A 144,179-nucleotide genomic window follows, 5' to 3' on the forward strand; every position below is an offset into this window, starting at 1 on the left:
CAGCGTGTCCAAAATGCGGCTGCCAGAGCTCTGGTGGGGTTCCCGCGCTTTTGCTCTGCCACTAGCATGATTGGGAGGCTGCACTGGCTTCCCGCTGAAAAGCGTATCCACTTTAAGACACTGTGTCTCTCTTTTAAGATCTTGAAATCCTCGAGCCCCGCTCTCTTGGGGAATATGCTTACCCCCTACGTTCCTTCTCGTCCACTCTGCTCTGCCGAGCAACATCTGGCGATTGTGCCTAGAGTCAGACTTGCCCGGGCGGGTGGACGTTCTTTCAGCTATCTCGTGCCCAAGGTTTGGAACTCCCTGCCCTCACATATTCGTGCCATTGACTGCCTATTTGCTTTTAGGAAAGCTATTAAGACCTTTCTCTTCCCTCCATTATAGTCGGTTGTAGGTTTTCTTTTCTCATTATTTATCAGTATGGTATATGTTGTCTGTGCCCTCTTCTTGGCCAGCGCCGGGACGCCCCTTCGCTGGGGCAGCTGTGCGCTCTATAAAACTGTTAACATAACATAACATAACCACACATTGACCCTGACAGTGCTGCCAGCTATAGTAACAACACAACTACTAACCATCACACTTCTACGAATGTGACAATTCAGACTATTCCAGGCCCCCAAAGCTATAAGAATGGCTTTGGGTGATAGGTAAAAGTCATTTTTAATGTATATTGAATTAAAAATGGACCCTTGTTTTAGTCATCTGAGACAGTGCCACCTTGTGGCAGATTGTCAAAAGTGCCGGTGTTGACAACTAAGTGCTGGTGCCCAGCACCGGAAACCACTGGCTCAAATTAAGCGACGACTGGTTGTGATAGCAAAAAAGCTCAAATGTCAATATCGCCACTCTGTTTGGAAAGCAATGCATTCACCCTGATCCTAGTTGATCAAAAAAGATATTAGTGAGACAGTTAATTTGGCAACAAGGCAAAGAGGCGGAGGAGTGAGTATCAGATAGCGGCGCGTATCAGTAAGAGCAGCACAGTGTCTAACAAATTTCTAATGGTGATTTTCGACTGTTATGTTATGTTATGTTAAATGATTCTCATTAAGCGCACTAACACCCGGAGGTTTCATGGCGCTGGCTGAAGGGACATGTAGATGAGCAGAAAAAAAGTTTATTCAGAAAGGGTAAATAAAAAAGTCTTGAGAAGTTTCCTGAACTGAAGGAGGGATTTACTGGATTTGATAATCTGAGGGAGGGAGTTCCAAAATTTGGGGGCAAGGAGAGCAAAACGACGACCGCCAAATTTATAAAGTTTAAACTTGGGGGTGACAACCAAGTGATGGGAGGCCGAGCGAAGAGAGCGGGCAGGTAGATACAGGGTAATCAGAGATTTCAGAAAAACAGGACAAGAGCAGTGAAGGGATTTGAATACCAAGCAGCCCATCTTAAAGGCTGCTCTCTCCTTCACTGGTAGCCAATGAAGCCTGCGGAGCAGAGGCCTCGCCGATTGCCACTTAGGGATCTTGAATATGAGGCGGGCTGCCTGGTTTTGTACAACCTGGAGGCGGTGTGAAAGAAAACGCGGGAGTGCATGATAGAGGGAATTAGAAAAATCAAGGCGCGATATGACAAGGGACATGACGACCTGACACAAGGCCTCATGTGGAAGTAGGTGCCTGATCTTCCAGATTTTTCGGAGTTGGAACATACACGAAGAAATCGTGGCACCCACTTGGGCCTTGAGTGACAATTCAGCGTCGATCGTCACCCCCAGACTCCTAACGGCCTTGAGTGGTGTCGGAGGGGAGCCCAGGTCGGGAGGCCAAAACTGCGGACCCCAAAAAGCGACACTGGAACCAGGAAGAAGTAGCTCAGTCTTTCCAGGATTGAGTTTTAATTGATTCTGATTCATCCATTGATGTATATGGGTCATGACGGCGTGAAAGTTGTTAGTCGCCTGAGGGGAATCAAGTGGAAAGACGAGCTGCAAATCGTCAGCATAATTGAAGACGCTGACGTCCCAGTTGTGAAGGGAAAGAATTAGAGGGCGCAGGTAGAGATTAAATAATAACCGGGAAAGTGAAGAACCCTGGGGAACACCACAAGTGATAGGGGATTTAGATGCGGTGAAGGGGCCAAGGCGCACAGCTTGTGATCTTCCCGTCAGGAATGACTCCACCCACTTGAGGGCTGTGCCCCGGATGCCGGCTTGTTCGACACGGTGGAGAAGGATGTCGTGATCCACCGTGTCGAACGCGGCAGACAGATCCAAAAGAACCAGAGCCTGTGGTCTCTTGGCATCTGCGTTCTTTCTCAGGGTATCCATGACTGCCAAGATGACTGCTTCCGTGGAGTGGGCCGGCCTAAAGCCGGCCTGATTGGACTCAAGGAAGCACGAGCTCTCGATGAAATTAGAGAGGCACCAGGTGACATGGGCTTCAAGGAGTTTTGACAAGTAAGGCAGCAAAGATATTGGGCGATAGTTGGAAGGTTCAGCCGCATCGACCCCTGGCTTCTTCAAAAGAGGCAAGAGAATGGCCTCCTTGAAGGTTCCAGGGACTGTGCCAGACTGTGTCCCTGTGCTTTGTTTCGACTGTGTCCCTGTGCTTTGTTTCGACTGTGTCCCTGTGCTTTGTTCCCTGCCCCCTGACTAATATTACCGAAGCCATCATTGGCCCAGTTGAGTGCTTGTCCAGATCGAAGCAGAGCGGTTTCTTTACAAGTAGCATAATTGCCTCTGTTATCTAACATTCTGTAAATAAAAAAGGCAGTAGTAATTAGTTTCTGCTCATCATTCTCACAAAGGCAACACACTAGCAAGCCACAAATATTGGGAGAGCAGGCAGAATGACTTATTATGAACTGTTGGCTTGAAATTAAAAGCTGTTTTATCCTGGTGCTTTGTAAACAAAGGGTACCCATGCCTGCAATCCTGTTTTTGTCAGCGTAAATGTAAATTAAATGTAAATTGATACTTGTATAGCGCACTACTCACCCGCAAGGGTCTCAAGGCGCTTGTACGAATACCGCTGTGGAACCCATCCTGGCTTTCCCTGTGAGGTGTCCACTCCTGGGCACCCCCAAGGTGGAGGCCAGGCATCCTTAGCGTTGTGGAGATTAAGCAAGCTATTGCCCAGAGTTGCAGAGTGGGACTCCATGATTGGAATAGGCACCGAGGCAAGAATTATCAGGTCCGTGGAATTTTGAGCCCAAGACCCGCCGAGGCGGGGAATTGAACCCTGGTCCCGGGCTAGACCTCTGCATCAGGGTCTGCCGCTCTAACCATTGAGCCACACTTCTCCAATGTGTAGGAATAAAGGTTTTAAAGACTGTAAATCCGCACACAATTAAGGTCCCAATGTTTAATGTTTTCCATCATATATAACAAGCACTCATGTTTCATAAGCTGAGATTGTTACCATTTTTTTTTTTTAAACAATTTTTATTTCGTCAATAGTCACATACAAGGCAGAACTCTGTAGCCCAGAGACATCCTGCGACATTGTGACCATTTTTGGTAAATCCTTTTAAAAGAGTCTTGTTTTTTTTATTTATCCTTTCTATGATCAATTATTCTTACTTAAATGTAATACAAATGAAATGACATGATTAGGGTCTTATCTATCTGTTTTTATTAGGGTTTATCCATTATATATATTATTGCTCATATTTATTCTTTTTATTAATTATTTTTTGTTCAAGATGGTTTTATTTTTATGTATTACATGTTTTAGTACCTTAATTATTTAAACTCTCTCTCTCTTAAATTAATAAAAGAAATTGGCCAAAAGAGTCTTGTTTTGTTGCTGTGTGTGCTGTAATCTCCTATACGGCAATCCTGATATTGTCATCAAATAGTAAACCAGAGAAGCGAGGGGTGATGTAACATGTAAACATTTTAGGGGGCATCCACTTTTGAATATTGAATTAGGGCACAGAATCCTAGGTACATGTTTCGTCTCCACACCGATCTATTGTAACTTGTCCTTCATTGGTGCTTGCCTGGCCAATGGGCGTGGTGGGGGTTTTGAGGGTGGGTGGGCTTAGGTGGAGCATCCAGTCATTTGGCCTTCTTCCTGCAAGGGGATTGGTTAGAGCCACCATTGCAGTATCCTGACATCTGAGGCTTAAGATCCACCTTCAGGCCTATGACCATGGGACGCTACTGCCTCTGCAACTCCTGTTGCCACACAAGAACCACCTACCTGAGAGGTTGGTAAAACCTTTGAGCATGTAAATAGGAATTGTCATCAACAGCATCATTTTTTTAGTCCAATCTGGAGCAGCAGTGAAGTACCACGCCCCTCTAAATGACTTGGAAGAAGCTTTTAAGTCTCACCTAAACAATGTTGGGCAACACTGCTGTAGCAATATTCTATTTAAAATGGAGACCCCCAATGTATTGATAAAGTCTCTATAACCCACCCCTCTCCCCTTCCTCCATTTTGAAGCCTCTGCACATCTTGCACTATAATTAGAGAATGCCCTCTGTGACATCACCAACTCTGTATGTCTCCTCAGACATGCCATGCTCTGCCTCTCCGAAATCTTTTGTTTTCTAACAATGGGTTTGGAAGCTGACCATTACCTGCTATTGGTTGGTTTTATTGTCACTCTCATTGGCTTCTTATTGGGCAGTTGCCATAGGCTTCCTTCCTTTTCATGTGTTTGTTCCTGCCCTGGAACATGGACGTATGACTTGTCTCCGTCCCCTGCTGCTTTTTAGGTGCTACTTTTTTGTGTTTTGGCACTTTAGCAGAGTCTGTCTTTTTTAGCTGTCTCCTATTCCAGAGTCTGTCTTCTTAAGTTTTCTTCTTCGACTCCTTCTCCCACTCTGTGTTCCTCCCTGCCGCCCACCCTCCTCCGTGTTGCTTTCCCTTACCCCCCTCCGTGTTGCTTGCCCTTACCCCATCCTACTGCTTCATCCATGTTGATTGCCCTCACCACCCTCTCTCATCTGTGTTGCTTGCCATCATGCGCCCCCTATTGTTGTCTGTGCTGTTGCTTGCCCTCACCCACCCTCCCTCCTTCCATTGTTGACCCCGTTGTTGCTTGCCCCCTCCTGCCCTGTCTCCTTCTATTGTTGTCCATGTTGTTGCCTGCCCCAGCCCCTCCCCCTCTGATGTGGAAAGTGGTGGCCACGTCAAAGCACTTACTCTACTTTTTCTACTGTCAGCCATGCTGCATCGCAGCCGCCCTGACGTACAACATGGCTAAAATACATTGACAAAGCCAATAGCTCTCTCATAGGCGAGACCTATTCACTTTTCCAGTGCTTGTTCCAAGGTGACACCGGGTACCAAACCAGGGCTGGCGGCTGGATTAGAGACGGCATCTCAACCACTGCCGATGCCATGGAGGACGTCCACCGAGCTTCTCAGCCCAAAACACTTGTGGTAGCTCTTTTGATTCCAGCGAGGTCAGCAGTTTCGCATTAGACACTGTCTGCGGCTGGATGGGGATGGACTTTTACTTGGAAGAATCAATGCCTTTTACCGATGCGTGGGCACTTTTATGGGACGGCACCGTCTGTGCTGGGGCCTGTCTGCACACACCCCGGGCTCATTTCAATTAGTCTCGTCTATTGGACTTTGCTGATGGATTTAATTACGCATGTGACATCTAATTAGTAGCTATGTGAATATTTGCTATGCTCTTCACCACCCCAAAAAAATTTAAGTTGCTACATTTTAATAAAGAAAGAGCTCTTTTTGATGTAGAAAGAAAAACTAAATTATCTTTGTCTGTGTTTTTGAGTCTGAAAACCTGTCCTCATTCATAGTTTTGCCAATTCTTTTTTTTCAATCATTCTACAGTTCAGCCTTGCCATCCTGCTAGGATAAAATGTAGGACTCTTACTGCCAGTCTTGCTGGTTAAAGACATTTATTTGATGAAGGGTATTCAAGGAATCCACAGAATATTTGTTTCCTATAAGATTTGCAGGGTGATTTTCCCCAAATCAAAATTCTGGACTGCTTTGGAAAGTACAGGCTGCTTAGCATTTAGCATGTGTACATGGGTATAAGAGACAATCAGTTACCAGAAAAACATGTGAGACAATATAGCCTTATAGCCCGCCGTAGAGGGCTATACCGGCTATTAAAGGCCCTCTCCAGCGTTAAAGGCCCCGAGCCGAAGGCGAGGGCCTTTAACAAGGGAGAGGGACTTTAATCGCGGTATAGCCCATCTACGAAGGGCTATAAGGCTATTAGAACATTCTGTCACTAGAGGACAGAATGTTCTAACAAAAAAACCAAAGCCTTTTGGAAGCGTGAGGGGATTGGAATCCCCTCCGGCTCCCTGAAGCCTTTGTTCACAGCCAGAGCTGTGAACAAAGAAACATTGGAATGTTGGAGCTCCAGGCTTCTACCAGCCATTATAAGCCCGGAGCACTCCATTGTTTTCAATGGAGCTCCAACATTCCAATGTTCTAATAGACATTAAAATCATGGCATTGCCCACCTCTCCTCTCCATGTGAGTCCAAATAAATCTCCATTTCTGATTCACAAGCCTTTCTGGGAAAGAGACCCCCCTCTTTCCTAGACCCTGAATACTATGTGGTCCAACACAGGCATGCAGGATAACACAGAACACTCTTCTGTCCCTTCAGAGGTCCCATCTTCTTGATTAGGAGACACCACCATGCCCTCCCTGGCCTCTCAATGGTAAACTCAAGGCTCACAGGTCTCCTTTCTATTCCAACCTCCACCCAATCCTGGAAGAAGCCCCAAACATGCCCAAGAAAAGAGTCATCCATTAAATAAAGACTGCAGCAGGTTCCTCAGGGATTTGCTTATTTATGTATTTATTTATTTATTTTGAGTTTTATATAGCGTAAGCATGATCCGGGAGGGTGACAGAGCGCTTTACGGGAATATCAGAGGTAGTTACAGATACAGGTTATAATAGTGATATGCATAGTATGAGACAACAGAAATGAAGACAGTACAAAAACACAGCCCGAGAGTGAGTCCAATTAGAGCGTAGTGGGTGGGGAAGCAGCAGAGACGGCATCCGTCTCTGTAGTAAAGGTAAGCGTTGATAGTATAAAAATGGGAAACATTCGACATTGTGACAATTAAATTTGAGCTGTTCCTGAATGATCTAGAATTTAGCAATGTACAAGGGACAGTAGGGCACAGAGTCAAAGAGATTGGAATCCATTTCTTTGGAATGTAACGCCCTCACACACCCAGTTGGGTGTCATGCCTCATGGTCGGGCTGCTCCTCGTCTGGCCGGCGCAGCAATGCCTGACGGGCTCTCGATGAGGGGCACTTTGGCGGAGATCTTTTTCCAAATAGCCGTTTGGTGCCCGTGATCACTTCTGAACCAGCTTGTATATTGCTACATTCTAGATCATTCAGGAACAGCACAACTTTAATTTTCATATTGCATTTGGTCAACTGTGCTGGACCTTATGTATAAAAGCCCTTTGTCCCTCTATTTGTGAATATAAATATTCAACATTCCCAAGACAACTCTGTGTACGTTGATCCGCCTAGAATTTGGCCTCAAGAAAATGGATATTGAATTCAAAAACGATTTAATCAAAGATCACCATCACATGACCAGGTCAGATCCAGACTCAATGAGAGGTGCCTTGTGTGTGATATTTCAGGACAAAAAGAGCAGCTGGTCCAGGTACCTCCATTACGAGTGTTCAACTGAACCACACTTAACAAACAACAAGCACTTAACCCGTTCGATGCTCATGACGGAACTCGGCCGTCTTGAGCCCTGGGTGGGCTGTGCGCATGACGGCTGGGTTCCATCACGACCACGCCCGCGATAGAAATGTCCAGCACAGGGCTGGAATTGCTGCCGCAGTCAAGGTGTTAAAGAGGACGCTAAAAGAGCAGGGTTAGCGCATAGCAAAGGAACAGGACATTAATGAAATCAGAAACATCTGAGGAGCAGTGGGGCTTCATACATCACATGAAGCCACCACTTTCCTGCCTTATCTGAAATCAGCCTTGGGTAAACAAGCTCCAAAGAACATTCTGTTTACCAGACTCCTAACACTGCCTATATGGAAATACAGGGCCCACTGGAAGAACATTCCCCCAAGTCATGGGCAGTGCAGGTTGTGCCAATACCCCTCTGAACTGGCAGTGTGCATTCTATGTTGCTGCCCAGCACTGCTGCTTCGGAGGCGAGTCCATCTAAGGGCAATTTTCCTGCAAAATTGTATAAGAAGATGCAAAGAGGCAATGACATATATTTTAACATCAGATGTCCCATTGAAACTGGCAGGTTTTTTGCTACAGCTGGAAGGGTTTTGCAAGATGGTCGCTCACCCCCTGGGGACAGCCACTTGGCAGCCCTAAGTAGGAACTTAAGAAAGACATTGATTGACATGGCTTGATAACCTGGAACTTTGAAAGAAATGATTGTCTATAAACATAGTTGCATCTACATTATGTCTTTAACAAGCTATGTTTGATCACAAACGTTGCTGGCAAACAGGTTTCGCTTCTTGCAAATGGTCCAAGTGCCGTGTGTAATCTGGTATGACTCAGTGCTTTTGGTACCTTGGTACTTTGATGAAACAACTGCCCGTGATCACTTCTGAATCCGCATGTCGCACTTTAACGATATTCCACCTTTGTCCTTCAAGTGGGTGCCCCAAGCCAGGCTTTGTTTTGTGGCACTTGATTCGGTTTGCCATCATAGCACTTTGCACTTTGAGTGTTATGCATGTTTACATACCACTCTTGCACAGGCACATGGAAATAATTGGTCCTACATCTTGGCTTATTGCATTTTGTAAACATATGTATGTGACATATATGTGTCACGTGAATATGACACTTTACTCCGCACACGCTTACAACGGTTGCCATTACCCCGCATTTTTTACAACAACTTTTACAACGCAGGGCTTTACACCGCAAGTCATTACAACGCATTGTCCATTACAATGCAATTTACTATTCTAACACCACCGGGGTGTTGAAATAGGGAATGCGTTGTAATGGCTTGGGGTGTAAAGCCCTGCGTTGTAAAGGTTTCCGCAGAGTAAAAACTGCAGGGTAATGGCATGCTTTGTAATGCAGTCGGTGTAAAGGATGTTTACCGTGTCACGTATGTGCCATTTTATCGACTCTGCACCATGCACTTTGAAAGAAAAGCTTGCTTACAATTGTTGATGGATCTTTAGCGAGGTTGCACTCTTGTCACTCATGCTGCTGGTCCTTGTTGGGCTCTGTCTTGAGTCTGTGGATATGTCTTGGCACCTTGGCGCTGTGCTTTCCGTAATGTCTAACCCTGCTGTGTTTTAAAATGCTAGTGCGATATGTTATGTTTTGCGACTCATAAAGCTGGTCTTGCGACTGAGGCAGCAGGTCTTTATAATGTTAAGCTTTGGGCCGCTCCATAAGCTTTGACCATTTAGCACTTTGAATATTATACCTGCTTCCTAAATCCTACCTGAAATGTTTACTCCCATTGTGTTTTTAATCTTTTGTGGTGTTTAATTTTATAACTTTTAGACCAATGGACTCACGCCCTTTATGAGGGACCGCTGGGTCTGAGTTTTTATATTGGTGTATTTTATTCCGAATTTGTTCTCTGGCGCTCCGATGGAATTGTAAAGATTTTAAGTAATCACACAAGAAAGTTCTACTACTACTACTACTACTAGGCCTAAGAATGACCATGGAATTAAATACTTAAACCATTACAATACATACTCCAGTTTTGCCAGTGCCTTCTTTTAACCCGTTTCATGCGCCCTCGATTTTGCGGAAGTGCAGCACTTCCGCAAAACGGGCGGGCCGCGTCGGCCATTGGCCGACGGCAGCACTGGGCAGGTAGTGCTGCCGTCTGCCAATGGCCGACGGCAGCATGGAAGGGGTTAACCACTGTCTATTAATTGTAAACAAAACCTGAACATTTTAAAATGCAGTCAGTCTACATTGTTAGCTGATCATTGTTTAAAGGAGCTGCAGAAGCATATGTTTCTGTAGACAGGTATATTTTTATTAAATAAACAATATCTTCTCTAAAATGAATGAAATCCAATGTACAGAGCAAAATATCTCCCTTCAGGTGCATCAGAAATTGGATATTGATATTGTAGGCAGCAACAGTTTCTCCATTAGGGCTCTGGGGCTGCACCCCTCTGAAAATTCCTACATGTTTTTCCTCAAAATTTTTTAAATAGATCGATTTATTTAGAGATACAATCGTATTACTAAACATTTTGATGTATGGAAGTCTGGGCTGTCTATCCCAGGCTGTCTTCCCTGCCTTGCTTTGAAGTAGGAGATGGAAGCCAGGAAGTAAATCCACTCTCTGCACTGTGATGCGAGACTTCCCTTTCTGAAGCCTTTTATTGCCATTGTAGTCTATGGTGGTATCCGCCGTAGGCCAGTGAGGCTGTCAGCGTCACGATTTCGGGCTCAGAGTCTGAATCCCTGCATAAGGTAGATGGTCGTCATTCACAGGCATTGAGTCCCATCCTTTGCCATTGGTCACGTGCTAGGATTGGATGCAAGCACGTGTGATTTGGCTTCTTGGCCTAGGTAATGGTAAGTGTTAAAATGCTAATCTTATGTATTTTATGCTGAAAACCCTGGTCACGCTAACCTCCCTACTGCAATACCCCAGGCCCTGGCTGCAGCTTGCTGACCCCTTTAGAAATTGAGCTGCTGCATTTGTCCCCCATTGTATTAATCCAAAAGACGAGCAGGGTATTTGTTCCCTTGCAAAGTTGATCCAAATGTCTGAGTCAAGCACAAAGGGAGTAATATTTGCTTATAGTACAGACAGTTATGGCGTTAACACTGGCCCATCTTCATGCCCTTAAGAATTAATGGCAAAAACTTGGATAATTTACAAACAATGAATATTAAAACTATTAAGGTAAAGCACGTCAGCGAGTAAGTGCCGTTTTTGTTTTTCACATTTTTACTTAATCTTTCATTCCCCAATAGTGTTAGCTATTGCATGTTGTTTCTGTATTTTTTTTCATGCATCTTATGGCTCTTGTATAGTGCATACTTTTACTCGTGCCAGGTTTTTATGCGGGGCTTGGATTGAGAGCTCTGTCCCTGAGGCTGAAGCCAAAGCAAAGTGCTGGTCAGTGAGTTGATTCCTCTGCAAAGCACACAGAACAGTGGTCATGTATTCCAGTTGCAATTGAAATTCTATGTAAGTGTGTGTGAAGGGGGTGCACAGATGTCAAAATATTTGCAAGGCAAACGTAAAGGAAAATAAGGTGTGTAAATGTGAGTGTGTGAAGTGTAGGTTTGGAGGTGGTGAAGTGAGGGAGATGGAGGGAAGTGCATTCGAGGGAGTGAAAAGTAGGGGCTCAAGAGGAAAGAGGTGAGGCTGAAGATGTGTAGATGGGCGTGATATGCAGGGAAAATGGGCCTTCATATGTAACATAAAGCACAATTAACTGAAGGCCAATATTCCTTCCACTGGACTCAATAAAATATAATTCACAGTCTCACAATTTCAGAATTGAAACATTTCCAAAGTAAATTATTTATATCAAATCATTTTTGTCTTAAAGCCTATAGTGCTGGCAAGTTTTTGGTGCATGACAGTTGTTGTGTTATATATCTGGATGCAATAACATCTCAGAGAGAGTAGGGTGGCACACTATGGAAATCACAGAAATGTATTTTACATGTTCCCTTTTAGAGAGACACCACTGTTTTCATCTCACTTAAAGACCTTTCTTTACATATTTCTATATGACCGATTGTTGCCAACAACTGTGGGTACTTCCCGAAGCCTGGTTAGAGCATTTTCTTCCAAAGTTGATGCTGCATTCAGTGCAAGACACTGGAGAAGCACACACTTAAAGGGGCTGAAGTTGTCGTGCTGCACAATTTGCACATTACAGTTACTGTTAAATATATTAATGCAGTAAGGTATGGAATGCACCACTTGCCAATCTTTTTTCAATTTTTTTCTCAGAAGGAATACCCGTGGGCCCCACGTTTATCCATCAAGCTCTCTAACTTCACTCACTACATAAAAGTCATACTCAACTTTTACGCCCATCACTTTCAAATGTCACCAGCCGCTGTTACTTGTCAGTGTAGTTATGTGTACATCTGGTGTACTTAAGTGGAGGATTACGTTTGTGAATGAATGTGTAATTCACAGACCACCCCACCCAGGGTCGGCGCTAGGCATGGGCAGCTGCCCAGGGCCTTGCACTCAGCCCACCAGCATGGGGCCCGTACCAGTGCAACACACCAAACCTCTTGTGCACCTGTCGGTACCATTAACGAAAAGTGTCTGTGTGCATTTGGGCTTACAGAAGGGGGCCCCCTCCCTGGGCCTCTCAGGGATGGGTTGGGGAGGCCTATGGGAGGGGAATACTTCTGCCATTGAGAGACACTGAGGGACACCCATTGTTAGCACTTTACCGTCTGCACAGTTTTAACTCCCAGCCCCCAAGTCATTCTCACACATTCAGTCCGATATGAGCTGTGAAAGAGGTGCTTGTAGGTGGCAGCAAGGCACGAGTCAAGGGTACATGCGGGTGGACTGTGTCCACTCACTATTTTCACAGGGTGAACGTCGTCCACCCTGCTAAGAATTTGGGCCCCACTGAATAATGTGCTGAACTCCTCCCGGTGTAATTTCCAAAAACCGGGACACTTTCAGCAGTGCCTGCACATTGTCTGCTTTCCATCTACAACAAGCAACAACGAGCAGGCGGGAATGGGATGGGGCTTTCTTATTTAAGATTCATGCTGTGCCCATAACAAAGGGTGAATTTGAGGGGTTATCAGGCCTCCTTTTGTTCGAGTCTCTTGGCTGGGAGCAGTCAGGAGCCTCACACCTGATGCAAATGAAGCGGAGGGGAAACAAAGGCTCACACCTTGTTAGCACTGCACACATACTTAAGAGAGGCAGCTTTTCACTTTTGTTCAGTCCCTGTTTAGGAGATATGCATGCACTGTAAGAATATCAGATGTGTTGATCTTTCACAAAGCAAATTGCCTTTACATAGAGCTTATCCCCCCCCCCCCCGAGTAGGCATTGAAATAATTTAAGTATCACTATTTTTTCTTGTATAGCCCTACTCATTCCAGTGCAGGGTGTCAGAGCGCTTTACATCAACACATGCGTATTACTTGTACAATAAATGATACAAGTTTGTAAATTAATGTGCAGGATATGGTACATAAAACTGGGGAAATTGCAAGGTATAGAAGTCACATAACATCTTCTATAGTTCACTGTGCTATTGTCCTTGCAATCCGCTCAAACATGCACACGATAGACCTGCTAAGCATATATGTGAGGGCTTTCGATCTGATGGCACTTCTTATGATGCTACTTCCTGTAAAGTCGTGGCTTGTGATGCCTATTCCTGTAATGCCATGTGTGATGTCATGTGCGCCATGATGTCATGTGCCGTGATGTTGCGTGCTGTGATGTCATGTGCCGTGATGTCACTTGCATACTGCCTAACTAGGTTAGTCCCCACACTTCTTTTTTTAGGATTTGTAGCCTGGGTGGCAGAGAGGGGAGCTGCGGCGCAGGAGGAGTCTGCACAAAGCAGCTTCCGGACAGGGGCGTAACACAGGCCCCTGCAGCCCCTGCGGTGCGGGGGGCCCTCACCCTCCATGGGGCCCCGTCAGCACCGCACATCTGCTGGGGAGCTCTAGATTGAGTCCAGAGGGGGACCCTTCACGTACCCTGCAGGAGGGCCCCCGCAAGGTTCGTTACGCCACTGCTTCCAGATCCCTGAAGGTGTCACTTATGTAAATTAGAGGGGCCTCACACATTCCCCTTCGGCCGGGGCCCAACAAATCCTAGAACCGGCCCTGCCCCCACCCCAATCATCTGTGCTTGTTTGGCCCTGGTGGAGACTGTGCGAGCCTCTCTGCTGCTGCCCCGTCCATTTCATTTTCATGCCAAGCACTGCTTTGGCATCATGTGTTGTTATTTCGGAGGAAGCCTGGAAACAGATGACCACTGTTTTCTTCTCTGGGCCAGAGTTGCAGTAGATTTTCCTTGGTAATTGCTGTGTCCATTCGATAGTATTGAAAATCTCTCTGAGCAGAGACGTGCTGGGGGCCAAGGGGGGAGGGGGGCTGCAGTGCACTAATGCTTCAATCGAATTAATGAACCTCGCTGCCATTTAGGGGAGCAGGGCAGAGTGTGCTTCGCTTGTAAGTATGGATCGCTTCACATTTTCAAACATTTTGTGTTTTTTTTCTCCAGGCAAATGCAAATGCGTTCCAATGCTTGAAAACTGTTAGTTTAATTGGTTGGTTGGGAGTGTTTGTGTGTGTGTGTGTGGGGGGAGAGGGGGGGTTCAAGTCTGGTGGCTCACGGTAGTCATGACACATGCTGCTGCTACCACAAGTTTCTTTGCCCCATCCATGGCCTGGGCCGGACTGGCCGTAGCGGGCACCGGGCAAATCCCTGGTGCACCGCATAGCTGCAAAATCGGCCCTGTTACAAAATCGACCGAAAACCGACCCGGCAAAGAGCTCGGCGGCACCCCCAAACCCTGGTGGGGGGGAGCCGGCCGAGCACTCTGCCAGGGCCGGTTTTGGTTCCCAGTCTGGCCCTGTCCATGGCAGAAGTTACCATAAAATATATTTTCTCCAGCGTTTCTCAGTGCACCCCTGCTGTCTGTCTAGAAATTGTCATGGAGCTAACCCCCATTCATATACATTTTGTGCGTTCTATTTTTCCAAGATTTAGGGAATTCTATATGAAAAACAACCACACATACCTGACAGCTAAGCAAGGAGCACAGTGCTTTTTTAACCCCTTCAGTGCTGGCCACGTTCAGCGGACGTCGCGTTCACTACCTCGGTAGTGCTGCGCACATCCGCTGAACGTTCCGGCCCCGCCCGCGCAATAGAACGTTCCGCACCAGCAAGGAACGTTCGACGCAGCGGAGGGGTTAAAGGTAAAAAGCACGGTTTTCAGAATCGTTATGGCCCGGATCACATTTGGGGGGCAAATTCTGCTTCCAGTGTAACTCCAGTCTGGGCCTGAAAAGCGGTTTCACTACCGGCTATAATTGATGATGCAATAAGTATTAGTGGATATTGTTTGTTTACCCCGCCCGATTGCCCCATGCATTTAAGGCAATTAATAACTGTAGAGCGGATTTGAGATTTGTACACACTGCATTGTGCTCCTGGGTGTTCATAACCAGATTTCACTCTCTGAAATGCATACATCAAAATTTTAAACTCCTGGGCGTGTTCAACATGTGCAAGTTGCAGGGCTTTAAGTGGAATGAACAAACTGGTGGGGTGGGGGGGTACTGTTGCAGAGCTAAGATTTTTCTTTTCATCCTAAGGGTGAGGGTAAAAAAAGTAAGCCCGATTGGGACCTGTCTCAGCCCCTGCTTTTTAGAACAGCCAGTGCTGAGCACTGGCAGGACCCGGCCCACTTAAAGCCGTGGCAAGTTGCCATTTCTCTATATTTCCCAATATGTTCTCGCCAGTTTTTTCCACCGAACACCTATGGGCCACATAGCACGGAGTACAGAATTTGCCATGGGCAAAGATCACATGTGCATTTAATGAATTGGGAAAACTGGCAGACTTTGAATCGAGTTTTGGAAGCAAAATAGAGTTTGCACCGATTTTGTATATGTAAAGACTTGGGAACTTGCTGCTTTGCAGGAGTCTGATTTGGTAAAATGTATGCTAGGTCCTGGCTGTGCCCAAGCCGCCCTTCTCTGTGAGTGTGGTCTGGTGCCTAGAAGCCACGCCAAGCTCATAGTGCCCACACCATCAGGCTTACTTCGCCCTGCATGCATAACTTACATACCAAGAAAACCATGAGACATATTTGTGGGAAAGCAGTGGTGCAGGTTTATTTCGTACAACACAGGTACTGGTAGGTGGGTCATCTTACAGGCGATCCAAAGCGGCAGCCTCTCGCTGACCCGCATGCCCAAGGAGCCATCTTGCACGGCGAGTCGATGCTCAGACGGTGCAGTACATTCACTTTATTTTGTTAGACTCCCGCCCCCCCTGTCAGGGCGGAAGATGAGGCACACCCCCGGTCGGTTCAGGCCCCCCGACCGCCCGAAGGACTAACGGGGCGCCGACGCTGCTGGAACCCCCTCGGCTCCAGGTTCTTGGCTCGGGCACCCTACTGTGCCGGGCAGAGGTATTTAGACTGTATCCTTCTGCCGCAGAGGTACCCCTACTGTCCATCTGCTTCCAGATCGCCCTGTGACTCCGCCTGCAACATAAAACATGATCATTAAAATATCCAACAGTGCCAACCGCTCTGCAGCTGGGTCAGGGTTCAGGGTGGGTTACAGCGCAGAGCAGCCACGGCGCGGGAGAGAAGGCCGAGCCACGCTGCTGGCCAGGATATACTTGCGAAACGCCCTCCCCCGTCCACAATGAGCCCTCCCTATTGGCTGTTGTCCGGGGGGGGCGGCAACGAGGGCGCGCTGCTGGCTGCGCTCGCCAGCTGTGTGGTACTAGGGCGCTGTCCCCCCATACTCCCCTTCGTGTCGTGGTGCCAGCGGCATAGTGCCCACACCATCAGGCTTACTTCGCCCTGCATGCATAACTTACATACCAAGAAAACCATGAGACATATTTGTGGGAAAGCAGTGGTGCAGGTTTATTTCGTACAACACAGGTACTGGTAGGTGGGTCATCTTACAGGCGATCCAAAGCGGCAGCCTCTCACTGACCCGCATGCCCAAGGAGCCATCTTGCACGGCGAGTCGATGCTCAGACGGTGCAGTACATTCACTTTATTTTGTTAGACTCCCGCCCCCCCTGTCAGGGCGGAAGATGAGGCACACCCCCGGTCGGTTCAGGCCCCCCGACCGCCCGAAGGACTAACGGGGCGCCGACGCTGCTGGAACCCCCTCGGCTCCAGGTTCTTGGCTCGGGCACCCTACTGTGCCGGGCAGAGGTATTTAGACTGTATCCTTCTGCCGCAGAGGTACCCCTACTGTCCATCTGCTTCCAGATCGCCCTGTAATCCGCCACAGCTCTGAAAGAGGCCCCCGTCGATGACAGAGCCCCCCCCACCTACCAGTTACCGCCACCCTGCCGCCGACAGGGCTTCATGTAAGTCTAGGAGAGAGACATCCATTCCCAGCCCGACGTGGACTCCGTCCCTTTCATAATATCCTTCAGTCTTTTCCTGTATCATCGCATGCCTAATGAATTTCTGCATGGACCTGATGACCCTCTTCCGGCCTTGCTCTATAGCAACTGTCGACCTTGCTCCCCTCCAGGCCTTAGGGGCACAATCTCAGACCATATTACCTCTGTGGCTCCCAATTTGGTTATTTATAGCTGTCACGTCCTTCTGCATGGCCTCCATAGAGGCTCTCCTCCCCACCTTGACCGGTCATTCCCCCCTAGCTGGATAATCAGGATGCTGGGAGGACCGCCCCGTTCTGCTGGACATTGCTGCAGTCTGCACTTTAGCTGATCCCGTCTCATTCCCGGGGAACCCAGAATTTGAGTCCTCGCTAAGGTCAGATCCTCAATTACATAGGCCACACCACTTATGTATATTTCTTAGCACGGGTCATAGGACATGCACTTATTACATAAGCCGTACCTCTTATGGGTATTGCTTAGATACCGTTCTTTGGCCACGCCCTTAGTCACCTAGCCACAACTCCTACCGAGATACCTTGGGTACTGCAATTGTTTTTGTCCAGACATATTATTCGGGGGATCGCACATGACTATTGCATTGAAGTAGGTCCTCACATTGACCAATTGTTTTGAACCCCTCGAATTCGCCTGTAGGTGCATAGATACGTCATCAATAAACTAGATGTAAGAAAGACATTAATGCAAAATTTTTATTATGAATGCTTCTTAACTACCAGGGGATTTCATGTCTGCAGTAAGTCTTCCTGTATTCAGTTTATGTTTCAGGAATGTGAGCCATTAATATTCGAAATATCAAGTTAAGTTTGTTGGCATTCACCAATTCAGTCAATTACAATTATATTAACAGCCTTGCCTACGTAACGTTTGTTGCAATATTCATTGTACCTACGTTTCGTACTCCTTTGTAACATGCCACGCCACTTTTCTCCTTTTCTAGCACACTGTTTGCTACCTCTCACATGTTGTTTGCTTCGATACTTGCCCAAGTGCCACCATTGCCTACGTATCGTTTGTATTTTGTTACTCTTGTGACCATCACACTGGTCAACCTTTTCCCCCTGTAAGCACCGTTTGCTACCTCATGAATTTGTTGCTCACAATTGTCACTTTTACTTCTTTGTAAGTTTTTTACCTATCATTACTGTTCCATTGTGCCGTGCTCTCAGCCGTCCAAGCAGCTTACGGCTTCGGGTGGCCTCAGTCAGACTGAATGTACACCTGTAAGGACGTGTGACGCAATAAAGACCTCTTGAGATAGGTAGAACAAGAGTTCAATTTACATCAGTAAATGTTGAAAACTTTTTATATCGCGGTAAGTCCACAGGGGCCAATGGCGGGGACCAGCTCGAGACATCGGGTATCACGCGCTTTACCTGGGCACCCGTTTTGTGACATGAAGGCGCATTACGCATGGCTGACGCTTCGTTTGCGGTCCCCCGAATTTTGTGTTTAGAGGACTGATCCAATTTTATACCCGCAGGGGATCGACTCATCTGACCTTTTAGCTAATCCCCCGCATACCTATTTGGCACCACGTTGACTACTTGCTGAGGCCTTGGAAATGTACATGATTAATTTTTCTAGGCCACCACCCTACCTTGCTCCTCGAAGTAATCAGGTTTTATTCCTCACTTTGAATAATAGTCAAACACCTACCAGGGACATGGTGCGAGCTAATCTTCATTGTATTACCACCCTTGGTAGGCTGGAATCAGCCGGCCTAGCTAGTACTCGAACCTGTGCAGACTCCTCCTTAGCCTTTCACTTGCTCTGCGATCCATGTGCCTGCATTAAGCTGGGTAACACTGTTTCCCTGGGGACAGGGGGCCAGTGAATGTAAATCCCCTTATCCGCGGGGGATGGTACGATGTCGCTGCGGCAGGTATTACAGAAGAGGGACTTCTGCCGAGAACCAATTTTTCCTGTTGGCATTGGAGAAATGTAATCCTTTATCAAAGACTACTAACTCGACATGAAATTATTGCAGTAATCGATGATGCATTAACTTCATGCCAAAACCTTGTACCACAGATCACTCTTGCAGTCAACGCTGTCTTATGCTAGCTGCAAATTCATGAGACCAATATGCCCTGTTAGCATAATATGTTAGCATATGTTAGCAGGATCGTACTGTTCATGGTCATACACGGAATCGTGCCCACACGACCCGTCATGATGCACTACCTGCACATACCAATACGTTTCGCTCATGGCCACGAACAGAAACCGTGGCTTCAAATAAAGGACGCCTTTAGCAGCAATGCGGGTGATCTTAGCCTCGCTGTTGAAAACACTTACAGGGGTCAGGCCCTGTTGACCACAGAAGGAGTCTACAGCTCTCCTTTCCACTCATGAGGGAATATATCCCTTTCACGGCATACAGAACGGTTTTTTGTACCCCTCTTCCAGACCTTGTTATAGCCTGTGATTGCCTTGCCACCCAGCAACCGCCCAATAACAAGCGACTTCTGATTGTTGTCATTCTACAGGGGAAGTGGATGAAGGCAGATGACAGTGATAACTTGCTTGCCGTGTTTATTTCAGAGAGGTTAGAACAGGGCAATTGTCTGCCTAGGGCTGTGTGGAGCAGGTGCACACCCACCTTTGCACGGCAGATGGAGAAATATTGCATTGCTACTCACATCACAGCAATATGCATTAGTATTTATTATATGCCCTGAGAAGCTTGCAGCTGATGGACCTGTACGCGCGACATAAAAATCAATGATAATTTCATGAGGCCTCTTTCACAGAGTGCAGACTAATAGGACCCTCAAAACTGCAGGATATAGGGTTGGTACAGCTGTGCTACTGCAGACATTGTCTCAAACTGCAGGAACCCATTTTCGAATCCCAAGGATCCAAATCAGCTTCTCATCATTGCGAGGTCACTCCAATTAGCGTGGTCGCCAATGGCAATCATATCATCTGCCATTGACTATTTAAATACTTTAAACACAATGTTATCCACACATCTTGTCTGTCATCTATCTACTCGACCACTTAAGCAAGTCTCATGATTAGACAAGGCGGCAATACTTGGTTGTTTCCATGGAGCTATGGAAATAACCTCTTATGAACCATACAAACTTTCTACCCAATTTATTCCCAACGCTAATGCGTAGTGTTAAATTGAGGGCAGAGGGACGAAATAGGACAGAGCTTGAGAGGTACTCTATCTCCTTCCAGACCGGTAGGGCTGCTTGAGGACCTCATCTACCGAATAGCAAGTAGCCTTCTCTACTCACCCATTCATCGGGGATACGATGTAAAGCTAGGTCCATTACTAGAGTCATACCGTATGTAAAGCTGGGTCCATTACTAGAGTCATACCGCATGTAAAGCTAGGTCCATTACTAGAGTCATACCGTATGTAAAGCTGGGTCCATTACTAGAGTCATACCGCATGTAAAGCTAGGTCCATTACTAGAGTCATACCGCATGGCCGGTAATGGCGGCCGGATCTGGTACCACCGCGTCAATGCTTCGCTGTTTCCTGCTAGCGTAAACATCCCTGCCACAGCAGGGATAAGCAGAAACTACTGTTGGTAATGTAATGCACTGAACCAATACCGTTCAATGCCACTCCCGTAGGGACCCAGGGTCGTGTTACGGCCGGTCGGTACCGGAATACTGAGCAACAAGCCCGTCTGCCCCCGCACCAGAATCATGCGCCACAGTGACTGCAACTCTCTTCTTGTCGAGCTATCATGACGTCGATGAAGTGATTGCAGGCATGAGAAAATTGAACCTGATCTGACCGTTCTCTTGAGTGTCAGGAAAGACTTATGACGCAGGTCAGTTGGAGAGTGATATACCAGTAGTCAGACTGATCGACTGATAACAAGAAAGAGTGTGAGACAAATGGCCGCGCTTACACGCAAGGGGCCGACCGGTTATAACGTACCAGGCTCAACTGGCCCCATTTAAATGTTCAACATGACAGGGATGTGGACAGATCACATCGGGGGTCTGCTTCGGAAGATGTGAGAGAGCACCCTGGAAAATCAATTTTAATAGTTTCAAGGTGTCTCCGCTTGTCTGCTTCGGAAGATGTGAGAGAGCACCCTGGAAAATCAATTTTAATAGTTTCAAGGTGTCTCCGCTTAATTAGTTTAAGGTGCCTCCGCCCCCAAAGTAAATTAAAGCCCCCCGCACTATTTACTCGCAAAGCCGTAACTTTCAGCCTAATGTCCGCTGTCGGTCTTTTATTTATAACTGACATTTGTCCTCAACTTCAGTGTTACCGGGCCGCATGACAACCTATTCTATGGCTGCACGTTTTCTGAAGTCGTATTGGGACTAACGCAGGGGGCCGTTTAAGGTGATCTACGGTTAGTGTGTTGCGGGTGCGGCATAAACTGCCAGAGCCCTCCAGACAAAATAAGCTTGCAAACGCACGGAAACTCGTACATGCACATGGCACGCCCTGCTCGCGCGCAACTCCCGCGTCATGCTTCTGATTACTTGTCATAATCATTTGAAAATTGCTCACGGGTCTCCATCATAAGAGTGCAGAAGCGAACGTGGCCGCTCCTGCTTCGTATCACAAACCCATTCCCTCTGCACTCAAACCTCCTTTTATTGAGGCTTGTACTGAGGAGAACCTTACATGAAATCTGTGCCCGGTTGCTCTAAAATAACTTGGAGCAAGTCAAGTCGAATGCACTTAATTCTTCAGGGCTTATGTCGTTAAATAGTACACCCAAAAGGAGGTGCTTGTAACTTGGGCAGCCTGCCCGGGTGCTCTGTACTTGCGACGTGGGTCACCGATCGGCCACAACGGATGGGGGGCGGGGCGATTTAAAGTTCGGGCCCCACTGGCCCACCCTCCCCCGATACCCTTTGTAGAACCTAACCTGCTCAGGTAACAGAGCGCCTTACATCTCACCACTCGTTCCCTTTGGTCGGCTCGGGGAGGCAATTGAATTGGCCAGAATTACAGGATATGCGAGCGACACTCCTGAGACTCGATCCGGGCTCTTCCAGGTTCACGGTCCATCGCCCTAGCCATTGAGCAGCCACGGCGCGGGAGAGAAGGCCGAGCCACGCTGCTGGCCAGGATATACTTGCGAAACGCCCTCCCCCGTCCACAATGAGCCCTCCCTATTGGCTGTTGTCCGGGGGGGGCGGCAACGAGGGCGCGCTGCTGGCTGCGCTCGCCAGCTGTGTGGTACTAGGGCGCTGTCCCCCCATACTCCCCTTCGTGTCGTGGTGCCAGCGGCATTCTTTTCTTCTCAGAACTGGAGAAACCAACACCATGGACATACAACTGGGTCTGCCCATCCTGGGCAGGTTGGGTGCTGGGCAGAGTGATACCTCCTGCCAATCATCCTTTTTTTGCCTGTTCCACCCAGCACGTGCCAGGCGATGAATAGTCACAGAAACTCAGTGCCATGTAACTTCATCAGGAGGGCAAAGCGTCCTTTTAAAGTAAGGTACTATGTGCCACCCTTCAGGGGGTGCAGCAGGTGCAGCGACACCGGAGCCCGGGAGGTGTGGCGGGGGTCCACTGTACCCACGTTATGTTTTATTTTGCATCCTACCCAGGGGGAGCAGCACGCAGTGCTTAATTTTAGCCTGCGGTTTCCAGTGACTGGCACCAGCACTTAATTGTCAACACTGGCACTTATAAGCCCTGCCACATGGTGGTGCTGTTTGTGTGACATAGAGATGAGTTTTAGTATTTCTTTATACATTAAAAACAAATAATACCTGCTTCCCAAGTCAATCGTGCATCTTTGGGGGCCTCAAACAGTCTGGATTGTCACACTTGTAGCAGTGTGATGGGTAGTGGTTGTGTAGGTGCTGTCATTGGCAACGCTGGCAGGGGAAATGGGTGGTACAAGCTGCAGTGGCCTCCTGATGAGGGCTCGGGCACATATTATTTTTTTTACAAATTAAGCACTGAGAATGTAAATGTAAATTGTAAATTGATACTTGTATAGCGCACTACTCACCCGCAAGGGTCTCAAGGCGCTTGTACGAATACCGCTGTGGAACCCATCCTGGCTTTCCCTGTGAAGTGTCCACTCCTGGGCACCCCCAAGGTGAAGCCAGGCATCCTTAGCGTTGTTGGGGCCGTTGTGGAGATTAAGCAAGCTATTGCCCAGAGTTGCAGAGTGGGACCCATGATTGGAATAGGCACCGAGGCGAGAATTATCAGGTCCGTCGAATTTTGAGCCCAAGACCCGCTGAGGCGGGGAATTGAACCCTGGTCCCGGGCTAGACCTCTGCATCAGGGTCTGCCGCTCTAACCATTGAGCCACCATTGAGCAAAATGAGCTGTTTGCATTGCTTTCTGTACAGCCCAGTGCTTTAAATGGGCCGGTAATGTCCGGTACGGAGTACCAGCACTTTTTTATTTTGAGAGGGAGAGTACCAGCACATCTCAAGAAAAATGCTATATTTTTTATTTGGCGAGTACCTTCACTTCTCAGAAACAAGCAGGTACTCTGGTACAGAACACCTGCACTTTTCCATTTCAAGCACTGGTACAGCCCATGGCTTCCTTCCCTGCACACACCTCTGCCAGCCATCCATCCATCCATCCATCCTGGCACTCGTCTCAAGCTGGGCTTCCGGGCAAGCGAGCCAAGTCCCGCTGAACTGCTGTAATCACCGAGAAATGGGAAAGAGACACACTCTATATTTTCCTAAGATGTAAAAATGAATATTCATGCGCACCCCCGCAGCACTGGAGCTGAAAAGTAGGACTCCGGCCCCCCTGCCTCCGCGGCTCGCCTAATTATCCTGCCAGGCTGGGTGGGCAGGCCCCCGCCCTCCCCGCTGACGGATGCGGGGGTGCCCGGCTGTCCCGACCTCCAGTAAATTGGACAAGGTGAATGGTAATGCGTGCCAGGGGTGAGGTGTCAAGCCCAAGGAAGCTTGTGATGTCAAAATTAAAATGTGAAATAAAATAAGTGGTGTTCCTAGAACCGGCTTAAACGCGCGCCTGGGGTCTTTTGATGTTTGATACCCAGCGTGTGTCAATTTTTCGTTTGAATTTTAGCAAAACGCTGCAATTAAATGCTGCTGCTTTTAATGTGTCCAGTTGGGATTCATGGTTCCCCAGCCTTAGTTGTCCAACACGCGTCTTTATCTGTAGGAATGAGAAACTCTTGTTGTTAATGTCGCCCAGCTTGGGTCATGACTTTTGGTGAATCCTCCATATTATAACACGCTTCATGTTGTAGGCCAGAGGTGCCCAGCATAGGTCCAGGAGGGCTGGCTCAATGCCAGCTTTACAGAATATCAACATAAGATGCATTCAAAAACTGCTCATTTACAAAGTTTGTGGCAACAGGGGCGCCCCCTCCCCAATGGTGGAGGAGCGTCGCCCCACTGGCTCAGATCCAGCAGAAAAATGAGGTTCTATCATAGTATTATTTTTCATTTGCCGGCTATGAGTGTAGGGAGGGGTGGGTTGGGTCGGGCCAGCCCATGGAAGGGGGGAGAGGTGCTATGTACACTTCTAAGTGCGCATGTGTGTTTGGCCAGCATTCTGAGGCCGTATGGCCTCTGACCTCAGGTCGGAGGCCTTAAGACCGACATCGTCAGTTTCAATTCTAACCGGCTGATTATGATACAGACAGTCAGAATTAATACTGGCTGGTCATTCCAACTGGCTTCCAACAGGCTCAAGGAGCCCGTCGGCCAGTCAGAACCGGCCCGTAATCCAAATAGACTGCGGTTTACACCATCCGGATTACGATGCACTGTTTCCAGCAGGGTTTCCATGCCAGCCTTTTTGACATGGAAACCCTGTTGGAAAGCGTGTTTGGAGACCCGTAGCACAGCCCCATATTCCTTTGCGGCCTCCGGTTGGTGGCTGAGGGGATACCTATGGTGCCCCCCTGTTTATCCCTGTACTCTGGTGCAGGCACCTTGAGGTTCCTGCCATGGATTAAGGTGCCTGCCACTGGTGCAGAGATTAACACCGCCTCAGATTTCCCTGTGGGACCATGTACTTTGGCCGGTTTATGGCTGTGACACTTGCTCCCATAGGGAAATGCCAGAATGCGAATGCACCATGTCCAGTTTCCGAGACTGTGCATCCGCCCAACAGGAACAGGTCGCCGTTGTAGCTTCATGTTGGCAGAAGATGTGGGCAGTCTCAGTTTGGCCCGTAGAGGAGGTCATCTTCGTAACTTTGCATCAGTGGGAGACAAAGTGACCATTGCTGATGTGAGGAGCTCTCTTCTTGTCGCAAAGAGCCCCAAACTTGTGAATTTTCACCTGAATTGCAGATTGTGTAGATTCGAGGCAGGAAGAGGTCACTCTGATGACAGCCAAGGGACAAGGACCTGGGGACACCTCATGAGATTCCAAACTCACTCCAGCAGAAGCCGACAGCAGGGCTCAGGCAGGTCCAGATGGTGCTGGTCAGCTGTGCAGTTGCAGAGAAGCCTCTGGGAGCTTGTCGTGTCCTTGTAGCTCAGCCACCTGACCATTAGCATCACTTTTGGAGATCCTGGGTTCGAGGCAAGTAGGTCCAATTTTCCATCAGACATTATAGTCCTTCTTTTGAATCTTCCACAGGTCCAGGAGTGTTCTGATGAGAGGTTCCAAATGTGCCAGAGTTATACCTACTGCCAGCCTCTGTGTGGGGGTCTATTTCTGTGCTACTCTCAATCTGGTTCGGTGACAAAGGCAAGGGCAAGCCTGGTGCCGGGTTCCTTTGTGTGTACTGCAGGCAGGGTCTTTGAAGTGTAATCCGGACAGGGGTAAAACCATCCCCAGCAATCCTGGATGGAATATATAATACACCACAGGAGAGCCATTCACAGAAATGTGGCCTTGGCCACTGTCAGAAAGGGGCATTTGTTTTAGGCAGAAAAATGTGCACTTTCTAAAACTTCCATTTTCATTGTAACTTAAAAGCGGACCTTACAATTGATGAGGAGTGAGAATTTAAAATTACAATTCCGATGAGCGGAGGAAGTATTTATTTATCTGTTCCCAGACTAATGTTATCACTTATTAAGTGTAATAGGGTAAGCCAGTGTTAGTCTATGGGAGTCAATGCCTTACTAGGCTGAAAAACAATGCTAGGAGTTTTTCAAACATGTAACACTTAAATCCAATTTAGGTCATATCTAAGTGGTGACTTCTACGTTTTAAAAAGGAAGGTGTAGGCCTGGCAAAATCTTTATTTTGCTAGGCCAAAATGTCAGTTTAAAACTGCACTATAGTCTACAGCCACAGGTCTGAGACCTGTTTACAGGCTATTGTAGTGTGGGGCACAATGCATGCTACATCTCACTAATATTTAATTTACAGGCCCTGGTACATGTAGGACCATTTACTGGGGGTGTTCAAGAAAATTAGATGTAGGAATCAGGTGTGGGCCTAATTAACCATGTTTCCAAGGGAGGGCACAAACACGTTGTTACTCGTTAGCAGGAATGAAGAGCACAGAGTCCAAAAAGCCAACTAAAATGGGTTTGGCAAAGGTAGGAAAACATCTGGGGTGACCCTGCAGAGAGGGCCAGGTCCAACAAAGTCTATCCCCACAATTTAAATAGAAAAAAGAAAGCATCAATAAAGCATAATTTCTTTTCAAGATAGACTCCATTAGAAGAAACTGCTCCAGGAGATGCTAAACTCTTGCACTTTAAGTGGTAACTGGCATTCAACAACTAACATTTAACTGATAATTATATTGGTTATAATTAAGGATCAAACACTTTGTTAATTAGTCAGTTGTGGTTTGCTTTGCTGCTTTAGTGCCACTCATTGGTAGCATTGCCCTGGACCGCAGATTTGTTTTCTTCATCATGCAAAACCCCTTCTAAAGCCTCCCAGTGGGCTGGTCCAGTGTGTAACGAGTGAGGGAAGTCATGGTCTGTGACAGGAAGACTTGGACTCGGAGTAATGAAGATTATTGGTAAGTAATGAGGGAATGTCTGCTGTTATGGCCTGCATGAAGGTCAAATCTACAGCCATATTTAGGTGAGAATCTGCCCCGCGTGCTAAGACACGCCCACTTATTATTTAACTTGGGAGTATTTCTGTTTCTAGGCGTCATTCACTCTTTATTTATCATAAAAACACACGTTAACGCGACGTTGAATCCATGCAACTTTTTATTTTTATATACATTTCTTCTAGAGGGTCCACTTTGCTTCAGAAGTACAGCAACCTTTAGTGTCAGGTTCTTTTAAAAAAAATTACATAACCGACAGTACAGCATAGAGGTCCACTTTGAGTAGCCAGGATGATTATTGTGTTATTTCGAAGTTCAGGTTCCGGGTTTACCCTCTTATATGGCATGCAGTCAAAAATCACTGCTTCCGACCTCACTGCAGCCATTTCTGTTCTCGACACACACCCACACGTGTATATCTATCTATCTATCTATCTATCTATCTATCTATCTATCTATCTATCTATCTATCTATCTATCTATCTATCTATCTATCTATCTATCTATCTATCTATCTATCTATCTATCTATCTATCTATCTATCTATATATCTACATATTTATATATACATTTTTACTAAAAACAACAATTCAAGTGACATTATTTATACTATAGTTAGGTGTTGGAATGGGACACGAGGTAACAGTATATGGTTTTTAAACGTTTCGTTTTTAAGTAATACCAACACCTAACTATAACATCTCTTCAACCTTTGTTTTTCAGTGTATATAGAAAGATAAGTAGATAGATAGGTAGATATATAGATAGATAAGAAGACAGATAGGTAAATAGACAGATAGACAGCTAAGTAGACAAGTAGATAGATAGATAGATGGATGGATGGATGGATGGATGGATGGATGGATGGATGGATGGATGGATGGATGGATAGATAGGTAGATAGGTAGATAGATAGATAGGTAGGTAGATAGATAGATAGATAGATAGATAGATAGGTAGATAGGTGGATAGATAGGTGGATAGATAGGTGGATAGATAGGTGGATAGATGGGTGGATAGATAAGTAGATTTATAGATAGATAGGGTGGGTGGATAGATAAGTAGATTTATAGATAGATAGGGTGGGTGGATAGATAATTAGATTTATAGATCGATAGATAGGTGGATTTATAGATAGCCTTATGAGTCATTGATGTAACAATTGATGTAGGTGAAGCAAAGTATAGCTGAAAGTAGAAACGATCTTTAACCCGTTGGCTGCGTCGAATGTTCAGCTCCAGTGCTGAACGTTCGAAAAACGGGTGGGGCAGCGTCGGCCAACGGTCGTGCGCAGCACTACCAAGGTAGTGCACACGACAACGGTTGGCCGACGGCAGCAGCCAACGGGTTAATATCGGTTTGTTTTTTGGGGAACAAGTATGCAAACATTGAGATTGGACAGCTTGCCTTTCCTTACGCTCAACTTAGATGTGCAATTCTTCTGGAGCTGCCTGTTTCGGTGATGGGTAACTTGTTACGTAGAATCAGATTGGTAATTATGGGTCAGTTATTGAGCGTCAGGTTTTGGCTGGCCATTTAGGGCTGTGAGTCATAGGACCATGGGATGAAATGAGCAATCCTCAGTGAATCTACAGCAGAAGCCAGTGCGGAGGGGCCAACACGTCATATCCAAGTGCATTAAAGTAAGACTCCTGAATACTGTGACAGACGCTGGAGTATTAGAATATTTAAAGAGTTTCTTTTTCCAGATTGTTTTTTAAACATATGGCATTTCATCCAATGCATGTGAAAAAAAATGTGCTGCAAAGCGAAATTATTTTGCATAATTAAAAGAAAAAAATCTTACAGGGAGAAACGCAGACCCAGTTGGAGAGGCTTGGCACCGCTTGCTAAGTTCACTCGGTGCCATATGGGGCTGTTATTAAAACATTTTCGAGAGCTGCTTTTAACTCACAGTCTTGCCCAGTCCACTGCATTATTCATCATGCTAGAATAGGTTTTATTGATTATTTATTTCTATAGACTTAACTGTCTCTACGTTCTGCTAAACTTGTGTAGCTCCCAGTCTGGCACCGTGTGGACTTTATTTGGTGTAGACACGAAAATTGACATACTGTCCTAAAAAGAATGCAAAGAGTTCAGGTCACTTTCTTTGCAATATATTCATTTAATGTCATTAAGGTGCACAGAGTCTCTATTGTGCGATTCCTATAGTTGCCTCAGGGCCATCTGTGTCAAATCTAAATTTCAAAGAACTGTCAATATATGTCCTTCAACACTTATAATAATAATAATAATTCGTATTTGTAAAGCACAAGCCTATCACCCCTCAAGGGTTTCAAGGATCTGGGGGCAGTCAGGGAGATTAAGTGAGCTATTGCCCGTAGTCACATGATGCTGAGCTGAGCTCCTGCCGGCGCTGGGGATCAAACTGTAGCACCTGTGCTCCAGAGTCAGCCACCCTGGCCACTGCTCCACACCTCTCCAATCACTTAGTATCAGCAGTGCTTAATTTGAGCCGGTGCTTTCCGGTGCTCAGCACCGGCACCTAATCCTCAGCACCGGTACTTATAGCACAAGTTAAGGACACACTCATTCGGAGTCCATGCGATTTTCCCCAGAATCACCGGATTTTGAGCCATGCCGAGACTCGAACGCGGTTCCCCAGCTCCGAAATTGGCAGTTCTAGCCATTAGGACAAGTCCTCTCCAGAATAATAAGTGCCGGGGCTCTAGTCAGGAGGCAGTTTACAGCAGCACATTTTTCTTGTTATCGCTGCCTCCAGCGACACTTTTTATTTTACAAATTAACCACTGAGTATCAGCACCAAAATGCAAGCAGATCCCCCCTTCTGTGCCCTTGTAGTGTCCTTCAAAAATGTGTAGGGGATAAGTTCCAAAGACCAATATTTCCATTGGCTCAGTTCGCCTCCCATTTAGTGTGTGTTACAAGGCATATATTGTATGATGTGTAGTGTGGCGCGTGGCCCTAGGCAGAGGAATGCCACATCATGAGTGAAATGCATGGAAGAGAGCCATGCACTGTTCATGTAAATGGCTTTGCTGTAGGGCGGGGAAATCCTACTGAGAAGTGCCACCTCTGGGGGGTGTGGGGCTGCTAGTATCAAGCACCGCTGCTCCTTTTGTAAAAGCCCCCATCCCAGTAACAAAACCGCCCCCACGGGTCAAAAACCAGCCCCTCACCCTACCGGCCCACCAGTAAAATGGCTGCTATGGCCTGTCCGGCCCTGGTGTGGGGTGTGAATGAAAATGGATTGGACCCCGAGACTGGGTTTCTGGGCCTCCTCGTCCTGTCAGCAGTTGTATGTTTATGGCAATCGTGCTAAAGGACTTTTCTGCACTAACACCCTTGAAATGTAATAACGCACTATTAGAACATTGTAATGTTGGGAGCTCCATTGAAGATAATGAAGTGCTCTGGCCTTCTACGAGTGGGTAAAGGCCAGTAGAGCAACATTCTAATGTTTTACAAAGGCTTCTCGGAGCTCGAGGGGATTTAACATATAAATAAATAAAACTAAATTTGTTGCGCGCACTGCATTGCATTTGGTGATGCAGTGCACACAACGAAATTTGTTTTATTTATTTATATGTTTACTTATCTGTTAACCCCTTCCATGCTGATGACAGCCGGGAGCCGTCATGGCACACAGTGCTCGTGTGCTGATGACGGCTCCCGGCCGTCATGACCGCACCCGCGATCGGTATGTGCCGCACAGGCACAGAATCGCGGCCGCGCCCAAAGGGTTTAAGTCCGTAATCCATACATTACTACCCCCCCACCCTGCCCCTCCCCACGTCACCGCCCTGCAGGTACACCTACTACCGGCCGCAGCTGGAAGCTAGCACCAATCACCTTTTGGTTCCCTGACATTTGTCTCTATGCACAGACCTTGTACGTTTTCATGCACTGTCACTTTAAGCATTTGAAAAAAAGCTGGTAAAAAATGGTTTAAAATGTACTTCCCCAATGATGTGCGCGTCAGGTGATCAAGACACCAAGAGTGTCGAAACGCGTCATTGCTGCTGAGGTTGCTGCAAGAGCAGAATAAACATTGAAACAGCACTATCTGGGTCCGTGCTTCACTTTTTGGACAAAGTTGGAGAGTTCAAGGTGAAGTGAGACTATATATATATATATATATATATATATATATATATATATATATATATATATATATATTTTAACCTTTTTATTCTATCGTTAATGCCTGGAAAACAACACTGGACACTGCTTTCCAGGCACGCTACTGGTAATATTGTATGACTATTCCTACAGACTCTGATTTACACTGTACAAACTTCTCGGGAGTGTAGAAATTTGCAGTATATTTCCTCTGCAGGTGAAACATTGTTCAATCTGTAGACATCTTTTCTCCTCCACCCCTAATCGGGGAATGGTCCAGTCCCATCTCATATTTCCTGAGGAGTTAATCCAGCCCTTGGCTGGACAAAATGTCCAACCAGTACCAGTGTGGAAAAGGTTGGAGAGGAGTTTGGGAATGACCACCGATGTATGTACTTATCGATGTTCACTTACTTTGTAAGCCATGCCTTTCATCGGCATTGAGTGGAATTTACGTCCGCGTATTTTCTGTAGTCATGACAGAGAAATCTGCAGTTTACGTACAAAGATATCTTTGTGAATAGGCCCCAATGACTTTTAAGGTCTGCAAAGAAAATATGATGTCATGGCAGCGGTGCCTGCTGTGTTAAAAAATCCATTTGTAGAAACACCCTACTACCTACCGTTGATCATTCTGTTTACTACTGTGCTCTTGTTCCTAAACGCGGCTGCTTAAGGCGCTCTAGCTGAGTCTTTACAGCCCATCGCCTGTAAAGTCCTTTATAGGCTGTCAGCTGTCACCAAAGGATTCCATAAAGCAGATTGTGAGAAATTACCTGACACTGCCGGCAAGCCTATCATTTCACACACCGCGTTCCTTTCACTGGACGGTGAAGGATTGGTCAAAAAAATTTGACCGCTTCTGAAAATGAGCCATTTCTTATCACTTTCCAGCACAGCTTCACTTCTGATTCTTCCAGAAGATAAATCAAGCTCTGTTCTGACAATATCGATATTGTTTTTATTGGCAGTAAAGAATCCCTCCTGCCGCCTACCCCAGGCGGCCATTTTCTCTCATTTTGCAAAACGATTGAAATCAGGGGCGTGGCTTAGTCAGTGAGATTCTGGGGATATGAATCTCAATTTAAGCAACTAAAAAAGCTATGGGTCGATGGTGGGGGCGGGGGTAGTTGACCAAGGTTCGGAGTGAGCTGTTCCCATGGCGAGCAGTGTGAGTACTGATTTGCATTATGTGGGCATTAGGGTAGAGGAGCACAGTGGGCGTAAAACTACGGGTTGGAATTGTACCCTGAGTGCAGGTCTCAAGTCGGGGTACCACGCGGGTGGACGGCGCCCCCCCACTTATTTTACAGGGTGGACGCCATCCCCCTGCCAAACAGCTGGATTTCACCTTTTTGGCCTGTCTGGGACGAGAACGGAGCCACCTTTCGTGACGTCACTTCCTGTCGTGACATCACTTCCGGTGACCGCGTCCCCCCACTTCTTTTTTTAGGACTTGTGCCCTGCCTGAGTGATTGCCGTTGGTTAGATTATTTGGATGGATGTGTCTCATTGTCTTTTTGTGTTTTATTGCCCATAGTATGTCTGTAAACCTGGGAGTGGGGCTGCTTTTCAAACCTACTACTGCCAATGTTTGTAAATACCAAAAAGCATTAAGTTTGCACACATTCCAGGTGCACTTCTACAGGGGCAGTTTTACCACTTTTTGGTTAACCAGTCAAAAAACAAAAGCCTGAGGTGAAATCATGATGATGATGAGAAAAAAACATCAGAGGTAGTGCAGAGCCAACTCAGGGCCCCCAGAACCCACTACCAAGCAAATAATGCATTTATTGGGGTGGTTTCACACCCCAATTAAACTATGCCCCTGTTCAAAATGTAGTGCACAATTCTGGAATACTGAATGTTTTACTTCATCTCTTTGAGGAAAAAAAATTGCAATGTTTCCTTTCTCAATTGGTCAAATTCACATTTGTTTGGGCTGGACGTCTGTTGTTATGTTGATTTGTGTTGCGCACTGATCACCCAAGAGGGTATCCAGGCGTTTGGACAAAGTGTGTTGTCCCAGCTTGGTTATATGAAGAGCCCGTTGTTCAGCTTCTTCAGTACCTCAATAAGTGAAGAGGAGGCTCTGACGTGTTGAGGGAGGTCTTCCATGTCTTAGGTCTGATGTAGAGAATTAGCAACCTCCAGTTTTGCTTTTGCATATGCGGGGAGTGTATGATATTGAGGTAGGTGCTTGGTGGGTTGGTGAAAGTGTATGCGGCTGTTCAGGTATTCTGGTCTCGTGTTGTTGAGGTTTTTCTATGTGTGCGTGAGAAGTTTGAATTGGCTGCACTTGTGAATGGGGAGCCAGTGAAGCTTCCTGAGGTGTGTAGGATGTGGGTGGGGCGTGGGAGTTCGAGTATGAGTTTTTCGGCTGTATTCTGGGATGACTGGAGTCTGTGTAGGAGTTGTTTGGAGATTCTGCCATAGAGAGTGTTGTCATAGTCCAGCCTGCTGGTGGTGAGTGCTTGTGTGACGGCCAGTCTGGTGTTCTAAGACAGCCATTTGAAGATCTTTTGCAACATGCATAGGATGTGGAAGCAGGAGGTGCACACTACGTTGACTTGAGCCTTCATGTTGATCTTGTCATCTAGGATGATCCCTAGATTTCTTGTGTGGTCTGTGGGTGCGGGTGTTGCTCTGACGGCTCTGACGGCCACCGGGTGGAATCCCATGAGGAGGTCTCATTGCCGAAGACCAGCACTTCCGACATTTCGGAGTTGAGCTTCAGGCAGTTGGTTTGCATCCAGTCTGCTACCACAACTGCAAAATGTTGAATTGATTGCTAAAATTCCAAAATCCATAGACTCAAGGCTTTCAGATATATGAGACCTTAAATTGCACCAGAGGCTTGTAGGAGGTCAACCAAATTGGATGATATTTTTTGCTGCACTCGGTTTAATAAAGTGGTACCGAAATTGATCATAAGTTAATGTTCCAGTGAGAGTGGCCACTAGGAAACAGAAAAAGTTGTAACGTTATTAAGCATGCTCAAATTCATAAATGTGTTCCAAAAAGTGTATATTGCACATGTGTGGATTCACAAAGCATATCCAAAAACTAGGAAAATGTGTGCATTGTTCACTTGCAGCAAACCCAATGGGGAGTGCCAGGGTGTGTGTTAGGTATAGGTCTCAGAGCATTCTTTATTCATAGTGGCTTGCACTGAAATCTTCACCTCCCAGTCCTGACCTAGTGTAACACTGCCACAGAGCACAGTAGACTCAAGAGGCATTCCTCGTACCCCACTACTCATGATACGCGTGAATGGTAGCAATTGGAAATACATATCCACTCCTAAAGTAAGGATAAAAATGTAGTTCTTTCCAATGAAATGTAGGGGCCATTGAGGGTTTACTTAAGGATGACATGGGAGACAGCGGTGGAAATAGGTTGATATTGACATCAGGAGTGCCCCTTCTCTACAGTTTTACACATCGTTGGAGCTAAGGGTTATTCGAGCACTGGTCACGCACTCAATGCCCTTATACGAAATAAGGGCCGGACTGGAAGTGCACGTGCAGTTTCTGGGTATCAGCACCCAGATTTCCTAGCGCCTCAAAAGCTTGCCATATCTAAAACCACAACCACACAATTGTGACAGTGTTTTTTTTTACCCTTCAGAAGGATGCAATCATAGATTTTTTAAGCAGGTATTTTGTGATTATTCCTAAGCATATCCAATACTTTTCTGGAACCTTTGTGGCCCCTTACTTAAGTCCTGAAAAAGGGTGGAGTAAGCATGCAAATGGTGTGTGGAAATGCCCCAATCATACCAGTAGTTTCTAGTGAGTAGAGCAAGGGTCTTGTCAAGGTAAAATATTTTTCCATTTGGAGCATAAAAAAAAGGAAATGTAAAAATCTACATTTCTGTCCTGTGGACAATAGAGAGGACTAAATGAAGGAGTGTAGTGGTTCAAAAAGGCTTGACTTGCACCTGAAGCTCAATCCATGGGATTTTGTAAATACTGAAAAATATGCAAACTTACCCAGACATAAATGTTTCATATGAGAGGACGGTGTGATGGCATGAACTCACTAGTTGGTGGCCATGGTAAAATAAGTAACCAATATTAACCCGTTGGCTGCGTCGAACGTTCAGCTCCAGTGCTGAACGTTCGAAAAACGGGTGGGGCACTGTCGGCCAACGGACATACGCAGCACTACCAAGGTAGTGCACGCGACGACCGTTGGCCGACGGCAGTAGCCAACGGGTTAAAAATAGGCGAGTTGTTTTGTGCGAAATTCCCGTAAAGCAGCAGCGGTTCAGACAGACAAAGGTAGCACGGTAACAATTGGTGCTTAGTGATTAAGTAAATCTTTTAAATGTAATGTACATTTGCAATAACTGTTGGTTAATGGTGTCTCAATGATCAAGTCAATTCAACATTTGGCATATTGTTTTTGCATATTTCAGGCTTGCACTCCGAAAGGTACATTCAGGAGAAAAGGTTTGTTCATATGATAAGGCATTGAAAACACATCATGTTGCATACATTGAACTTGCTGTGGGTAGCATTATTGCAGTTATGTACATTAATCATATTAGCTTCCATGCAGCTGTAAATGGGGTTGACTGTATTGATCACTGAATTAATTAAGCAGTATGGGTAATGGGAAATATATATGCATTGCTCAAGGTTTAATGAAATATTATTGTCTTTGTCTCTGGAAAAAGCTTTTAGGTTTTTCTAAGAAGCATTGCGTAGGTAGCAGGCACTATTGAGTACCATCAATTTGATTAATTTAAGTAGAAAAAAAGCCTTTGTGGAAGATAGGGTTGGAAAACTTGCTGAGATACCAAATGTCTAGCAGCGACAGATATGTTGACACACAGAGGCATTCATTCCTGCTAAGATTCCCAAGCAGCACAAGGTTACGCTTGGCAGTGAGGAGTGTCCCCGGGTTATGAATACTAATATGGTGGCGTTTGGCTTGACGCTATAGAGTTGTGAGACTTTGCCCCATTTGTCCGGGGACTACTCGCTAATCGAGTGGTGGAAAGCAGTGTTTTCTCTTGCAGAAATGTATTTGTCTCCTAACAGAGCTGGTTGACTTGTTCTTTAGAAGCCCTTTGGTATTTCACCGCAGGTTCAATGTTATCCAGTCCAAATTGCTCCCTAGGTGAACAGTGTGAATTGAATCGGCTTTTTTAGTCTAAATCTGAAACCCAGAAGATTCTTCCGCTAAGACAAAAGTTCTTCTATAGCTGAACTGTGTAAAATAACCAAAGGTTAATGGTCAGATTTCAAAACCTTGTCTTTCCAGTCTTACTGCCTGTGGTAGCATGCATTATTAATACTATTTATGTACAGAAGCCGTATTAGAAGATTTTTACATGTATTCCAGATCTACAGCAATGGCAGTTTTACGGATTATTTCATTCATAATGGAATTCAGCATCTGTTTATTCATTCTGGTGGTATATTATTATATCATGTTTTTAATACTCGCTTGCAAAGATTAAGCATGGGCTGAAAATTCGTTCCGCTTGCGGAATTTGTGAATTTTTGGCAATTTCGCGGTCCGCGAATCGCGCGAAATTGTCCCAAAATTCTCAATTCACAGGTTGGCGATTTTTTTTGGTTTGGTCGGACTTCAAAAATACAATCTTGCGCGCGTGGCGTTGACTTTCCGTGATTCTGAGTTGTTTTCCTCCCGGTTTGCGTGCGCTGCACCATTTTTGATCTTGCTGCGTGATCGCGCGAGACTTTTCGACCGCGAGTACGTCATGGCGTGATCGCGCAAGACTTTTCAACCGCGAGTACGTCATGGCGTGATCGCGCGAGACTTTTCAACCGCAATTATGTCATGGAGTCCCGCCATTTTGCACTGCGAGACTTTGAGAACGCGAATACATCATAAGTGCCCGAGATCACGTATCGCGAGAGTAAACAATAGTGAATACGTGGATGCGATGCGCAGCTGACATCCGACGGGAGATTTGAACAGCTCTCGGTGAAAAAAATCTCGCGAACTCACAGAAATAAAAAAATCCACAATCTCATGAAAATTCACAAATTTTGCGAATTGCGAGTACGATTTCGCGCGAATTCACGTACCGCGAATTCGCAAAATTCGCCCATACTTAGCAGAGATAGCGTATCCTCAATATCGATTATCGACATATTGTCACATAAATAGATGTAGAGTTTATAATAGCAAATCTTCACTTTTTGATACATACTGGGATAATATGTTGGTAGTTAATATTTGATGAGTCTGTATGGAAAACACAATATTGTTATATACATTCACATGTATCGAAGACCCAAAATGTAGCTGTGTGGATCCATACAATGTACGCAAAATCTAGCGCGGGATGACGGAATCTCTTAGTACTGCCAACGATAGCTCAAGCAAGTGGCTTGTGAACTGGATATTAGGTAAGCGAGGGCTCAATTAGAAGCAGTTTGTGTACATTACAAGGATTAGAATGAAGTACATGGGCGTTATTGATCATGTGTCCGGAGCAATCAATATTCTCTCCAGGGAACTAAAGCGCTAAAACAACTGCAAGAGGTTCCATGGCTTTCTCTACCATGATCTAGGATTGAGCAGTCAAATTGAGTGATTGCACTTTTCTTCTAGTATCAATCTGCACAAAAGTGCATATAAATAAACCCTTATATGCAGTTTTCCTAGAAAGTTTCATATATTTATGAAAATGTTTAAAGATAAAAGTACCAAATATTTATTTTTATCACCAGTCACATATATATATATCTATAATATAAACAAAATATATGTGATGTCCAGTTGGTATACAGTTTTGCACAATGAATGAACGACAGTAATTTCTATGTTAATATATGCGTAAAATGTAAAAATCTTTTTTTCAAGAGAATACCTTTAATTGGCTGCCTGGATGTATTGATTTTCTCCAAATCCTTTTGCTTTGTTGTTGTTTGCTTTTGATCAATATGTTTGTCCTAAGGTTCGCTACTAATACCCCAATCAAGTCTTCAATACATTTAACGATATGCCATTATCGTAAACATTGTAATTTGAGTTGTGGAGTGAATTTACTGCTGTGATGGACAAGTTGGGATGTATGATGTCTTTGAATTTCTTGAATGACAACTACAGTGCACACTAAACAATTAGGGGAGTCACAGTTTAATCTTAACCACCCATAGTAGTGTTTCTGAAGAACTTTGGAGCAGAATACAGTAGTACACGTTAACCTTGCAATACGACATGCTCATTAGGCTGTGGCTGCAATTGACTGAATGATATTTTCAGTAGGTACAAAGAGAAAGTGTTATGTTCAAATTACTACTACGATTGTGTTAACAAAAGCAATATGTTTTTATTAAATGTTGGGCTCGGAACAAAACAATGCAAGTTTAAAATATAATGCATAATATGTACAAAACTAAGGGGAGTTAAAAAAGAAATGGAGAAATGTAAAACACACATATCCAAGATTGCATTTGCATTTTGTGATCAATATCATAAAAGCACAATTTTATCAATCTGAGCAAACTTTTTACACTGATCACTCTGTAAATATATACACACGGATTGTGCAGTATAGGATGTATATATGTGGTCAGACATAGGCAGGTTTTTGGTATTGTTGTTTGGATTTTAGTCCAATAGCTCCTCGTCCTTGCCTTGATTACTGTCAGCAGTGACAGTACCTCATGGAGCCGCAGCCAGCTTCCCTCTCCAAATCCCGACGCTGCTCTCTTGCTGCAGATGAGCAGCATGAGAGAAGCACCAGGATTGGCTGGAGCGGGCTGCCTCAATGCTCCAGCAGGCACAGTGGGCCTGTGCTTGCTCTGCAACCCAGCTGTCTAACACAGCGAGGTGTAGAGGTCTACACTGCGCGTCTCAGCTGGCCATCGCAGGACAGCTGGCCAAAGAGGCATTCACAGTGTAAACTGCTAGAGTGAGCCCCACCCCCCTGATGCCAGTCAGCAGCAGCCCCGCCCCCAAACACTGCTCGGGCTGTGAGCATTAAAAAATCAAATAGTAATTCATTTTATTACCATTTTATTTTTCACTTTTGCTGCACTGGAGGTAGGAAGGGGGTGGGGGCGAAGCTCCTCTGTCCAATGGGGTGGGGGCTCCGCTGAGTCAGTAGGGATTTCACACCTGCTTCCTGGAAGTGATTTGTGGGACACAATGATTCATAATATGAACCAAAAGCTTCTCGAAACGTCTTACCCATGCTTTTCACCTCCTTCCCATGGGTGCCATCTAGAAGGAAATTGATGCATTCATTTTATTTAAATACTTCCTAAACCTCATAGTGTTATTTTAATTAAGTCAACTCAGTGTAATCTCAATACACAACAGAACTTGTAATTGCATCCTTTTAACACCTTGGCTGTGGCGCGAATTCCGCCTCGGTGCTGGACATTCCATTCTTGGGCGTGGTTCGGACGGCCCCCGGCCGTCGTGCGCACACGCCCACCATGACTCATGGGGGCCGTCATGAGCACCGAAGGGGTTAGACGAATGTGTTGTATTACTCGGGAAATAGTGAATTACAAAAAAATAGTATCCTGGGAACATGCTTTCTTCATTATCTATACTATCTTTTAAAAGTTGTTTGGTGTGTGTGGAATTATCTACGACAAACAGAAATCATTATTTCTTGGTTTTTCACATCTGCTTATAGAAAATATAGATTTAGTGTGAGATTCACCAAACGTCTAGCTAATAGTGCCGGAGCAATTTACTAACATAAATTCCACCCTCTAATTTGATTCAAGAGTGGCTTTAATTGCACTCTCACAAAGTGCTCATATCAGTGTTTAATTTGAGCCAGTGGTTTCCGGTGCTCAGCGCCGACACCTATTCATCAACACCAGTGCTATAGTTTCATGAGCACCAGTTAAGAACGCACTCATTTTTGGTAAGGATGGGAGATTGAGTAATTGGGAATGTTGAGCCCATGCCGAGACTCGAACCTGGTTCCTCAGCGCCAAAGTCGGTAGCTCTGGCCATTATGCCACATCCTCACCCAACTTCATGGTTAGTAGTTGGTTCTGTTTTAGGCAGCGCTAACAGGAGAAATGGTTTGGTGCAAGCTGCCTCCTGACGGGAACCTCTGCACTTATTTTTTTTTTTTACAATATAACCACTGGTTCATATGAATGTGGAAATCTGCTAGAACGACGGTATTGACGCTTTAACAGATTTACGCTCGAAGGCAGTATTACCACCTTGGATGGGTGCAATGGAAACTCGCACTGAACGCCCTCAAGTTATATATAGGTTTGTGAATATTCGTGATCAATTTTCAGGTATGTTTCCAAACTGAAAGTGTATCCTTCTCAAAAATGAGTTGCATATAGATTCATCAAAGTCCCGTTTTGCGAGTCTGTAATAGCGATTATTAAGGAATCGCTATTACAGACTCGCAAATCGGGATTCATGTACAAATCGCAATTTATTTTGCGATTCCTACAGCTTCCTTATTTGCGATTAGCTAATTGCTAATCGCAAATAAGGAATAACTCCCCATTCATTCCTATGGGCCTAAAGGCCCATAGGAATGAATGGAAAGACATATCAATGTGCGAATCGCTATTAGCGATTCGCATTTTGAGTTTGCGATTTCAAGGGTGCAGGGGTGTTCAAAGGAGACCCTGTTGCACCCCTGAAATGACATTGGACGCTGGTGTTACGCACACACATGTCCCAAGGACATGTGTGTGTGTAACATACAACTTAGAAAAATGCACTTAAGTGCATTTTTCTAAGTTTCCGCTATTTACCACGATGTTTGACTTCGCGGTAAATAGCGGCCCAAAATTGCGAATTCGCAATTTTTAAATGTTTCATGAATTGCATTTAAGGAATCTCTAATAGAGATTCCTTAAATGCAATTCCTCGCAAAATTGTGAATTCTATAATAGCGATTTTTGCATTTGGGATGATGAATCCAAAATGCAAAAATTGCGCTCGCAAAGGGCCAGAATCTGGCCCTTTGCGAGCCGATTTAACGTTGATGAATTTGACCGTAAGTGCCTTTCAAAGGCAAGAGAGGTAAACAACGGCCCTGTTATTACTGGGGCACAAGTTCCCTGTTGGAAAAACTGAAATATGTATTGTATGAATGCACATCCGCGCATCATTTACGCTTTCTGAATTTTCCATTTAGTTGAAGTTTTACACGTGTACATCTTGTGCATTGCATTTCTCCTGGTATTCTTATAACTTTTAGATTTCCTGGTGAGCTACCCGGATTCTTTGTGAATTACTACAAGTTTGGAAACTTATTCCAGCATAAGTGTAGCCCTATGGGAGGATATTTCCAAGTTTTGTATTGAGTTGGTGAGACGGTCCTTTAGATTGAAATCTGAAATATTTTCAAACAGGCATTGGCAGAGCTCAGCAACATCCTCTATGAAATTCCTCCCTTCGCCTGGCAGAACCAGCCTCTATTGTGCTCTCGGGGTTAATTTGAACTAATTGAAAGGAGTCTCCCTGGAGGGAAAGCGATATCCTGCAGTGTCAGCAGGAGGTCAAGACTAGAGAGTCTTTCTGTGCTCTCTTGTAAAGCTTGTTCCAGTTCTCAGCACAATGCACCATTTGAATGTGCTTTCAATAGCTTTTGTACCCTCTTGTCTTTCGGCTCCCAGCCTTCACTGCAGGGTACAGTGAAGGTAAGACTGCAAAATGTGCCTTACAAATAGAGGAGGATTTAGTATGAGGACTAATGTTTGCATCTGTTCTGTTTTTTACTCTTGTTTTCTTTTTCTTTTTGAGTCTCTTGGTGTGTTCTGGCCCATTTGTACATTTTCAAAAATGTGTAGATCGAAAGGAATATGAAAGTAAAGGATAACAGATTTTCCTAAATTCTGCAAAATCTGAATTATTTTTTAGCTTATAGAATACAACAGGTGTTAGGAAATGGAGTCGGAGTGCGACCCATTTTGTACTTTGATAGGCTCCCTTGAGCTTGGGCTGACGAGCTCGGATCCCGCACCCGCGCCGTGAGAGGTACATACCTGAGAACATTTGGCAGCCTGCACAGCTAACCCTGAATACCTACACTCTGCTGACGAGGAACAACTATTCCGAAACACCGGTGTCCAGAGTTGGTGCTGCAACCTTGCTATGACACACTTTTCTTCAATATAGCGCACTCGCTATCTAAAGACTGCATCGACCATGATGCTCCTGGGGCACACCTGCTGGTGGGTGGAGTCGGAGTGCGACCCATTTTGTACTAAGGTGTTAGGAAATGATTCTCTGATTAGCAAATACTTAATTATGCCTTGTACTGTGAAAATATAACCAGATAGTTTATTAAGTGGGTATTGAACAGTGATAAATTTGTTTTTAAAAAAAGTGTCATGGTCCAACCTATTTCTCAGGGGGCCACTGCTGCTCACAGAGCCCAGCACCCCGGTTCCATATGTCAGTTCCATTTTGTAATGTTCCAGGCCACTGCGAGCTGTCAGGATGGGCCAGCCCTGCTAGCTCCTTTTAGATTATTGAGCATTAGAATTGGGAAATATTTTGCTGGTCTTAAAAAATGTTCAGACAGTACCACCATGTTGTGGACTCTCATTATTAAGGGCCTGATTACGATGGCGGTGAACCCGCCACCGGCAGGCTGCCAGTGGCGGGTTCAACGTCATTGTAAGGCCTATTTCCGCCCGCCAGATCAGGATGGCGGGCGGTGTGCCAGGCGGACAGAAAGCCCGTCCGCCATGAGTCCGACAGAGGCAATCGTTACCATTGCCTGTCGGACCCACCCTCATCGACAGAATGGTGGCGGTGCCTGGCAGGCACCCCCTGCCAGATTTGGATGCTGGATTCCTGCCAGCCTTTCCATGGCAGTTCCCCCGCCTTGAAAAGGCTGGCGGGGATTGATTTTGGGGGCCCGTTGTGGGCATATTCGTTTTGCACTGGGGGGGCACCTAGCTAGCGGCACGCCCACAATGATAAAGATAGCCGATGCGACCACCGCGGTGGTGGCATCGTAATACTCCCTGTGGGACCACCGCCTTGTAGGCGGGAGGTCCCACTCCTGACACGATGACAGACGGACTGAAGTCCGTCCGCCATTGTAATCACCCTCTACGTGATGGTGTTAGCATCGGCAAACACCAGCACAAATTAAGCTTTGATAGTAGGGAAATCCCCACCTTTAAGTTTCTAAAACTTCCTAGCCTTCTAGGTTTTGAAGGTGGCATTGCATTTTTAGCAAATCAGATTCGGAAGCATTGATAAATGGTTTAACCAGAGAACCCTTCTTCAGTCAAGGACAATTCATACATGGTAGTCGAATACAAATGGCAGAAGTTTGATGCTTGACTGGGCTTCCTATCAGCATAATATTTGCAAAAGCAATTATACAGTTCACAGGATTTTCAAACCACATTTCTAGTTTAACCTTCCATTAGTATTGCTGCGCCCACTTAATAACCCCAACGTACTGTTCAGAGATGATAGCATTATTTATTTGATTTCGGGTGGTGTTTTTTAAGAGCGGAAACTGTGATTACAAGCTGATGCAGGGTACCACACATTGTGTTATCATTGTTTGTTTTTTTGGGAAGATTTTGAGTTATGCAAGGTCTTTTAAATGTAGCTAAACTTATGTATATAATATATGTTCAGGTATGGGTTTTTCAGGCTGCCCTATTCACCCAATGGGCTGTTGTGTCATTCACATTTTATTGCACCCACTAGAGCACACTGCATAGGGCACTGGTTCAACCCATTTCAGCCATTAGCTAACTGCACTACGAGTGACGACATTCGCTCTTTTATAAGGAGTGCACCTGGGCTCAAACTAGTTCACTTCCGTGCAAGGGACTGTGTAAATGTGTGTTTTTTTCTTTTTGAGACCAAAATATATTTTTGCTTTGTGCTCATGGTTTCATTTTTATTGGTGACCTTTCTGCAGCTGCTTCACCAATAAAAGAAAAAAAGACCTAACAAAACAAACATTGACAAATCCAAAAGGATGGCAGTCGATGCCTGACCTATCAGCGTTGTCAATGCTTGTTTCATTTGTGTGAGACACACTCACCAATTTGTATGGCATTGGAAGACTTTTTGTAGTCCGAGAGTGACTTTCAAATGGTTTGTGGTAATGTACGGTCAGTAGATTGAATGGAAATATATTATTGCTGAGTGCCACTTGTATAGCAGTTATGTGTCACTTGACTGTCTCCTCTTTAGTGAGCTGTTGATTTGATGGTTATGACTGCAGGGGAGAGCCAAATCACTTATGGGACTTCTTGGTCAGCACACATTCCTGTTACTTGGCTAATGTGCTAGGGCTAAGTTACGAGTTGTGCAGAAAAGTGTGGGGTGTCCACTTCTTCCAGTAAATACCCTTACTGTGGTGTGAAATATTGATTGGGTGTGGTAAATAACTATGAGGTATACCAAGAAGAGACGGTATTTAACACACCGAATTCAGCATGTTTTGTCGTTTCTTCCATACCTTTTCCCCAATACATTTGGAAGGTTTTAAATGGCCAAAAGAACAATGGATTTAACCCATATCTATGACTGGGGGAGGGGAATGTTTGATTCGTTCAGCATTCATCCATCATTCTTTTTGCGCAGCATTCTTCACCCTAAACGGGATGGGTAGGCCCCGGTGTTGGCCGCTTGCTCGCTCTACCACTGAATTCAAGATAGTCTGACTGATGAGAGGTGTTACCCCAAAACTGGTCCCAGAATGCTTGTTTACAGTCCAGGGAGGACCTGACTTGGCAGTTCGGGCTGGACTGTTTCCATGAGGAGCAGGGTCAAGTCTGATTTGCATATGGCTTGGTCCAAACTGGGGTGGCAAGGTGACTAAAAAAACAATGGTTTTAACTCGGATCTGTGATTGGGAGTAAATGTAAATGTAAATGTATTGGACTTGTAAAGCGCACGGCTGCCCGTAAGCGTCCCGGCGCTTGCTTAGGGAACCCGTCCTGGTATTCCCCTGTGAGAAACCCCAGCAGGGTGTCCACAAGGTGAAAGCCAGGCATCCCGCCGCGAGGGGCCATAGTGGAGATTAAGCTAGCTATTGCCCAGAGTCGCAGAGTGTGACCCCGTGAGTTGAGTAGGCACCAGAGCGAGAATTGTCGAGTCCGTGGAAATTTTTGAGCCCGAGACCCGCCGAGGTGGGGAATCGAACCCTGGTCCACGGTCAATCTCAGCTTCCGGGTCTGCCGCCTCTAACCACTGAGCCACGCTTCTCCACGCTTGAATGTTTGATTTGTTCAGCATTCCGTCCATCTTTTGTCTGCAGAGGGATTGCAGTTTAACCCACAGCTGGTGACCAGGACTAAAGTGTGGTACATAACAGCGCAAGTCGAAGGACTAGTCAACAAAACACGCCCCTGATATGCTGTTTCCGCACTGTCTTTTTAAAGGTCTTCTTGCGGCATATTTTGTACTTTCCTGCACCACATAGAGGCTGCTATAAATGAGACAGTGTGCACACAGGGTTCAGAGCCTCACCACCAGGCACCCCTTGTTTCCCATTGCTCTTTCAGTCACACAGGCTGCTTTATGCTGAGGGTGGAGGACACAATAAGTGTGTTTGTGGGCTGTCTTTTCATTCGCTGAGTAGTCTGGCTGTTTTACCAATGTCTCTGGACCTTCTTCGTCTGTGAGCCCCCTCACCGCCTTCGTTCTTTGAGAGAAGCATCACATAAAGGCTATATCGCACCGGGGAAAACCTTTCTTCCTATGTTTGTTTGACCATATTTCTGCTTTGGAATATCCGTTGGTCTAACATATGGATGTCTTGAGACAGCTCAACATTTCAGCCTTGGTTCCTCTTCTCGCTTGTCCCATTTAAGGTTCTCTTTGCAACTATAATCCTACTCAATAATTCTAGGATGTATGACGGTACAACACGTGCTTTTACAACACGTACCGTTACCACGCAGGTTTTACAACGCAAGTCGTTACAACGATTTGCGTTGGGGGGCGCTGGATAGTGAATAGTTTAATTTACTATTCCAACTCCAGTCCCCGTGGATAGTAGGGAAGGAGTTGGATAGTAAATTAAACTATTCCCTATCCTACAGCGCCCTCCAGCGCAAGTCGTTGTAACGACTTGCGTTGTAAAACCTGCGTGGTAATGGTACTGCGTTGTGAAACTTTCGTGGTAAAGGATGTTTCCCATAATTCTACCCACTCACAAGTAGTTACATTTTTTTAGGTGTACCTTGAGAGACGTTGGCTAGTATATTTATGTTTCTTCAAGACTTGGCAATGTGTATAGAACCCATTCCGTGACCCCGCATATTTTTGGGGTTGGCAGAGAATTTCAGACCAAAAGTTGGGGACCAGGTTACGGTGGAGCATTTGCAAAAAAATTTGAGGCTTGGTGTTGATGCGAGTGGCTACCAGAGAAGACATTTGGGATGGCTTTTATCTCATATCTTGGATCCAAGCGGCTGTTCATATGGAAAGCTTCACAATATTTTAACTTCAACATTAATTTAGATGGACGTCCAGATTTTAGTGCATATCCCAAAATTATTCTAGGCACGGCAGCATTTATTAAACAACTGTTTCCGTGTCCCCTAGAAAGCAAAGCTATGCTATTTACTGAAAACCTCCGCACTCATGAATTTGGTTTATAACCTGATGTGATTGTTACTCAATAATATTAATCTATCATCAGTCACTGATTACTGTTTTGCAAAAAGTAGTCCAGTAAGAATCATTGATTGCAATTAAGTTGATTGTGAACATCAAAGGAATGGTTCTTTGATTGTGGTTTTGATCTTTGCCTGTTAATTTTTATAAGATGAGCTTAGTATCAGCCATGTTTGAGGACTCCTCTGAAGCCAAAGAAAGGGTCTGCGGGAATGTATTAATTTGTCTAGAATTAATAAATGATCTTTGGATTGGTCATCCGGAATTTTTGTCAAATGTTCATAAACGATAATCAGATTACAAGTGCCGGGTTACGTAATGAATGAATTAATAAATAATTGCATTTGTGGAGTGTGCACTGTCTTTGAAAATATCTCCCATCAACCCTTATAGTGCATACCTGGATCCAAACATACGGTTGCGTTGTTTGGACTTCACTTAATGTCCCAGTGATCCTGGTCGCACATATCTTTTGTCTTACAACATTTCTTACGATAGATTGCACACTATCCTTACCTTTCTATGTGTATAAAGAATGCATTAAGACATTTTAGCCATCCTAATAAATATTCCATTGGGCGGTTGGTCCCAATACTTATTTTTCTTGATCTCATTATTGTTTGTTTTTAAAAGTATCTGCAATAAGAGTTCTTTTTTTATTGGTTTACTATATGAATCACATGATGCATTGATTGACTTAATGAGTATGCAGTTGATAAATTTGTTGGTTTCATTATTTCATTCATTCATCCCCCACAGAATCAGTCTGAGAAACCGGTCACTTCGCCCGATTTTGAGTAATGGTGTCCTTTCCATCGTGGAGACAAATGCAGACATCCTAATCAGGGTTGACTACACGTCCCATATACCCTACTTCTAACTGTAATTTTTCAGGAGAACAACCACTTACCCTTTAACACTAACCTATCTTTTTCATTCTTCATTGTGTCTGACACAAGACATTGCTAAATCAACAGCCATATGGATTGTGTTTTTGCACATGATAGCAGACCATGCAAGCTTTTTACGGGTGCCATTTTATAAGAAGACCACACTATCAGATACTTTTTTAGTTTCCAATGTGCATTAGCACTACTGCACTAGCAGTAGTATTCACAGTGGTGGCTGGTACAGTACGGGGGCAGAGGGTGAGGGAAAAAAAAAATTATCTTCCCTCAACATGCCGTCTTTCCCACGTCATCTCTCCTCCGCTCCTCTTCCAGGAAGCACCCAGACTCCCAAAAGCCAATCACAACACTGCAATGCAGCCTTGTGATTGGTCTGAGCGCACTGGTTCGGTGTCACACAGGGACTCACAACCTGTGTATGTTCTCTCCAGGGGGAAAGTCTCAACTGGACCTATTGTACATTCTGTGCATACATCACAGTGGTTGGCAGTCTTGAAAGTCATGTGGTCTACTGGATAATTTATCTGCATTGTAAATCGGGCAATAAGCCAAATGGAAGTCCATAAAAGCTAAACCATGTCATCTAACATTAGAGTATTCACTGTCCACACCCTTTTGGGAACAATACATCCAGTGAAGACACTAACTTTCAAATGCTACCCACCAAAGTACTATTTTGTCTTCTACCAAGTAAAGAGTGTGTAACTGGGCACAGAGAGAGTCATTTCTATGACTAGAGGGCAAACCAGAGACTCTAGCAGCAGAATAAGCAAGATTTGTGGCAGATCCATTGAGACCAGCCGCACAGCCCAGAGCACAAATCTATGAATCAAAAAGTCGTTTTGTAAAGAATTTCATCCATCTGCTGAGTCAGTAGCTCACGGATGGTTTATGGTTTACTTTTCTGCACTAGAAAATGAAGACTCAAACTGGATATTGAGGGCCTAAGGCCCTGTCTCAGTGCTTGCACTTCTGAATACATGTCCAGTGTTTCCTTCATTCTGGCAGCAAGGGTGAAGCATGTAAGCAGTCAGGCATACTGATGTGGACTTAAAGACTCTATTATAATAATTGATCCTATTTGTTGTGACACTTGTTTGTCAACTGTCATCTGCATCACAGCATAGTTTAAATGAAGAGTAGATAAATATTCAACTCATGAAGTTTCAGACAGACATGTCAGGCACATGAATACAGAGTATGGCTATAGGTCAATAGATCCAACACAGTCTCTTGATAATTGAGATACCAATTGATACATACATGGCATTAGCAAATATTGATTACGTTTGACAGATTTGTGTACCCTTGGATGGAATTAACACACTTCGGGGCCTTTTACGATGGCAGTTAGAAAGCCTACAACCTTCGGTCGGAGGCTTTCTGACCGATATTGTTGGTTTCAATTTCGACCGGTGCCCCCCTGTTGTTCCTTGCACCTCGTGGCAGGCACCTTGCCCATGGCAGGCACCTCAAGGTGCCTGCCATGGGGTGCAGGGATGAACCACACCTCCAATTTCCCTGTGGAGCAGGCACTATGGTTGGTTTATGTCTGTAATTCTCCCATAGGGAAATGTAGGAATGCGGCAGAACAGTGTTCGGTCGCATCCTAATTACGCGGTCAGGACCTCCGACCTGGTGTCGGGCGGAAGAAATTCCGCCGACATCAAAATCGGCCTCTTGATATTTTTTTAGTAAAATACAGTTTGTGAATCTTTATTTCATAATGGCTTACTAAAAGTTGCCTAAACCTATAGTAAGTCGTCTAGGTACTGCAAACGTCTGACGAGGGCAGCTATTGCTTCCCTAAACTGGATCAATCGAGTTATCACAGGCTGATTGTAGGGAATCAGAATGTCACATTTTGGGGAAGTAGATCACAGGCTTGTTGTTAGCTGTGACTGGGCTCACAGATGGTACAAACAATCTTGCCAACAGAGTTAATCTGATTTCTGTTCTGAATCGTTTGCTCGCCACTGGTAGCTGGGCTCGAGCAAGATAGGAGTGCAACAGTTTGTCAAGCAACAATACCTTTGGGATATAAAATATGTCATGGTTGAAATCTTGGTAGTTCATAAAAGAAAAAATATAAAATAAAATAAGCGGCAAACTTGAGGATAATGGATAAGAATACTGTAAACGCGATGCTCTGCCTGGACAGAGAACCTGCAATAAAATTAAGCTGTATATAAGATGCCAAGAAAGAACTTATTTCAAAAAGCTACTCATTACATTTGAATACCTTGCAATAGATATTGAGGGACGCCGGTGGCTCAGAGTTGTTGTAACATTGTTCCTAACCGCTTCGCCGCGGCAGAATGTGCGGAAAAAAATGACGCGTGCGCAGTTCGGACGGCCCCTGGCCATCCGACGCACATGCCCAGCTTGACGTCGGACGGCTGGAGGACGTCCGACGCATGGAAGAGGTTTTCCCCAATAACCCAAACAGCAGATGTCCCCTAACAATGCACTCTTTGCATGAAGCAATTACACTTGGTCTAGCCCACCATCTCCATCTTAATGCATTAATGAATTTTTCAAACCTTTTCTTTAAATGTGCCCATAGGCTTGCTTGAATTTAGCAGGGCAGGTTAAACGTTCCTCTCCCTGATTTTCATTGGATTGGTTTAATGTATTCCCCCTCCCCCCACCCCCCCCCCCCCCCCCCCGCTCCCACTACGCCACTCACTTATGCCTTTGAAGTAATGTGGTAGTATATTTCTCTTTATTTTAATGAACCTGGTCTGGACCTTGTATCCATCTCTGCTCCAGTGCTTATTTAGGGTAAGTCTTGACCTTGACCCCTGGTACTACAGGGTGAGACAGTATAATTTGAATGCATTGGTTTACTGGTAAAGGCCCTGCTGGAACAGATTGCTATGTGAGTTGAAAATAGCACATAGACAAACTCTCCTCTCCCAGCTGGGCAGAAGGATGTCTTATAGATCTATTTGTTTGGTCACTGGTTCAAGAGGATGTCTTATAGATCGATCTGTTTGGTCACTGGTTCAAGAAAGAAGTGACAATGTCCTGGAGAGACAATTTGTGACAAATAATAAAGCAGCAAGAGGGTTTAAAAAACACTAATATCCGGAAAACCGATTGACATTTTTTGGTTCCAAATGATTGCATGACATAAGTGTAGATATCTCATGACATTTTAAATTCATTTCTCTCATGCACCTGTTCACATTCTTATTACTTTTGCCTACGTCATACAGTACATTCTTAAGACCAAAACACAAGTTTCTTACATCTTCATTGCAGTCATGGTGCATTTGATTCACCTAGAGCTTATTCTAATTATCTTAAAAAACATTTTTATTTCGCTGTTCACATTTTTACAGGCCTTGGGAATACAGCAAGCAAGAGCATCATATCTGTATTAGCAAGATAAAAGCCATTTAGCAAGATTACCAAAGCAATGATTTGGAATACAAGGTGAAAATCTGCTAAGGACTCATTTTCTGTGCCAGCTGCTGCTAAGCTTCTTAATCTTTATCTAGTTCAATTAAAATCTGAATGTTTGGGATTTCATTAACAACTGGGGACCTGGGAAGTACATGCGGTTTTACACTGTATTCAACCAGGATTGCATAACATTGGAAGATTGTCAGAATGTCTTCAGTAAGTCAAAAGGTTTAATTAAAACCCAAGTTAAAGTGTAATTTTGATGGAAACTGATGACTCACTGGGTTCCCTTGATTCAGTTGATCAAATAAAGTGAAACTGAACTAATCTATGGGCGACTTTTAGGGCACCAACTACTCATTAATGCCCTTTCTGGAGTAGGGAATAGGTTAGGTTGTGCTAGTAATAAAGGGGAGTAGTACATCTCACACAACATATGTGTTTAAAACATTCATGACTTCATGTATGAACATATAAAATTGCTTGGAATAAAGTAGTATTTTTCTGAAACAATTTCTTAACACATATTACTTTTTTGATTTTCCTTAAACGACAACTAACCCCTTGCAAGTATATTGGAATTGTATGTTTTCCAGAATGCACAAAGATTCATGAATATTTTCTCTATTGTCCTTCGAATAAGCCAGCTTTGCACTTTTCAAACCTGAGGTTTGTTGGTTTTACTCATTTAGGGCCTCATTAGGATGGAGGATTTTCCGCATCCTCCGGGCCGGCGGAAGCCACCGCCGGCCCGGAGGATGCGGAAAATCCTCTGCGGACCCACCAAAGACCCACCGCCACATTAGGATGGCTGGTGGGTCCCGGTTTCTGTCCGCAGCTTTTCCGCCGCGGTTGGCTCACAACCGCGGCGGAAAAGCACTAATATGGTGACGGTGTCTCTCAGACACCGTCAGCCAGATTAGGATGGGCTCTGAAACATGCTTTTCCGCGGCGGCTTTTCCGCCGTGGAAAAGCATGTGTAACTTCACTGCGGGGGCCCGTTGCGGGCCCCCTAGGTGAAGGGGGTGTGGGGGGTGCACATGGGGGGTACCTATGGTACCCCCGGCATTTGTATGCAGAAAGCGGCAGGCACCGCGCGGTGCCTGCCACTTTCTACATACAAATGCAATGCGTGCATTTTTAACATTGCTGCGGGTGTAGCTTGAAGCCGCACCCGCCGCAATGTTAAAAATAGAGGATGGGACCGCCAGGGTGGCGGTCACATCCTAATTGCACTGGAGGGACCTCCGCAGGCCATGCGGAGGTTCCCTCCTACTCTATGGTGGCGGACGGACTCAGGTCCGTCCGCCATCATAATGTGCCCCTTAGTGTCTATGGGGAAATGTGTTGATGCATAAGGACAGGGTTCGCCAAGGTCGGCCTTGGAGGGCCAGATCCATGGCAGATTTTTAGCATACCCACATTTACATAAATGTAGTTATCTTAAAGGTCTGGCATGGATACGGCCCTCCAGGACCGACACTGGCGAACCCTGCATAAGGACATTAGTTTGTTCATGTGAAAACAATTCTTGGGATATCATGGAGTGTGGTCTATTTCCCTTATGCATAGCTACCATCTGGCTTAAACAGCTATCGCTTTGCATAGAAGCTCTCATAGGTCGATAACTAGAATCACTATATCGCACGCAGCAAGTCCCAGACTATGAAGTGCTGTTTGCTAATAAGCCAAAGTCCGATGGGGCCGTAATTGGTGCCATCGTTCCAGGGCCCTTTGACAGTTTTGCATAACAAATCCAATTGGTAAAGTGTTCAGTTTGGGCCTGATTATGAGTCTGGCAGTCTTGCGACTGCCAGACACGTGAAGGTGGTCCACCATCCGCCGTATTATGACCGTTAAAGTTGGAGGGACGTTGGACTGCCGGCTGCGCCAGGGAACTCTCATTCAATGGCTGTGGCGCAGGAACTCCATAAACCAATATGCTGAGGAAGGACTAGCGCAGTCCCGCTCAGCATATTACGAGTTCCTGGACTGCCAGCCTCTGCATGGCGGAGCCCGCCATTAAAATACTGGAGGTGTAGGAACAATGGGAGCCCTACAGGGCCCCCATGTCTCCCCTGCCATGGGGATATATTCAGGGGGACACAGCATGCACCCCCTATCTGTATTCCCACCAAGTTTCAGCACAGCATGGATGTCACCGTCTTTGCCGAGCTGGAACTTTCTTGCCGTTCCCATTGCTGTGCAAGTTTTCTAGGCACGGCCATGGTAAAGGAAAAAGGACCGCCGACTGTATCATGAGTTGAACTTGTGAAACATGTGTTCAACTCGTGATACGGTCTGCGTTCCATGCCGGGTTTGGCAAAGCTGTGCCGGCGGAGAGCTGGTGCAGCTGCGCCTAACTCATAATCAGGCCCTATGTTTTTACCTATTGAGTTGTGGCACCGTGGTGCTCTTGCACCACCAGGTACCCACTATAGTAAACAAAGATGGAGTGCGAGGCATACGGATTACAAAGCGTGCTTCCAAGACAGACTCCGCTTGTGGCAGTTCAGATTGAACTAACTACTGTGCAGGGTTCCTGTTTCATGCAAATGGATGCCTCACAAAATTAAAAGCTCAAGCTTTGTATTTTTGAAGAGTAAATGATCCTTATTGAAAATGTAATGACTGTTTACGTTGATCTTTCTCTTTAACCCCTTCGATGCTGATGACGGCCCCCAGCCATCATGCATCACGGGGCTCGTGTGCTGATGACGGCTGGGGGCCGACATAAACCCGCCCACTCGCGATTCTGCCGCACAGGCGCAGAATCGCGGCCGCGCCCAAGGGGTTAAAAAATACAAAACGTAAAAAAGCAAACTGTTCTGGTGAATATAAAATAATGAACCATGAACAGACAAAGCTTGCTTCAGTTTTCTACTAAAATAATGTTGTAGTCTAGCCATAGATTCTGCTTTCTGTTTCTTTATTCTCAGAATCTTTATATGTCGACGTCAAGAATGGAATTTATTTGTCTGAAAATCTCATTCAGGCACTGAGCGCTCTCCCAGTCCTCAACTTTTTATGCTTTTCTATTTTTTGCTGAGCCATACTGTACTTAATTTGAAGATTATCCTGCTGTATACATATTTGTATGGGTGCACGGATGGTCTAAAATACATAAAATGCAACAGGAAAGTTTGTGTACAAGAGCAGACTCAGCAAAATGACATAAAGAGCAATATGTAGATACAGTGCTAAACTATATATTTTTTTCTACAAATGGCGAACAAATCTCTAATTCTTTGCACTAAATATATATGAATTAAAACACACTGTAATGTGTGCACTTTCATACATTGCTTTATCCTCCAAATAAGGACCTCTTTTTCCTGTAGCTGAAAGATAATTGAAAGGGGAGGAGAGTGGGCAGAGACTGCTGCTTTGTGTGCTTTGGAACCATTCCTTCTGTACCCTGCCAGCAAGACCTAATTGAGGTAAACCAAAAATGACTAAATGTATCCTTATATCAGGCGAGGGTTTGGCAGACAACACCGACTGCTTAGTCTGATGAATTTTCAGGGACGGGTAGGAGCAGCTTCAAGTTCGAATATGCATTAAAGATAAGTAAATAAATACAATACTTCTCAAAATAACTCATACAAATAATATCACAAAATATTCCAAGAAAAGCAATCATTGCAAAATTGGAAAAGTTTTAAATGTTTCACTTTAAAGGGGCCATCCATTGTAGAGCGAAAACAATTCTCCTAGCCCAGTCCTTCACTAGCTAACAGTCATAAACAATAAGCATTGTACAATGTTCATTTGATTATGTCTGCTTGGCTATTTGGACCTATTGTGACATCATTCACAAGATGACCCCGTTATGTCAGTGAAACCGACCCTTATCATATAGGTCTGTGGAAAACAAAGTTATCCTTTGGGAAATGGTTAATATGTAAGACGCACGACCAAATGTCTCCCATCATTGACATTATATTAACATCAACAATATTGTGATACACAAATATCACTGCAAAAATACTTCACATTGAGTTTACATATTTATAATACAAACGACAAAAATATTGTCAACAAAATACTGTGGGGGACTACATTTCGAGATTATATCGGTAGGTATAGTTATTTTAAAATATTTAACAAATTAACTGAAAAAAATATGTATTTTATTACACAAAACAACTTACTAAATCAAATGAAAACATGAAATTACAGTACAATATACTGTAAAATTACATCACAAAAATGTAATAAAAACGCAAAAATTACTTACCAATAATTAAAGTAGAAACATGAGCACAATTCAAAAATACTAATTAAAAAAACAAAAACAATTAATACAAATAAATATATCTCTAGCAAAAAGGAAATATTTTAAATGATTGATGCAATGTAAAAATAACAAACTTTGAAAATAAGTATCAAATAAACATCTCTATTAAAATACAAATTAAACCAAAAATATAAGTAAGACATTAAAATTCCAAATTCTCCCAAAAACATTTATAAGACAATGACATTTTGAAAAGTAAAACTTATCATTCCGTCTTCAACATAAAAAGCAGTAGGAAAAGTACAATTCCATCTCCAGTCTAAGCAACCGTGGGTAAAATTTGGAAATTTGAAAGGGCCAGATTTACAACCCCTACTCCAATCTTAACAACAGTATGGAACATGTTAGACATTGAAGGGGTCATATTTTACTACACCTACTCCAAACTAAATAATAGTATGAAAAGCTTCGGACATTTGAGGTGCGGAATTAATATTCACACTCCGTCAAAAGCAACAGTAGGTAAAGCACTGATCCTTTGAAGGAGTTAGATTTACAGTTCCACTCCAGTCTAAGCTACAGTAGGGAAAGAGTTGGGCTTTTGTGTTTGGAATATTCAGAATAACTATGACTACTCCAACCTCAGCAGCAGTAGGGAAAGCATTAGACTTTGTGGGGGGTTGTTGTCACATTTATTATTCCCACTCCAACCTAATCAACATTTGCAAAAGTATTGAACTTTAGAGGGGTGAGATTTACTATTCACGTGAGATTTACTATTCGCACTCCAACCTAAGCAATAGTAAGGAGAGTGTTGGACTTTGGAGAAGTCAGATTCACAATTACCACTCCAAACTAAGCAACAGGAGAGAAAGCAGTAGACTCTGGAGGGCTGAGATTAACTACGTCCACTCCTTTATAAGCAACACTAAGGGAAGTGTTGAACTTTGGAGGGTTCAGAATTACCATTCCTAATCCAACATAAGCAACAATAGGTAAAGAGTTTGCCATTGGGTAGTCAGATCCACTGCTCCCACTCCAACCCAAGCCTCAGTAAGAAAAGTGTTGAAACAAAGTCTAATCATTATTATCATACAGATTTTTTAAATCACAGTATTACAAATTAATATTAAAAAATCATAACAATATGCATTAAACATTAACATTTTACTTAAAAAAATAATATCTGCAAACAACCAAGTTCATCTAAATTACATACAAAAATAATAAATTAGATTTCTGAAAAATGGCAATTAAAACATTATTTCTTAATTAAAAACACACAAAAAATAACAATAACATAATTTCTCACACTACTCCTCTACAATCCAAACAACCCACAAGCAAATGTAGAATGATACCACAAAATGTAAGCAAATTCCAGATAATTCAAACACATAGAAAGAACTCTTAAAAACATACCACACTAAAAGATAATTATTTCAATTAAATAATTACATTATTAATAATTTAATCATACAATTATAATGTAGAAATGTAAATTACAAATAAAGCACATTAAACAATTAATTAATGAATTACAAAACAAATGATCTAAATAACAGATTTGAAAGAAAATAAATTACATTGTATATTAGTTTAAGTTAAATAAAGTAACATGTAAAAAAATGTACATGATAGTTAATTCAAATAAACAATTACAATTTTATGAATTGCAAAAAAATGTTTTTAAGAAGTAAGATATTTTTCCTGTCCTACTCCCAAACAAACTGGTCATATTATAAAAGGAGCTGAGCAAAGATTCTCTGAGAACTATGTTTTGACCAATCCAGAGTGTGTTTATTGAGTTGGCAGGGATGCCTTCCTCCCAAATATTTAACCCCATTTCTGACCAAGCATGACCAGCTGTGTGTTGGAAGGTTATGCTCCAGTGTTGATGTTGGCTCCCTAGTCGTTGGATTCTGTCAGTTGGTTCTCTTGTTTGGTTCTTCCTTATGGCAAGTTCTCTTTAGCTTTTCTCTCCTAACAGAGATGTCCACGTGATAATTCCCCACTTGGTCAGTGGCCTTGTATAGGCTGGCAGAAATGTGCAGAGTAGAGCTTCTTGGAAACGAAACGCTCCAGCAGTAATGGGATGCTGTTGAAGGTATGAGGATCCACGTCATTTCTCGATTGATACAGGCATATGATCCTGACCCTGACCCTGGCCCACAGGTTGTTAGGATTTTTCTGTGTTTTTCAGTGATGCTGAATACAGTTGATTGGCCTCTTGTAGATGACTTTATTCCAAAATGTGCTTTCAAATCAGGCATTGGCTATCGGGTGAAGATCTCGGTTAGGTCACCCGTGTAAGCATGGAATGCAATTTGCGGAGTCTGGTTCCTCCATTCTTCCTGGTGTCTACACCTACCAGGTCTCCTTGGCACATAGGGGTGTTGTTTTCTCCAACCCTGGTATGCAAGTCAAGTTTATTAAGAATCTTAGTGCAAAGGAGAACAGCTCTAATCTTCCTCTTGGTCCTGAAATAGATACTCCTCAAGATTCACAACTTCTGCAAAGTCAGGTGGCCACATGTTGACTTTATTTAGAGTAAAATCTATAATCTTAGTATTACAATTTGTAACACCTAAGTGCTTATGACCTAATCTTTTCTTAAACATATCTGCATAAACATTTACTGCAGTCTGAGAAAACTAAATCCTAAGAGATTGGTCCGAGTCACCGAAGGTGTGCCTCTTATATCCTCCCCGAACCAAGATGGCAGACCTCTTCTTACTTGTATTCTTTTCCCTTCTTTTTTGCTCCCCTCTTGACAACGTAATCTAACTTCCTCTTTTTCTCCTCCATCTTCCTCTTTCCTGTCACTCTCCCATTGCATGACATTATTCCCACTCTCCTCTACAGCTTATCCTATTTCAGTATCAGGCAGTATGAGCCACTCCTCCATTCTGCTACCTCCTTTTACACTCACACATTCCATCTTGCTCTCACTGTCTCCCCCTTTCCTGGTTTTCTATTCTCTCTTTCCCTTCTCTTAGCTTTCGGCTCTTCTGTCTACTTCTCTATCCATCCTCTATTCCTCACCCGCCAAGGCTGCTTGGGTCAATATATACCAGCCAGAAAAGTGGCTATGATGAGCGATGAGGTAACTGTTCTCTATAGCCCCTGGTACAGCCTTCTCTACCTTTGCCATATAGAAGATTTTAGGTGAGAACTATTTGGTACCAGTGGTTAATTTGTAAAAGAAAATAAGTGCTCGGGCTCTCGTCAGGAGGCAGCTTGCACCAGCCCATTTCTCATGTTAGTGCCGCCTAAAGCAGAATCAACTACTAACCATGAAACTGGAGAAAGGATGCAGCGTAGTGGGCAGAGCTACCCACTTCGGAGCTGGAGAACCAGGTTAGTCTCAGCATCGGCTTAACATCCTGTGATTCTGGGCAAATCACTTAATCTCCCTATGCCTAAATGAATGTGTCCTTAGCTGGTTCTCATGAAAAGCGCTGATGTTAATGATTAAGTGCCGCTGGCTCAAATTAAGCACTGTTTGGTACTAAGACTTCCTTCCTACAGCGCAAATTCTATTCCCAATCACAATTCTGCCATTATCAGTGGTTTGTGCCCAAATCGAGATTACAAGTAGTTTGCCAATGTCACTGTTTTTCCTACACCATAGCCAGGTAGAAATTGTGTAGGTACATGACACAACATTTTTTGCATATTGCCTCACTAAACAACAGGCCAATTGGGCCGAGAGCCTAAATATTCATTCTGGCACGCCCATGCATTTGAATGCTCGCTGATGCAAGTGGCAGAATATCTCATAGAGATTCGGGATACCCAACCATTACTCATCTGCAGAGATTACCAATGTTTGCACTGGTATCAGCAGACGATTACCAGTTGATGCTCAACAATCAGATTTACTGCAGATTTGAAGCCTTAGGTTCCAGCTGCCTTTAGAGAATGCAAAGTGCAATGCTGCATTTGCTGTTCTTGAGATGGAAAATCCTAGTTTCATGAAAGACAGAGATAAATATTTTTCTTTATTCTACTGGCAAAAAAGAAAACTGCTGAGTCTTCTGAGGGGCGGGCCAAATTATGCAGCTCGGTTGACCAAATTATGCAGCAGAAAAATGCAAATGAAGTGGCACAATAAGGCACATTTTGGTGTAATATTACTTATTTTGTCATTTTTACACTTGTTAACACTGACTGACTATTGGTTGCACCTCATTAGTACCAGTTTAACACCCAAATATAGCAATAAGCAACAGCAGGGTGATGAAACACCCTTTGAAAGGGCCTTCCGAAGGAGGAGCTACGCAAGCAACCAAGATGGCCGCATAAGCTCCCGGCTCCGTCGACCTCCGTCGCTGGCGGACTCATCCTGAACTTTATCCTGACCTCCTGCCAGACTCCCGTGTGTCTGAATCTTTGCTGAGCCCAGGGGGGTAATCCCGGAGCTTCTATCGCTTTTGGTGACGAAGTTACACCGTCTTTAATTTTCGGGCCTACTCCAGTGTTTGAGCCGGGGCCTTGAGTACTGATCCTGCCGGGTTTCAGTTGAACAACATCGTCCGCGGGTACCCGGCGGAGTCCGGTCTCATCGGAGTGGAACAGATTCTCGATCCTAGTGGTGGTCCTGGTCCCGGCGAATACTGGATGACGGCGACGAGACGTGGCTGCCGCGGTGGGTGGGGGGCCAGGTCCCGGGACCCTGTTGCAGCCCTCGGGGTCCGCGGGTGGGGCCCCCGCTCTCGGCAGCGGTGTAAAGAGTGCCAATCCTGTGAGTCGACAGTCGCTTCTGTCCACTCCGGGCCTGTTGCTTCCCCAGAGTAGCCAGCCTCCGGGGTCGAAGATTTGCCTTTTTTATTGCTCACTCGGAGATGGATCGGACGACGTGTGGACCGACCCTGGGGACCGTAATGGCCGCCATCTGGACTCTTCGCTTGCAAATGGAGACTGCTCTCCACAATTTGACTGCGCGCATCGAGACTATTTGTTTGAGACCGGACTCCTGCCTTGTGCCAGACTTGCAACAGACGGTGATCCCCGCGGAGCTTGATCTACCTCGAGAGGAGAACCCCGAATATGATCAGAAACTGGTGCCACTTATACCCGCACAATTACAGCTGTACTTTACTGAAGCCCCTGAACGACTAGCTAGATCGACGAAGTTATCGCCCGCACAGGACTCATTTCTTCCTTTTCTTCTGGACACGTCTACTAATATCTTTTGGATTGACTTTCGTGTATCTGATCGACTTCGAGACTTAATCTTTTTGACTCTTTCAGGCTATATTGATCTCCTTTTTCACCAACGCTTTGACTTTTTTGCCACTACATTGGTCCTATTGGGTGGGGTGTGTACAATGGATCGTAAGGGCCAGGGTTGAATTTGACTGGTTGAATTTGGTACAGTGACTTTCTTTTGGCTCTGCTGGGTTGTATCCGTGGGAGTGAGGGCCAGATGGAATTCTGATTGTCTGGGTTTGGTGTGACGGTTATTTTCGAAACAATGGGATTTGCTGCCTCTGTGGTGCCGGGGGCTGGGCGGGACGGTCCTTCTTCTGTCGATGGCTCCCCTATGGGTTTGCTTATTAATCTGCTGTAATTCGTTTAATATTACGGTAGGGGATGTCTGCCTTGGCGGGGGGGAGGGGAGTCCGGGAGCCCGTATCGTTTTGTAATGCATCTCCTCCTCCAACTTTTCCCTTCCTTGGGGCGTAGTTTAGGGGGCGACAGGCACGCTGCTAGTGGGGTTAGGTCGTAGCCATCTGCAGGGGTGCAGGGTGGGGGGTTGTGTTTTTTTTTTTCCCTTTATTTTGTTCTATGACCTGTCTATTCCCTTTTCCCCTCTTCACAAGAGATGTGGCATATTCTCCTGAGCCTTTTGTTTTTCATATCTGGGTGTCGAGTGTCCAATCTGCATATCCTGTATCCTCGGTGGGGGGGGGGTTTAAAAATGTTTGCCTACGGTCGTCTGTATTGTATGGTTTTGCCCCAGTTTTTTAGCTGGTATTGATATTTTTCAGACGCCTATAACTGTAGTGTATTTTTTCAACTCCTTTTCCCGTCCACTACTGTATTGTGTGCTGCCAAATGATACCCGATATGTACATTTTTACTCTTGTGTTATAATCAATAAAAATATATATAAAAAAAAAAGAAAAAAAAGAAAGGGCCTTCCACTGTGCGGCAACACATTTTGCTGTTTTATTAGTAACTTCAGAACCGTTTCAGACAGAAAAAAAAGTTTTTTTCTGAAAAATTTGCATATTATGCAGATGATGAATTATGTAGCAAATGCGGTAAATCTATAATTATGCAAAAAATGCTACGGTTGCACAATCACATAATTCCAGTGGCTCCACCTGTGAGTAATTGGAGAACAAATCGATTTAGAGCCTTGTCTTGTTGCAGGCAGTCAGTCAGTTCAGATATGTCCATTATTGCTTCTTATACAAGGATAATTACACTAGTACCAAGGTTCTTATTAATACCAAATAAATACATTGCCACAAGTAGAGCCAAAGATCCGCTGCGCTTCTCTATAAAACGTAAAAAGCGAGGGGGCATTTTGAAATTAAAGTTTGGAAGGCTATTAAGGGAAGCATAGAAACACACCTTAACCCTTTCGCTGCGGCGGTAATTCAGCCGCAGCGCTAAGGGGCGGGGGGGGCGGCGCGGCGCTCCGACGCTTATGACGGAACCGCTCCGTCACGCCCCTCGGGTGGGCTGTGCTTGTGATGGAGCGGTTCCGTCACGGCCCCGCCCGCTCAATAGAACGTGCCGCGCAGGCGCGGCGAGCGGGCCGTGACGGAACCGCTCCGTCACCAGCACAGCCCACCCTAGGGGCATGACGGAGTGGTTCTGTCATAAGCGTGGGAGGGGTTAAAACCAAGATATTTTCAAAAGGGTCTAGCAAATGTCCACTTCTCTCCAAATATTGTGTTAGTCATTGAACACTACCTCACCACATTCTTTCATATGGAGGCATTGTTCTCATGGACCTTGGCGGAACCATTGTAACCTTCTTCTTTCAAAGCTATGAGATCCTAGCATATTTCCTCTTATCACTGTGTAGATTCAGAAAGAACCTTGTAGCTGATCAATATTTATACCTGGTTTCTGACATGGCAGTGCCATATCTGAGTATATCTGCAAGACTCAAGAATACGTAAACTCTCGACTAATGTAAACGCTACGTGCTTTTACCAGAATCTTGAACATTTTCAGAACCTTCTCGCATAAAGGGCCTATCTGTCTTAGGAGAAGATGAAAGCTCTATTGCCAATTCAGAGCTCTGGGGTCCAACAACTGTAAGTTACTGCATTTTCCCCGCATATATAAAGCCAGATGAGGCGGGCCCTCCTCCTCATATCTTGCCTCAAAATTGTTAAACACTCTGCCATTCAGTCTGCGCTGCAGCCCCTCGGAATCTGTCTTCAGACTTAATCTTAAACCCTTTCTGTTTGATACCTCTCTTGTGGCTTTGTGATCATTAGTTCCTCCTTTGCCCTTTGATCTTTCCGCTAGCGCCAGGACACCTCCTCGGAGGTAGCTGTGCGCTCTATAAATGCCATGAATTAAATTGAATTGAATTTTTAATTTGGTAAATATTATATGTTGCCTTTATTGTCCTGAAGTTTACATTTTGTTTACCCTAGTGCCACTACCTGTAAACATATGGGGGTTGATTATTATCCAATTTGTAAGGGCTCTGAATCAGATTCAGGTTTGCCGAATTCGATTCGGAACCCTTGCTTCCAACCGAATCATACCCAGGTCCGAACGACCATTTACAATGCCCGGTAACCGTTAGGGCTGTCCAAATTGGTTCCGAAAGGCATTTGGACAGGTCGAGCCTTTGTAAGCCGAATTGTACAGCTCTATGGACACGGTTTCCAAGCGAGTGATTACGTTGACCGATTCGTACAGCCGTTCCGAATCAGTTTGCTTGAAACCAAACTGCTGTCGGAATCTGTCTTTGGGGGCCTGTAGCAGGCCCTCCTTCACCCGGGGCCCCCCGAATCAGGCCCTTGGTGATACCCATGGGTCCCCTCTTCCCAACCATGCACACTGTGGCCAGCACCAAGGGGTGCCTGCCACTGGGTGTACGATTCTCCCCAGCAACCCCTTTCTTCAATGGGAGCCTGTGTTCACTTTGGAACACAGGCTCCCATTGAAGTCAATTGGAGTCCAACCAAATCGTATCCCGAAGCACCTGGATGCATCCAAATCACTTGGTTGGACACCCCCGATCCGAGTCGTTGTAGAAGCATTCCGGAACCGATTCAGTCGGAATGCTTTCCGGATGAGATCGTAATTGGCCCCATAGTACAGAGTATAAGGACTGTGAAATGTCTACTGCGTTAATGAAATATATGCTACCATCTTAAATAATTCTAAAAACTGATTTATTTCCTATGTTCTGTACTATCAGAGGACCATTGCTTGAGTAGGCGAAGTGCCAAATTCAGAGATCGGTGGATGCTGGATATCTTACAAAAAAGCCGTGGATGTCCCGGCTGCCATATTAATAGTGCATTGGTGTCGATAGCATTCTAAACATGGCGGACAGGACATCATCTACTTTTTGGGCATGTCTAGCTCCTCCAAACTCAAAGGCCATAGATGTTCTAACTCAGGGCCCTCCCTTTGGAGTCCTTCCAGTGAGACTTTAGGACCACAGCGTGTCCCACCTGAGGAGCTGTGAGGCAAGAAAGGTAGGTAAATACCTGCGTAGTGCATAATGAAAGAGTTACTGATAAACCCCTGCTTTACAAGCATGTGTAGGAGGAAAGCAGTTATATCATCAGCTTGTGTATGTGTGCTCAGTGATTTTGTGGTGGGGTGTGACCTGGTAACAGCATCTCTGCATTTTTCCCCCTTTGTCAGATAAAATCAAAGGAAATTTCTAAATTGTGACAATTTCAAATTTATCTTTTGGAAAATTAGAGGCGATAATCAAATTGACTGAATGGAATAACAGGCGGCCATTAAATTTTTATTATTTTGGATCAGAAATTCTAGGTTTTCATCCAATACTTTCTACAGCAAATGTGATATTAATACCGCACACATCATGTCTGCCTTGTTATCCATGCAGAGACAGAAGGAACGCTTGAGGCATGAATTATCGATCAGGGTTTAAAGATAGCTTGCTTCGGATGGGAAATAAATATTGGTTTTGTCAGAAAAACAAGATGCAGTTTAATAAAGTACTTTATCATCGAGGCTTGAGATAATAGCGTGGATTTTATAATATTTTTTTTATTTGTATTCTTTTCGCGAGTGACTATTGGAAAGGCTGGAAGGCCAGAAATGACGTGTCACTCAAGGGATAGCAGATGCTTCCATTAATTCCTCTAATTGGGCAGTGACCTGGAAGTTGGCCACTGAGCGCGAAACAAATTCTCCAAGATTTTTACTTCCACATTTTCTTCAAGCAGAGGCATTATTTTTCTCATTGTCTCGAGGAAACGAGACAGCTCCTCAGCAGCCGGGGCGGAGAGTCGGTCTGCCCTTAGGATGAATATTTTACCTGTAATTGGGTTAGGACCTATTAGAAAAGTCTGGGAGCTGTGTCAAGATTCAAATGAGCCGCCGGGGATCCTCTCGCATCACCTTGCTTGTGGATTTTTGCAAGGATGAAATGGAAGTAAATAACTGCGGATAACGTGAAGGATTCTGATGGATCACACGCGGAGCGAAGAGGCTGGAGATGCCGGGAGACTGATGTGTGCAAGGTTTGAGCCCGCGATAACCGTGGAAATGATAAGTAGCCGCACAATTGGCTTCGGATCCAGGAACTGAGGTGCCAGTTGATTCTGAAGGAGTGATAAATATACATTATCTATAATTAGTCTTGAACTCCGTACACCTTCCTCGCGTACTACTCGCAGAGGTAGGCTCCTTCATTCTAGGGCCTTTTATTCTTTATGACATTGTAAGGTTGGAAATTTAAGTTGGCAAGAAAACACAATGGCGGCTATAATTCATGTTAACACCCGGGCTCATCGCTTCCCTGAACGCAAGGAGCTCATCTTTTTCCCATTTCCAACCGTTATCTCACACAGGCTACGGACTCGTGGATTTGAAGCATTTCAACAGATCTACTCAAAAGAACCTCGAAGCGAATGCCTCAAGCCTATCTGGACCTTTCATCTGTGACAAATATTAAATTGGCCTATATCTTTGATATTCGGGTGCCCAGCTTTGCATGGCATGTCCTATCTTGCGCATGGGTGGTGATGGAGAAACGTGGATTTGGCTAAAACCCACGTGCCTTCAGCATTATATTTAAAGGTGACTTATGGGGAACTTGACGGTGCTGAACAACCTTCATCCCTGCCCGGCGTTGCTATAGCTCCATCAGCAAGACTCATGTCTTCTATCTAAGACACCTTTCCAAGATCCGCTTACTGATGGTCAGCACCACATTGTGACACCTATGTAGGATGTTTTAAGACAGTGAAAGAGTTCCATCTTCTTGATAGAATACTTTGGGCCTGATTACGAGTTTGACGTTCGGGTTACTCCATCACAAATGTGACGGATAGCCTGTCTGCCATATTACAAGTTCCATTATATCATCATTTTTCCCATTCGTTTTACATTTTTCCAAACATTTACAATTAATAACTACGGATGGAGGGACTCGGTTGTACATTCTTATGCTATACAAATCCAAATCCTTTTCTTACAAACTCACAAAAACAATTATTAACAACACAACAGTGGATTTCACAAGTGTAAAACTGTCACCAAATTATTTTGTTGTGAACCTGTATTTTGGGTAACCATTGGATGAATTAATAAATTTCACATTGTGTCCGAGATATTGTTCAAAAAGGTATGGGAATATATGTGGGTATTAGATTCAGTCTAGCATTTGATGTATTTATGCTGAAGAATGTGTCTGCAAAGATTGATTTTGAGGTATGGGTATAACTGTGACTGGCCCGAGGTATGGGTTAGTTGAGATATAGGTCGAAAGGGGATACATGCTCTATCTGTGGATGAATATGAGGTTTATTTATTTATTTTATTTTATTTTCAAAGTTTTATATAGCGCAAACAAGATCTTTGCAGATATCAGAGCGCTTTACAGAAACGAGGGGTAAGGGAAACAAGGGGGTGGTTAAACAAACTTTTTGGGTACAAAATAGTAGTAGGTAGTAAGTGAGTAGCAAAATAGGATAGCAATCAGATAAAACAAAAAGAACAGTTAGACAATCAGATAAGCAAACAATACAAAGTCGGTGCAACGTGTTCGATATATCCAAAAAGGAATGCAAGTGAATTTAGCCGTAAGGATGGCTTTTACTTCTTTCTTAAAAAAAAGCAGTGGAGGAGATAACCCTTGTTTCGGGAGGGAGTGCGTTCCAGATCCTGGGTGCCATTCCAGAGAAGGAGCGTTTATATGTTTTTTCCTTCTGGAATCTTGGCGGTTTCATGAGGAGTTTTTTTGTGCTTCTGGTGGATCTCGAGCCCCCTGATATAGTCAGCTTTTGAGTGAGGTAATTGGGTGACTTGTGGTGTACAGCCATGTGAGTCATACAAGCGATTTTCAGCTGTATCCTAGCTTCGAAAGGCAGCCAGGTTGGTGCTCAGTTTAAGGAGAAGAGTCAGTGGTTGATGAGGTTTGAGGAGATGAGATGGCGTAGAAATGAGGGTGTAGGGAAGATGTATACTACCGTATTTGTGTAGAAGAAACCTAAATGGAGATTAAGATATAGATCTAAAAGGAATATATGCTGTGCGTGGATGAATATGAGGTTGGTGCTGAGTTTAAGGAGAAGAGTCAGTGGTTGATGAGGTTTGAGGAGATGAGATGACGTAGAGGTGAAGGTGCAGGGAAGATGTATACTAAAGTATTTGTGTAGGAGAAACCTAAAGGGAGATTGAGCTATAGATCTAAAAGGGATATATGCTGTGCGTGGATGAATAAGGTTAGTGTTCAGTTTAAGGAGAAGAGTAAGTGGTTGATGAGGTTTGAGGAGATGAGATGACATAGAGGTGAGGGTGTAGGGAAGATGTATACTGTAGTATTTGTGTAGGAGAAACCTAAAGGGAGATTGGGATACAGATCTAAAAGGGATATATGCTGTGCGTGGATGAATTTGAGGTTGGTGCTGAGTTTAAGGAGAAGATTGGTGAGGTTAGAGGAGATGACGCAGAGTTGAGGTTGTGGCGGAGATATATAATAAAGTATTTGCGTAATAGGCACTTATACTGAGGTATGAGAGAAGTGGAAATGTGGGTATGGGTGAAGGAACAATGGATGACCATGAGTAAGGCTGCTCAAGAATCGAAAAAAAAATACATGATGTGGTATTTGTTCTGAGAAAATGTGTGTTTTGGATCAACTGAGAACTGTGCAGAAATATCAATACAGAGGTTTATAGGTAGGAATTGAGGAATCTGGGGTTTGTGTGGCAGTATTGGTGAAGAAATTAATGATGCTGTGGGAATGAGGTGAGATTTAGGCTGAGGCAGGGGTTAATTTGTAAAAAAAATAAGTGCTGAGGCTCTCGTCAGGAGGCAGCTTGCACCAGCCCATTTCTCCTGTTAGTGCTGCTTAAAACAGAACCAGAACAAAAACAAAACAAAACAGAACTGGGAGAGGAGTTAGCCTAACAGCTAGGGTGGTCGACCTCGAATCTGGGAAACCGGGTTCGAGACTCTGCAATGATGCTGAACATCCTGTGATTCTGGGCAAATCACTTAATCTCCCTGTGCCTAACAAAAATGAATGTGTCCTCATGTAACGCAACTGGTGCTATGTAAAGCGCTCTGATACCCGATACAGGGTCAAGTTTGTGCTATATAAAGCTCCGGGGGAAAAAAACTACTATCCATGAAAGTGAGGAGAGGAGGTGGCGTAATGGCCAGAGCTGCAGACTTTGGAGCTGGGGAGCTAGGTTGGAGTCTTGGCATCGGCTCAACATCCTGTGATTCTTGGCAAATCACTTAATTCCCCCGTAAATGTATGTGTCCTTAACTGGTGCTTATGAAAAGTGCCAGTGTTGATGATTAAGTGCCGGTGCTGAGCCCCTGAAACCACCGGCTCAAATTAAGCACTTGGCTGAGGTGCATTTAAATATAAGATCCTCACTATAGAAAAGGCAATGCAAAAAATTGTGGACGGGTGTGTGGAAATTGAAGCAAAACCTGGTGCGTGGTGAAATTGAAGATGGATCCTAGCTCTGGGTGCAAAGGATATGCAAGCCGAAGTGGGCGGTCCATGGGACATTTACATCGGTGTGTCGTTAAGGAGGAGGCGGTGGTGGAAGCTGAGGTGAGAGTGATGAGTAGGAGGTCAGCATAGAGGATCTGTTGAACAAGAAGTGGAGGCTGAGCTCTTTGTGAATAAGAGGTTGATGGTGGGGTCTGGGTGATGAAAAGGTGTCGGGTCAGAGCCACATAAATATTTTGCCACATTGGTCCAGCCAGGGGCACAAGTCGTAAAAAAAGAAGTGGGGGGGACGCTGTCACCGGAAGTGACCTCACGACAGGAAGTGACGTCACGAAATGTGCCGAGCTCCTGGTCCCAGAGAGGCCAAAGAGTGAAGTCCAGCTGTTAGGCAGGGGGGATGGCGTCCCCCCGGTAAAATAAGTGGGGGGACGCTGTCCACCCGCGTGGTACCCCGACTTGAGCCCTGGGTCCATCCCCTCCTCACTGTCAGAGCTGTAAACTCCCAGCCCTCTCAGGAGCTTGTTGTACACGGACACACACGCAGTGGGTCTGTGGTCATTGCATTTGACTGGTAGCGGCGACACAGCAGAGGAAACATGAATGACAACCTCCCTGTATAAGATTTCCCAGCATGCTCTCGGAGAAAAGGCTTATCTGCCCTGGAGCGAGCTGCGAAGAACTTACAAAAAATAAAACCAAACGAAGAAGCCCAAAAAAAATGTCAGTTCAGTGTTATGAGAGATTGCTACTTTCATTCTGTAATATTTTGACACTTTTGACATGTATTAGCAATGTGCCTCAAGCAGCAAATCCAGCAAATCTGCTTCTGCATTTTAATTGCGTGAGCCTCGGCTTGCCTGTGTGTGGATTCACAGAGAGGAGAGATGGGGAGGTAGAGTGGGTCATGCTCTGTGGCTAAGGTACTTGAACCTTTTCTACTTCTTGTCATATACCCAGGGCCACTGGGATGAAGAGATGGTGTGGCTGCAGTGTTTTTCACATAATGTTTTTGCCACATAACCCATCATCTGCTGCATCCTACAAACCTTAACAAAAAACCTTTCGTTTCTACCCCAAATGGTTCAAAGGTTTTTAAAAATGCAGCGACACATATTGCCGTGCAGTGAAAGTCCCTTTGCAAAGGTTGACTGGTCACCTTTCTGTTGCTTATTTCTATTATTTGGATGTTAAACTGATATTAATTACCCCCTTCCCTGCTGCCGTCGGCCTTTGGCCGTCGCAAGCACTACCTCGCTGGTGCTGCGAACGTCCAACGGCCGACCCGGCCCCGCCCACTCCGCGGAACCACCGCACTGCAGCGAAATAACGGCCGCGGTTAAAGGGTTAAGTGAAACCTGTGCCCAGACAGTGTTAACAAATGTAAACATGGCGAAATAAGAAAGTAATAGTAGCAGAAAATGTGCTTCAATATGCCGCATAATTTGCCTTTTCTTGCCCCATAATTTAGTGAACCCTACAACATAATTTGGCCCTCACCTTCCGCATAATTCTAGTGGTCCTGCATATGCACTTGCTCATTGCATGCTTTGTTTTCGTGTACACATGTTAACCTGCAGGGGTGTATTATGTGGAGGAAGGTGGAGGGACCCATGTCCGAATGTGGTGCTCTGGTTTCAGTAAAACCTTGGGTTGGGACCCTGGTTGGATCACGGTGCTCCGATGTAACATTTGGCAACAAAGCCTGGCCTGTGACTGGACATTAGTGCTCTGGTAGAACGTTGGGGACAGCGGGCTCGGACCATGGCTGGACCACAGTGCTCTGGTGTAACGTTGAAGAGAGCTCACCATGCCACTGGAGTCAAGCTAGCCTGGCTGATGAGGGGTGATACCCTGAAACTGTTCAAGAATGCCTGTTTCTAGTCCAGGGAGGACCTGGCCTGGCAGTTCGGGCTGGACTGTTCCCATTGGGTGCAGGGTCAAGAATGATTTGCATATGGCTGGATCTGACATGGAATGGCATGGGGCAATTAAACCGTTGACCGCAGTGGGAATTCTGCTGCCGTGCGGGTGATTTATGACTGGGCCTGGTTAGGACGGCCCCCGGCCAACCTCCGCACACGCCCACCGTGACGTTGTATGGCCGGGGGTCGTCCGACGCACGCAAAGGGTTAAAGAATGGATTTAGACCCAGATCTTTGTACTGGGGATGAATGTTTGACATTGTTCAGCATGCCGTCCATCAATTGTTCTTTTAACATTGAGGAGAGTCAGCTGAGACGATGGCTGAACCACAGAACTCTGGCTAGACCTCAGTTCTCTGGTGTAACGTTGAGGAGAGTCGGCTGGGAAGATGGCTGGTTTCAGTGCTCTGGTATAACATTGCGGAGGGGTGGGGTGGCCCCATAGCTGGACCGCAGTGCTCTGGTAGTTTGTTCTGGAGGACGTGCTTCACTTAAAGCTGAACTACAGTGCTCTGGTATAGTAAATTGAGGAGATCGGGCTAGGCTCATGGCTGGAGCACGCTGCTCTGTTGTGACATCGAGGAGGATGGGTTGGCCCGTGGCTGCATCTTGATGTACTAGTGTGCATTTAACAGGGCAGTGGGGATTGGTTGGACCATGCATGGATTGCAAGGCTGTGTTGCGAGTTTAACAGTGACAAGGGTGGCGGTGGGCTCATGGCCGGACCACTGTGCTCTTGTGTAACTTTGGACAGGGAGGTCTGGTCACTTGGCTGATCGGGGTGGTGTGGGGTGAGTATAACCTTGGGAAGGCAGGGCTGTGCCCTAATATTAGGTATGAAGGGCTAGGACCATGGCTGATGGTGGTGCTCTGGTGTGAGTGTGAAAAGGTAAGCGTACCTTCAAGGGATTTTGTTAATTTTTAGTTAAAGCTTAGAATCAGTTAGTGACCCCAAACAATTTAGGTCAAATGTGCAGAATTGCAACAACAATTATTCATTCACTGTAAGGAAGTCACAAAAAGTGATCAAAGGAGAAAGAGCAGATATAGCAGGTGTATATGAAAAGTTTGTATTTAATACTCTATGAAGATTAAAAAGGGTACAAAATCAAAGTCAACAATGTTACAAGAAGTACATATTGGGTAGTCAATCAAACACTTCCTTGAAACAATTGTATACGCTTTTCTTCCTTATTAAAATTAGTCTAAAAATCCAGGCAAGAGAAAGCGTGGGTTGACATTTCGGTCTCCTATATATTCATTGGTGAGACCATCTTCAGGACAAAGGACAATTTCTGAAGACCCTGAGGTTGTAACAGTCTTCGCTGAGAAATTAGATGGATTAAATTCGGCTATTGCTCAGCGCTGGTGGTGTCGAGGCTGACTGTTCAAATTTTATCGACTGCTTGTCCGTTTATTTAAATGGGCTGAGGCCAATAGATGTGCCTTTTGAGGGATTCTTTAAACGGTTCTCACATCTGCACTTGTCCGAGTTAAAGTAAACTGTGATCTAATATTAGGTATGAAGGGCTAGGACCATGGCTGATGGTGGTGCTCTGGTGTGAGTGTAACATTGAGCAGGCAGGGCTGGGCTTATATGACACATGATCAATAAAGCACAATCCACACACAGGCATTACAAAGCATGTGACACCTGCAGTAGAACACCACAACGTGCCTTATATTCCCTCTTGGGCACAACAGACCATTTGATAGAATGAATCTGTTTTATCCACTTTTTGTATTTACACCAGGCCATTTTTAGACCATTTTGCACCATGATAGAATGATACAGGCCACCTATTGTGCCACGTTAGTAAGTAAACACAGGTCAGAGGGGGTTACATTTGTCTATTCATCTGGAGCATGTATGCTGGACCGTAATGCGCTCCAAGCCCCTCCTTCTTGATATAAACGTTGGTAAGTAAACCAGGTCAATTTCCACTGCAATTGGCCTGTTGCGTTTGCCTGTAAACCTCCATTGACGCTGACCGCAGAACACGGCAGACCACTTATTTTCCTACGTATGTGATAGGTCATGTAAAACTTGATGTAAAATGTTGTAGACCATCAACTGTTAAAACTGGGCGTGACTACCGTGTGACCCCAACATAACACCATGAAGTATGTCAATGTCCCCCCTTATTACTCCTTTGCATTACAGGTCATGTGATACCAGCCACGGTGCTCAACCACAACCTCTACACCTCAGTGTGCCCAAAGCAAGTGTTTGTTTCTGGAAAAAGAAAAACTAAAAAGGCCCTGATGCACAGGCACTTTTCTCCTTTGTTGTGGGATCCAGGTATTCTGTTCCCTGCGCATGTCAGCCATGCCAGGGCCGGACTAAGAACACAAATCAGCCCTGGCAATTTCATCAGACCGGCCCCAGGAGGTGGTAGGTGGTGGTCAGGGGTGGACAAGTTTGCAAGTGTAAAGTACCACTCCTTAATCCCTTCCACGCTTATGACGAGCTGAGCTGGTCATGAGGCACTGTGGAGCTGTGCTCATGACGAGCTGAGCTCGTCATAACTGCCGCGGCCCGCCAATGCGGGGCTAATTCCCCGCCTGTGCGGGCGTCCGTTCTATTGGAGTGGGCGGAGTCGTGACGAGCCCAGCTCGTCATGAGCAGCTCCACTGTGCAGCATGAGGACCTGGGCTCGTCACGAGCACCGCGCGTGGCCCCCCCCCCCACACCATGGGGGAATTAACCCCGCGTGGAAGGGGTTAACTAAACCGGCCCTAGAACTGCTACTTTTGTTACTGGGGGCTGATATTGCAGCACCGCTCCAAAACCACCACCCAACCATCCAGCCTTCCGGGAAAACGCCCAATACCCACTCCAGCCAGTCGAGCCTGGGCTATACCTTGCAGGGAAGGGCAGGGAAATCAGTGGCCTGAACTGGGTGTGGACCAGATCACTGTGACCTAGTGGCTCAGTGGTGGATGGGCCATGAGGTTCAGAGCTTCTGCTGATGGCGCCAACTGAGACTCTGCCGGTGAAAAACTTGTGGGTCTCCGATGTGTAAATGGATCGGAGGAACCATGAGCGGGTTGTGGTGGTCCCACTCCGCCAAACTCTAAATGATGCTGAGAGTTTTTTCTGTGCTGAATCACAAACTCTAGATCATGGCTCACCCTTCCAATGACCCCTTATAACATTGACTTGAGATTGTGAAAAGCTCCGAGACCACCTCTTTCTTTGAGCTATTTGTTCCTTCTGAATTCTTCTCACAGCCTTCAGGGCTTTAAGTGGGATGAAAAAACTGGGGAGGGTCTCTCAAAGGGGCGTGGCCAATGTAATTAAGGGCGTGGCTTAAAAAACATGTGAGCTAAAAATCGCTGCTTAGCATAGTGTGCCGCCCGACTTCTGTTTTGCTGTTTCTGTCATTGCATCCAGATATATGATGCAACATGTAACATCATACCTAAAACAAGTCAGGACTATTGGCTTTGTCACTGGTTGTTTGTTGCATTAGATAAATAAGCAGCAACTATGGCTTGTATATTATATTGAAAAAGCTTCCACTTAAAGCCCTGGTGACACCACACAATGTTGCTGCTCCTGAGTTTTAAAAAGAGAAGGGACATCCAGAGAGAAAATTAGACTCTTTAACCCCTTCACTGCGGGGCAGATTCCCCTGCTGTGCTGGGGGGCGGGGGTGCGCACAGCGCCCCGGTGCTCATGACGACCTCAGCTCGTCATGAGCCACGGTTCTTGTGTGCTCATGACGAGCTGAGCTCGTCATGACCACGCCCGTTCCTTAGAACGCCCAGCACAGCAGGGGAATTAGCCCCGCGTGTGAGCGTTCTAACGGTCATGACGAGCGAGCACACGGGAATCATGGCTCATGATGAGCTGAGCTCGTCATGAGCATGGGAGGGGTTAAAGGATTTCCCTTCCCCTACAACGCTCACCTGGCATGACGTCTTGCCGTAACCTCCACTAGTGAGAAGTGAGCAGTGTGAGCACATGCACATCGATGTTGTCACTGCAGTCCGGAAAACTGGACTGCCTGTGCCAGGGCACAATACAGAGCCCGATAGAGACCCGTTTAGAGGCCCCCTTTAACCCCTTGGCCGCGGCGGTAATTCCACTGCGGCGCTGGTGGGGAGGGGGGGGCCGCGCGGCGCCGACATGCTAGTGACGGAACCACTCGCCACCAGCCATGGGTGGGCTGTGCTAATGACGAAGTGGTTCAGTCACGGCCCCGCCCGCCTAATAGAACGCGGCGCGCAAGCGCGGCGGATGGGCCGTGGCGGAACCACTCCGTCATTAGCACAGCCCACCCGTGCCTGGTGACAGAGTGGTTCCGTCACCAGCATAGAAGGGGTTAAAACACTGCCGATGCTCAGATCTGGTGAGACCCGGCCCACTTAAAGCCCTGTTCCGGACTAATGTAATCTGTCTTCCTTGGGTACCCATGCACTACTCAGTGCACACGTGTGCCATGCTGCTGACACGTCACTGCTGTCTATACTCACTCCTGGAGTCAAGAGGACATTCCCTCAGGGGCCATGAACATCAGAGGAAGGCGCAGAGCGTTGCAGCTCTCAGCTTCACAGCCAGACGGGTAGTCCATCAGAAAGCCAGCAGGAAGCAATTAGCAGGCCTTGATTACCTGAGGCTGCGTCAGTGACACGGGGCACGTGGCGGCTCACACACCGGAAACTGACTCCCTTCTGCAGAGCCCTGAATTATTCACTCGGTGCAGAGCCGCACTGGGCCATCTCCAGGGCGTCACTGAAGATGGGACGTTCATTCTCCAGGCAAAGATAATTGTACAACTGAGATCACGTGGCTCATTTTTGCAGCACCATGTGTAACATTCATTGGCACTTCTGTAGAGAAACCTTACACTATTTCAGGGTTTGGCACAATACCCAGGAGTATGTTTTCTCTACTGCAGCATATCACATCTGTATCCATAAGAAATCTGTGCACTGTTCCTTTAGGCATACTTCCAGGCATGGATTGGCTGAGAACCACTTTTTTACCCACCCAGGTCTGAAAGCAGCCAGTTGCCCTGCAGGCTACAAGGTGTTTCCCCTTATCTCCTATATCAATGGCTCTTAACATTTTGACTTATGTGGACACCCACTTATGCATTGTTGGAATTCGGGGACACCCGCTGAATCATTGTTAGAAGCTGGAGACCCCTTGCCTAAGCAAATTCAAGTGATTTTAACCTCAAAACAAAACACTGAAATACAAAACAAGAATACACCAAACAAATCTAAAATATTGTGCTTAATTCACAATCTTAAGTAGAAGAGGCAATCAAATTTTCAATTTTGTTTAAATAATTGTATATCTATATATATAAAATCGAAAGTATGTCCGTTTGTCCTTTATGCATTACTACACCATTCATCCGATTGGCATGAAACTTTGAGAAGTTGTTGAGTACACTCCCGCAAAGGTTCCTGGCAATAGAAAAATTAAAAAGAAAAAAAGAAAAATTTGTTAAATATCGGCCCCCGGGGCCCTCATAATCTTTACAATACTGAATGTTTACAGTTTCCGGTGCGACTCGCTTTTGCAATGACCATCAACAAAGCACAAGGACAATCGCTGCAAGTGTGTGGACTAGATTTCATATTAACATTGATAAGTTTCAATAAAAATGACACAATGTAAATTGAATGTTATCATAACAAGTTTCCTAAATTTCCTTTCTTCTGAGATCGCAGCAACGTGCGATAGGTAAGCTAGTAATTTATACATTTTAATGTATTATTATTGCTATAGTTTAATTTTGTCAAACCGTTGTAGACCCCTGAGTAGCCCCTGCGGACCACAACAGGTTTGTGGACCACAGGTTAAGAACAACTGTCCTATGTGGTACCCCCACCCGCTCCTGTGACATAGAAATGAATCCCACCAATAACTAAAGGCCACAGTGCAAGGGATGTATTGACATGTGTTATTAGAACACTGCCGTCCACTTGCCAGGGTGAGACATCAGGGTGGGTATATGACACCCTCTCACCACAGGGTGGGCATACAGCATGGTTCCAATCCTCCTGCCCCAACACTAAACCGGGACCACTGTCCCCTCACAGTGGACCATTGGCCCCGCGCTCCCGCCCCAACTCAATGATCACACTGGAGCACCACCAGCCAGCCGCCCACCCAAGCGTGCTAAATTTAGCACTAGGTGGGCTACAGTATTCCACAATTCTGTTACATGTGTAACAAAAGTGCTCTGACAGCTGTCACATGACCCATTATCTTCAGATCTGACAGCAGGCTGATGACACGTTTTGTGCTAGAGCCGCGTCCCATTCTCTTGTGTAGCGGTAGGCTGTGCGTAGCGTACTGTGGCGGTGTCACGCGCTATGGAAACCATGACTGTATCAATATGGCGGCTGCAGAATTCCATGGTAGCATTCTTTTTTCCTCTCTCTTCCTCACTATAATTGTAGGAAGGTGCAGTGTCCGCTGTCTTGGTCCACGAAGGAGACCAACTTGATAATGCGGAAAGATGGCGGGAGGTTCATAGCAGCTGCAATTATCAGTGGGTTTGTTTCTCCTCCTTTTCCTCCTCTTCTGTATTTTTTGCCCAATGCTTTGTGTATTTCGTGATTTGCATCTATGATCTAGCTGGTGGAGGAGGAATTTATCATCAAACACTCATAAATTCAACTGCCACAAAAATATCAATTGAGTGTGTACACGAATGGACTGGAATTTGGGCCTAGCCCAACGGAGAATGGAAGGATTCGTGATTTCTTGGTATATTTAAAGAGCACCACATTTTTAAAGGTCACGCTAGGTAAGAGAATGAGGCTTCTGACCTCCAAATCTGACCCAGGAGTGTCCAATGTAAGCCCAGGAGGGTTTGATCCGTGCCAGATTTTAGTGATAGCGACATAAGCCACATATAAATTGACTGAATCACAATGGAATTCATTTTCATTGTGGTTATACTGAAAATCTGGTATGGATCCTTCCTTCCCTCGTGGACCTTCGATGGACACCCTGACCTAAGCAGTGGTTGTTCCACAGGGAGTTTTCGTCCCTGGATTCCGAGGCATGACCCCTTGATGTACAGGTGTCTGTAGAGTCCCGCTCTCCAGAGTTCACTGAAGGTGGCCCGTGGCCTGACGCAAGATGGGACCCCGGTGACAGTCACGTGACCCCCAGGCTTGGAGGATGCCGCCTGCATCTGCTGAGCTTGTCAGCTCGCGCTCATTAGAATATGATTTGAGGCTCAGGCTGCAGCCGGCAGAAGCTGCATCACAGACAGACGTGCATAAATCAAGACCGACAAATCTCCCGGCTCTCGAGGGGCACACCGCAGCATTTTACTGTAAAATCGCCAATTATTCGAGCTTTCCGCTTCCCCTTCCGCCTCGAGCCTCTGGGCGCTGAGCGAGCTTCGCGCAGACCAAGCTTTTGACATCATTAGCCACGGCCGCACAGGGCAGCAGGAAAAACCCCGGGAACCTGCAACATTTGACATTTAAATACCCCGCCGCCACGCCTGCCCGTCCTTCCCTCAGTATGTTTTTATAGGGCTACCCGATTACTTCTGAAGGTGAATAACACAGTTCTTCATGTCTGCGGTTTAGTTCAACAACCTAGTGCATTTTGGGAATTGTAGTCCTTGTTCACTTCAGTTGCTCCAATTAAACTAAATAGAGAGAAATTAAAAAATAAAATGGCAGGACTCGAGTATGTGTCCTTGGTGACATGCAGTCCTCTGGAAACATAATTTGTGGAGGATTCTGGACTCGTTCCCTGCTTGTCTGTCTGTCCTTCAGTGCTTAACTTGTGTTAAAAAAAAAAAGAAACGTGTGAGGGCTTTCGTCAAGAAGTCACCGCAGCTTGCACCACACATTGCCACTGCCATGTGGCCAATGATAGTACCAACACAACTACTAACCATCACAGTTCTACAAGTGTGACAATTAGGACTATTTCAGACCCCCAAAACTATAAGAATTGCTTGGGCAGCAGGTAATAGCATTTTAAAGTATATTGCATAAAAAATGGCTGTTGTTCTGGTCATCTCTAAATTAGCCAAGCAGCGCCACCATGTGGCATGCTGTCACAAGCACCGAAGCTGACACTTAAGTGCCAGCTGAGCACCGGAAACCACCAGCTCAAATTAAGCACTGCTGTCCTCTCGGCCAGAAACTCATTCTCAGGTTGAAGTGCTGTTCGAAGGACCCCTGAGATAAACCAGTGCGAATTCACTGAGAATCTGCGATCTTTAAACGACTTTTCAGCATGGTACAATTCTCCAGTGTGGCTGAGAAAGTCGGTTTCTTAAATTTGGGATGCCCTGATAAGATATATTATGTGTTTCGGCCTAGCTCCTCTGTGCTTTCTTACAGCCACTTTGCTTTCATTTAGTATGTTCCACATATCAGAAGGACTTGCGATAATTGCCCTTAGTTGTGGACCGGGTGTCTTGAGGTGCATAGGTTTCAATGGTGCAGCAGGTGCAGTGGCACTAGGGCCCATGGCATGAATACTGATTATTGTTGTAATTGATAATTCATCAGAAGCAAGGCCGCCCATATCCATCCTTGCACTAGGGACCATCACCCAATGGCTTCGCTGTGCAAGTCACACAAATGTTGACCGATGTTGTCCATAGGCCAAATCACGTGATCTGTTTTGTTGGTGGTGTTTGAATAGATCTACAATGTTAGCCATTTCCCACAAACAGATTTATGTTGGCAGTATTTTGTTTTAGCATTGGTAAAAACAGTGTTTTTTTTTATTTCCTGCCTGTTCCAAACCTATATTGGACACCCCTCACCTAGACAGGGGTTGGTCGCCAATAGGAAATGTCATCTCTTGCCTTCCAGCCTGTGCTTTGATTTTGGGGTAGTATCCCTTGGGACACAGGGATGAAGATGCTTCAGTGTTTATATAGATTCTCACACAGAATGACTCCTCCCAACGTGGGCTCAGGGAGATGAAGACGTTTGCCCAAAGTCACGTGAGTCTTTACCTAGAGCCAAAATCTGGAACAGGAGCCATATCACCACATATTTATAAATTGTGGTAGTAGTTCTAAATATAGATGACAGTGTTTCTGGGGTCTTGGTAAGTTACCTATGCGACGGGTGGTGGGAAATGAATCTGTACAGAGTCAGCCCATGAAGCAAGGCCTCTGTTTCCTCACCATATTGTCTGTGGTGTATTTACGCCATACTGTAGTAAATTAGTTGACTGCCCTGGCAGACGGTGCATGGTGGGACGTACCGCAGTATATTCATCGTGGTAGCTCTATGGTTCTCCTTCCTTCAGTGCTGTCTCCCTTTGCAGCAGGCTTGTGTATCACTAATTTCCATTGTCCTAGGCCGGCCACTGTAATCACCACTGTGCCATGCTCCCTAGCACTGCTAAGCCCGTCCTACGCCCGTCATGATGGTTGGAGCGCGTTCATCGCCCCTTGGTGTTCCTCTGGCACTGGGCTGCTTTGTGCCTTGTGTGCTTTGGTGAGTCATGTATTGTCTCACACTGCACTATGCTGAAAGTGATTGTACTGTGGTCTCTAAGCCATGGTGTCTTCACACGATATAATTAGTGGGTACTCTTTTTTCCACTGTGCACATGTCCACAATTAATTTGAGGTACCTCTGGAATAGTGGTGGGGAAACAGCCTTCCATATGGTCCTCGGCCTGGTGGCCAGACGATCTAGGTCAAACACCGACCGCCAAACCAAGGGTCAAAAACCTGGGCATTGGGTTTGACTGCTCCCTGTCCTTTGACCGTCAAATCACTACCCTTGTCGAAACCTGTTTTGGCAATTTAAAAATGCTTATAAAGATACTGGGTTTCCTACCTGAAGTGGTAAAAAAGGCAGTCGTTCAGGCTCTCATCGTGTCCCGATTGGACTATTGCAATGTGCTATATCTTGGGGCCTCCAATTGTAGACAGAAAATGTTTCAGAGTGTACAAAATGCAGCCGCACTTGTGCTTTTGAACATTACCCGATACTTTTGTACTGACTCAACTCTTTCTAAGCTTCATTGGCCACCTATTAAGGAAAGAGTTTCATTGAAAGCACTTTGCTTTTGTCAGAAAATCCGGAATCAGGAAGGCTTGCGATATCTCCTACCTGGGATCAAACAATACCGTCCCAACAGGTGCCTTAGATTCTCGGGGACAGCGCTGGTTGTGGTCCCTAAGGTAAATAGAGCGCGTCTGAGTGACAGTTCCTTTAGACATCTGACTGCCAAGCTCTGGGATTCCCTGACGTTGGAGCTGAGACTGAAACGTTTAGAAGCCATTTTCTAGAAAAAAAAACTAAAACGTGGGGTTTTAAACAAGCAGAGTGAACAGAGCGATGCGCTGCTGTAGGTATGTGGAAGCCTAGCACGGGGACTGTCCGAATGGAGTGACCATGCGCTCTACAAACTTCTAAATTAACATAACAATAGCCTGCTCCTGAAAAGACTGATGCATGCCACTTTAATATAGCCTTATAGCCCGCCGTAGAGGGCTATACCGGCTTTTAAAGGCCCTCTCCAGCGTTAAAGGCCCCGACCCGAAGGCGAGGGCCTTTAACAAGGGAGAGGGACTTTAATAGCCGGTATAGCCCAGCTACGAAGGGCTATAAGGCTATTAGAACATTCTGCCACTAGAGGGTAGAAAGAACAAAGCCTTTTGGAAGCTTGAGGGGATTGGAATCCCCTCGGGCTCCCTGGAGCCTTTGTTCACAGCCAGAGCTGTGAACAAAGAAACATTGGAATGTTGGAGCTCCAGGCTTATACCAGCCATTATAAGCCCAGAGCACTCCATTGTTTTCAATGGAGCTCCCAACATTCCAATGTTCTAATAACATATGAAAGCATCATACTACAAAACCTCAACACCAAATAGTGGATGGCAACAATCTTGTCTCGCTCATTTTGCCACTGGGTTCAAGCTAGCCTGGCTGATGAAGGGTGTTACCCAGAAACCGGTCCCAGGATGCTTTTTTCTGGTTCAGGGAAGACCTGGCCTGGCAGTTCAGACTGGACTGTTCCCATGAGGCACAGGGTCAAGGCTGATTTGCATATAGCTGGGTCTGAACTGAGGTTCGAAGTGAACTAAACAACAATGATGGATTCAACCTGGATCTGTGACTGGGGATGAGTGTCTGAAAAGTTTCAGCGCTCCGTCCATCATCTCCTTGCGTTACCAATCTTGTCCTTACATCAATGTCTCTGTTCAAAACTTTGTTCTGCACCTTACCCCACTAAGAAGCACTTACCCCCAAACATCCTTTGATTCGTGGTAGAATCGTTCATTTACCCCATTCAGAAATACTTAGCAAGTTAGCTTGGTCGGATTTACCAATTAACTACTGGTCAACATTTTTTTTCTTGTTATCTTTAAGTTTGTCTCGACGCAGCCTTGAACTTGCCATCTCCTGAATGAGCTGTGTCACACCTCCTGTCCATGGAGTTATGGTTCTTTCTTCCAGTCAGGGCCCGCCCCCACAGTCTTCTACAACGGATACAAATTGTCAGCCACAATTGTGACCTGTCCTCCTCCTAGACGCGGCTGTTGTTTTTCTCCTTCCTGAGTCCATCTGGCTCCCTGCTCGTCAAACACCGAATTAGGTATTCACATTTCCAGGCGCAAGTTCTGGAAACTTTCCAATCCCTGCAAAACGAGCAGCTGGATATTAGAAAACAAAATAAGAACAGTTTCGCTGGAAATGACAAACAGCGCGTCCTATACAATCTAATCGGCCCTTTGATATACAGTAATGTGGGGGAATACAGCGCGCCCAGGCCACATGTTTTCGTTTGTTTAGTTTGTTTTTCTCTGGTGATTAATAACAGACTTCATTATGTTCCACAAAACAGCCTGCGTGGTTCTCGAGCACTTTATATGTTAGTTCCAAGTGCTTCTTTTCTACAATGGGTTTAATGAAGGGCCCGTCTCGAGGCCCCGGCGCCGCAAGGAATACTGGGACTGAGGTGTTTATTAGCGAGGCGTCAGCCAGGGATGTGATTGGTGGGGAGGGAGGCGCGAGCGTCCGCCCTAACCAGGCCTGGCATTGCTGTGCTGACCCCATTAGCTGCGGCCGCCACCCTTCACTCTCCATCAGGGCCTGGAGTCGGGGGAGAACCGGCCACGTGCTGGGAAACGAATCTGTAATGCGACGCAGCCCTTGTGGTTCCGGCTTATGCGTACAAACATGCAATTTCGGCAAAATAATTCAACATCTTGATTTACCGAACCATGACATTTTGAAATTTACAATTGTGGATTGTATTTAATGATCTGATTTGATTTTACATTTTATAAAGCGCAGCGTATGCCCAAGGGCGTCTTGGCGCTGAAACAGCCTGGAAGCTACAGTACCAACTACATTTTAATTTGAATGGCTAGTTAGTTTTTAAACAGCCACGTTTTCAGCTGACTTCTGAACAACACAGAAAAGTCCTAGATTATGGTGGATTTTCTAAGGTCCTAAATGTGGGGTTCAGGCAGAAAAGGAGCTTTTTCAGTGGCATGGTAAAAGGTAGCGTGCACAGGCAAATGTTGTAAGTTTCTGGGTGTTCACGGCCTTTTCCAGGGAGTTTCCCACCCTGGAAGTGTGTGTCATAATACTGTTCCTCTTTCTGGTGTGTTTGCGCCCAGGCCCCGTGCTGCTGTCACACCTGATTGTTTCACCCCTCCCCATGTTACCCTCGTTTTGCTGCTGTCTGTCTCTCTTGTGCTTCTCCTACCAGCCCCAAGCTCCGTTTTCTTCCCATCATGTGCGTCTCCCCCGCCCCTCCGCGTTGCTCTCTTTCCTATAGGTACTATTTTTTCCTTTGTTCCATCCAGTTTCTGCTCCACAACTGCGGTCCCTTTTTTTTTGTTTTACACTTTTGTGCTAAACAAATCTCCAGCCGAATGATATGACCACCAGCGTAACCGGGCCTCTTTTCTTTTTTTTTTGCGACCCACGTTGCACAACATCGGGGAAAAACAAATTACTTTTCTCCCCGACGCTCAACATACTCGCCAAAAGGCATTGGCAAAGTCAACGTGTCTTAAAGGCGAGACTTATTGGCTTTGCCAATGCCTCTTCGTTCCTCTTTTGTGAAACAGACTTTAACGCTGCGACACTTCGCACGTGGACGGCGTGGATCTGTCCAAGGTGCTGATCGCAGGCCCGCGCCCTGAGCAGAAGCGCGCCGGCGCACACTCATTAGTTCAGGCAGTAGAACATGCGATTGTTGGCTTCTCAAACAAACCAAAGGGGTTTTCTTTGCCCTCTCTCCCTCCTGCCTCACCCACGCCAACTCTGCTTTGCGCGTGTGCATGCGTGAGTGTGTAATCATCCACGTGACACCTCGTGCTTCCCGCTCCCTATCTTGGCAGAGATGGCTGAATTCACCAGTCTTACGTTCTTCCGTCGCGCATTGACAATTGTGCACGTATACGCATTTACTATGTGGGGGTGTGCAGCGGGTGCAGTGGCACCGGGTCCCACTGAACCCTGATAATTGAAGCTTTTTGCAATTCAAACTGTAGTCAGTAGTCCAGTTCCCTTCCTTGCACTAGGTCCCTTGACCCACTGGCTGCAGCACTGAGGTGTGACATTCTGTAATATTGTCATTTACAGGCTGCCAGCCTGTAGGGGTTGTCTAAAGGTCACCAGTTGGCTCATTCTAACAGCACATTTGTTTGCACTGGTGTCCCAGGTGTTCAGCCTCTTAGATTGTGAGCCTGGCCACGTCCCCTGCTTCTGGCATCTACCCTATTGACCTGCTCCTGTCGTGAGTTCAAATTTAATGTCCAGAAAGCTGCAAGGGGAATGCTGAGCTACGTTTATTTATGTTTGGCACCAGACCCTACATCTGCTGTCTTAACTAGGAGTTTCCTTGTGGACCTTTTTATGCTGACCATTATGGTTTTAGTCACCTTGAACACAGAAATGGTTGTGGAAAAATTACACAAACAAATGCCTCTGTGTTCTACTCAATATTTTTAGGGCGCTAAATCTACCACCCTTTAATAACGCGAACACACATTTGTGAATTTGCTGCTAAAGTAAAGAGATATTAGTGGAAGGAACATTGTGCTGTAGGTGGAGAAGTGGACAGAAAAAAGGGAGGTTGTTTAAAGTAAAGCATCTGAGTAGGTACAATTTAAACAAGCATTGGCATCGACAATAGGTCTGGGTTGAATCTGTCCAGGCATACAAACACAGTTTGTGTATGTGCAAGCATTAGCACTTTAAGGACAGGCTGATTTAGTTTGCCAGTGCTTGTTTAACCTTGTACCCCTGAGCCACCTCTGCTGTGAGCGCTGCCTGGTGGAACCCGTGCTAACTGGACTGGCACTCTCCTCTTCCTTGCTCGACTGTCTCAGCTTATATTGGTGCCTCTTTGATTCCCTCTTCACCTGAAGCTGCCGGTGAGGGCTGTCTTCGCAGGCATCGCTTAATTTGTAAAAAAATAAGTGCCACGGCTGTCGTCAAAAGGCCACTGCCACTTCCACAACTCATTGCCCTACCATGCTGCCAACGATAGTAACAACACAACTACTAACCATCACACTCCTACAAGTGTGGCAATTTAGACTATTTCAGACCCGCAAAGCTATAAGGATAGCTTGGGAGGTAGGTAATAGTTATTGTAATGAATATAGCATTAATAATTAACTGTTCTTGTGGTTATCTCTAAATTAGCTAGACAGCGCCACCGTGTGGCAGGCTGGCACAAGTGCCAGTACTGATGATTAAGTGCTGGTGCCGAGCACCGGCAACCACTGGTCCAAATTAAGCACTGTTCCCTGGGTTAGCTCGCTGCCTGACTAAGCTCAAGGTCATCTCCCAACACTTCAATCAAGTGATGTTTTTGGGCATTCTAGCCAAGCACTGGATGAGGCAGGGACATCAGACATTGTGCCTGCATAGACTGCTAAAAATGTGCACAAAAAGTGTAAATATTAATGACATGCCGTAGGCAAATTTAAAATGTGAATGATAGTTCAGCAGAGAAATGGCTGAAGTGGGCTTACCCAAACGAATTATGCAACAGGATTGACTAAATTTTGTGGCAAGATAAAGCTAATTATGAGTTATAATGCAGGATATTTGGTGGTAGATTAACTTTATTATGCTGTATTTTTTTTACAAATCATAACACTGGCTAGTCAATGGTTTTGCCCCATTATTCCAGCTTAACACTCAAATAGAGCAATAAGCATCAGAAATGTGACCAGTCAAGCTTTGCAACAGATCTTCCACGTCACGGCAACACAGGTAGCCACATTTTTAGTAACTTTTTTTTGTACATTTTATTTGTAATATTAGTGCAGTTTCCAAATATCAAGAAACAAATCATCACTGTGAGCCAGCAATAGAGTAAAGACACATTAAACCATATGATAAAGCCAAGGTACATCTCAGGCATATCAACAGGCAGCATACTACCTGTACTTATAGCTAGATATCTATCCTCGGGTCAGTAACCATGACCCCTTGAACCTAACACAGCATCATGTACTAATATAGCATTGGACAAGGCAACAGCCATTCTCGTGTAGGCGTAACACCCTCCATTACATCAAATCCATAGTATTGTCACCAGGGCCCCTAGAACTTTGCAAACTTTTTGGGGCAGCCTCTTGGCTGATAAGTGACTTTTTCCGCGGTCACAAAAGTATCCATCACCCTTCTCTATTCCTCCAGGGTAGGCGGTTTGGAAGCCCCCCATTTCCCCAAGTCTCTCTTTGCCACTACTAAGCTTAAATTACAGAAGAGGAGTCGGGATCTTGGGAGATCCTCTTCTGTGGGAATGCCTAGTAGGGCAGATTTGGGGTTGATTTAGAGAGACACAGAGAGGATTTTGGCCATCTCATTTATTACAACAGTACATTAACCCCTTGAGCGCGGCCGCAATTCTGCGCCTGTGCAGCCGTTTTTAAGAGTGGGCGGGATCATGACGGCCCCCAGCCGTCATCAGCACACGCCCACCGTGATGCATGACGGACGGGGGCCGTCATCAGCATGGAAGTGGTTAAGTGGCAATAGCAGGGCATTCCCAGAGTGTGTGAAAAAATGTGCCAGGCTGTACCCTACATCTCAAGCAGGTTGTCGATTCTGCCTGTCCAATTTTGTGAAGACGAGCCGTGTCGTGCTAGACTCTATGAAGTATTTTGTACTCTATTAACCAATTTTTGTAGCTTTTGATTCATTTGAGCTAGAAATATATATATTTTTTCAATATATACAGATTAGGCAGCAGATGGTGGATTATTTGAAAAATACTGCAATTCCATAATTATGCAGAAAATGCCACAGCTGCAAAATCACAAACTTCCAATGGCCCTGCACATAGATCTGATTGACAGCAGGGAAACTCAATAGTCACTGCTACGAAGCTGCGTCATCTCCTTTCCCTGCTGCCGGAAGTCTAACACTGGGATCAATCGCGGATGGCATTGCAGCCTGCATAGAGAAGGGCAGAGTGTGCATGACTGGTTTGGGCAGTCCCATAGGGCCAACCAAACAGTCTTTGCGTACTCAGGAGTGGGCACACCACTCCTCCCCTGCTCGCAGAGCAACCCCGCCCGCCCGCAACCAACCATAAAATAGTAATAACTGAAAGTTATACCATTTTATGTTTCTGCTTCTTGCACTGTGAAAAAGCAGTGGGGCAATGCTCCCCCGCCCTAGTGGAGGAGCCGCCCCTGACTGAGACTGCTGGCGGTAAGGAAATGTATGGCCCTCCGTAGCAACAGAAACTGTCCTTGGGCCAGCTACATAGTGTGTGAAGGTGGAACTGTTTATTAAAAAAAAAAACATTTTGTGAATTATATAATTTGGAACTTCACACATCTCTACCTCAATAAGTGCAGCATAATTATCCAATCTAGGAGTGTTCAGGGTTGTAAATTAGTATTCTATGTAAAGTCTGTAGCTGGAGACCACCAAAAGGTGTTAAAACACCAAATTAATGTTTCCTATTGATGCTGACTGTGTTCTACTGCTATAAAACAGTTTTAATTTCTTAAAAGGCTCCTTTGTAACCATTAAACCGAATAATAGGACACCTAACAGCCCCTCCGGGGCTCTGGCAACTGATCTCAGTCCTTTTATTATTACTGGAATATCAGATGAAGTGAGCGAATCTGCAGGGAGGTGCAAAGATCTCTTTTTTCAGATTTGTGATAGGCGTTTTGTGCCGAGACCTTCAAAAGCAGTCCTGTGGGTAAATCCTATTTGTATGAGTGGCAAGGAAAGCACTGACAAGCCGCTACCTTTGATAGTTCTTCAGAAGTCTGTAGGAAGGGGTCGGGCACAGGGGGCTTGTGGGAAGCGGACGTGGCCGCTTTGATTCACCACCACGCGCCTTTTCCGGACCGCGCTATGTATCCATTGATGACTATCAATTACTGTGTGTCACCTTATGCAGTAGGGCCTCAGTAAAGTCAATGGGAAAACCATGTGAAAACAGACCTGCCTACTTCTAAAACAAATAGTCACTGTGCAAAGCGAGTTGAGACCTTGGAGGGCGGGGCTTAGTACAGAGCAGAGACTGATTTATTTCTACCGGTCAACAACACAAAATAAAATGATGGCCGGAGTGTTGAAACTCTTCAAACATTCACCCCCAGTCACAGATCTGGTTGAATCCATTGTTATTTTGCTTGCCACGTCACCCCAGTTTGGACCCAACCATATGCAAATCAGTCTTGACCCTGCTTCCCTTGGGAACAGTTCATCCCGAACTGTCAAGCCAGGACCTCCCTGAACCAGAAACAAGCATCCTGGGACCAGTTTCAGGGTATCACCCTTCATCAGCCAGGCCAGTTTGAATCCAGTGAGGCAGCGAGCAAGGGACCCACATCTGAGCATACTCTTAGCCACTTATGTTGCACATAGAAAAATCACAAAATAAAATGATGGATGCGGTGTTGCAACTTTTCAGACACTCAGTCGCAGTCACAGATCTGGGTTCAATCGGGAAACTTCCTTTACAACGCAATTTTTACAACGCAGTACCTTTACGACGCAACCATTACAACGCAAGTCATTATAACGACTTGCGCTGGGGGGCGCTCTAGGATAGGGAATAGTTTTAATTTACTATCCAACACCTTCCCTACCATCCACGGGGACTGGAGTTGGAATAGTAAATTAAACTATTCACTATCCAGCGCCCCCTAACGCAAGTCGTTGTAACGAGTTGCAATCTAAAACTTGCTTCGCAAAGGCATGCGTTGTAATAGCATGCGTTGTAACGACATACATCCGTTTAATCCATCATTATATTGCTCCCCACATCACCCCAGTTTGAACCCAGCCATAAGCAAATCAGTCTTGACCCTGCTCCTTATGGGAACAGTCCAGCCCAGACTTACAAGCCAGGTCCTCCCTGGACTGGAAACAAGCATCCTGGGACCGGTTTTGGGGTATCATCCCTCCTCTGCCAGGCTAGCTTGAATCCAGTGGTGCAACGAACAAGGGACCCACATCTGGGTATACCCATAGCCACTTAGGGTGCACATAGTAAAATTACAAAATAAAATGGTGGCCAGAGTGTTGAAACCATCCTGGGACCTACCTGGCTGATGAGGGGTGATAGTGATACCCCAACACTGGTCCCAGGATGCTTGTTTCCCAAAGAATGGCCACAAAGATGTATAATTTCTCCAAAGTGGTCACCAACACTCCGACCAGCGTGCTGGAGAAATTATAGATCTTCGTGGCCATTCTTATGTACATGCATTCGGATAATGGCAATTTGTTAAGTGGCATTGTGGGTTCCTCAGGTGCCTGTTCTTTTGGCTCTGTTTATGTCCCATAGTCCTGATGATGGTCTCCCAGACTATTAAGCCATTTGAGACCGAAACATCAACAATGCATCCACATGATGTCCAAGAAGTGACTTTGTTGGACAGGCCGCATGTTCGAGCTGTACCCCCTCCCCGCAATGGGACCCGGACCCTGGCTCTCCCTGCATCCCCAGCCAGAGTCCACCAACGACCACCCGAAGTACCCTGCAATCCCTCCACTACAAGACACCAGCTCCGGACCCAGCTGGCCCGGGTCACCATCTACCCCACGACATCGACCCGGCCGCCATCTTGGGGCACTGCAGCACGAGGCCGCGTGGCCTCAACTCGACCCTCACCCTGGGCCCGGCCGGGCCCGACATCGAGGCACCAACCTCCCCCCAGGAGGCAGAGTGACCACTTGGCGAGTCAATGGGAGAAGGAATCGTCAACGGCTCTCCTCCGCCAGGTGTCGATCACCCCAGGCCGCCTGGGCGCTGGCTCCACCCCCCTGCTGGGTGTCTGGACTCCCTCATCCCGGACCTCCCGGCCCCCAGGCGCGAGGGTCCGGACATCAAAGGGGACCAGACCTATAACTGGGGCAGGACCAGACCAGGAAGGAGTTGTATCCTGGAGTCGAGAGACCCGAGAAGAACTCATCCGTCTTGGCCTGCTGGCGCTGCCGCGGCCCTCTGCCTCGTGAAACCATCGTCTTGGCCTGCTGGCGCTGCCGCGGCCCTCTGCCTCGTGAAACCATCGTCTTGGCCTGCTGGCGCTGCCGCGGCCCTCTGCCTCGTGAAACCATCTTGGCCTGCTGGCGCTGCCGCGGCCCTCTGCCTCGTGAAACCATCGTCTTGGCCTGCTGGCGCTGCCGCGGCCCTCTGCCTCGTGAAACCATCGTCTTGGCCTGCTGGCGCTGCCGCGGCCCTCTGCCTCGTGAAACCATCTTGGCCTGCTGGCGCTGCCGCGGCCCTCTGCCTCGTGAAACCATCGACTTGGCCTGCTGGCGCTGCCGCGGCCCTCTGCTTTATGAGACTATCACCTTGGCCTGCTGGCGCTGCCGCGGCCCGATCCACAGACCCTCCAGCTCGAGGATTGTGAGCTCGCCTTTTACCACCACCTGTACCGATCCGGTACTAAGACTGTCCCGCTACCCCCTTTCCCTACAGAGACTAGAAGTGAGAGGACCCCCGGGTCCAAGTTATCCTGTAACGCTGATATCCTTGCCTTAAGAACCTTATATAAAGCCTTGAACTCGACTTGGTGTGGTGCCTGTTTGTGGGGAGGGAGGGTACTTGTCTGTACGATCGCCGGAGACGGTCCCCCTCGGGGATCTCTCCCTCGGTATCCGGCCGACCCTCAGGGTCCCCGTCTAACAGACTTGGATAATTTACAAACATACTTTTCATGGTGATTGTATCTTGGTCAGAAAGTCTGAATTTTGTTAGGTGGATATATCGATCTCCATTGATCAAGATAACACATATGGTAATTTGATTTGTGGGATTAATGTAGGTCAGTTGTGTTTGTTACACAGAGCATGGAGCGGCTTCAAAGCAGAAGCTCTGTTTTTCACATGAATATGCTGCCCCCAGGGCAGCGCGTGTTCACGGCTCCCCTGGGGGCAACGCATTCTGTATAATAGTATTTCCCTGTTTGTGCCTGCCGCATCTGTTTTAAGGTGCGTCGGGTGCAAACAGGGAAAGTGCGCCCTTTACTTAACAGTGCTCCAGGAATGCGAAGAAGCAAGATGCCAATCTACCTTTGTCCCAGTAGAAGAGAGACACAAGAAGTCCCGCCTTGTACCTTGCTTAAATAAATCGCTATTGTAAAGGAGGGGAGCGCATCCAGTCAGGGGAGGCTTTAGGCATTGCAAGCTGTGCACCTCACAGGGCCACCAAACCCCAGGGGCCGCCACGCCAATATATATCCTTAATATAATAATCCTCTGAGGATGGATACATATTTGCGTGGCGGCCCCTGGCAGGGATTTGGTGGCCTCCGGCTCTATTCCACTTCCAAACACCCTGACCCCACCCTCTTCACTGGCCTTCGCGCTCTGCCCCGCCCGGACCCCCTCTTCCGGGGCCCCCTACCTACGGTCCCTGCCCAGGGCCGCCATGAGCCTAGAGCCGCCCCTGCTCCAGTATTTCATTCACCTTGACATCAAGTCGGACTACAACCCGAAACCTTACAACCTGCCTTACAGCGCTGCGAAGGCATCGAGATATTCTCCAGTGGGAATTGCCTCAGAATCTGAGGGACTTGTCCTGAGAATAGCATCCCCCTGGGCCCTGGGCTTGTCCTTGGCACTTCCCTGGCAGTGAAAGCAGAGCCGGTGCCAGACTCGCTGCACACCCACTGCCTAGCACGATTCATCCTTACCTGCTGATTTCATCACTCCCATGTAGGGCTCATTTGCATAATTGCCATGTTGAATTCCGGCTCTTATGAGCTAATCCGCTGCTAAGGACGGCGGCTTCCTAATGAACAATAGCTCGTTTGCCATTGAAATGCCTATTTTTTAGACTGTTTTTATACTGGGCTGTGTGACAGCATTTCTGCGTGCGTCTGGCTGGTACAGTGGCCTGATGAGGACATTCCAAGTTGCCACTTGCAGAATGGGATTACTTCCCAGGGTTCCTGGCAGGTTCTTAGCCTAGACCTGACCGTGCTGGCTTCGATTACTTCCCAGGGTTCCTGACAGGTTCTTAGCCTAGACCTGACCGTGCTGGCTTCGATTACTTCCCAGGTTCCTGACAGGTTCTTAGCCTAGACCTGACCATGCTGGCTTCGATTACTTCCCAGGAATCCTGACAGGTTCTTAGCCTAGACCTGACCGTGCTGGCTTCGATTTCTTCCCAGGAATCCTGGCAGGTTCTTAGCCTAGACCTGACCGTGCTGGCTTCTATTACTTCCCAGGGTTCCTGGCAGGTTCTTAGCCTAGACCTGACCGCGCTGGCTTCGATTACTTCCCTAGAATCCTGACAGGTTCTTAACCTAGACCTGACCCTTCTGGCTTCGATTACATCCCAGGGTTCCTGACAGGTTCTTAGCCTAGACCTGACCGTGCTGGCTTCGATTACTTCCCAGGAATCCTTACAGGTTCTTAGCCTAGACCTGACCGTGCTGGCTCCGATTACATCCCAGGGTTCCTGACAGGTTCTTAGCCTAGACCTGACCGTGCTGGATTTGATTACTTCCCAGGTTCCTGGTGGGTTCTTAGCTAGACCTGACAGTGCTGTCTTTGATTACTTCCCAGGAATCCTGACAGGTTCTTAGCCTAGACCTGACCGTGCTGGCTTCGATTACTTCCCAGGAATCCTGACAGGTTCTTAGCCTAGACCTGACCGTGCTGGCTCCGATTACATCCCAGGGTTCCTGACAGGTTCTTAGCCTAGACCTGGCCGTGCTGGCTTTGATTACTTCCCAGGTTTCTGGTGGGTTCTTAGCTAGACCTGACAGTGCTGTCTTCGATTACTTCCCAGGAATCCTGACAGGTTCTTAGCCTAGACCTGACCGTGCTGGCTTCGATTACTTCCCAGGAATCCTGACAGGTTCTTAGCCTAGACCTGACCGTTCTGGCTCCGATTACATCCCAGGGTTCCTGGCAGGTTCTTTGCCTAGACCTGACCGTGCTGGCTTTGATTACTTCCCAGGTTCCTGGTGGGTTCTTAGCTAGACCTGACAGTGCTGTCTTCGATTACTTCCCAGGAATCCTGACAGGTTCTTAGCCTAGACCTGACCGTACTGGCTTCGATTACTTCCCAGGAATCCTGACACGTCCTTAGCCTAGACCTGACCGTGCTGGCTTCGATTACTTCCCAGGAATCCTGGCCAGTTCTTTGCCCAGACCTGACCGTGCAGGCTTCGATTACTTCCCTCGGATCCTGACAGGACCGTCACCCAGGCCTGGGGTACACAGTGAATGGCGGTATTGGCAGTCGTGAGCAAGATCACACTGTGCACACAGCACACTCCAAGAAAAGAGCGGTAGGGGAACGCTGGAGGGGGGCACAAATGCGTTTCTGTTCACATTTGGGTAGTTTGACCCTAAATGAGGAGGCGGCTATCACTGTTGCCTGGATTTACTTGGCTTTATTGGAATAAGATGATGGACGCAAAGTTCAACCAATGGGGTCAAAGTTGTACTTATTCTTTAACTATGAGCATTGATGGTGGATTTGCAACAAGCTTGTGCACCATAAGCACAAGACCTCCTATTAATCAGAGCAGCCTCACTGTGGGAACAGGCCAGCAAATGGCCAGAGTCAGGTAGGGCCATGGATCTAAAGAAGGTTAGGTTTGTCTAGCCAGGGGGTACACCATGAAGGACATAACCAATGTCATTGAACTCTATGCATCTGCTTACCCTATGCACTGGAACATACTTGTCAACTAATTCACTTATATTGTGCTCTCCTACCCTCTGTGCTGTCTGCCAAAAAGTTATCTTCAGAATATTTTCTTGCATGTCTTCCACAGTCTTGATTTCCGGTCTTATGCCGCCGACATGCCTCCCAACCCCACGACCGACAAATGCATTGCTTTGTATGTGCAGCGCTTATTCTCTTTTGAAATGTAAATATTTTTTCCAGATCTCTTCCCAGCCCTTCTTGTCTTTGGAATACACGTCCCAGCCTACACTTTATTGTAGATGCAGTCTGAAGGTTACAATATTCTAGACACCCTCTGACACCCAACACAATATTCTAGATGAGACCTCAACTGCGATATTCTAGATGAGACCTCCGACACCGGACATGATATTCTAGATGAGACCTCAGACACGATATTCGAGATGAGACCTCAGACACCGGACATGATATTCTAAATGAGACCTCAGACACGATATTCGAGATGAGACCTCAGACAGCGGACATGATATTCTAGATGAGACCTCCGACACGATATTCTAGATGAGACCTACGATACCGGACATAATATTCTAGATGAGACCCCAGACATCGGACACGCTATTCTAGATGAGACCTCTGATACTGGACACAATATTCTGGATGAGACCTCAGACATCAGACACTGTATTGTAGATGAGACCTCAGGCACCGAACACGCTATTCTAGATGAGACCTCAGGCACCGGACACGCTATTCTAGATGAGACCTCAGGCACTGGACACGATATTCTAGATGAGACCTCATACACGATATTCTAGATGAGACATCTGATACCGGACACAATATTCTGGATAAGACCTCGGACACAGTATTCTAGATGAGACCTCAGGCACTGGACACAATATTCTAGATGAGACCTCAGACACGATATTCGAGATGAGACCTCAGACACCGGACATGATATTCTAAATGAGACCTCAGACACGATATTCGAGATGAGACCTCAGACAGCGGACATGATATTCTAGATGAGACCTCCGACACGATATTCTAGATGAGACCTACGATACCGGACATAATATTCTAGATGAGACCCCAGACATCGGACACGCTATTCTAGATGAGACCTCTGATACTGGACACAATATTCTGGATGAGACCTCAGACATCAGACACTGTATTGTAGATGAGACCTCAGGCACCGAACACGCTATTCTAGATGAGACCTCAGGCACCGGACACGCTATTCTAGATGAGACCTCAGGCACTGGACACGATATTCTAGATGAGACCTCATACACGATATTCTAGATGAGACATCTGATACCGGACACAATATTCTGGATAAGACCTCGGGCACAGTATTCTAGATGAGACCTCAGGCACTGGACACAATATTCTAGATGAGACCTCAGATATCGGAAACAATATTCTAGATGAGACCTCAAACACGGGACACAATAGTCTAGATGAGACCTCAAACACTGGACACAATAGTCTAGATGAGACCCCAGACATCCGACATAGTATTCTTGATTGGACCTCAGACACACATGATATTTGAGGAGATAGCCCAAACACCAGATTTAATACCAGATGGCACCTCCCAAACTGGCCTCTTTGTTCCAGATGAGGCTTCAACCACTGGACACAGTATCTCTGAGGAGGACTCAGACATCGGATGCAATATTCCACACGGAGGCTCAAGCTTAGGACATCCTACTCCAGATAAGACCTCAAATTCCTGGCACAATATTTCAGAGGTCTCCAGAATGGGCAAAGTATTATCAATGAGGCACCCTGATATGGGCGTGATGCTCCAGATGTTGCCTCCAGTACTACAAACATTAGGAGACTTGCTAGAGGTGTTTTCAGCAGTGCCGCTCTTTTTCCTCTTCTTGTACCACTTCTGGTGCTCCTCAACCTTCAATGCCCTTGCTTCACATCATTGCCACATGATTTAGCGTCCTTACATTAATCAGAAACAGCAATACCAAGATCTATTTTTTTGATACTTTAATAAGGCGTGGTAAGCCAGCAGCCTAATGGTGACACCTAGGGGTGGCACCAGGTTACTGCTCATGGTCCAAACCCAGCCTTTTCCCAGCTTTGACTTTGTGTGCTGAAAATACGAATGGTATTACTAGTCGTCCACCTGAAATGTATCTGAGCATTAGTTGTAAAGAACACATTCACCCATACAACATCCTGTGAGTCCATAGCGTTCTTTACCAGGGCTGAGGTCGGGTAAACTCAGTGCTTAATTCGAGCCGGTGGTTTCTGGTGCTCGGCACCGGCACTTAATCCCTTCCACGAGGAGCTAATTCTCCTGCGGTGCGGGGGGGGGGGGGGGGGGGAGGGCCGCACACAGCGCTGCGGCACTCTTGACGAGTCCAGCTCGTCATGCTGCAAAGTGGAGCTGTGATCATGACGAGCTGGACTCAGCATGACTCAGCCCACTCAAATAGAACGCCCGCACAGGCGGGAAATTAGCCGCGCGTGGGAGGGCCGCAGCAGTTATGACGAGCTCAGCTCGTCATGAGCACAGCTCCACTGTGCCTCATGACGAGATGAGCTCGTCGTAAGCATGCAAGGGTTAATGGTCAACCCCGGGGCTTGTAACAGTTTGCCACATGATAGCACTGCCTGTCTAATTAAAAGGTGGCACAACAACAGTTGTTTATTACACCAATTCCATATTTCATATTTATTTGATTCAGACCTCAACTGTGATCAACAAATACATACATAAGATTATGATTAGTGAATTAAGATAACATTTTTAAAGCTCTTTCTAAGATGGCGAAATAACAATGGTTTGCGGTCCGCTTATACATTTGATTGTATAAGTATATTAAAATTATGAACTTTGCCTTTAACCCCTTCCCTGCTGGTGACGGAACCACTCCGTCATCAGCTGCGGTCGTGCTGTGCTGATGACGGAGCGGTTCCGTCACGGCCCGCTCAGCACGCCTGCGCGGCGCGGATTCCGCGCCTGCGCTGAGCGTTCCATTGAGCGGGCGGTGCCGTGACGGAACCGCTCTGTCATGAGCACAGCGCAACCATGGCTGGTGACGGAGGGGTTCCGTCCCCAGCATGCGCCCGCCGCGCGGCCGACCCGCCCCCTTAGCACTGCGGCAGAATAGCCGCCGCAGTGAAGGGGTTAAAACAGCTTAAAAAAACTTTTCAAAAACGTAAACAGATTATGGCATACCAATTCATTAACTGGAGAATTACACAGCAAGATTAAATCATTTGATAAAATAGCATTGTACTTTATTATACCAATATACATTATAAATGACTATTGGCTGAATTGTCACACTTGTAAGAGTGTGATAGTAGTGTTGGCACTGCCTTGGCTGCGCTGGCAGGGACAGGGTCCTGACGAGAGCCACTTATGTTTTTTTTGTTTTTTTTAATACAAATTAAGCACTGGGTAAACTAAGGTGTCTTTTCTGTGTAGGCTGCGCCTAGAGGCATCTGCCACTGCCCACTCTTTAGAGCCTCTTGTCTGCCCGCACTCCACTCTCAAACAATATTTTTAAAAAAGCTCTGATAAACAAATGCAAAAAAAAAAGCATTTTAGTCGTGTATATATTTACTTGCCTCCCACACTCTCTCCCACTTTGTTGATTCCGGGATGACATGGAGGCAGTGGGAGGAGAAACGAAAGTACAGTTATTGCAAAATCAAGAACGGGAAATTAATTGTGAAAAGGATGCACGGATGTGCCAACCGGATAAGAAAGGGAGAGTGTAAATTAAAAAGCAATGCTGCTGAACTGCCATCTCTTCTTTAATAGGGCCAGATTCGAGCAGTTGGTAAATTGCAATGTAATCCCGCTCACCTCGGCATATGTTCCGCGAGCCATGAGCGCTGCACCCCGTGCGTTTCTAAAATTCTCACACACGCTGCAGATAGCTTGCTTGACAGCTGCATAAATTAATAAACACATTGAATTCTAATTAGCAGATCTTATTAGGTTCAGCAGATAATTGTGGAAGAGCGAAATGACAAAGCCGGAACAGATTATTCCGCGACATGTCTAATAGGCTTGCCGTATTTCGGCGTCAGGCGTTGACATTGTATCCATTTTAATTTCATACTACTCGGAAATCCCCCCCCCCCTCGCGAGAGCGGCATAAGAATGAGCTAATTCGTCGCACTGATTATCTGAGTTTTTAAATATTAAAAGAGCGCCTGGACTTTTCAGTTCTGCAGGGTCACGGACTCTGCTAAAGTCGATGCCGGCTGGGTCCCGGAGCTGGTAGGGGAGACTGGGAACGTACCAATATTTCACGTTTATGACTGCCACCCCAGTCCTCCACTACCACCACTGCTTAATTTGTGCCGGTGGGTGCCTGTATTGGCCACCAGAACTCATTTTTGGAGGACCGGGGCTTCATCAGACTGACTGAACCCAAAGCAATAGCGGAGAGAAGCGGAAAAGGGATAAAGCAGGTGAAGTGGAAAGGTAGGAAAAGGGACAAAGGAAGAAAGTAGGAGAGAAAAAAACAGAGAGTGTGAGAAGGAGGCAGGAAGTGTAGGGGGTGGCAGAGTGAAGCATGAGGTGGATACAAGACTAGGGAGCCTTCATATTCGGCTAGATTGGCATTCTGCAGTCTCCTAAGAAAAACTATAGGCCCTTTTACTTTTTTTTTTAAACCACTCACTAGTTACCACTAGTAGTAACTGAAGGGGCGGAGCACAACTCCTATGAAAGATTGTCTAATTTCAATCAATCAATCAATCAATCAATCATGCCATTTGTATAGCGCACTACTCACCCGGGAGGGTCTCAAGGCGCTTGGGGGGAGGGGTATGCTACTGCTCGAACAGCCAGGTCTTGAGTTGTTTCCTGAAGGCGAGATGGTCCTGGGTCAGCCGAAGGTGGATGGGGAGGGAGTTCCAAGTCTTGGCAGCCAGGTAAGAGAAGGATCTTCCTCCGGCGGTGGCTCTTCGGATGCGTGGTACGGCTGCGAGGGCGAGGCTGGTGGACCGTAGCTGGCGGGTGGGCGTGTAGAAGGTCAGGCGGTCGTTGAGGTACTTGGGGCCCAGGTCGTAATTTCAAGTTGTTCTGGTCTTTTAGATTAGCTGATAGTTGTTTATTTATTTAATTACTTCTCAATATAACATGCCAACACCCTGCACATTGGGTGTCAGAGGGATTCATACCATATCCCCAGTGAAGTGGTAAGTCACAGGTGAGAGTACCACATTCATGTAGTAAAATCATAATAGTACAAGAAGACCAGCGTTGATAGCGGTTGTATCTGTTCTTTTTGGGCCCAGCGAATGTGATATGTATCAAATAGACTCAATACAGAAGGAACCTTTGTACTACAGGGTAAGTACACGTCTGTGCACGTCAGTGATTGCAGATGCAGTCCAGCAGAGAGAAGATGGAGTGTATACGATCATCGGCCATGACAGACTAAGTCTTGGCCAATGTTGGTTCGAGATTCATTGCAGAATTCTCGAACCAACCTCTTTTTAATCCTGTTTGGGTCTCCGGAGTACCGTGCTACCCACTGAAAAGCGCTTTGACACCTCATCAGGGGAAGCAAGCGCTATATAAATGCAAACCTTTCCCTCTTCTATCCCTCCACTATCATTTTTCAATCCAAATAACAAACTCGCATATCCACTGCTCAAATTAATTTAATACATTCCTATAATAATTCACTACTAATCCTTTTTGGGTTTGGGAGTAGCATGCTACTCGCTGAAAAAGCGCTTTGACGCTTCCTCAGGGGTAGTAAGTGCATATAAATGCAATTAATATTACAATCTTCAAACACATAGGCACACCTCTGTGACCAAGGTCGTACTGTAGTGTGTGACCTTGGTCACAGAGATGTGCATATGTGTTTGAAGTCAGTGACAAGATAGTTAAAAGAAGCTGGTCCTAGAACTCTGTGATGAATCGCATCATGGGCGCGTTAATGAACTTAGGAAGTGCTATTAGAGGCATGACTTGAACAGAAAGAGTAAGGTTACATTTTTGATTTGTGCTGGGGCAGCAATACCTCGTTTAGATGTGTTTCATGAGAATGAGTGTTTCAGTGTGGATGTCTCTCTTCATCTGGGCATGTCTCTCTCAGCAGTGGTGCCTTGCATACACCTGAGGCCTGGACCATCACAGGTCAATCAATCAATCAGTCATTTTTAAAGCGCACTACATACCCGCGAGGGTCTCAAGGCGCTGGGGGGGCCGCTACTGATCGAACAGCCAGGTCTTGAGTAACCTCCTGAAGGTCAGCAGGTCTTGGGTCTGTCGTAGGCTCAGTGGTGTTCCATGTCTTGGCGGCAAGGTGGGAGAAGGATCTCCCACCGGTGGTTGTTCTTCAGGAGCGCAGGACGGTGGCGAGTGAGAGGTCGGCGTAGCGTAGCTGGCGGGTGGGGATGTAGAAGGAGAGCCGTCTGTTAAGGTAGGCTGGGCCGGTCTTGTGGAGTGCCTTGTGTGTGTGGATGAGGAGATTGAAGGATATCCTCTTGTTGACGAGGAGCCAGTGCAGGTTTCTCAGGTGGGGGGTGATGTGGCTGTGGCGTGGTACGTTGAGGATCAGTCGTTCCGAGGCGTTTTGGATGCATTGTAGTCATTTGATGAGCTTGGTCGGGGCTCCGGCATAGAGGGGTTTTCCGTAGTCGAGTCTGCTGCTGACGAGGGCCTGGGTGACTGTCTTTCTTCTATCTGTCGGGATCCATCTGTAGATCCTGCGGAGCATGCGGAGCGTGTTGAAGCAGGAGGAGGAGACGGCGTTGACTTGCTTGGTCATTGAGAGCGTTGAGTCGAGGATGATTCCCAGATTGCGTGCATGGTCGGTGGGTGTCTGGGCTGCCCCTAGTGCCATCAGCCACCAGGAGTCATCCCAGGCTGAAGGGTTGGAGCCGAGGATGAGGACCTCCGTCTTGTCTGAGTTCAGCTTCAGACGGCTGGTCTTCATCCAGTCGGCGACAGCCTTCATTCCTTCGTGGAGGTTGGCTTTGGCGGTGATAGGGTCATTGGTGAGGGAGAGGATCAGCTGAGTGTCATCGGCGTAGGAGATTATGTTGAGGTCGTGCTGTCGGGCTACGTGTGCGAGCAGGGCCATGTAAATGTTGAACAGCGTCGGGCTGAGGGAGGATCCCTGGGGTACGCCGCAGATGATCTCAGTCAGTGTTTGGGTGTGTTGAGATGGATGACCTTGTAATTGATACTGGCTGTGGTTGACTTGTAAGCTTCCCTATTTTGTGTAAGGCTCGCTTTCATTGGATTTGTGTAATCATTGCTTTGAGATTGATCGCCAGTCAACGTCGGAAGTGCTCAGAATGACAGTCATTTGATTCTGGATAATCTAGGAAACCTCAGGGCAGTGCTCCGCTTCCAGACGACTCTGATTCCTATGTTGCTATTACATTAATGTGTCCTTTGTTGACGTAGATTTATGTCAATGTTGTGTCCCATCCAGCATTTGGAATTTTAGATTCGATTTAATGAAATATATCTTAGGCGGCATCCCTTTCTGCATTTGAGTCCAGTTTCACAATTCAGTACCCTTTGGCCCGAGTCAGGACAATAGGGAAAAAAAGTTAGGCACAGACTGTTTTTGCACCAGGTTTCCAGTTTGCGACCATAAGTTCTTTGCGATGCCGCCCAGGTTTTGCACAAACGCTATCACCATACCCTTCTATACAAACTGTGCCAGCAAAAGAATATAATAAGAGTAATGTGTACAAAATCTGTGAAAACGGCCGTTTTGCTTCTTATTCAACACTTTAAAACACAAAAGTAAAATTGGGTAAAAATAATTACCATTGCAAATTAAATTTCTTTTGGTGTTATTTGTGCCTGATAATACTACTGCACTCAGAATGAGAAGACATGTGTCAATGATCATTTTACTCTTTAACGTATGTGTCAATTTCCAGTGTGGCCTAAATGATCCAGCACATGAAAATCTTCCCTTCCTACAACCCTCACCTCTTTCCTACACCATAGTAGAAGTCATGGTCACTCTACACATATGATTGAGTTTACAGAACAATTAATCAGCTGGAGAATGTCGTCTACAGAAAATGTCCCCATTTTTGAGTAATACGATGGAGTGAAGAGACACATGGTCAACACAATTGGATTATCTTTTAGCAGGTAACTCCTTGGTTTCTTTCCAAACTAGTCTGTGGTGGATCCATGAACACTCCAGACCCCGTAGCATCATCCAGTGCCACTCTCTGCGCGTGTTCAATCCCAATAAAAACACTTTGTAGTGCTGAATGCTGACTCACCCTCCTGGAAACTGGTTCGCTCACTTCTCAAGGACAGACCTTACCCCCAGATTCATCATCGTCCTCTTTTGCGAGTCCTTAATAGCGATTATTAAGGAATCGCTATTAAAGACTCGCAAAACGGGATGCATGTAGAAATCGCAATTAATTTTGCGATTTCTACTGCTTCCTTATTTGCGATTAGCTAATTGCTCATCGCAAATAAGGAATGGCTTTCCCATTCATTCCCATGGGCCTCAAGGCCCCTAGGAATGAATGGGGAGTCATTCCTTATTTGCAATTAGCAAATAGCTAATCGCAAATAAGGAAGCGATTTCAAGGGTGCCAGGGTGTCCAAAGGACACCCAGTAGCACCCCTGAAATACAAATGTACACAGGTGTTGCGCACACACATGTCCAAAGAACATGTCTGTGTGTAACATACAACTTAGAAAAATGCACTAAAGTGAATTTTTCTAAGTTTTCGCTATTTACCACGAAGTTACACTTCGCGGTAAATAGCGGCCCCATATTGCGAATTCGCAATTTTGAAAAGGTTCATGAATAGCATTTAAGGAATCTCTAATTGAGATTCCTTAAATGCGATTCTTCGCAATTTAGCGAGTTATGTAATTGCGATTTTTGCATTTGGGATGATGAATCCCAAATGCAAAAATAGCGCTCGCAAAGGGCCGGATTCTCAGAATCTGGCCCTTTGCGAGCCGATTTTACTTTGATGAATCTGGCCGATAGTCTTTTACTTCTCGCAAGGAGGGTATTTCTTTTGGCGTGTAACAGTGTTCCCCGTTCATCAATCTTGTTTGCCATCTACACTACCCGTTTTATTTCACAATCTTGAGGAATTCCCAGTGGAATGCCAATCATGTGTTTCCCATGTCCAAGGGCCACATGGGCACTATACTTGAATGAAGGACACCCTACAACTTCCTAGGACACAACATTAAATTATTAATTATTCTTTTTGATTAAAATGGGTTACATCTGCTTCAGTCCATCCTGCTCACCCCGGCTCCATTTGGGGCAGATTTTTTCCCTTCTTTCAGCCCTCCTTTCTTTCCATCATAAAATTCAGATTCAGAGTCCAGTTGTAATGGAAAGTTTAGATTATGCCCATTCTCTTTATGCTTAATACCTGTGCCTATGGTGGTCCAAAATGATGCTTTCTGATTGGTCTGCAGCCCACAAATGAGAGACCATCTGTAAAATACTATTAGATGAGTGTGTTGGCTCCCTGTGAGGGAGGTGCTTGTAGCACTGGCCTTTCTGGCTCCTACATTTAGGTTGTACAGTACTGTACACTCTGTGAGATGCTCTGTTAGCAGGTTTATCCTGTTGTACACATCCAAGGATTCATCCATGTGCACGCACCATTTCTCAATCCAGGCTCGGCTTATCTAGAGCACCCTGCCCGCTCTAAACTGATCTACTAAACCGCCCAATTCAGAACACTTCTTCAAGGCACTTCTTTCCTAATGAAGGATAACGGCCAGTTGAGGCGTGGAGCTCTCAGGCCCGCTCATATAGCGGTCAACGCCTGGTAATGGCCTCCTTTGCATATCGGAGAATAATATGTTTGCTACAACACTGGTGGATTTACTGTAGTTCTGTTGAGGCAGGTTTCCACGATTGCGGAATGAACTGGACTCATGAAGATGGCCGCGGAACAGGAGCTCTAGGGAAGAGCTCCGGGATAAGGGATCACCAAAACTGGTGAAAATCCCTGAAAATCCCGGTATACCGCCCTGCAAAAACCATCTCTACATCCTGAAACCGAGCGTGTGCACTGCAGACCGGGAGAAGATAGAGAAGTGCAAACGTCACTTACTGGGTCTCTGGACGGACTGGTCTCCGGGACGGACTGCAGGACGGAGCGGTATGGACGAGAACTGGATGCAGGGTCACCGCAACCGGCGATGGACATAAGAGGGACATCGGCAGCACCAGCGGCACAGCAGCGCTGGGCACGGTGAGCGGCGCCGCCGCACTGCAGGGGGTGCTGGAAACGGCGGGAGCTGCGGGAGGAGGACGGGCACGGTGTTGGGCACTGCAGTCGGGGAGGGCGGAGCGGAGCAAGAGGAGCGAGCTCGCGCGGGCCGAGGTGGGGGCATCGATATCCATCTGCCTACCCCCCCCAGCCCCACCACCCGGGCCGAGAATAGTCTGAGCTGATCCGTCCCGCCTGATTCAGCAATGGCGGCGAAAACGGACTTAAACCTCACACTGGCCGCAATCACGGATTTAGCGCGAGGGACCAGAAGCTGATAACCCCAGCCCAGCAGCGCAAAAAGGGATGTGTTGAAATGGATTCGATGAGATAAAAGGAGGAAAATATAAATCCGGCTTGCCTGACCTTAAAATGGCGGCCGTTTATGACATCCTCAGTCATGGAGCGATGACTGCACCTAAATAAACACAGCAGACATAATGGGAAATAGAAGAAGGCACAGAGAGGAAAGTGAAGAAGGACTCTGACTGCAACCACTACATAGAAAGGAATTTGAAGAAGGTCTCTGACTGGAACCACTACAAAGAAAGAAAATTGAGAAAGGGCCTCAAGCAATTGAAAGTGAGAAGGGACTTCAGCTCTCACTTAGATAGAGAAACAAACGGCCATCTTGGAACAGTGAACAACTTGCGTTAACAACAAAACACCCTCACTCAAGACTCATATGTTAATAAGGAAAGAAAAAGAGGACAAAGTGTGAGAATAAAGAAAAAGGACTAAGAGAGTAGCAATTTACAAAGTGAAAGAATGAGGTCAGGCAAGACACTGGAAAGAGGAAAGTAAGGACAGCTAGAATGTAAGAAAGAAAACTTGTGGAATTTGATAGGACAGAACCGTGAAACACTTACAGACCTACACGAACTAACTAAGAACCATTATGGCGGTCAGGTACACAGAGCGGGAAGACATGAACGCGCAAGTCATAACATACCCACCCAAGATCTCTAAGAACGCGGCAAAAAAGGCCAAACACAACCTACTGAAGAACAATCCGGAACATCTGTTCTTGGACCCCTCGTTTAGCACAGATAGGGGCATCATCATAAATGACCTGATATTCTTCACCAGAAGGACGGCGACCTGGCGTAATGTCGTGACAAAAAGGCTAAATATCGAAAATACGACCAACATCCCACACGGCACTAAAATTAGGAGCAAACCTTCAGCATGGTGCAGTGCTATCCTAAACATAACTATATACAAAAATGGAATTGTACTCATCCAAGCAGCTGACAGAGAACTAGTAAAATTTGACAAAGTATTCTCATCCTTAAAAGTAGAAGTAGAAAACTCAAGACACCAGACACCTCGAACACAACAAGTAGCCAATATAGTACAGAACAGTTCTTCCAATACTGATGGCATACCAAACATAAATCTGCAAGATCCACCTCAACCAACACGCCAAGGAGAAAGACCCAATCAGCAACAAAACATGACCTCACCAGACATCACAATTGACACAACCAACTCTGTCACCAGAGAAGCCGACCAAACGAGCGGCCAGAACGATCTTATACCTAACGCCGGAGATCTACTTGAAACTGTGAAGGTGCTTAAAAGGAGAACTGTATCCCCGAACCCTCGAAACAATGAGAAGAACCATGCACCAAAAGAAATGCCGTTAACGATACTACATGACGCCACAACGCCTGGAGAGGATGGCTCAGCTCCGAATGAGACCGCCTACGAAGATAACTACAAAAAGAACAGGGTAGAGGGTATCGACCTTCCCCAACCTCCCCCTACTGCGAGTCCGGAGTCCCATAGATCTGTACTCGCAAAAACACCCTCTGCACCTAATAACATAAGAAGCAATGGAGACACCCCGAATAAAATCGAGAATCATAACAAAACTAAGGATACAACGGAAAGATCAGTGGGATTGAGGACAGTCCTTGCACGGAGAGAGGGAATACGTAGAACGCAGACAGCCAGGCCAATCTCACACAAGAAATCAACCCGAACACTGAAAGAAGTCAATAAGCTCAAGGAACTAATAGGCAACCTGGCACAAGTATCGATGAATATCGCAAAGACAATGGAGGAAATCTGGGAGACTACGTTAAATACGCACACAAAGGTCGCACAAATCCAGAATCTCGTACTCCGACCCAACAGACCAAACAGGACTGATCCCTTAACAAATGAAGAAGCCCTGGCCTTACTCCGATCTTATGAAAAACCGGCTCAGGGAAAGGAGGGGTACATCGAAACTGTACCCATTGACTCTAATAGAGCGTCCAGAAAGAATGACAGGAAAGCAATTCTCCACAACTTACAACATATTCAGGTGATCACAACCGACACTGATAATGGAGACCCCGTTAACTCACAGAAAGCCCTGAAATGTCTACTTCTTAACTGTCGTTCGGCAACTAAACATGCGTCAGATATAGCTGCCCTCATCATAAACAAGGGAATTGACCTGGCCATCCTCACGGAAACATGGCTCAGTGAATCATCATCTCCTACCATTGATCTCCTAGTACCACCTCATTATAACATTGTCAGGTTAGACGGACCAAGGAAAGTGGGAGGAGGTATAGCTTGCATTCACCGGGCCGAGATTAAGGTCAACCAATTCCAATCCGACCCCATAGAATCCTGTGAATATCTTGGTCTTAACATAAGATCAATAAATAACCAAAGCTATAACCTACACGCGTTCTACCACCCACCAGGAGAGAACGCAAAGTTCACAGAGCAACTAATAGAGATAATAACGGCCAACTCTAACTCGGATGCCAACAACATATTCCTAGGGGACTTTAACCTCCATTGGGACGATGGCAATGACAAAATGGTTAATGCGATTAAAGACTTCCTAAATGAGCTAAACCTCACGCAAGCATGCACCCAGCCCACTCACTCACAAGGAGCGACTCTAGACTGGATTATTGCAAGAAACAAAGAGATCTCAATCCTTGCTATAGAACCGTGTGATTGGTCTGACCATCACGCCATAACATTCGCGATACCCACAATGAAAAAGGGTAGGACCGTGCAACCCCGCAAGTGCAAAAAATTGATTCGTGATACAAAAGAAGCCAATATTGAATTACTGGTAGAAAGATGTGAAAAAGACTTGAAGCCTCGTAACAATAGGCAGAATGTCAATGTCAATGAGCTGACGGATCACTACTTAGCCTCGATCAGTAATATAGTCAATGACACCCTGCCTCAAAAACTGAAAAACGTCTCTGAAAAGCCAAAAAATCCTTGGTTTAGCGAGGCATTGAACGAAGACAGGCGAAAACTGAGAATGGCAGAAAGGAAATGGAGACAACATCCCTCCTCCCCTGAGCTGAAAGACCTCAGAAAAACTAGGAAAAAGTATAACAAAAAGATAATCAACACCAAAAAAGAATTTATAAGGGCTGAACTCGACAACGCCACAAATAGACCAAGAAAACTCTTCGAGATCTTAAAACAACAGTCGAATAAACTAACCAAAACGACTCAAGAGAGCTCGAAAACTCCCATAAGCTGCGAGGAATTCTCCTCATTTTTCACAGAAAAAAACAAACTACTAGAAGTTGAGCTCACAAGTGCAGCAGCTAACATCATGACCCTAAACGAGGCTAAGACGGCATCTGAAGGTCCTCAAACAAAAAATAAGGCAAATTGGGACACATTTGAACTATTTGACCAGGGAAAGATCGCCAAAACGCTAGCTGAACTGAGACCGAACAACCACTATCAAGATCCTCTACCGGCAAAGTGTGTAAGAGAAATCAGCCACACCCTAACTCCCATCTGGACTGAGATAATAAATGCTTCACTTGCTCAAGGAACTCTCCCTGACTGCCTAAAAACTGGACAGGTAGTTCCCATCATCAAAAAACCGACAGCGGATACAACAGACCCGAAGAATTATCGACCTGTGACCAACATCCCTCTACTTGCCAAGCTTATTGAGAAATGCGTGCAGGGCCAACTGAGTCAGCACATCGCTAAATACTCACTACTAGATGACTGCCAATCTGGCTTCAGAACTGGACATAGTACTGAAACGGCGATCCTGCATATTGTTGACGATGCCTTACAAGCCCTAGACCAAAATCATGCGTGCCTATTGATCCTACTAGACTTGTCATCAGCATTTGACACTGTAAATCACGAAATATTGCTGACCAGGCTACGAGACAGGATGGGTTTATCCGGAAACGTATTGAAATGGTTTAACTCCTTCCTTCAGAACAGGACACAACTATTCCTGGTCAACCAAGTAAGCTCATCCCCGTGCCCTAACACATTAGGAGTCCCACAAGGCTCGACGTTATCCCCAGATCTATTCAACTTGTATGTAGAACCCCTCACGGAGATTCTTGGAAAATCACAGATCTCCTATCACATGTACGCAGACGACACGCAAATATATATGAAGATCACCTGTCGGGATGACATTGTCCTAATGAATGAAACACTAAAAGGAGCACTACAATGGCTAACAGCCAATCATCTAAAACTTAATGCCGACAAAACAGAATTCCTATTAATATCACCTGCAAAGAGTCAACCAGAGGTAAAAGAATGGACTAAACTGGTGACTGCTCTAAACTGTACCCCGACCCTAATCAATTCAGCTAAATCACTAGGAATTACGTTAGATAAGAACCTCGACATGAAAGACCACATCAACACAATGGCCAAGAGCGCCCGTTTCCACCTGAATTATCTAAGAAAATTGAAACCCTTTATCTCAGAAGCAGATCTAAAACTGGCTATCCAATCACTAGTGATCTCGAGAATTGAATACGGATGCACCACATTAGCTGGCCTACCGAAGACATCCACTGCACCACTAAAAGCCTGCCTCAACGCTGCGGCAAGACTCATCACGGGAACGAGAAAATTCGATCACATATCGCCCCACTTAAAGGCACTAAACTGGCTATCTTACGAAGCGAGAATTAAAATGAAGATGGCATGTATTACCCACAAAGCGGTTCACCTCAACACGCCAATATATCTAGCCAAGAAAATTAAGCTATCAGGAGGTAACAGACCAACTAGAAGCGCGAGGGAGCTGCTACTACGACCGGCCTTCTTCCACAAGAAAAAGACCTATGACCGTGCATTCTCCGGAGCCGCCCCCAGAGTCTGGAATTCCCTCCCCCCTAACATCAGGATGATTCAAAATTTTGTAAAATTCAAACGAGAACTGAAGAACCACTTGATGAGTAAATAACATACATAGAGATCCCCACCGACCATTAGTATGAACACTCAAGACAAAGAAGGTCGGACTCATCTTGAATAACAGGAAGATCAACTAGACAATGACCGAGTCCCGTTCAAACAGCGGCTATACACTCCAAGACTACCTCAACTATACGTGATCTCTACACTACATTTCACACCTTTAATGATATAATTCCCTACCCTACTTAGCTATCTATTTAATCCTTACCACATGCCAAACCTATTCAACTCTTATTGCTATTTGACCATGGAATTGCACTGATAACACTATGTAACCTACCTCACCGAGCCTGAGGATATGACTATGACTCTAGCCGTATCTTTGCACCTCTTAAGGCTTACGTTACAGACTTTAAGAAGATACTTATCTAAGCACCACTGTTAACATATCGCCTACTACCTCATATATGTTTGTTGTTATAATGGCTATTATAATGTCAATCGGTAATTTTGTAATCTTTTCTATGTTAAGCGCTCTGATACCCACGGGTCTTGTCCGCGCTATATAAAACTCTAAATAAATAAATAAATAAATGAACAAGCCACTGACATTGGCATTTCCGTAATTTAAAAAAGCAAGAAAGCTCTTAGGAGGGGTTTCTGGGCTAACATTACTCTGGCACTAAAGGATATCAGATGCTCTATCCGTGGAGACCCGTCATCATTTTAGTAGACCCGCCATCATTTGGACGGACCCGCCATCATTTGAGGAGACCTGCCATCATTTGGGGAGACCCGCCATCATTCGGAGAGACCCGCCATCATTCGGGGAGACCCGTCATCATTTGGGGAGACCCGTCATCATTTGAGGAGACCCGTCATTACTTGAGGAGACCCGTCATCATTTGGGCAGACCCGTCATCATTTGGGCAGACCCGTCATCATTTGAGAAGAACCGCCATCATTTGGAGAGACCCATCATCATTTGAGGAGACCCCTCATCATTTGAGGAGACCCCTCATCATTTGGGGAGACCCGTCATCATTTGGGGAGACCCGTCATCATTTGAGGAGACCCGCCATCATTTGGGGAGACCCGTCATCATTTGAGGAGACCCGCCATCATTTGGGGAGACCCATCATCATTTGAGGAGACCCCTCATCATTTGAGGAGACTCGTCATCATTTGGGGAGACCCGTCATCATTTGGGGAAACCCGCCATCACTTAAGACTGCTAGAGTGGTTTGACTCCTCCTTTGCCCTGATATTAAATTCTCTGCATTGGTAAATTCATGTAGAATGCATTCAGGCGTGGCTGTCTGCATGTGAGAAGCTTTTTTCCTTCCATCTTTAGTGCTTCGCCTTTCTTTAGTTGTAAAACTGTGCATGGATCACTAGTTTGTCTGTTTCAAAGAATCCCTACATCGACCTGCAGTTGCAACATTATTTCCAAACCAGATAATGTCCCTTCACAAATAAGATCTACCACTCTTTGGTTCTTGATCCCGCCTTGTTCCTACTTCATCTTTCTACAAAACATGGCCCTTCCTGGGGGTAACAACCTAGTGTTCTCATCCTCCCCTCCTGTGGCTTGTTCGCAGTTGTGGCGAATGAGTATATCGATTTATATTTCGAGATAATTAGAATTCTCATGTGGGATCGTCCCAGAGTTTTGCCACTTAAGATTTTCCCTTTTGTGTGCCAATATTAAAAACATCTGCTAATGTTCCCAAAGTACCTATCCTATGACACCTGGCTGTGTATGTCACTCTCTTTTAACGCCTTAACTGCGGCCCTTATTTCGGCGCAGTGCGGGCATTCTAAAAGGTGGGCGGGGCCGCACCGCCCATTGGCCGACAGCAGCACTAGCGAGGTAGCCGACGGCAGCACGCAACGGGTTAATATCCTCTTCAATTTTCCTCCAAAATTACCAGTAATCAGCAATGTGTTTTTTTTCCTTAAAAAAAGTCTTTGTGGAAATTCATTGACCCCTCCCCCTCCGCTGACTGAAATGCAGACATGGCCTCTCTACTAAACTGCCCCTCTAGCTAAAAGAATCTGCATGGTTTGTTGATTTTTTTTTGCTAACATCGAAAATGGTTCACGGAGTACCTAAGGCCTTCACTTCGTATTAGGGACGCGGACTCTTTCTCCAGACCAAGCCGTCGTGACGTGTTCAAAGGAGGAAGGACATTTTGTCTGCATTCACAGTGGCAGCCGGGACATAGGTGTGTGATGATGAGGCAAAATGAAGCCGACAGCTCCCCACTTCATGTTCCAATTTGCATTGCTCACCGCGGCGAAGGCACCTCGCGACGCGAGCGACAAAGGGCTCACCGAACGGTATCAGTCGCTGCCACTGGCATTCCAAGTAACCTTTTGATTAATGCAGTTCTTGCTCACAGTAATTACTAGTTAATTGTGAGTTTTATTAGAAGATATTGAGGCAATTGCAACACTAACTCCATGGAGTGTAATGAAGTTACAGGGGAGACATCTGGATTATTACTGCGGTATCTCACGAAGTAACCCTGCAGATGCCACGGGCCACAATGGGAACCGGTGAAGCATAGACCTGTGCGGGATGGCATAGATTCGAGCAGAATTAATTGCCCGGCATCGTCAATGGATGCTGGAGTTTAGCGGGGTCTCTAAAAGAGTGAATGTTCATTTTAACAAGGTATCTTAACCAGGATTGTCCATCCTAGTGACAGGAGGGATCAATCTATTCCACATTTTCAGGATAACCCCTTACTATGATTTTTTTCCCATCTAAATTCATCATAACCAATTGTACTGCAGGTGCTGTCTTAAAAACCTGACATGGATTGAGCCCTCCAGGAGCTGCATAGCACACCCATGACTTTGATAGTTGGAAAGTGTGATCCTTTTTTACATTTATCAAACTCATTCCTGTATTCACTGTTACCAAGTTACTGGATGCCTCGTATATCAAGGGGAAACCTCAACCATACTTTAATTACTCCCTTCAACCACAGACGCAATAAAATTATTTATATGAGGCTGTTAGCCCTTCCAATTCACGATTTTAACCCGTTGTGGGCTCGGAGGAATGGACAGCTAACATGTAGGCTCTGTAATTATCCACATGAGTCCTGGTTACTTTGCTATGTTGTTACCCTCATCTTGCTCACAACCTTCAATGTCTACTGGTACCAGTCTATCAGGAAAAGTTACTGAGGCATTGCAGGGAAGCATCTGATTTGTACTTCAGTAAAAATTCAGCTCAAGTTCTAGCAAGGGCTGGTAAGTTTGTTAATATTATGTTAACTGCACTGCACACAACCCAGCACTAAGAAATAGACAAGTTCTATTTTATATTGTTATTGTACAAACGAGGTTTGATGGAAGTTAGCTATTGGTATCTGTAACAAGCATTGGGACATTTATGTTATTGCCTTCTGCACTACACACTTCCCTTTTGCACTAAACGGCTAATTGTGATATATTGAAATCAACCTGAAATGCTGTTCTTGGAATTGACATTTATCTTGTATTGCTAGATTTTATAATGTATATTCAACTTGTATTCCTTAATTTTATTATGTACCAATATGATGTTTGTATGTTACGGTTTTAATTAACTGTATACTAAAATAGAAAGATACCAAGTTACTTGAAACAGCAGAGCGCATACTGCAGAAAGGGAATCCATTCTGGAAAATCGTGGTGTAATTGACATAGGATTGTCAAGTACTGTGAAAAAATTAGCACTGAAGGAAACCGCAGCGTTTCAAGGTTCACTTGAAAATAGTGACCAGAGGAGCTTTCTCATTAACTCATGTGGGGAATCTTTCTAATAGAGCAGTTCTTCTCAATTATTCAAGGAGCAGTCTCATGGCATCTTTGCATCGGCCACTAGACTGCATCATTCCACGCGACCAACATAGGAACTTTATTACGTGTGCATTTGGTCCTAGACTTTGCACGTTGGCGGTGATGTGCTCATTGGAGCCCTTCTTTCCTGGTGCTGCGGGAGCGCCTTGCACCCTTTGATGCTTGCTTCCGTGTGAGGTCAGTGATGTGTCTCTGGGTATTTCGGGCTCTGCTTCCTTTGAAGTGTTTGCTTTAGCAGAACATCACATGCTTTAAGGCTTTGTTTTTCCTCCCAGAAAACTATTTCTGTTTAATAGAAACATCACATTGAAGTTGGGTGAGGTTGAATGGCCTCATGTTAGGAAAGTTCAGAATGAGCTGCCCCATTTTTTGCTTGAAATAGTTGTTTTTGAATGAGTTACTGAGGACGTAATACCACTCTGCTTTTACATTAATGTGGGAGGTCAAACACTCAATCAATCAATCAATTCCTTTATTCGGTTTTCGTAACATATCAAAAAAAATATAAAAGTACAGTAGTGAAAAAATACAATTTACATTTCAAAATTGCAATACGTTCGCTATATACATTAAATATTTAAAATATCTGCTCATTCAGGAATTGAAATTCATTCAAGCGAATTAAAAACATGAACAAGATCAGGAGTACGACAATTAAAAGGGGATAGCATTTGATTTAAAAAGGACCTTATTCGCAATTTAGATATATACAATATGCCTTACTATTCAAGATTTTTCCTATGCCTAATAGAAATTTTCAGGAATTGCGCAATATTTTTCGCGAAACACTCTATTTCCAGACATTGTAAGGCTATGAAGGCTGGGCGACATAAACTCAGGCCAAAAATTCTTAAAATTGGTTTTATCCATCATCGCCTCCACTCCTTGTAGAACTTGCAGAACAAGACCACATGCATTGTCGACTGGGCAGAAATGCCATCACAAGGGCAAAATGACAAAACCTTTGTCCAGTCATTCTCTTTCGGAAAGGATATCAAGTGATGGAATATGTTCATCCTGAACCGTATTAGCACAAATCTCTCATACCCATTAACACTCAGAGGATAACAATGGTGTTCAAAGTTTTATTTTTGACTGTACAGGTTTGACTGGGTGATGTTATCCCTAATTTGGATAGAGTTTAACCCAGTGGCAGAAAGACTTTCTTAACAAGAGCTGCTCTTTCTGATTTGGGATGTGTGTCACTCACTGAAGGTTGAATCTTTTCCAAGGAAGTCAGTTTCATTAACTAACCTGGGAGCATGTGTAACTCTCTGGGAATATACTGTGAAGGAGTCGCGTGAACTCACTAAGAATATTAAGAATCATTTATTCTTTCACAAGGATATTTTCTCACTCACCAGAATCAGGTGTCACCTAATAAATAGAAGTTTGAGCCTTATCAGGGTTTGTCTCTTTCGACAGCCTTGTTGGAAGTTTGTTCCACAATGAGGGCTTTCTTCTTGGAAAGCCTCAATAGAATATTCAAGACATATCAAGCATCACCTCTGACAGCGGGTTGAGCCACATCAAGGTGGCGCCTGTTCTGTTGGTCTCAAGCGATTCATAAACTTTAATAGAGCTTTGCACATGGGATTCATAACTTTCTATATAAATGGCTTGTTTTAGTTGCTAACCCTAAAATCTTACTTCTGTGCCCCTTTGGCTTTGACATATCTGATTTTGGTGATCCCAGTGAGGACCTTGGAGTACCTAAGTAGTTGGTAGGATGCTGGACATTGAAATGCAATCCCTACATTAGGTTGAATCCATACCTGAAACTGACGTGTGTCCACAGATTGTGGTTCTTATCAAAGCATCACATGATGGAGCTAGGCATCTCTTAGACCAAGATGTGTTACATTGATGGTCTGTCAACAGTGATGGAGCTAGGCATCTCTTAGACCAAGATGTGGTACATTGATGGTCTGTCAACAGTGATGGAGCTAGGCATCTCTTAGACAGAGACATGGTACATTGATGGATTGTCAACAGTGATGGAGCTAGGCATCTCTTAGACAGAGATGTGGTACATTGATGGTCTGTCAACAGTGATAGAGCTAGGCACCTCTTAGACCGAGATGTGGTACATTGATGGACTGTCAACAGTGATGGAGCTAGGCATCTCTTAGACTGAGATGTGGTGCATTGATGGACTGGCACCAGTGATGGAGCTAGGCATCTCTTAGACCGAGACATGGTACATTGATGGACTGTCAACAGTGATGGACCGGGGCATCTCTTAGACAGAGATGTGGTGCATTGATGGATTGTCAACAGTGATGGAGCTAGGCATCTCTTACACCGAGATGTGGTGCATTGATGGTCTGTCAGCAGTGATGGAGCTAGGCATCTCTTAGACCGAGATGTGGTGCATTGATGGACTGTCAACAGTGATGGAGCTAGGCATCTCTTAGACCGAGATGTGGTACATTGATGGCCAGTCAACAGTGATGGACCGGGGCATCTCTTAGACAGAGATGTGGTGCATTGATGGCCAGTCAACAGTGATGGAGCTAGGCATCTCTTAGACAGAGATGTGGTACATTGATGGTCTGTCAACAGTGATAGAGCTAGGCATCTCTTAGACAGATATGTGGTACATTGATGGTCTGTCAACAGTGATGGAGCTAGGCATCTCTTAGACTGAGATGTGGTGCATTGATGGACTGGCACCAGTGATGGAGCTAGGCATCTCTTAGACCGAGACATGGTACATTGATGGACTGGCACCAGTGATGGAGCTAGGCATCTCTTAGACCGAGATGTGGTACATTAATGGTCTGTCAACAGTGATGGACCGGGGCATCTCTTAGACAGAGATGTGGTGCATTGATGGATTGTCAACAGTGATGGAGCTAGGCATCTCTTAGACAGAGATGTGGTACATTGATGGTCTGTCAACAGTGATAGAGCTAGGCACCTCTTAGACCGAGATGTGGTACATTGATGGACTGTCAACAGTGATGGAGCTAGGCATCTCTTAGACTGAGATGTGGTGCATTGATGGACTGGCACCAGTGATGGAGCTAGGCATCTCTTAGACCGAGATGTGGTACATTAATGGTCTGTCAACAGTGATGGACCGGGGCATCTCTTAGACAGAGATGTGGGGCATTGATGGATTGTCAACAGTGATGGACCGGGGCATCTCTTAGACCGAGATGTGGTGCATTGATGGACTGTCAACACTGATGGAGCTAGGCACCTCTTAGACCGAGATGTGGTACATTGATGGTCTGGCAACACTGATGGAGCTAGGCATCTCTTAGACAGAGATGTGGTACATTGATGGTCTGTCAACAGTGATGGAGCTAGGCATCTCTTAGACCGAGATGTGGTGCATTGATGGCCAGTCAACAGTGATGGAGGTAGGCATCTCTTAGACCGAGATGTGGTACATTGATGGACTGTCAACAGTGATGGAGGTAGGCATCCCTTAGACCGAGATGTGGTGCATTGATGGATTGTCAACAGTGATGGAGTTAGGCATCCCTTAGACAGAGATGTGGTACATTGATGGACTGTCAACAGTGATGGAGCTAGGCATCTCTTAGACCGAGATGTGGTGCATTGATGGACTGTCAACAGTGATGGAGCTAGGCATCTCTTAGACCGAGATGTGGTGCATTGATGGTCTGTCAACAGTGATGGAGCTAGGTATCTCTTAGACCAAGATGTGGTGCATTGATGGACTGTCAACAGTAATGGAGCTAGGCATCTCTTAGAACGAGATGTGGTACATTGATGGCCAGTCAACAGTGATGGAGGTAGGCATCTCTTTGACAGAGATGTGGTACATTGATGGTCTGTCAACAGTGATGGAGCTAGGCATCTCCTAGACCGAGATGTGGTGCATTGATGGCCTGTAAACACTGATGGAGCTAGGCATCTCTTAGACCGAGATGTGGTACATTGATGGTCTGTCAACAGTGATGGAGCTAGGCATCTCTTAGACAGAGATGTGGTACATTGATGGACTGTCAACAGTGATGGAGCTAGGCATCTCTTAGACCGAGATGTGGTACATTGATGGACTGTCAACAGTGATGGAGCTAGGCATCTCTTAGACCGAGATGTGGTACATTGATGGTCTGTCAACAGTGATGGAGCTAGGCATCTCTTAGACCGAAAAGTGGTACATTAATGGACTGTCAACAGTGATGGAGCTAGGCATCTCTTGGACCGAGATGCGGTACATTAATGGACTGTCAACAGTGATGGAGCTAGGCATCTCTTAGACAGAGATGTGGTGCATTGATGGACTGTCAACAGTGATGGAGCTAGGCATCTCTTTAACCGAGAAGCGGTACATTGATGGACTGTCAACAGTGATGGAGCTAGGCATCTCTTAGACCGAGATGTGGTGCATTGATGGACTGTCAACAGTGATGGAGCTAGGCATCTCTTAGACCGAGATGTGGTGCATTGATGGACTGTCAACAGTGATGGAGCTAGGCATCTCTTAGACCGAGATGTGGTACATTGATGGTCTGTCAACAGTGATGGAGCTAGGCATCTCTTTAACCGAGAAGCGGTACATTGATGGACTGTCAACAGTGATGGAGCTACGCATCTCTTAGACCGAGATGTGGTGCATTGATGGACTGTCAACAGTGATGGAGCTAGGCATATCTTAGACCGAGATGTGGTGCATTGATGGACTGTCAACAGTGATGGAGCTAGGCATCTCTTAGACCGAGATGTGGTACATTGATGGTCTGTCAACAGTGATGGAGCTAGGCATCTCTTAGACAGAGATGTGGTGCATTGATGGATTGTCAACAGTAATGGAGCTAGGCATCTCTTAGACCGAGATGTGGTGCATTGATGGACTGTCAACAGTGATGGAGCTAGGCATCTCTTAGACAGAGATGTGGTACATTGATGGCCAGTCAACAGTGATGGAGCTAGGCATCTCTTAGACCGAGATGTGGTGCATTGATGGACTGTCAACAGTGATGGAGCTAGGCATCTCTTAGACCGAGATGTGGTGCATTGATGGATTGTCAACAGTGATGGAGCTAGGCATCTCTTGGACCGAGATGCGGTACATTGATGGACTGTCAACAGTGATGGAGCTAGGCATCTCTTAGACCGAGATGCGGTACATTGATGGATTGTCAACAGTGATGGAGCTAGGCATCTCTTAGACCGAGATGTGGTGCATTGATGGACTGTCAACAGTGATGGAGCTAGGCATCTCTTAGACCGAGATGTGGTGCATTGATGGACTGTCAACAGTGATGGAGCTAGGCATCTCTTAGACAGAGATGTGGTACATTGATGGACTGTCAACAGTGATGGAGCTAGGCATCTCTTAGACCGAGATGTGGTACATTGATGGTCTGTCAACAGTGATGGAGCTAGGCATCTCTTAGACAGAGATGTGGTGCATTGATGGATTGTCAACTGTAATGGAGCTAGGCATCTCTTAGACCGAGATGTGGTGCATTGATGGACTGTCAACAGTGATGGAGCTAGGCATCTCTTAGACCGAGATGTGGTACATTGATGGTCTGTCAACAGTGATGGAGCTAGGCATCTCTTAGACAGAGATGTGGTACATTGATGGCCAGTCAACAGTGATGGAGCTAGGTATCTCTTAGACCGAGATGTGGTGGATTGATGGACTGTCAACAGTGATGGAGCTAGGCATCTCTTAGACCGAGATGTGGTGCATTGATGGACTGTCAACAGTGATGGAGCTAGGCATCTCTTAGACCGAGATGTGGTACATTGATGGACTGTCAACAGTGATGGAGCTAGGCATCTCTTAGACCGAGATGTGGTACATTGATGGACTGTCAACAGTGATGGAGCTAGGCATCTCTTAGACCGAGATGTGGTGCATTGATGGACTGTCAACAGTGATGGAGCTAGGCATCTCTTAGACCGAGATGTGGTGCATTGATAGACTGTCAACAGTGATGGAGCTAGGCATCTCTTAGACCGAGATGTGGTACATTGATGGACTGTCAACAGTGATGGAGCTAGGCATCTCTTAGACCGAGATGTGGTACATTGATGGATTGTCAACAGTGATGGAGCTAGGTATCTCTTAGACCGAGATGTGGTGCATTGATGGACTGTCAACAGTGATGGAGATAGGCATCTCTTAGACCGAGATGTGGTACATTGATGGTCTGTCAACAGTGATGGAGCTAGGCATCTCTTAGACAGAGATGTGGTGCATTGATGGATTGTCCACAGTAATGGAGCTAGTCATCTTTTAGACCGAGATGTGGTGCATTGATGGACTGTCAACAGTGATGGAGCTAGGCATCTCTTAGACAGAGATGTGGTACATTGATGGCCAGTCAACAGTGATGGAGCTAGGCATCTCTTAGACCGAGATGTGGTGCATTGATGGACTGTCAACAGTGATGGAGCTAGGCATCTCTTAGACCGAGATGTGGTGCATTGATGGATTGTCAACAGTGATGGAGCTAGGCATCTCTTAGACCGAGATGTGGTGCATTGATGGACTGTCAACAGTGATGGAGCTAGGCATCTCTTAGACAGATATGTGGTACATTGATGGCCAGTCAACAGTGATGGAGCTAGGCATCTCTTAGACCGAGATGTGGTACATTGATGGCCAGTCAACAGTGATGGAGCTAGGCATCTCTTAGACCGAGATGTGGTGCATTGATGGTCTGGCAACAGTGATGGAGCTAGGCATCTCTTAGACCAAGATGTGGTACATTGATGGCCAGTCAACAGTGATGGAGCTAGGCATCTCTTTGACCGAGATGTGGTGCATTGATGGACTGTCAACAGTGATGGAGGTAGGCATCTCTTAGACCGAGATGTGGTACATTGATGGTCTGTCAACAAAGATGGAGCTAGGCATCCCTTAGACCGAGATGTGGTACATTGATGGTCTGTCAACACTGATGGAGCTAGGCATCCCTTAGACCGAGATGTGGTACATTGATGGACTGTCAACAGTGATGGAGCTAGGCATATCCTAGACCGAGATGTGGTACACTGATGGACTGTCAACAGTGATGGAGCTAGGCATCTCTTAGACCGAGACGTGGTGCATTGATGGACTGTCAACAGTGATGGAGCTAGGCATCTCTTAGACCGAGACATGGTGCATTGATGGACTGTCAACAGTGATGGAGCGAGGCATCTCTTACACCGAGGTGTGGTATATTGATGGACTGTCAACAGTGATGGAGGTAGGCATCTCTTAGACCGAGATGTGGTGCATTGATGGATTGTCAACAGTGATGGAGCTAGGCATATCCTACACCAAGATGTGGTACACTGATGGACTATCAACAGTGATGGAGCTAGGCATCTCTTAGACCGAGACGTGGTGCATTGATGGACTGTCAACAGTGATGGAGCTAGGCATCTCTTAGACCGAGATGTGGTGCATTGATGGATTGTCAACAGTAATGGAGCTAGGCATCTCTTAGACCGAGATGCGGTGCATTGATGGACTGTCCACAGTGATGGAGCTAGGCATCTCTTAGACAGAGATGTGGTACATTGATGGCCAGTCAACAGTGATGGAGCTAGGCATCTCTTAGACCGAGATGTGGTGCATTGATGGACTGTCAACAGTGATGGAGCTAGGCATCTCTTAGACCGAGATGTGGTGCATTGATGGATTGTCAACTGTGATGGAGCTAGGCATCTCTTAGACCGAGATGTGGTGCATTGATGGACTGTCAACAGTGATGGAGCTAGGCATCTCTTAGACCGAGATGTGGTGCATTGATGGTCTGGCAACAGTGATGGAGCTAGGCATCTCTTAGACAGAGATGTGGTGCATTGATGGATTGTCAACAGTAATGGAGCTAGGCATCTCTTAGACCGAGATGCGGTGCATTGATGGACTGTCAACAGTGATGGAGCTAGGCATCTCTTAGACCGAGATGTGGTGCATTGATGGACTGTCAACAGTGATGGAGCTAGGCATCTCTTAGACCGAGATGTGGTGCATTGATGGACTGTCAACAGTGATGGAGCTAGGCATCTCTTAGACCGAGATGTGGTGCATTGATGGATTGTCAACTGTGATGGAGCTAGGCATCTCTTAGACCGAGATGTGGTGCATTGATGGACTGTCAACAGTGATGGAGCTAGGCATCTCTTAGACCGAGATGTGGTGCATTGATGGTCTGGCAACAGTGATGGAGCTAGGCATCTCTTAGACCAAGATGTGGTACATTGATGGCCAGTCAACAGTGATGGAGCTAGGCATCTCTTAGACCGAGATGTGGTACATTGATGGCCAGTCAACAGTGATGGAGCTAGGCATCTCTTAGACCGAGATGTGGTGCATTGATGGTCTGGCAACAGTGATGGAGCTAGGCATCTCTTAGACCAAGATGTGGTACATAGATGGCCAGTCAACAGTAATGGAGCTAGGCATCTCTTAGAACGAGATGTGGTGCATTGATGGTCTGTCAGCAGTGATGGAGGTAGGCATCTCTTAGACCGAGATGTGGTACATTGATGGTCTGTCAACACTGATGGAGCTAGGCATCCCTTAGACCGAGATGTGGTGCATTGATGGACTGTCAACAGTGATGGAGCTAGGCATCTCTTAGACCGAGACGTGGTGCATTGATAGACTGTGAACAGTGATGGAGCTAGGCATCTCTTAGACCGAGACGTGGTGCATTGATGGACTGTCAACAGTGATGGAGCGAGGCATCTCTTACACCGAGATGTGGTATATTGATGGACTGTCAACAGTGATGGAGGTAGGCATCTCTTAGACCGAGATGTGGTGCATTGATGGACTGTCAACAGTGATGGAGCTAGGCATCTCCTTGACCGAGGTGTGGTGCACTGATGGACTGTCAACAGTGATGGAGCTAGGCATCTCTTAGACCGAGATGTGGTGCATTGATGGACTGTCAACAGTGATGGAGCTAGGCATCTCCTTGACCGAGGTGTGGTGCACTGATGGACTGTCAACAGTGATGGAGCTAGGCATCTCTTAGACCGAGATGTGGTGCATTGATGGACTGTCAACAGTGATGGAGCTAGGCATCTCTTAGACCGAGATGTGGTGCATTGATGGACTGTCAACAGTGAAGGAGCGAGGCATCTCTTAGACCGCGGTGTGGTACACTGATGGTCTAGCAACCGTGATGGAGCTAGGCATCTCTTAGACCGAGATGTGGTGCATTGATGGACTGTCAACAGTGATGGAGCTAGGCATCTCTTAGACCGAGATGTGGTGCATTGATGGTCTGTTAACAGTGATGGAGCTAGGCATCTCTTACACCGAGATGTGGTGCATTGATGGTCTGTCAACACTGATGGAGCTAGGCATCCCTTAGACCGAGATGTGGTTCATTGATGGACTGTCAACAGTGAGTGGGATTATAGAAGCTGAATGGGGGTTCTGTAAGAATGAGTTTTTATATTTTAAATATGAAAGAGGGTTGTAGTGCACCTGAATGAATTGCATGTTTACTGTCCTTATTCTGATTATTAGTTTTATCTGGTAATTTATAAATGTGTACTAAGCCTCAAAATTCACTAGAGAGCTGTACATAGCATTGTGATATGTAGCCAACATTTGAGAATACAAATATATACCGGAACATTTGAAATATAAACTGAGGACAGTAGGCGAGTACAAATCGGGACAGGATCAGAAACATAGCAAGAATTTGGCAAAGCACTGAAGCAACCTCCAGTATCCTGCTGTGATAGGACTTCTCCCGCTTCTGTGGGAAGCGCACATCGATTTAGGGGTTGACTCTTCGCCTTCCGCAGGATGGATGACAGGGTAGAGATTCCTTCATCCCTTGATCAGACTCAGATAGTGGAGGCATTAGGGTCAAAGGGCTTGTTCTTCTGCAGCTACATTAAAATAATAATTTAACGTATAATTTTTTTAGAAAAGATACGCTAATCAAAGTCATGTGCCTGATGATAAAATAAACTTTTAACCATGATTTTATGTAGACTTGCTTATTGATTGCCCTTATTTATTATGCTGTCCAATATGGATTGTAGCTGGTTTAGCTTTCCAGACACCTCGTGGATTGGATCTTTGTTAATTTCGAGCAAAAATCAGGAAGTTAGTATTTTATTGGGAAGAAAGTGTTTGAAGTGACTGGTGCATTCTGTGAGGATTGGTGCATTGGGAATTTGGGCAGTCTTCTTGAAATATTTTGCCCTGTAAGTGTGTAGACAATTTGTAAATTTTTCAGGATATAAAATTGTGGGTCCTTAATGACCTGCAGCATTTAGCAGCTTGGGTGAGAGTGGGAATTTTTGAATGTATTTAAAGGCACCTTACACTGTATGGGATCTTGCAGTGAATAATTTTATTAAGACTATGGGCCAGATGTAGGTAAATCTGATTTAGCTACTCTGGAATACCGAATTTTACCGATTCGGTATTCTAGATTTGGTAAATCAAATGTAGGTAAAAATTCGGTAATTTTTACCGAATCTGTATCATTCGGTAATTACCGAATCGGTATTTACCGATTCGGTAATTGCCATTGATTCCTATGGGCCTACAGCCACTGTGGCTATTTAAACATAAGTAACCTCTCTTTCTTTGTTGTTTCATGCTAATCGGGGACGAAGAGAGTGTTCCTTCCTTTCCCTGCCTCTCCCTTTGATTTATCGGAACTCTGATGTGGTCATTCCTACAAGAAGGAATTGTGGTGAAGGCCCTCTAAGTTTTAACGCGTAGGAGGGTCAAAGTCGTGTAATGGATTAGCTGTTTTTTTTTAAAAAACGTTATTTAGCATGCTGTCAAAGACAAAGCAAAACACTGAGTTCAAATAAAGAACATCTTGGTTACAATCACGTGGCATTTCAATATTAGTTATCTTCGATACACAGCAGGTAATGTGAAATGCAATGTAATATACATACAATACTTTAAAGTCCCAATTCGAGTGATGTCACAATTTGCGCTGTCATACAGACATCCACTCCCTCCACCCATCTGCCTTCTTTTGAAATAGGAATGGACCAAAGCCATAGGCGGTGGGTGCTTTATACATAGAGTTATCAATACTGCGTGAGTGTCGATTAGCTGTTTTGATTGGCAGAAAGGGTCTTTAATTGATTGGCCTTTTTAAAGACCAATCACAAATGTGTGTACCATGTACAAGTAACTTGTAGTACTAACATCACAAATCAGTTGCAATAGACTGCTTGTGAATGACCAGAATGTTGCCTTACAATTTCTAGTACAATAAAACTTCTTCATTACATTACATGAATAGATGTTACTCATTCCGCATACTGCGTTGTGTCGTTCACGTTTAAAATACACGCACTCGCTACGGGTATACACTTGGCTCGGCAAGTCAAGAGGGTGTTGTGTGGCGGCCATCTGCACATTTCAATAACATACACAAAGTTTACATTCCAGGCTATATGTAGAATATTTTAAGCTTTGGTTGCAGATTTGTTTTCATTGTTTCATCTTCAACACACTTGCAGACTTTGATGGAAACCTTATATTAGTGTGGAGCCATTTTGGCGACATGACAGCTTAGTTAACTTCCTGCCAAGAACATTCAATGTTCTCACATTCATCCTGGTGTAGTGACTTTTGCTGTCTTGATGTGTCATGAAACAAGATTGCATGAGCACAAACACTGTGAAAGGGGTTCAAATAACTTTAAACTTTTTATAGATAGTAGCAGTGGTGGCTGCTTCTTAATGGTGGAGGAGCGTCGCCTAACCAAGTAAGTCAGCAGAAAATATAATGATAATATAACAATATTAGCATTTTATTTTCTGCTGACTGAGTGAGCCAGGGAGTATTGGGTGGGGCGGGGCCAGGCATGCCAGAGAGGAGGGGATAGTGTGCACTGTAAAGTGTGCATGCCATCTTAGGGCGGCCAAACAGACATGCGCACTTAGGTTTCTCCAACCCGGCCGTTTTGCACAGCCGTGTTGGAGAAATTCCACAGGCACTTAGTCACTGTCTGAGCAGCAAATGGGGCCACTCCGATCAATCTTGGCACTGCTCTCATGCTATGAAAGCTGCGTGTGGATTGGATGGGAGAGCCTGTGCTGGTGTCCCAGGGTCTGATGGGACCACATCAGGAGTGAAGAGAAGCAGGACAGGTGGCAGGGCAGGTAAGCTTTTAAAAAAAATGTTTTATCACATCTCTCTTACCCCCTCCTGCAACACCCCCCCCCCCACTGGATTTTTGTTGCAAACAGATTAACAGGGAGAGCCAAATCAGAGCCGAGGCAAGGGGTGGGCCTGGCTTTTAAGAGTCTGTGCACGAGCTGAGCCCTGAAAATGGTTGCTACGTAAATCATACGAATGTAATGTAAATGTAGAGGTACTTGTATAGCGCACGACTACCCGGAGGCCTCTCAGCGCTTGTACGAATACCGCTGAGGAACCCTTTCTGGCCTTTCCCTGTGAGGAGCCCACTCCTGGGCACCCCCAAGGTGAAGCCAGGCATCTAAGCGCTGTTGGGGCCGTAGTGTAGATTAAGCAAGCTATTGGCCAGAGTTGCAGAGTGGGACCCATGATTAGAATAGGCACCGAGGCGAGAATTATCAGGTCTGAGGAAATTGAGCCCAAGACCCGCCGAGGCAGGAATTGAACCCTGGTCCCGGGCCAGACTTCTGCACTCATACAACAAACATCACTTAAAATATGATGACGTCTCTTCAAAACTCAAATTGTATTTCTTTAACAAGTGGAAGCTTTGACATTGTTACGTTACATTGTAGCGTTGCATTGAACGTTACTTATTAAAAGTGATATTTTTTAAACATGAACTTAGAACCATTCCTGCCCCCCGCTGTATTCTGGCGCCAGTGCCATAAATAAACTAAATGGCAAGACAGTTGCCATGTGAACCCTGTATGTGGCCCAGATGATTACAGTGCACCATTATAGCCTATTTCCTGAATCTGACGTCATCTATAGGAGCAGAGTGGTGGGTTGGGTCATTACCTCGAGTCTTGTTGGCACAGCATCGTGTTTGCAGTACGGCTCTTCCACTTGACAGGCTAATGCATTCTGGGAGTTGTGGCCTTGGGTGGCCGCCACTGACACTCGTGAAGACAATGTTGCCGCAAGTAGTGCCAGGATGGCAACCACTAGCGACATGGACCGAGGTGGTAATCGTAGTGGGCAGGAAGAGACAAGGTGGCGGGGAGTCCCTAAGAATTGCTTCTCCACTCAAAGAAAAGAAAATGCATTGGGCAGGGAGGGGTCTCCTTCACCGTAATCCTCTTAGTATTTCAGCTGTGCGTAGTCAAAAACGCGTTACACTCTGTGTACGCTGGCACATGTGTCTGGTCACAGTGACTTCATGCCATGCGCACTGTCGGTGAGGTCATTGCGGTAAACTAATGGAATTGTGCAGTAAATTTAGTACAATACTTGACTGCAAAGCTAAAACAAATCTCTGTAGCGTTACAGAAGGGCACCCTTGTTAACATCCAGATGTTTGGGTATTTTTCTAACCTCGTTTACATAATTTTGTATAAAATGCTTGCGATTGGGTTTGCGCCTATTCTAACACATGCTCCCACCAGGAGCTGAGTGACAATTGTGTTTGCTGCTGTTTTTGCACAGTCAGTTGCAACCATGTGGGAACAGGTGTTACCTGTTCTTGTAACACACTGTTCAAGGGGTAATACCACCAGCAAATTGGGTGCAAGAACTGTTTTGAGTTGTGACCTATTACTGCCACAGTTCGTCATTGCATAATAAACACCCCTGGTACCTGGCACTAATGTTATTTGCACCATGGTGTTTCTGCAAATCTTCTTGCCCCTGGGTACAAAGATTGCACCAATATTAACGATAGTTTTTTAGTTGGAGCCTAATAAACAGCACATGCACTATCTGACAGGATTTGTGCCCTTTGTTTGATTACTAACAGGAGGTCGTTGAAGTGCCTCATGTGACCTCCTCCTCCCTCATTTCACTTTTTCGTTCCTCACATATGACAGATATTTCAGCACATCAGTGCATGGAGGCCCTTGTATCCAAGCACATGCCCCTCACGTAGCCTTAAGCCTTAAGCACGATGAGGCGAACATCAGTCCTCCCGACACCGTTTCGGTGTGGGAACCGACTGACCGTTGGTCGGCGGTTCCGAACACCATATTATGATGCAACCGCACACGGTGCGGTTGCAAACTCCCGTCTCTCTATGGGAGTATATGCTGCAGGCGGAAAGTCTTTAGAGAAATGGGAGTTTGTGTAAATCGTAAGGTGCCTGCCACACGATGCAGGGATTTACAGGCGGGTACAGGCCCCCAACCAGAAGCCGCTGAGGGATGGAGGCCCTCCTAGGGGCTCTCCAAGTCACTTTCTGACAGGCTTTCCATGTCACAAAGCCTGACATGGAAAGCATGTCGGAAACCAACATCATAATCCCTAAGGCGGAAACGCCGTACGTAAGGGATTATGTGGTGGTTTCCGACTGGCTGACGGGCTCAAGGAGCCCGTTGGAAGCCAGCTGGAATGACCTGCTGGTTTAAACTCCGACCTCCTACATTGTAATTGGGTGGTTGGACTTTAAACCATGGATGTTGGTCTTTCCAACCAACATCCTAATGAGCCTCTTAGTGTCCAGTCGCAAAGTGCATACTTCGACTTGTTTCAATGTACATTACCGCCTTAAAGATCCCTCTGCAGCCCCCATTCTTCCTAACCAGCGAGTGAGTGACTTCACTGTGTCTGATTTGCTTCTTCCTTTTTTGGGGGGTTTTATGAACCTTTTGCGCAATACCCTTTAAGAACAAAGAAACTAATTTATATAAAGCACAGGACGGGTAATCAATCTTAAAACTGAAACTTAGTTCACCAATTTCAAAGTCAGCTGCTTTACCTGTTACGTTACTCCACTGCAAACAAAAAAAACATAAATAAAAAATATTATCATTTATAATGCCAATAGCTCTGACTTTCACAAATGTGAGACCGATTGCATTGCAAATGCTTGTTGTTGTTAATTGCATTCGTTCCTTTCACACTTACTCCACAGCTGTTAGTAGGAGGAGGAACCTTGTGTTCCACAGATTCACACAGGGTGCTGGAGTCACTGCTTGATCTTGTACACGCTTCTCACGCAGTATTTCCTTGGTCCGACACGGGACTCATACCTGCCATAACCTATTAGTCATAGGAATTAAACTGACCATATGACTTCTCATTGGCATATTCATGAAAGTGCAGAGTGCGGTATCCAGCTAAGCTATCCATAGAGCGCAGTTGTGATGGACAGTTGACAGCCAATCGGACAACGCTCGTCCAGCCCAGTAGGCACCTGGTCTTTGATGATGACAAATGCCATGAGCATCCCACGGGTCATGGCTAACACAGCTCTGACACCCGCCATACCCATTCCTCGGTTCCATCACATTAGGTTGTTTGTGGAAGCTGCCTGACCAGGAGACATTCCCTGAGGGCACTACTGATGCATGATTAATATCTCCTTTGCATAATGTCACCTGCTGTCTCCCTTGGATGGCGAAGGCTTCATTTCCATAAGTCATCTGCACACCACACATTTCTGCTTTTACAATCTTCCGGCTTCATTCTGGAAAGCATTTCAGTGTAAATGTTCCAACCTACATAAGCAAGTATAAATGACATGACTAAATGGAGCTAGACACATAGCTGTGTTGTCTGGAGTTTGCTGTACAATTACTTCTACCATGGTATTGACCTACGGCATACCTGTATGCCAGAATACTTATGCACTCATTTTGTTATCTGGTTAATTTATGCATTTCAAGGTTTTTGTAAAGAGAGATAGTTCAGAACACTTTTCATGCAGAGAAGGTGCTGGGTAGTTGACAGGGTGATTTTCTTTGTGCATGATGGTTCATCCTGTTTTTTACCCCTATGAAGATTTAAGGAATTCTATGTCAATTCTTGGGTGTTGCCTACTTCAACAACGGTGTCTGTGGTGCTTGCTAGGGAGCGGATGTCTGGACTGGTCTTCAGCTACTGACCAGTAGGAGATTAAAACAAGCAGATGATGACGCGTCCACGTCGATCAGCAAAATCTGTGATGCGTATAGAATGAAATAGGACAGGGATAGCACGATAGGCAGGTATATTCCTTGTCAGAGATATATTGAAAGAGGCGAATCAACTTTACGAGGCCTGCTCCAGTATGAGATCTTCAAGGTAGGAGGTCCAAAAGGTGGGACTTACGCATTCATCTCCCAGCTGAGACTTCTGCGTCTGGTTGGAAGAGTGACGAATGGATTCAAGATGGCCGACCTCTCCATTACACATCGCAGCTTTTCGACTCCTATAACTGTATCAGTTCAGCAAAGTAAAGCTGATTATTGAGTTGCTTACTATTCAATTAGCGTTTGAGCTTTTATTTGCCAGTCAGTCTTCAAGAAGTCTGCAGATCTCTCAAACCAAGAGGTAGTGCTGGAAGTGGAGAAAGTAGTGAGGTTTTCAGGCCATTTCAGAAGCCGAGGTGATCGCACATCGGCGTGCAATGGGATATAAATTCAGAGCCTCAACTACTTAGAAGTAGAGTTCTCTTCCATCTTTTCTGGTCTGGCATGCTGGGACCTTATAAAGGAGCCTATGGCCTGCAGTGCTCATGAAAACCAGACAAACACTGTGGAATTGTTTACAGGCAGTAACCCTAGCCTCAAAAGGAACTATTCTCCTATGGAGAGTCAGCTAAGGGAAGGCAGCAGTTCAGTCACTCTTAAAGTCATCACACAAGATGCCCATTATTGCATTGGCATCCATACATAAGTACAAAGTTGTGGAGTTATACATGGTACAGCACCCCACACCTTACCATCCATGTTCAGCATCCGTTGAAACATACATAGATAGATCAGTTCAACTTGGGGAAGATTGCTGGTCTGTGAATTTAGCAAAATGAGACCTCACTTTGTGGCCTGTGGAAGAGCACAGTCTGAGACAGGCTCACCTTCCTGTTGTTAATGGTTTGGTTTGCATCAGGCCAACATCCGTGCTTGCTGGGCATGAGAGGCAGTTGCGAGCCTTGCATATAGGATATAAATCCTGCCGTGAATATAGATCTCCATACGCTAACATCATAGTCCATTCTCCATGCAAACTTAATACTCTGTGATGGCTCTCGGTCTCTTCCGTTGCATTAACCGCAGCAGCTCCAGTGGGTCCAACAGGCCTCAGATGTGGTGTGTCCTTGGCGTATGTGTGTGCACAACTGTGTACATATGTGGACTTGTGTGCATCCATGTAAACAATCCTCTAATTGACTTTTACTTTTTTCAATTGATATCCGTAACAATTTTGAAGGTTTCATGCTTATATCCAAAAGCCTCACAATTCCAATGACTTGCATAAAAAAGAATTTACTACAACACAGTGTAGAGACATCACTAACATGACGTTGACCTTATTCCACGTGTACATATTCCACAACTCCTTTGAGTTAGGAGAGTAGTCCTTGCTTGAAAGCTCTTGAGGTTGGGACCGAATGACCCCTGTGTTTTACCGCCTCTGCTAACATTTCATCCCCTTAGTTGATCTTGTAGGGCTGGTTTATATCCAACCATCATCTACGGCTGGGTTCACACCACAAGATCCTGCCTTAACCTTTTTTCATTGATCTCATTTTCTGATGTCGGCTCCTTCCGCCTAGAATCATATTATCCCTGCCGCCGCATTCTTCCTTCGGATTAACCTTTAAGGGATCTCCGCATCACCACGTAATGACTTATCATGGATGATTTTTCTACTGCTTGCTCCTAGGAACCTTTTGCTAAGAATGTGGCTTTCAAACTAGCTGCTGCCTCTTCCTTTTAAATATTGTTTTTTTGTTTTTGTACCTCTAGCTCTTGTAGGAACCAACTCATGTCAGTGCTGTTGTTCAGAGAGTCAGATTCCAGCAATTAGAGTGTATTGAAAGAGTCATTTTTGTTTGTTTGTCGCTAAATACCTGATCCAGGCGTCAAAAAGGCATGTTCTTTCATTTTAGCTCTTCCTCCTTCTGGGACTCTGTAACCCCTGCCTCATTCTCTGCCTCTGAACAATAAATGACTGACAGATCTTTAGAAAGCCACTCTCCATCCAAGCTTTCAGCCCTTCTGATCAATAGTGTAACTCATTCGACCCGCACGACCCCTCAAACCTACTTTCATTGTCGTTGTTTCTTCCACTAGAAGCTTCTAACTACTACCTTAGGCACCATCTCTGAGCAGCGACTGATCACATGATAATAGGAAATTCTTCCGGAGCTTTCAGTCCTTCCGATCAATAGCGAAGCTCCCTCAACCCCCTCAGACCACCCTTTCGTTGCGGCTGCTTCTTCCGAGGATGCCCCTGACCCCTACCTCACGCACCATCTCTGAGCAACCACTGATTCACAATATATTAGGGAACTACACTCTTCTGCAGATTTAAATCCTTACGGTCAATAATGAAACTCAACTCCTTCAAACCCTTCTTTCGTTGGGGCTCTCCTTCCTCCGGTACTCTCTAACCCCTGCCGCATTGCCCGTCTCTAAACAACAAATCACTTCTGATCCTTAGAAGATGATTCTCCTCCCAAGATTTCTACCCTTCCCACTCATTCGACTCACTCAAACGCCTTGAAATTGTGGGGCTCCTTTCTCCCCAATCCTAAAACCCCAATCTCATGCACCAACCACTACAGAGAAACCACTGATCACATTATCTTTTGGAAACTAATCTTCACCCAAGCTTTCAACCCTTCTGACCAATAGCGAAACCTGCACAATCCCCAGTTTAGTTCTCTAATCCCCGGTGCACCTATTCCTTCTAGTACCAATCCTCATTTCCTCTGCAAAATAGCCACTTTACGCATGCGCACTATCCTACGTCCTGAACATCATTGGCGCCCCTATTCTAGCCCTCACTACTGTTAAACCTGGGACGGGTCGGGGACAATCGGTATTTGCCCGGCGGTATTGCCTCTGTGACCCTCTAGTTATTTAATCAATGAAGAGGCAGGCGCCGGAGACTGGAAGGCAGGAAACAAGGTTTTTTTATTCTCTCCGGAGGAGAACACAACAAAACGGGCAGAAGGTATCGTTCTGAGGTGCTCTAGCTACATTTCTGAGGCCTGGCCTCTTATACACTGTTTTATGACTTTATTGCAGATTACATATTCATGTTAAAGCTTTGATGTATGGAAAAGACATTCCCGGAACTCCCCTTTGGGCCCGTTCCCACACACATTTACAGTTGAAGTCCCCACCCTAGTCACAACAGGTGATGAGTATCGCGCAGCTGGATATTCCTCCGATTCACGGAATGTGGGGGGTTTGATCGGATCTCATGGAGTGGGGGCTTTGATCAACCCGGGGATCCTTTGGTGGGGGAAGCTTTCTATTGTACGGGGAGGGGCAAGGAAAGGTATCGGCAGTGCTGGGTGTCGGCCTGGGAACGGGGAAGACAAACGGGCACACGGGAAAAAAGGGGGGTTTGCATCTAAGGGCCGGGGATCGTGAAAGGGAAGAAGGGAGGTGTCGCGCTGGGAACAGGATGAGGGCCTGGGGCAGAGCAGCGCCGAAGAGGGGTTTATGATTCAAGGCAGGTGCAAGCAGGGGGTTGGTCAGCGTGCAGGCTTAGTGAGGGCGAAGGGCTATATCAGGGGCCAGCGGCATGCAAAAGGGTTCGCTCTGATCAAGGCATCTTAAAATGGCGGGTGCGCACGACAAAAGTGTGGCATCAGGGGAAGAGGCAAGATGGCGCAGATAATGTTCACCAAACCGTACTAATTTTCAACAGTCCTCCCTTTAACATATTCAAGACATCTTGCTGGTTCATTTTCTACTCGGTTCTATTGTGGTGGGCATGAGAAAGAAAACGGTAGGAACCCTAGATGAAAAGAGTTGTAAACAATACATTTTAACATTTCTAGTTTTTAGGAGGTGGACCTATTTGATAAACTTTGATCAATTTGTTTTAGCAGGAAAGTCATAAAAATGTAATACAAAAAACGGTTCTGTAGCGAGAGCAGCAAGTACATTTCATAACGTGAACTATTACATATATCAGATTCGGATTGGAGCATGATCAATACAATGGCGGCTGGGAGAGAAATGAGGCATAGCAGAAACGGTGATTGAGGATGTCAAATGTTCGAAGTTAACGAGTTCTCATTATTCTTTGTTGTCTTTCGTTGGCGCTGTGGAGCACCGGCGGTGGAGCTACAAGTCCAGCTTTATTCTAAGTTCTGCGTTGCAGGGCACGACCCTTTCCTCGCGTTTCTGGTCGGAAAGGTCCTTTTCGCCCTGTGTCCTTTGAGGTGATTGTCAGAAAGTTCAGATGGAGGAAGAGCGTACAAAACAGTCCATAGGGTAGGTCGGAGAAAAAGGGGGATGGAGCAAGGCCAAATTATGGACAAACTAGGGGAACGAGAGACTTCAGATGGGCGGGCTCATGACCGAGTCTGGAGAGCGGGGACCTTTCGGCACACATTCGAACATAGAGCGGGGGCATCAGTTTAGCCCTTTCTTCTCACTTTGCTGGAGGTAGTGCCTCGTCCTGTAGCTCTGTTCTGTCGCGGTCTCGCCTTGGCCCATGTCGTAGGTGTTCCATAGTCTGCAGTCAGGCCTCGTGCTCCCACATCCGGTCCTTCTCTCTCCTGACAGCCGTACCCTTAAACGAGTTTGAAAAGACAGCCTTTAGAGAATTTGTAGAGGAAGGAAATCACAAAAGTCTATTTCTCTCCCAGCTTCAGATAGAAATGAAAACGTCCGTTATTTTAGGGTTCACAACTAACATATAAATGACCGATGACGGGCCTGTTGGAGGTATTATGGCTTTCCTTCATAATTATTTATTACAGTTTCGACAGTTTATCTGATGGAGACCCACCTTCGTAAGACGGGCTTGACAAAGTTATGCCGTTCTCCAGGGCTTTATATTTACCAAGGGTACTGTGTGCTATCGACATGGTACTAAACAGATATTTTGCTGTGGGACGAACATAGGCTAAACAGTTCTTTTTATCAATGCGTCCTGTTTTTCAACTAAACAGGGTTCATTTCAACGACTTCTTCACTTTGGTCTAGTCTTTTAACCTTGTAAAACATCATTCTGGTTCCTACGTAGCTTCCTACGGCCTGAGTACTTAATCAGAAAAGACAGGGGTTTTATGGGAGACAACTAGGGACATAGAAACTTGTGGTAAGGGCGTAAATCGACCCATTCCTCCCAACCGGGAATGAGGGGTAGTTTCATAACTCCAGTTTGGAGTGGCTGATACAGGGGATGTAACAGGGGTGATCATTTTTCCTGTTTGGGTATTGCGACAATTCGGGGCGGGGAGGGTCGCGTATTCTGAGGTCCTTGTTTTATACCATAGGAGCCGTTGACATGTAGTTCCCTTATTACGGGCCAGATTAGGGAACCTCTGTCGTCTTACCTGTCCTTTCCCTTACGGTCCAACCTCGGTTCATTGACTTCTAGCGGAAAAGGAGAGGTAATGACACGGTCTCAGGGTGATTGTATTAAAGACAAGTTTTTGTGCAAATACTGACGGTATTTGAAGCCAATTTGGTGGTGCGCTAGGGGTGGCAGTCTGCCAATTTCGGGGCTAATCGCTCGGAAGAGTGGGAGTGCAAAAAAAGAAGGAGAGAGAGAGAGAGAGAGAGAGAGAGAGAGAGAGAGAGAGAGAGAGAGAGAGAGAGAGAGAGAGAGAGAGAGAGAGAGAGAGAGAGAGAGAGAGAGAGAGAGAGAGAGTGCAACGGCAGGCTAAATAGTACACGTGCAACAGAGAGGGTGGCAGTGTAGTCAGAAAAGGCTATTTAGTGCATTACACAGTAAAGGACATTCACGGGTCTGCGTTAGGATCTTGTAATCATGCAGTTTGAGTATTAGACAGGGTAGAGGGGACGTGCCTTGAGAAAAGGAAAGAAGAGAGGAGGTACCATTTTGACGCATTTTCTCGCATTCTCGGTCCTTCGACCAGTTGGGTGAGCGCCTCGGTCACACACACACATTCTCTCAGTTTCGCATCATGCGTGACATGGGTTCATTCGTCCGGTCTGGTTTAAGGGTGATCACTTTTTATCAGGTCGTGCTAATTTTTCGGGTTTGTTCGATACGTGAGTAGTTTGCAGGCGTGCTTAGGCACCACCTTGCGGCGCTAGTCTGCTTCGTGTATTAGACATGGCAAGGCTTCAGATCTTCGCCACACCTCGGCTGTAATTTCTGATGTAACCTGCAGAGGGAGGAAAAAAAACGGGGAAGGTAGGGAACAGCATTCGCGCATATTTAAATACATGTATTCAAGAGTCCTTTACTCACCTCTTACTCGTCTTCCCTCCTCGGGGCAGAGTCCCCGGGGATATGGTTTCTGGAGTCGGGGGGGGGGGGGGCAGTGTGTCCGTATAGGTCGTGTGCGGGGAACGTGAAAAGGAAACCAGAGGTGCCTAGTGTGAGGTATCTAGTAAAAGGACGTATCTCACTATCGGGATCCTTAAACCTCCTTCAACACTGTGGCGTTCTAAGGTTCTTCGGTTCTTGGGTCAGCTCCGTTCCCTGATACCTTGGAACGTTGTACTTTATAACGTTTACATCATTTCATTTCACCCTCCTTTTACATTCCCTCATTTACACCGTTCGTTTTACCCATCCTTGGAAGTCAAGGTCTTCCTCCACGCGAGAGTTCATGAGTCAGTCGCGTACTTTGAAGGCAGAGTGTCGTGTTGTCGATCCGATCCGTCCTCCAGGGCTGGGCAACCATCTTCTTTCAACCTTAAAGAGAGAGCAGAGTAGGGTGCACAGAAAAGAACTTTCCCACCGATCCCACATTTTTTTTTTTTTTTTAAATAAAGCATGCAATACCCGTCCTTAGTTTCGAAAACCTTTATTTCTCGGAATCATTTCAATACGTGGATGATGAGGGTGCAGTCGTATTTGGTCGGACATGGCAATGGTTAAAGCGCGTACAGTGGGAGTGTCGTCTTGCGGAAACAAATACATTGGAAAGTTTTATTCATTCATTTGCAGGAAACTAAAACGTCTATTAATTGGCTGGGGGTTCGGGGGCATTTATTTCATAATTTAGAAGCTTAATCATAATAGTTGCAATCAGATTTCCTATATGCATACTGTATGTGTGCGTCGTAGATGAGGTTATACATCAGCTATAAAAATATAATACATTGTACATTTGTAATCAACATTTTTAACGGGATCCTTTCATACTGTTCGTCGAGTGAGCTCTCCTTGTCTTTTCTAGCCAAGTGTACAAAGGATCATATAAAGTCTCAGAACATCAAGTTTATATTAGTGCGAAGGAACACCACGAGGTGTTCGCAAGTCCCTCTTGATACCGGCGCCATTTTGGGCGGGGCCGGCTCAGTCCGGACGTAGCATCAGGGGGAAATGTTTCCCATTACTGGCAGTTTGGACCAGAGTCCTTTTCGGCAGTTCTAGAATTCATGCTAACAGAAGGAGTGGCAATGGCATGTTTATTTCGTTGGCGGTCAAGGCAGCCGTCCCTTACCGGAAACCTGCAGAGGCCGAAGGTTCCGCCGGGGACTTTTGTAGGATCTTCAAGGCTGCGGAGATGCTGTCGGAGATGGGGGCTCGTGCCCCAGTGGGCAAATGTCCGAGTTATATTGCTGGTCAAAGTTACTCTAGTGGCCGGGGCCCGCCTTCCAGCGGACCCAGACGCCATGTTGAGACCCTACAGGGGCCACTCTCGTCGAGTTTGCAAGAGTGGAAGAGATCCTTCGGAGTGAAAGGAAGAGGTCCCTGTTGTGTGAAAGCGGGACGTTCAGCTGGGGTGCAGCTGTGATGCCCCCACCTGGGGGGGGCGAGGGAGACTCGTTCGCGCCGTCTCCTTCTCCCGGTGCACTCCATGCTGCTCTTTTTCATCGCCCCGCATGAAGGTCTCTCCACATCCGGTGTTCCCCAAGTCTTGTGTTCAGTGCTGTGGGAGTATGGCCACCTGTGGCGCGCATTCGGCGCGGCATGAGTATCGGTGCAGTCATTGCAGGTTCGGTGTTCCGAAAATATGGCCACCATTGTACGTTCGGTGCTGCGCAAATACTGGGGTGCCACCATGGTGTGTTCGGTGCTGTGCAAGTATGGGCACCATCGCCTGACTGGGGGTGTTCGGCGTTGGGCCGGGGGCTGGGAGACCTCCTATCGGTGGAGGTGGGAGAGGCTCGTCCGCGTCGCCTCTCCCTCCCGGCCCGACCTGGACGCATTCCTGCAGGGGTATGGACAGGGCATCCGCCGCCCAGGGCTGCTGCGGCTGTTGCGGAGGAGAAAAGGAAGAGGTGCCTCGCTCTTCTCTGGACATGTGGCGGGACTACTCAAGTCTATCCAGGCCCGTTGCGGCTGGGCCGAGGAGGCATGTGGCGGGACTACCGGAAACTACCTAGGGCCGTTGCGGCTGGACTCCGCTGGCCCCTGCCTCTCCTCCAGCTTCCCCATATGTTAAGATTTCCTGACCAAGAGTTGGCAGCGGGGCCCGCCTTATATGGGTTGCCGCTGGTTGGGCGTAGCCGTAACCCTGCCCTACTTTGGAAGGTTCCAGAATGGGGGGGGGGCGAATGTTCTGTTTGACTTTCATTTTCTACAGTTTACCGTTATTATTTCTTGTTTGCTGTGTTAAATTAAGAGTTCAAGTTCATCAATGGTCTACGGATTTTGTTGTACCATTTCTTTCTTTCCAGGTTGCTTTTATGCTAAGTTTCTGCTTAACAGAGGTTGAGTAACACGGAAACACGTGTAGAGGGATGACGCAGATTCGTACATTATATACACACAAACTCAGACGGGGGGGGGGGGAACAGTACAAGTACGACATACAAAGACCCAAGACGAATATAAAACAGTTATTGGTCATAATTATCTCTTTCCGTTTGTGAATCTTAAAGCGTGGCTGGGTTCCCGTCTTGACGTTGCCCGACCTAGGAGAACTTGAGCATGCCGCTGAAATTGTCCTGGCGAAATCTGTGCCATCGGGCATAATCAAACGTGGTGGTTCTATCTGGTCTGTCTATGTAAGTCGGGTTCTTCTTTGTCTCGCGCTTTTTCTCATACTGCCGATCTGTCGTTCCTGTCGGCCCTTTGCCTTTACTCACGCTCAGTAGAGTCGGGCATTGTGCTTTCCAGTGTCCGACATATCTACAAAAAGCGCATTGGTCTGGCCCTAAGTCTGGTCGTCTTTTGCGTAGTGTCGGGGAATAACTTGTGGGTAGCGGTGTCCTGGGGTTGTCCTGTCGGTATATTTCTCTACTTGGTTTGTCCTCGTCTTTTCTCTGTCGTTGCATAGCCTCTCTGCGCCACATACCGAGACTGTCGAGCATAATAGGCGTTGTCTTATTATTTCGAAGGGCTATTTCTAACGTTTCTATTTTATCAAGGTCAAAGGATCCTGCCAGTGGCCACTGTTTGTCTTGACTTTCTTTGGTATACCTGTGCCACAATTTATTATAGGCTATGGTAACTAATCCATAGTTTATGAACATGTCCTTATTAGGGGTGCCTTCTAGTGGAGCTATATGGTCCACCTCTAATACACGGTCCGGGCTGAACCAATTATCAATCAATGGGGAGAAGACAGACATGACGGCTCGTAACGAGGGACTAATAAGTCAGCAGTGCCTATCTTATCACTAGGTGCAAAGACTAGACAGAATATTCCTATTCTATGTTGTTTGCAGGCAGTGAATACCTCATGAACAAAAAATCAAAAAAGAGTAACCAAGAGCGCGGAACAATCAAGCAATTAATAAATAAATAAATAGGATAGAAAAAGGACAATGGGGAGAGTAAGTAGGGCGCAAAAGTCTGCGTCCTCTACCCTTTCACTAACCGCAAAGAGGAAGCTGTTGTTTCCGGTTTGCAGACAGAGAATCTCCAGAAGACAATCTGTGAACAGTAGTTCGGGGTTAAAGAACCCAGTTTAATCAGTGAGGGAGAGGGGAGTCTCCCAAAAACCGTTAAGAAATAATAGTCAGTGGGGGAGAAAGATAGGCGCGACGGTTACGTTACCTATCCTTCACCGTTTGCAAAAGAGAAGGAGCCTACTGTTTCTCCGTGTGCAGACAGTGAATCTCCAAATAGGTCAAACAAAGAGTAATACTAGTATTTTATGAATAATCAAGCAATCAAACAATCAAGCAATCATTTCGCAACTTGTCGTGATTACACGACCTTACCCGGACCGTGTGGACAGTTTCTTGTCTTCCGAATCCAGCGCCTGTTCGTCCTCTTTTTCTCGTATTTCTCACGGCACTCCTAATGGTTCCCAGTCAGGACCGTAGATCACTCGAGAGAGGTCTGTTCGGAACTAGTGAAGTTCGGATGATCGGCTGCCAGACGAGGGTCTATTGGGCAAGAGCTCTCCCGATCGTTGCGGTCGTTCACTCTGTCGTCGGGACCTCTCCCACTGGATCCACGAGTCGCTGATGGGCCCCACGCTTGGGACGCCAATTGTTAAACCTGGGACGGGTCGGGGACAATCGGTATTTGCCCGGCGGTATTGCCTCTGTGACCCTCTAGTTATTTAATCAATGAAGAGGCAGGCGCCGGAGACTGGAAGGCAGGAAACAAGGTTTTTTTATTCTCTCCGGAGGAGAACACAACAAAACGGGCAGAAGGTATCGTTCTGAGGTGCTCTAGCTACATTTCTGAGGCCTGGCCTCTTATACACTGTTTTATGACTTTATTGCAGATTACATATTCATGTTAAAGCTTTGATGTATGGAAAAGACATTCCCGGAACTCCCCTTTGGGCCCGTTCCCACACACATTTACAGTTGAAGTCCCCACCCTAGTCACAACAGGTGATGAGTATCGCGCAGCTGGATATTCCTCCGATTCACGGAATGTGGGGGGTTTGATCGGATCTCATGGAGTGGGGGCTTTGATCAACCCGGGGATCCTTTGGTGGGGGAAGCTTTCTATTGTACGGGGAGGGGCAAGGAAAGGTATCGGCAGTGCTGGGTGTCGGCCTGGGAACGGGGAAGACAAACGGGCACACGGGAAAAAAGGGGGGTTTGCATCTAAGGGCCGGGGATCGTGAAAGGGAAGAAGGGAGGTGTCGCGCTGGGAACAGGATGAGGGCCTGGGGCAGAGCAGCGCCGAAGAGGGGTTTATGATTCAAGGCAGGTGCAAGCAGGGGGTTGGTCAGCGTGCAGGCTTAGTGAGGGCGAAGGGCTATATCAGGGGCCAGCGGCATGCAAAAGGGTTCGCTCTGATCAAGGCATCTTAAAATGGCGGGTGCGCACGACAAAAGTGTGGCATCAGGGGAAGAGGCAAGATGGCGCAGATAATGTTCACCAAACCGTACTAATTTTCAACACTACGCAGGTGTTCACCAAATGTTTCAATACACCCTGGTGTTATGAAACATGGATGGTGACACCAACCCTACCATATGCAATGCCAATAAAAGAGCAGTCAACACACAGATGAATAAACCATTGCTAAAGTATTGAAAAGGCAACAATCTGCTTTTTTTGTGCCGTACGGTTAATAGCGTATCTAAATCATTCAGATTTATTTCATGATAAAAACTGTTGAATTTTTCTAACACATCTGATAGATGTTAATTACGTGGATCGCATGCACCAACAGCTGCTTAATGCTTTCAAAATGGCTGCCATGTGTTCACCCTTAAGGATGGTGCTCCGTCACCTCTCAGGAAAACTGTCGGCGAATGGAGATGCGAGCGGCTTCCCGGCTTCCCTTTCGGTCTGTCGTTACATATGTATCGTATGAAAGGCAAAGAGTGTTCTGCCTTATGAGTGGCAGCCTGTCATTCAGTAGGTGATAATGCAGTATGCAGGCGTTGCTGTCTTTCATAAGAAGTGGGATTTAGCTTCTAAAGCTGCAGCATGAATTCTGCTCGCGCGCGCCATGTCCGCATTCAATGTCACTTATGCGGCTCATCCTGTCAAGGAAATCTCACATCTCCTCCCACAGAGTCTCAAGCTCCTCTGAAAAGGATTAAAAATTTGAGACATTGAGTTTGAGTTTTGAACTAGCGCGGGGCACCAGCAAACATCGAGTCGCGGCAGGCATTCGCCATCATACGACTGACTGAGCCCGAATTGCCACCATGAAAATAAAAAGTAGATATGAGAAGCAGTAAAGCAAGATAGTGCATATCGCCACTGGTAAATTCACTGTTGGGGTCTCCTGATTGGAGGATTCTCCACGAATAAGTGTACAAAGCGATTGTTGTACTATTGCTGTGTCGCTCGAGGGAGACGGAGATGGGTAGGGTATCTCGATGGAATAGGGTATGGATCCGCGGAGACAGGCGTGGATAGGGAAGTATTTGAGGCGGCTCAGTGCCAGCTGCAGACGTGGGCACAGCTGAAAAGGATGGTGAGAAATGGGGTCAAACAACCCAAAACAAGAGACCTATTGAGATCATTCTGGTGTTCCATGTGTTCAGCAGTGACTGGACAATGAAAGAGCAGAGGCAAGGATTGATCACCACAAATGTTGAAAGTCAGCAGTGGCGACGAGGCCACTTGGAAGAGGTCCTTGTTTCTGCCTGCCCTGCAGAAGACCACCTGCCCATTTATGAGATTCACAACGTGTTGGTGGGGATTGTGTCAGCAAAAGTGTTCCCATCATCACAGTGGGAGCATTTTTGTCAGAACTGTAATTCCCGGCAGGCCACCATGTTACAACAGAACACTTAGGGCCCTATTATGTATAGGGTGCCCTTTCCCTCTTTGCGCCCTGTGCAACTTAAAACAGGTGCGCCGGGCGCAAACAGGGAAAGTGCACCCTGTTACATATAATTGCGGTGCCCCCAAGGCAGCCGTGAACATCTCACTGCCCTCGGGGCAGCGCATTCAGGTGAAAAACAGAGCGGCTTTGAAGCAGCCACTCCATGTTTCACAGTGCAGGTGGCAACCCGCCTACACTTTTAAAGGGGTTTAGAGATCCACTTTCAGGTGGGTGCAGTGAGTGATTGCAGCCGCCTACAAGGGGATGTCTGGGGTCCATAGGACCTCCTTTCCCCCCTCCAGAGGGCCGCTATCAGTGGCAAACTCAGAGTGCGCCACCTTTTAGGCGGTGCACTGTCAGTGCATCCCTAGATAGTTTCTTTGCCTCTGCGCCCATGTCTATAATACGCCCGCTTGAAAAAGCGCTGGTGCGGTATATGCACCAGCGCTTTCAGTATTACAGAAGGGGCTGAACAAGCGTGCGGCCCCATCTACGACACCAAAGTGCCCGGGGGGCATGCAAAACAGGCGCAAACGCCCATTACACCAAGTGCACTTTGTGTAATGTGGCCCCTGATAGGCTTTCATTTTGTTGCTCAAACACAAGCCCCAAAAGCCAGGGTTTGTTCTTAAGAAACAAAACATAACATAAATGACCCTTTTGTGTAGAGTTTTTTCTTTCCCTGAATGTGGGACTAAACATTTTTTTCCTCAGCAGGACCACAATGGCAGTACTGGGCAGGAAAAAAGCAAGTTTGGAGTCTCGCCCTGAAGAGAGAGGGCCGTCTGAGTACAGATGCCACGAGGCTCTAGCAGATGGGCCACCAGGTCATAGGTATCCAATGGTCCAGCTAGCTAAAGCAGCGGTTTTGTAAACCTACCTGTTTCAATGTCTCTGACTGAGGCAGGCGAACCACAGGTTGGCTAGCCGATGTCCCACATTCCTTAACCTCCAAAATTTGTAAGTGCCTTTTTTAGTGGTGTTCCACATGATCAATAGCATTAACATTGATATGTAAATTTATTTGTGAGTTTTACATAGCGCAAACTTGACCCGAAGGTATCAGAGCACTTTACAGGGTACGCACAACAACAATAACACGCAATACTTATAGAGTAGATAGAGATGTATAGTATTGGTGATAACTCTTTAAGAATTGTAGGATCCTGTGAACAAGGGAAATTTGTTAGCAATGGTATCTCTCTGTTATGTAGTCAAGGAGGAGGTTGGAGAGAATGGAGTATCCACCCACATTTGAGAATTCCATCAGCCCTGCATCTGACATGCTCTGTCTTTACTGTCAGGTCATGACTGCTGCATACAAAGAGAGCTTTGGATTGGACGGGTCTTTTCTGGGGCATAGATTAGCAATGGCTGACTCAAGCCAAGTAATTGCCATCGTTGATCAACCACAGTTCCTTCTCAGACCTCCACCCTTTGATGCCATCCCTGTGATGGCTTCAAGGTGAGCCGCATTGCGAGGTGGCATTAAACCACCCCATGGAGGGTGCGCACTGGGCTCTCAGATCAGTTTTTTTCTAAATATCTGATTCAAAGAGATAGTTTATCGGGCACGCGACAGATCTGATGCGTTTCGTTGGCTGTGATCTATAATATGCTACTACCGTATGGCATTTCACAGAACCTGATCTGGAGGCTAATCCAGCAAAAGCGGCTGTCATTGGCAAAAAATGGATATAAGTTTAAATTAATGCATTGACTATCTCTAAATTATCCAATATGTGCATTGTTTATCTTAGATGTATACCTTTCTGATCATTTTCAAATGTATCAAGTTACAGCAATAACCAATACATATCTTCCATTGGCAGGGTAGATCTTGACTTTATAAACCATTTTATATCTCTTTTTGACCATGTTTAAATCCTCTTGACGAAAATTATTGAATTGCAACTTTTTTTTAAAAGAGGGTTTACAATTTTAAGAGGTAAAAAAAAGATGAATTGTGTTAGATTATGTGGTTCATTAGGTTGGGTGGGATTGGTTAGATCGTTTCAGTAATGGTTAAGTTATTTTAAGTTTGGTTAGACTATTTCATTCTATGTCAGCATAGCCTAGGGTTGACTGGTTAGGCTAGGTTAGTTCAGTTCAGGTTATATTAGGGTAGATCAGGTTCTGATGTTTCGAGTTGTAGTATGATGTGATATGTTGCGGGAAATTGAGTTAGGGTAGGTTGTGCTGTACTATGCTGTGTTACGGAATGTTAACCCCCATTTATTTAGTAAACCACTTCCATTTGTACGGCATTGTAGCACATGCTATATTATGCTATGTTATGCTATGCTATGTTATGCTATGCTAGCTAAGTTTGATTTTCCATAGAAGCTCCATTCCAAGCCACTCAGGACACAAGTCTTCCTGTGCCATTAGACAGCAAATTGTCATTATGCCTTCAAATCAGTGCAGTGTTTATCGGCTATGCCTACCTCACATCTTTGCCCTTCATTCACTTCTCCACAGTGGCAGCTCCTCCGCTAAGGCAGAGGAGTGTCGCCCCACTGCATTGAAGTAAAATAAAGGAAAAAATAAAATGATAATAATGTAATGGTATCATTTTATTTTGACCTCCTGCTTCAGCAGCTTTGTGTGACAAGGCGAGGCTGCAGAGCGGGGGAGGAGTAGTAGCCCCCTCCTAAGTGCGCAATGACTGTTGGGCCGGCCAAACAGCCATGCACACTTTCCCTGCATTACAGCCTGCATGGGGAACATGCCCGGGCCCCCAGTCCCTGGCTGAGCGCCGAACCATGGCACTCAGACCAATCACATTTCTGCATTGCAGCGTTGTGATTGGT

The sequence above is a fragment of the Lissotriton helveticus genome, chromosome 7 (genome assembly GCF_964261635.1).
Source record: "Lissotriton helveticus chromosome 7, aLisHel1.1, whole genome shotgun sequence".
NCBI classification, from domain to species: Eukaryota; Metazoa; Chordata; class Amphibia; order Caudata; family Salamandridae; genus Lissotriton; species Lissotriton helveticus.